The 143,349-nt window shown below is 39.7% G+C and overlaps 9 protein-coding genes across 21 annotated transcripts in view; 5 read left to right on the forward strand and 4 right to left on the reverse strand.

Annotated features, from left to right (window-relative positions):
- The first annotated feature begins 1,246 nt into the window (after positions 1-1,246).
- Positions 1,247-20,291, forward strand: ppl (periplakin). Its single transcript, XM_088316495.1, has 22 exons — positions 1,247-1,499; positions 5,566-5,668; positions 6,862-7,016; positions 7,124-7,244; positions 8,075-8,200; positions 8,450-8,491; positions 8,726-8,887; positions 9,110-9,217; positions 9,611-9,706; positions 9,856-9,978; positions 10,054-10,200; positions 10,392-10,543; positions 10,630-10,730; positions 14,383-14,540; positions 14,621-14,799; positions 14,955-15,093; positions 15,510-15,703; positions 15,790-15,940; positions 16,029-16,112; positions 16,203-16,319; positions 17,042-17,134; positions 17,219-20,291. The coding sequence occupies exons 1-22, from the start codon at positions 1,453-1,455 to the stop codon at positions 19,889-19,891; spliced, it is 5,271 nt and encodes a 1,756-aa protein (XP_088172621.1). The 5' UTR covers positions 1,247-1,452; the 3' UTR covers positions 19,892-20,291.
- Positions 20,292-23,921: 3,630 nt separating this feature from the next.
- glyr1 (glyoxylate reductase 1 homolog (Arabidopsis)) lies at positions 23,922-43,980 on the forward strand. Of its 4 annotated transcripts, XM_088316490.1 has the most exons (16): positions 23,922-24,067; positions 25,216-25,252; positions 25,365-25,444; positions 25,526-25,664; positions 28,238-28,348; positions 31,983-32,060; positions 35,497-35,550; positions 35,749-35,799; positions 35,901-35,974; positions 36,219-36,318; positions 38,398-38,508; positions 38,589-38,690; positions 38,809-38,971; positions 40,938-41,117; positions 41,346-41,470; positions 42,405-43,980. In XM_088316490.1, exons 1-16 carry the CDS (start codon positions 24,030-24,032, stop codon positions 42,477-42,479), a joined length of 1,518 nt encoding a protein of 505 aa, XP_088172616.1. In that variant the 5' UTR covers positions 23,922-24,029; the 3' UTR covers positions 42,480-43,980. The 4 variants fall into 4 exon arrangements, with proteins under 4 accessions (XP_088172616.1, XP_088172617.1, XP_088172618.1 ...); XM_088316491.1 differs by lacking the exon at positions 35,749-35,799; XM_088316492.1 differs by lacking the exon at positions 31,983-32,060.
- A 3,666-nt stretch (positions 43,981-47,646) lies between these two features.
- On the forward strand, positions 47,647-61,018 carry rogdi (rogdi atypical leucine zipper). 2 transcript variants are annotated; one of them, XM_088316783.1, is made up of 12 exons: positions 47,842-47,895; positions 49,570-49,641; positions 50,249-50,301; positions 53,095-53,177; positions 53,328-53,382; positions 53,485-53,565; positions 56,242-56,337; positions 56,418-56,516; positions 57,396-57,509; positions 57,612-57,661; positions 58,517-58,643; positions 59,152-61,018. In XM_088316783.1, the coding sequence occupies exons 4-12, from the start codon at positions 53,116-53,118 to the stop codon at positions 59,191-59,193; spliced, it is 726 nt and encodes a 241-aa protein (XP_088172909.1). In that variant the 5' UTR covers positions 47,842-47,895; positions 49,570-49,641; positions 50,249-50,301; positions 53,095-53,115; the 3' UTR covers positions 59,194-61,018. The 2 variants fall into 2 exon arrangements, with proteins under 2 accessions (XP_088172908.1, XP_088172909.1); XM_088316782.1 differs by lacking the exon at positions 50,249-50,301 and having other exon boundaries at positions 47,647-47,895.
- A 337-nt stretch (positions 61,019-61,355) lies between these two features.
- smim22 (small integral membrane protein 22) lies at positions 61,356-66,186 on the reverse strand. 5 transcript variants are annotated; one of them, XM_088316786.1, is made up of 4 exons: positions 65,886-66,186; positions 63,492-63,633; positions 61,846-61,913; positions 61,356-61,670 (listed from the first exon to the last, which is right to left on the reverse strand). In XM_088316786.1, the coding sequence occupies exons 2-4, from the start codon at positions 63,619-63,621 to the stop codon at positions 61,623-61,625; spliced, it is 246 nt and encodes an 81-aa protein (XP_088172912.1). In that variant the 5' UTR covers positions 63,622-63,633; positions 65,886-66,186; the 3' UTR covers positions 61,356-61,622. The 5 variants fall into 5 exon arrangements, with proteins under 5 accessions (XP_088172912.1, XP_088172913.1, XP_088172914.1 ...); XM_088316787.1 differs by lacking the exon at positions 65,886-66,186 and adding an exon at positions 64,683-64,963 and having other exon boundaries at positions 63,492-63,628; XM_088316788.1 differs by lacking the exon at positions 65,886-66,186 and adding an exon at positions 64,716-64,962.
- Positions 66,187-68,958: 2,772 nt separating this feature from the next.
- On the forward strand, positions 68,959-93,086 carry cog1 (component of oligomeric golgi complex 1). Of its 4 annotated transcripts, XM_088317023.1 has the most exons (16): positions 68,960-69,502; positions 70,475-70,716; positions 71,279-71,460; positions 72,718-72,894; positions 84,751-84,907; positions 85,265-85,475; positions 85,545-85,881; positions 86,163-86,617; positions 87,192-87,338; positions 87,414-87,572; positions 87,655-87,779; positions 89,195-89,303; positions 89,402-89,511; positions 90,950-91,031; positions 91,168-91,191; positions 91,870-93,086. In XM_088317023.1, the coding sequence occupies exons 1-15, from the start codon at positions 69,197-69,199 to the stop codon at positions 91,174-91,176; spliced, it is 2,808 nt and encodes a 935-aa protein (XP_088173149.1). In that variant the 5' UTR covers positions 68,960-69,196; the 3' UTR covers positions 91,177-91,191; positions 91,870-93,086. The 4 variants fall into 4 exon arrangements, with proteins under 4 accessions (XP_088173147.1, XP_088173149.1, XP_088173146.1 ...); XM_088317021.1 differs by lacking the exon at positions 91,168-91,191 and having other exon boundaries at positions 68,959-69,502; positions 70,478-70,716; XM_088317020.1 differs by lacking the exon at positions 91,168-91,191.
- Positions 93,087-94,368: 1,282 nt separating this feature from the next.
- rgs9a (regulator of G protein signaling 9a) lies at positions 94,369-105,506 on the reverse strand. Its single transcript, XM_088317777.1, has 17 exons — positions 105,269-105,506; positions 104,859-104,955; positions 104,108-104,158; positions 103,900-104,006; positions 101,652-101,703; positions 101,455-101,513; positions 101,187-101,263; positions 100,504-100,585; positions 100,326-100,388; positions 99,567-99,596; positions 99,173-99,234; positions 98,898-99,011; positions 98,677-98,792; positions 98,438-98,525; positions 96,578-96,716; positions 95,176-95,258; positions 94,369-95,067 (listed from the first exon to the last, which is right to left on the reverse strand). The coding sequence occupies exons 1-17, from the start codon at positions 105,332-105,334 to the stop codon at positions 94,911-94,913; spliced, it is 1,443 nt and encodes a 480-aa protein (XP_088173903.1). The 5' UTR covers positions 105,335-105,506; the 3' UTR covers positions 94,369-94,910.
- Positions 105,507-108,605: 3,099 nt separating this feature from the next.
- gna13b (guanine nucleotide binding protein (G protein), alpha 13b) lies at positions 108,606-131,334 on the forward strand. The gene is made up of 5 exons (XM_088317783.1): positions 108,606-108,970; positions 116,527-116,756; positions 122,280-122,330; positions 125,673-125,873; positions 129,591-131,334. Exons 1-5 carry the CDS (start codon positions 108,607-108,609, stop codon positions 129,960-129,962), a joined length of 1,218 nt encoding a protein of 405 aa, XP_088173909.1. The 5' UTR covers position 108,606; the 3' UTR covers positions 129,963-131,334.
- A 4,617-nt stretch (positions 131,335-135,951) lies between these two features.
- Positions 135,952-139,626, reverse strand: LOC148323021 (uncharacterized protein C7orf57-like). The gene is made up of 7 exons (XM_088317094.1): positions 139,340-139,626; positions 139,111-139,157; positions 138,749-138,913; positions 137,797-137,896; positions 137,565-137,685; positions 136,853-136,929; positions 135,952-136,187 (listed from the first exon to the last, which is right to left on the reverse strand). Exons 1-7 carry the CDS (start codon positions 139,348-139,350, stop codon positions 136,079-136,081), a joined length of 630 nt encoding a protein of 209 aa, XP_088173220.1. The 5' UTR covers positions 139,351-139,626; the 3' UTR covers positions 135,952-136,078.
- A 1,912-nt stretch (positions 139,627-141,538) lies between these two features.
- slc16a6b (solute carrier family 16 member 6b) overlaps positions 141,539-143,349 on the reverse strand; it is a 14,141-nt gene continuing 12,330 nt past the window's right edge. For both annotated transcript variants that reach the window (XM_088317093.1, XM_088317092.1), the window contains exons 5-6: positions 143,341-143,349; positions 141,539-143,259 (exon numbers count right to left, since the gene is read on the reverse strand). The exon at positions 143,341-143,349 is cut by the window's right edge and continues 891 nt beyond it. In XM_088317093.1, the coding sequence (XP_088173219.1) occupies positions 143,000-143,259; positions 143,341-143,349 (269 nt within the window). In that variant the 3' untranslated portion in view covers positions 141,539-142,999. The remainder of the gene's footprint in view (positions 143,260-143,340) is intronic.

Consider the following 143,349-nt stretch of genomic DNA (forward strand, 5'->3'; position numbering starts at 1 on the left):
ACAAGTCATTGACATGATATATTTGTATTTGTCATGTCATGTCATGTCATTATCCACACCGCTTATCCTGTACAGGGTTGCGGGAAGGTGCTGGAGCCTAATCCCAGCTGACTACGGGTGAAAGGCGCACTACACCCTGAACTGGTCGCCAGCCAGTCACAGGGCAGACATAGACACCGTCACTGAGTGGGAACTGAACCCACGCTGCCCGCACACAAGTCAGGCGAGTGTACCACTACACCATCAGTGACTATATTTGTGTTTGTTTATGTAAAAATGGCAACCAACTTCAGGTCTTCAACCTGCCCACATTCAACCCATTCTGCTGGGTCAAAATAATTAACCCAACCTTTGGGTGTAAGTACCCTCAAAATCCACAGATACCCAGCGAGTGGGCTAGGAAAACAACCCAGCATGTTTTATTGTGTAACACAGTTCTTTTTGAAGGCCAATTTGCTGCATTAACACCAATGGACAATTTGGAGTCTTCATCGAACCAGCCGACCCAAGCAAAGCACGGTGACTGTTTGCAACCTCCACACGGTAGATGTTGAGCAGCTCCTCGTCTCGTTTAAAAGAATTAGCTAGCTGAGATGGCACAATTTTCACTAGCAAGCTCAGTTTATATATTTTTTGATCAGGAAACTGAAATTAGTTTTTTTTCCCCTTTTTTTATCTATTAACTATGGAGAAATTAGGAAATAATTGACAACTTGAAAAACGGTGACTTTTAATGAAGAATATGGCCACGCCCCAATCTGCTTTCTGCAAGTTTCAGTCAGAGTCAAGGAAGGAACTGATTACAAACTCTCCATTGGAAATCATGGTATATAATTGTTTATAACATCTAAAAATGGTGATCATTTTAGTGCTGATGTAATTTTTTACATACAAACCCATTATATACGTGTCAATGTTGCGCTCCGGCATGTGTCCATTTAAGAGTCAATTGAATTCTGTAGTATACAGTGCATTACATTGTGTCAAGTAACAAATTACATTCTTTATGTATAACGTCCACGTGACTTGACCTTCAAACACGCATGCATTCTGAAGAATGTCAAGTTGGACCTGTTCAACCAGTGCAACGCAACGCACGCTGTGCGTGTGCGCGTGTGCCAATGCGCGTGTGCGCGCGCGCGCCTTTGGCTGTAAATACCTGAATGCCTGAATGTAGCCCCGCCCTGTTTTCTGCTGGCTGTCAACGAGACAGGTGTGGAGCGACAAAAGTCAACTGCAAAAAGTGGCTGCTCCAGGTAATGAGCGCAGTGTAGCTGGTCAAACGAGAGTGGGAGGAGACGTTTCGACTTAGTGAAGGGTGTGTGGACACAGCTGACACTCGGCACTCACACGCGGGCAGCGGTGGATCAACACTCCGGAAGACATCCGACGTTGAGCTGACTTTCTCGCATTGGTGTTTGATTGGAAGTTGCCGACAGGACACCTGTCACCATGAAGAAGAGTAAAAAAAGCTCGGTTGTTAGTCCGGTCAAGCAAACGTAAGTTGCCTTTAAATTTATAACGTGTCTCTTTATAATGTGCGTATTACATGACGGCAGACCTCCAGTAATTATCTTCCATTTAACGTAACAATGCCGTGCAGCAACATTATTTCAATTAAAAACTACCATTTTTTCACAAAGCTACACTTTGAGAATGACTTCACACTATTCGTGCCAACTTTTACACATGGACTGGCATAATGTCACCACATATTGATATTTCCAAATATAAGTGCTCTGCATGCAGGTATACGCAACAATATCAACTTCAGAGACGTGGGTGTGGGTTTTAAATGCCAGCTCATTAGTTTGCATGATTTGAGCTCTTTTCAAGTGAGGGTGTGGCACTGTTCTAAAGTTGTAGTAACTGGTTTGATAGGTATTCAGCTGTTCAAAGAACTGCTGAAAGACAATGTGGTCGGAAATGCTTGCAGCCTCTCCCACAATTCTGTGCTGTATTCTTGTACTGACTTTGTGGAGCTGACGTTATTATCATTTTTATTAATAATAATACAGTTATTATTATTATTATTATTATCTCCCCCAAAATGCTATTTTTATTTAAATTGGTTGTGACCTGCTTTCCGTCTCTCAGCTCCTTTGAGATGTGTTTAAAAGTCAAGCATCATGCTTCCTGTCATTCAGCAGTTTTTAGGGAGTGTTAGGGGGGAGGCGTTGAGTAACACAAGAGAGAGGGATTCTTTCAATAGTAGTAGTTGTCTTGCAAAGAAAACATCCATTATCTGAACCACTTCTCTTTGCGAGGGTCTCAGGCATGCTGGAGCCTATCCCTGCCCTCTTCTGGCAGTAGGCAGGGTACACCCTTGAATGGTTGCCAGCCAATCGTAGGGCACACATAGACAAACAACCATCCACGCTCACACTCACACCTATGGGCAATTTAGAGTGTCCAATCAACCTGCAATGCATGTTTTTTTGGAATGTGGAATGAAACCGGAGTACAGGGAGAAAACCCACACAGGCACAGGGAGAACATGCAAACTCCATACAGGAAGGCCGGAGCCCCTCTGCATTGTGAGGCCATAGTGCTTACAAGTCGTCCACCGCTCCGCTCGCAAAGACAAGAAAAATTGTCAAATGTATCCTACAATTGAGGTGGTTGCTTAATTTCATTTAAATATATATCCAGCTAATATCAGAGCCGCTTCTCCTCACGAGGGTCGCAAGCGTTTTGGAGCCTATCCCTGTTGTCTTCAGGTGCACTTTGAACTGGTTGCCAGCCAATCACAGGACATACAAGGACAAACAACCACTCCCACTCACAATCACACCTAGGGTCAATTTACTGCATCCAATCAACGTACCATGCATGTCTGGTATGTGGGAGTTAACGGGAGGACCCAGAGAAAAAATTCCATAAAGGAAGGCCAGAGTCGAACTAGAATCAAAATCGAAGAATGAACTCAAATGTAGTAGTCTTGGCCCTGCAGCAAACAGTAAACTCGTTGGTAGTTGAAGCTCTGTGGACAACATAACACTACACCAAGCATTATTAGAGTTAGTTAGTAACGAGTGATAGAAAACATACCTGCAAAACTGTTAAGGTGGGATGAGCCATCATTCACACGCCATTTTTGGTAATTGCAGCCAAGTTGATGTTCGCATGCCATTGAACACCAAACACCATAGTACTGTGTGCATAAAGTTTGTAATTTCTGCACCCCAAATTATCCTATCTCTTGGAGCAAAGAGGCGCTACTGCCCATGTACAACTTTTAACGAGAGTCTGGTAAATATTTTTGTTCAGGAAATACAGTACATCACAAAAAAAGACAATGAATGAAGCAACTTTTCTCATCATGAATAATATTTATTCACGTTTTATTTTGCTCATAAAATAGATATTCATCCATTTGTAAATGTCTATTTTATTTCATAATCTTTTTTTTTCTGCACTTTAGCGCCCTCTGTTGGCCAGCTGCCGTTGCCACCGACAGTGAAGAATTTCCGTAATGCAACTCCACTGATTCGGTTTTGTTAGTGTGTTTTTAATTTGGTTGCTGAACTGGGTAAGAGAGACAGAGAAGAAAAGCAATGACAAAAGCCTCAAACATTTTATATGCGTGTTTAGAGCTGTTACAAGCAGTTTTTCACATATCCTCTTGATAGATCTTTGGCGAATTTAACTACAGATACGGTATGACGTCTCTCTCAAAAAGTGCGCCCGGAGACCAGGGGCCAGTTGAAGGACAAATGACAACAGAAACAACCACACCCTACTATGACTTAAGTAAGGCCTATTTGAGCCTTCTGTTCCCAATTAGGTTGAACCCCCCCCCCCCCTCCTCTCCGTGGAAACATCTCAATTTTGTGTTTCTAACTCTTTTGTGCCAGGAACTTCCCCAAACCAAGACAACTTTGAATTAGTGCAAATTAGCAACCAAGGAAACATTTGACAACATGTTTATAAAAGAAAGACGCAGGAAAACCATGACATTTCCTTCAAATGTTCCAGCTAAACGGCACAACCCTGCTGTTTGTCTTTTGAAAGCATATTCATTACACTTGCAATTTTTTGTGTGTCCAATATGACCGCATGTAAAAAAGAAAGGTATGCAAAGGAGTAAGTCAACTTGGCTTACACAAGGACCTGTTGGTTAACAACGTCACTGCGAATATCATTTTGCAAATGTAGTTGGTGTTTGAAGGAGACAAAACACCTGATGGTGTGTTTTGTTTTCTTTGGCTTGGAAAGAACAGCAACTCTTAGATTGTCAGACATTAGCTAGACCAAACTTTTTTTTTTATCTGTTTCAAATAAAAAGACGAAAGAGGGCTGACATTAAAAATTACTGAGCAGCATGCATCCAGTGGGAGTCATGTACGGTTTGTTTAATGCTGCGGCTGAGTGGGTGTGGCTATGTTGTGTGCGTGAAGAGATGAATGTGAACCAGTGTTTTCAAATGACATAGACATGACCTGTCAAATGCACGCACACACAGTCTCGGAATGTTACCTTACATTCAGAGTCGTCCACTTGTTGTAATGCAAACCATAGGTAAGGCACTAACTTCAGAAACATTTTTGATTCTATTTTTTTTCTATGAATCAGTTTATGTAAACCTAACACCATCTCAGGATTGTAAAAACTAGCTATACCACTATTTGGTCTTTACCGTACACGTAAACTACTTTTAAAGGCAGGAGTATTAAATGAATATATTTGGTCGAATTAGCCATAGCTTCTAAACATCACTCTCTGCTCTGAGATATTAATACCAAGCAGATGACTCACAACTTTTTTGTAAACTCTCGAGTTTCATTAGTGCTATAAAGTGATCTGGTTGAAAATAATCACAATGAGGTGAAATCTTGCATAAAATGTTACAGTGCATAACTGATGTGTTTTCTAAGTTCTTGAATTCGTCTTATGAGATGAACATGAAGGCGACACAAAACTTGACAGCAAACTGGCCCTACTGGTTTTTGCTTCCTTCCTATCTCCAAGCAGACACGCCTCGTGCTATCACTTTGACTGTTATGATTGCAATGTGTGTGAAAGTCCATGCAGAACTCACAGTGGACTTGAATTGAGTATGGGTTGGAGGTTGATTGCAAGTTTATGCAATTTTAGCAAAAATAAAACTTGAATAGAAGAGGCTCCTCGGTTTTAAGACCATCTGACTCAGTTTATTATATTAATGTAGGAGACTCAACTCTAGATATTGTGAATCGAATCAATGTCAATAGTTGAAAGCAAACTTCTAAACCAAATTCAAATTTATATGAACATAAAGTGTAATTGTAACTTAAGGAGTGGTTACAATTTAGAGTACTCACGCACCTTTCAAGTCTACGCCAAATGTACAACTGTGACGATAATCAATTTTCTGTGCATCTAATATAACCACGATAAGAAACAATTTCCTGACAATGCCAAAATTGAGCATGATTCAGAATCATTCTTTGGGCCTTTAGGTGTATTGTATATTACAGTATTCCACAGTTTTGCTGGTACATGTTGCAAAGTCATTTTGTCAGATTATTGAGTTCTGTATGTTTGAAATTACGTAACAGTTCTCATTTTCGTTGTTTATTTTAGGAGTGTCACCTCGACAGAATTGACGGCTCTGATCGAGAAGCTGCAGAGGAATGCTGATAAAGTGGAGAAGAACATCTATGATGTGGAACAGAACCTCAATAAGGTAAAGAAGTCTTAACAAGTTGTCAGACATCTTTCAATAGAGATTCTTAATCATGATAATAAAAAAAGAACACAATCCAACCAAATTTTGGTTCAACTCCAAATTGGATATTTTTGGTTATTAATAAATTCTACTTGGTAAAACTTTCGGAAGAAAAAAAATCACAGGTAATGAAATTAGGGTAGGAGTTGGAATAACTCAATTTAAACGGCAGAAGTGGGAGAAAGTCAATAATGTGCGTGTCACAAATAAATCTGATGTTGTAACCTTCAGGTTTCAAGCAAGTGCAATTTACCGTTAAAAAATATTCAATCAAGTTGTAAATCAAGTATCGCTCATTCACAACATATATTGGAGTGATAATAACCGATCGTAACACAAAAAAATACATTTACATGGATGAAAATTAAATGAACAACAACTTAACAATATGAAATACATTTCCATGTTACAAAGAAGCATGCACATTGTTTTTTTTCCCATCGTTTGCATGAGTGTTTAGTAAAAATATTACTGTGTTGAATTGTTTAAATATACTCTATACTGGAGTATACAATATGATTTTTCATGTACTTAGGAGGTTTTGATGCTACATACACACTGTAAAATAGACATTGTCCATGTTTTGGCTCTTGTCTTTGAGTTGCAAACCTTGCAAGTCACTTTATGCCATTGACGCCCCCCGTAGACTCCCCCAATTTTATAAAAAAAACACTATCCTTGAATCCAAATGTAAAGTAATCATCTTTGGTGCTCCGTCCATGATACTTGCGCGTAGAGGCGGCCTTAGCCCCCTCATTGCATTATGGTGACATACACTGCACAAAGAATATGTTTTCTATCAAACACAAAAGGCATCCTACATTGAAAATTCAGCTTTCCAAATGTAACAGGATGCCTTGTCAAGTCATTTACTTGAAGTCAAAGTAAAGTTGATTCTTTCAGCACGTTTAGCTAAGCAGCAGTCCTGAAAGTCAGGCTCGAGTCAAGTCATATGACTCACGCCCCCCATATCTGATCAAGGAAATATGAAAATCCCAATAAGGCGAGATCATGCGTTGCTTGCACTGTGGAAAACAAATATAACAGTGCATTTGAGAGACAAAAATAAATGCCTTTAGAAAATTGTGTATTGCGTGGAGTTTATTGCTTCTACGTTTCTTTCAACCTGAGATTACTTGTCTTTGATGCAGGATGTAAGTAAGATCAATGAGGCCAAACCACCACTGTACCAGGATGACTGCCACAAGCGACTCCTCAATTCTATGACGCTGCTCACAGGCCTGGATGAAGATGCTGCCAATGCCAAGCGCCTTCAGCATCCTCAGGCAGAGATGATAGAAAAAGAGTGAGAAAATGTCCACGCCTTCCTCCTTAAATATTATCCGAAATGACTAAATGAGATTGTCCGTGTGTGCATACATTGTGTGTGTGTGCGTGTGTGTGTATACACAGCATGAAGCAGCTGCGTGAGAGAGTGAGAAAGCTGACAGAGGACCATGAACGGATCTACCAACTTGCACGCACTGAGGGGGTGCCCACCATCAACTGGGGAAACATGATGGATGTGAAACTAGTAAGAAGTCAGATTTACAGAATAATGCATTTCCAGTGGTCATTTCGTTTGTGAAAGCAATCAAGCAGTAGAGCAGTTTTGTATGACTGTTTTTCTCAGTCGCTTTGGCAAATTTCTCAAATCAAAATTGAATTTCTCAAAACTACTAGTTCAAATCTTCACATCATTCTTTCACATGCACCCATTAAGAAACTGGTTCTCGTTTTTTTGAACCAGTTGCAAATGATTATGTACAAGTTTCTGTTAAATGGTAAATGGGCTGTCACTTGTATAGCGCTTTTCTACCTACGGTACTCAAAGCGCTTCACACTATTACCTCATCTACTTACTGATGACATGTCATCAGGAGCAAATGGGGGTTCAATATCTTGCTCAAGGACACTTTAACATGGTCACAATGGTCAGGGATCAAATCCACAACCTCTAGGTTGGGAAACTGAGCCACCCCCAACAATTTACTGGTTTGCTCATTTTGATTCTGACATGAGTAATGTACCATCGTGATAGAAAAACTGCAAAGAAATCATATCAGGGCCAAACTAATGTGACGGAAGCAACTCAAAATGAATGGCCTCTGACATTTGTCTTAGAATTGCAGGAGATGCTTATGATGAATAATATTTATTCTTATGTTTGTTTTACCTTTGCAACTGTGTGAGAAGTATCAAATTTAGCTTCTAGAAGTCAAGTTTAGACAACATGATTATATTGTTAAATACAGGTCTCTTTATGGTTAAACTATTGAAACATAAAAATAAAGGAGTTATCATTACTTTGGATCAGCACAGCAATATGCATGAGTAAAGTTTTATGTTTGCTTGTTTTCCTAGGAAAATCTGAGCAACAAGGGCTTTGGGCAGGACTTACCATCTGTAGAGAATGACGTGGAGGAGCACAACATCTTCCATAGTGAGGTGGAGGCTTTGGCGCCTCACATTTCTGCCGGTGGTGACAAGGTACAATGACAAAAAAAAAAAAAAAATCTGGGTTTGATTACGTATTACAAAAATTAACATTAGTTGATTTAAAATTACTCTGCAAAGATTCTTGATAACATTGAATTTGTATTAAAAACTGATTTTGGGTAAATCATGTACAAGCAAAGCATTTCATGTTGAATGAATGAATACCTAAAACATGAGTATGTAAACCAAATAGAGGCATACAAAATGTCATCTTGTTATGTTTTGTTTGTATTTCTACAGGAATATGTCAGTGGCCTTCAGATGAAGTACAACAAACTGTTGGTAATTAAAGTCACACACTATCCTGCTCGTGTGTATGTATTTGTTATAATACAACATTCTCTTGCATAACCTGTGACCTGATGATCATCGTCGTCGTCACATAATGAATGTAATCATAATCATGCAGTAGAATTGCACATCTGTATCTAGCTTCATGCAATAATTTGTTTACAATTAACTTCCCAAGGTTACTGTGCAAGAAAGCTTATTTTTTTCCCATTTTCCCCTCCCCAGGCCCTTTCCAGCGATCGCCAGCGCCACCTGCTGAGCCTGCGTGACTACATGCAACGCTGCACCAATGAGCTTTACTGGATGGACCAGCAGGCTGATGAGAGAATCAGTTACGACTGGAGTGACAGCAACCTAGACTACCCTGCCCGCCAGAGGCAGTATGAGGTACACAGTGAAAACACGATAAACAAATGTGAGAATTTAGTGCAGCAGTGTGATGTCACAATCCTGGGTGTCTGGCGTAATCCTCATACCTCCCAAATCATATTTCTATCCATCTATCTATCAAGATAGCCTTCAATAACAAACTACAGTATAGTATGACTACAAAGTAGAATGCTTTCTTCCATTTTTTTTCTTTAGTGAGCATCCCTCTTGTCCCAACAGAACTTCATCAGCAAATGTCTGGAGTCCAAGGAGGCGACAATCACTAAGCTCAATGAAGATGGAGAAAAGTTGATTGCAGCAAAGCATCCAGGGGCTAATGTTATTGAGGTATCACTTACATGAATTTGCTTTTAATTTCTCCACAGACAATTATTTTGTGGTTCTTTAGTTAAAAAAAAAAAAAAACAGACACCACACGCTTCATTGGCTTTGAGACAATGGGCAATAAGCAATGATAATAAACAAGTGAATATAATGATTGACCATATAATATATTGATGTGAATATTGTATTTTTATAATTGTATTTAACAAGGATGTTCTGAGTTAAAAAAAAAAAAAAAAAAAAATATATATATATATATATATATATATATATATATATATATATATATATATATATATGTGTTACCCCAGTTTCTAAAGGACCTGGGACCTGTGTGCACATGTACCTGTGATTCAAAAAATAAATAACAAATAATTGCTTACACTCTCTTCCCAGGCTCATATGGAGGCTGTACATGCTGACTGGAAGGAGTACCTAAATCTACTGATCTGTGAGGAAAATCACCTGAAACACATGGACGAGTACCACAAGGTTAGACACTGATAGCATATAAGCACTTAAACAAGTTTATACTGGGTTCTACACGCACACACACACACGAAAGCATGCACTCAGGAACATGCAATACAATCAAACTGGTAATAGAATATGTGTGCTTGTGTGTGCATGTGCGTGATTAGTATCACAAGGAGGCACGTGACACCCAGGACCTGTTGAAGCGACTGGATACAGAGGTCAAACAGAAATATAACCCAGAGTTCAAGGATGTGTACCAGATGGAGGCACTGATCAGAGAGCTGGATGTAAGCTTTTTCTTGTAATTATGCTCAGCTGTTACTATTATCTTGACTGAAAATGTCATTTGTTTGGTTCAAAAGGACCAATCCAAGGCCATGGACCACTTTGATGAGCGGGTCAAGACTCTTCAGAAGCGTGGCTTGCAAGTTTTGCCTCTGAAGTACAGACGGGAGAGCTCTCAAAAGCTTGTCCCTGTTGAGTCTCTATGCGATTTCGACGCAGATGAGGTACTGAGGTCATTTTTTTCCTCAAAATGTAATTTAATATGTACTAAACAATTTGTTTCTTTAATAATTTTCTTCAATTATTTTGGTCTTTCTTTGTTCAATTATTGTGATATTTTTATCAGTCATTGGTTCTTGGCGATTTGAATATACTGTAACTTCGAATTGCATGACATACTTTTTGGATGGTGCAGGGGCAAATTGTGCGTGGGAACAGATACAATCTGCTCCGCAACAATGGACCCAAGTGGGATGTGAAGGACGCAGCTGGACAAAAATTGACTGCGCCAGCCATCTGCTTCATTATCCCACCCACAGACCCTGAGGCAGTGGCCCTCGCTGACAAGTGAGTTGGTATAGCTTTACAAATTCATAATACATCTTGAAATTCCAATATAAAGCACCAACCATTGCAATGTTGCGTGTTAACAGCCTTGCAGGACAGCAAAATGCTCTCAAGCACAAGATGGGAGACAGCAAAGGAGCACTGTTGAAGCGCTTTGATGAGCTGAAAAAAAACAGTGGTGGTGCAGGTAACACTGACACTTATTTTGCATCTTTCATCATAAATATCCGCAGCAATTCCTGCACTAATTTTAGAATAAGATTATGGTACACTGCGCAGCAAAACTATCACAAATAACAACCTAATATAATATTGAATAAGATCCAAACATGTTAATTGCACTACAACACACTGAGAGCATCTGCTGCACATCCAAGTGAGGTAAAGTCTCAGATCAGTTTCCATATTCTCCTTGTGCATGCTAAGACTCTTCTATCACATAATACATATATAAATAAAATAAAAGCGCCTATATCACTGAGCGGCAAAATATTGCAAGTGTTTTCGAAGGCAGCAATTGGTACGTTCACATCATAGTTTGTCAGGGTTCGTTCATTGCTGTAAATATTTGCAAGAGGTTCACCAACAGGTCACCACCAGTATTAGTGATTTTTCTTGTCGCAAACAGACGGAGATGTTTGCTTTGCGACAACAAAAGAACAGGAGAACGTCTGTTTGACGAATATGTGCAACCTTGAACAAAACCTGACATGAATGAACATTTTTCTACCTTCCCCAACAGTCGGACATGTTTGCTCATCAACAGGGGAGGGGCTTAAGGACCGCATTTTCACAGTTGCTCGTGTGCTTTGTGTAAAAAAGGGCGTAACTTTATTTTCGTGCGGGGCAAGTCTAGTCTACCAATTTTTTTAACTGCGATGCACCTCACTGGGCATTCTGGCGCTCGGAGTTGCCACACCTCTGATGCACCTGATAATTTGGTCTCAGAAAGTAGACTGCGCTTCCTGGGACAAGTCTAGTGCTTGTGAATTTGGTTGGGACAATCCCTCTTAATCATTGTAGAAATTAATTATTATAATCTTGAAAATATTTTAATAGCACCCGCTTGACAGCCTAGTACAACTATTGGATGGGGGGGGGGTGTCATAAACGGCCAAATGGTCGTGGGTGCAAGGCAGTCTCCAATTGCTGACTACTTCATCCGCAAGGGGATATCTTGCAGTTTACCTTTGCGTGCGCCAGTGTCATCCATGGACTGCAATGTTAAGCACTGTGTGGGCTTCAACCACCCTGATTTGAATAGAAATGAGGAAAGCTGCTTCGATTGGTCGGTGTTTACCAATTCTACCTGTGTGAAGTCGAGGAAAATACCAGAAAAAAAGAAAACACATGTGCACAGTAAGACTGTGATTTGCGCTACTCTTGCACTGAGCATGAAAATAAGACCCTCAGTGTTTATAATCCTCCACCCTCATCTATCGCTTTTCCGAGTTGCCTCACTCTTCTTCCTCCTCTACCCCTCTCATTCAAACATGTCTATTCTGTCTCCTGCTATTCTTTATTCCTCTCCTTCCCAGCGCATAGTTCAGCCTTTCTAAATGTTCATCCACCTGCTCAATGCTTTTACTGCAGATCACAATGTCAATTGCAATCCAAGTCCATGGAGGTTCCAGTCTAACTTCAACTGTCAGCTAATGCATCACTATTGCTTTGTACAAAGACTAAGAGGCTCAGAACTGATCCCTGATGCAGTCCCACCTCCGCCTAAAACTATACCTATGGTAGACCTCACAGCTATTCTTCTATCATTATATATGTCTTGTACTATGATAACATACTTCTCTGCCTATCCAGAGTTTTTAATACATCACCACAGATCCTCGTTGTGTACCCTGTAACTTTATTTAGATATACAAAGAAACAATACTGCTCCTTCTCACATTCTTAGGATTTCTCCATCAACAACTTTTATGCAATCAATGCATCTGTGGTACTCTTCCGAGGCATGAAACCACACTGTTGCTCACAAATAGTCACTGTCCTGAGTTGAGCCTTCTCTATACTTTCCCATAATTTCACTGTGGATCTCATCAACTTTATTCCTTAGTAGTTCTCCCAACTCACCACATTGCCTTTTTCCTTTAAAAACATCTTTCCTCCATTTCTCAGGTATCATCTCACTCCATATAATTCTAAAAATGAAAAACTCAAAAACTCAACAGCCACGTCTCCTGAATGCGTTCATACCTCCGTGGGTATGTCACCAGTACCCACTACCTTCCAATCGTTCATCCTTTTTAGTGTATTTCCAACTTTTCACTTCCTAGTCCTTGTTACTCTCTGGTCCACCACAATTGCCTCTTTGACTTCTATTCTTCTTTTTCTCTCATTTTCCTCATTCATCAACACTTCAAATTATTTCTTCCTCTTTCCATCAGACTACATCAGACCGTAGTCTGGTACGTATACCAGTCAGCACAAATCAATCTCTATCCTATAACCTGCTGGACATCCTTTCCATCTCCATCTCTATCTAGTTGCATAGCCAACAAGTAAGATCTTTCTATCCTTCTTTACTGTACAACCTAATGTCCTTTTTTTGGGCTTTAGCCACCTCTACGTTTTCCCTACAGGGTACAAAAGAATACATTCATGAATACATATAATAATATTAACTGTTTTTTTTATTGACCAACTGGTACACATTACTTTCAATGAAAAATAAAAGTACAAAAATCATTTGAATAAATATTCCAAATAGCTTGCTTTGCATGACTTGATCAATGTCACAAAGAACAGGAGAAAAGGAGTACCTCTCCCAAAATGTTTTCTGCAAATAGATTGCGCCAAGGTGCTGTAATGCCATGTGCAAAGGCCAAGATTTGTGTAAAGGTCTCTTGTAAACAATATAAATAATGCCATGTGCAAAGGAGCTAGTGTGGTCGGCAAATAAAATGCTAAATAAAATGGGAAAAAAGTCAATGCAAATAAACAAGTGTGCATCATCGGCTCAATCAGGGATCCATGTTGCGACTCGACCACAAGTCGGATGTGGATGCAAAATGCTTGACATGTCTACGCTCCCGTCCCGATGTTGTCCATATTGGGAAGTATGGTTTGCAACAAATATTTGCGTACCTCTTGTCGGCTACTTTCATGAGGCGTTTCAATCCTGTCCGCTCCACTGTAACTAGAGGAGATAAATCTTTAGCTATGTGCTAGGCTATCGCGTCCACCTCTTAGACGTTCTCTCGTATGGTGTCGCCTCCGTTATGGGCTGTTGTCCCTGGTCGAACCTTGCTTCTCCCTTTGAACTTTCAGCACAGCATGGTTGTGTTGTGGTGGGTAAAAAAGAAAAGGATGGACGCGCTGTTTTGGGTGCTTACGACGCACTTTGCAGTTCGTGTTCTTTTGCTCAAACATCGTCTTTATGGAACCCAAAACATTTACAAACGACAGATGTCAGACGACAGATTTCTTTTCGGGACAAGCGCAACAGGAACAACTTCAACTAGCGTTACTTCGTCTTCAGCCGTGTCAGCCGCTTCTTGATTTGAATCGCCAGCTACGACCGCGTCGTCTGTTTTTTTTGTTTTTTTTTTTTGTTCAGCTGGGTGGAGTCACGTGACTACAGCCGCTGTAGCCGTCTTAAAGGGGCATCAACATAGCCGCAGACAGAAAACACTTCATTTTTTTTTAAACACCGAATTTACCGACATGGGCAAAATGATGTCGGTCATTGTATTAAATTTCGGTAACGGTAAATTTTCGGTTTACCGCCCAGCCCTACAGCGGCATGATGCCATTCAGTTCTACAACATTGAGAATGACAACCAAAATAGTCGTTAACATAGTATGCTGTAATTTTGTATTATCAGACAAGGAGGAGCAACAGTGTCGCCAGATGATGGCTGGACTAGATAAGGTTGCCAGGGACCTGGATGTACAAGAGAGGGCCATTCAAGCACGAATGCGCCCACCGCTGGAGCTGAAGAAGCCGCTCCAGGATAGCGGTGACCGCCTACAGGATTTGAGGGTAATCACAGGACTGCAATTGTTGTTTTCCATTCTTCTTCTAAAGAATCATTGGCCCACAAACTCATATATTTTCAACAGGATATCGACATTGCAGTTCATAGACTCGAACCAGAAAAGACCTCCAAAGTGCATGATGCGAAAAACTTTTTGGTCTCAAATCCGACATGTCCCAGCGCTCCTTACCTTCACAGTAAAGTAGATGATGTCAACCAGAAGTACGACTACTTAGAGAAGCTTCTTCAGTGCTCCCAGGAAAAGTATGCCATAATTATTTACAAAATTGTTGACACTAATTATTTCGCACTATCACACCTAATGCAACAGAGTTGTTGATATCATTGTGTCCTTTTCAGTCCTCTTCAAGCCTTTTTAAATCTAGCCTAAGCGAACCATTAAATCCTGCTTTCTTTAGAATGAAGAATTCTAACCAGCTTGAGGCTTCACTTCAAAATGGAAAGGCTATACTGTCCAACTATGAGAACAGGTTGGCTAGAGAGGATGTTGCTCCTTCTGACATTTCCTCGTTGGAGAAAACTCAGCGCGAACTTGCAGTAAGATTAATCTTCCATTACACAAGACAGATACCTATACATTAACGAGCAGATGATTTTGTATTTGAAAGTAATGGGCGAAGTACATGAAATAATTATAATTTGCACATTAAAAGAAAAAAATAAATATATATATATATATATATATATATATATGTATAAACAGACATTAACTTGTATTTACTGGTACTTTTGATAATGGATGCTTTCAAGCATTACATGCTCGACTGTTATTTGGGATTATCCTGGTAAAGATGTTGCATGTTAACTTTAAAATGGGTGGCTCCCTCCACCTTTTTGCTATTAAGAATTTAAATTGTAGCCATTCACTTCCCAACAGAGGTTTGTGTCTGTATATTGTTCTTTTCTCAACATAACTGACTACCTAATTATTGTCTCCCCGTCTACATTGACAGGATATTGCCTCAGATCTAAGGTCCAGGAGGGCGGTGGTAAATGAGACTGAGCAGAACCTGCGATTGGCCAAAAGTAGCGCTGACCAAATGGCCATAAAATTCCAGGAGCATTGCCCTGACATTGAGAGGCAGGAAGCTGATGTCCAGAAGCTAAACAAGCGCTTCAACATTCTGAACAATCAGCTCGACACCAGGTCAGAGGGTCGTGATGAGAAAGACAATGCTGAAATTCAACCTACGAAACATACCTTTTATCGCTCCCCTTTACACTGTATCACAGGTCTCAAAGTTTGCAGAGAGCTAAGATGTCACACAATAATTATCGTAATGATTATAACAACATGAATAACTGGCTTGCTCGTATTCCTAACTATGAACCATCGGAAACTGATGACATAAAGCAACTGGAGATCAAACTTAAGAATCAGAGGGTGAGCATAATTTGCCACTGAACCTGACTATAATAAAACGTCTTCACAATAAGTACAAGTAGGACTTATTATGCTACTTCGTCTGCAGAATTTGCTCTCTGATATTGCAAGAAAGGAATCCGACATGAACAATCTTTCCAAAAATGGTCGACTTTACCAGCAAGCTATCAAAGTAAGAGAATTTTTCGCACCAATACAACATACATACAATACAATACAACAATATGATAATGGTGTGATTCTTAACGATGAATCTTTTTAGGACTATGAGAATGAAACTGAGAAGTTCAGATCCATACTTGACCTTGATGATGGACTTGTACCTCAGACGTACAAGCGGAGCCGAATGGAATCCCCTTCACTGATCGTCAAAGCAGAGGTGGGGCATGTTGCCAAAGTTTTTCTTAGTTCAATCAAATGGTCATTTTTGCATTGTTGTTAGAACAGTGATTCCCAACCAAGTGTGACGTGGACCCAGTAGTGAGAGATCATCTAGGGTGCTGAGGGAATTTATCCAATTTCAATTAACTTGTCCAAAAATATTATGTTGATTATGAATATATATTTATTTTTCTATCTAAGCCATCAACATTTTTTTTCATACAATGACAAAAGGTGCAATAAACGTCTGTATCCACGTTACCAATCATATGACATAAGCCATGGCTTCCTGCAAGTACATCGTCGTTAAAATAAACATCCCAGATTTCAAACTCCTGAAGTCAATTAGAGACCAAATTGAGACATGATTATTATTGCAGTTTTCATAATTTTGTGACATTATTGTTGGTGGTGTGTCGTGAGCTTTTTCTAATGTGTAATGCCCGCCGTGGCTCGATAAGGGTTGGGACACACTGGACTAGTATATTGAAATGGGTAGGTACGGTACTTTAAAGTAACCAGTAATTGCACAAAACACAATTTCACAGTCTGTCTGTATATAAGAGAAAGAACTTTCACAAAGTTTTTTGTCTGTATAGATTTAACAACATACATTATTAATCTACAATATATACACGCATGATATAAGCATCTGTCTGAGAAGGGGGGGAGACATCATACTGTATCTGATCCGATGACATTTTATTTTTCCCTTTGCAGGAAGGTGCTGTTGAGGCCAAATATACTGAAGTGAATGCGGTGAACAAGCAAAGACTACAAAATCTCGAGTTTGCCCATAGCCTTCTCAACCAGGTGAATTTCCGCATAACATTGAAGATAAGTACTCATAAACATTATGAGCATGGATAAAACATTGATGTACATTTTTTTCTTTAGCAACCTGACATGCATTTGATCCAGTCTAAAAATGTCCAGTCAGTTAATGCTTCTGCCCCAGGAGGGGAGCTTTGGAGAATTAAGAAACAGTTGCAAGATGAGATCCAGAGGAGAGAGCAGTTAGAGAAAGAAACTGAGATGATCCAAACTGAAATATATGTCCTCGAAGGACAGAAGCCTCAGGATACTATTGTCAAGAAGGAGCTCATCAAAAAAGTTCCCGATCCTCAGCTAGATGAGGAAGTGTATAAGGTGCAACAGAAGCTTTCAGAGGAACGCCGGATTACCCATGTTCTGGAGAATGACCTTGAGGTACTAAAATTGAAGCTCCGTGGTCTTGAGACAGAGGTCAAAGAAGGAGCACAGCAATATATGGTGAAGGAGGTTCTCAGAATTGAAAGAGACCGCGGTCAGGAAGAGGAGATGCGCAAGCTTCGGGAAGAGTTGGACGAGCTCAGAAGACAGAAGTTGATTAAAGACAATGAGCTTATTCAGATACAAAAACAGTTGACAATCCTGGCCGAAGAGAAGAACAAAGAGCAGGAAGTTATTAAAGAAGAGGAGGTAATAAAAGTACAAAATGACCCCCAACTCGAAACAGAATACAGAGTTCTCTTGAACAGGAGACAAAAAGAAACTGATGGAAGGAAACAATTGGAGGATGAATTGAAATTTCTTCAAGAGAAACTGCGTCGCTTGGAAAAGGAGAAATCAATGGCTGAGGAGAAGATTTCCATTAAGGAGGTTCTTAAAGTAGAGAAAGATGTTGCCCTGGAAAGAGAGGTGGAAAACCTTAGGAGGCAATATGAAGATGAGAAGACCAAACGGAGATCATCCCAGAGAGAAAAAACTGACCTCCAAAGAAAAATTGCTAGTCTAGAGGAGGAGAAGTCCAAGGTTGTGATCCAAGAAAAGATGCGCGAAATTGTCCGTCCTGACCCCAAGGCCGAGAATGAGGTAGCCAATCTCCGACTTGAACTTGTCGAGCAGCAGAGGCGCTACAAAGATGCAGAAATGCAGCTTAGATCTTTGCAGGATGAGCTGACCATGCTCAAGAATAGGGGACCTCTAGTGGAGGTCAAGGAGATGATCAAAGAGGTAATCAAGTACAAGACCGATCCACAGACTGAAAGAGAACTTGAGAGACTTCGCAATGAAATTGTTGACAAAACTCACCAGACTGAGAAATTTGAGATGGAGATTCGCCAACTTAATGATGAAATTCAAAGATGGAAAGAAATGAAACCTCAAGTGCAGACTAAAGAAGTTGTCAATGAAGTGCTGCAGTACAGAGAGGATCCCAAAACTAAGGAGGAGGTTGAGATCCTTAAAAGAAAGCTGGCTGATGAACAGTCGAAACGTCTCGAACTTGAGAGAGAAAGGTCATCCCAAGAGGAAAGGATTAGACTGAGGAAGATAGATCTGTCTCAGGTCCGTGAGAAGTTTGTTCAACAGGAAGTGGTCAAGATGGAAGAGGATGCTATGCTCCGATCAGAGTGTGAAACGTTCTTACAAAACATTAACAATGAGCAGAGACAGAAGGATACTCTCAAAGCAGAACTCTATCAACTGCAGAGACTGAAGGCTGACTTGGACATGCAGTTAGAGGAACTTGAGCGTGAACGTAGGGCAAGACGTGATGCTGAATTGGAGATCCAGAGGCTTCGGGTCAGACTTACTGAGCTAGAGATGCGAGACAAAGAAAATCGTGAGAAGGTCACTGTCAAACAAAAAGTAGTCCTGCAGCAGGATCCCCAACAGGAAAAGGAACATTCTATTCTCAAACTTCAACTGGATGAAGAGAAGCATAAACGCATCTTGCTTGAGAAAGAACTAAATGCACTGATCCAACAGCAGGTTACCTTGGAGAAGATGGATGTGAAAGAAAGAATTGTTCGCACTGAGAAGGTCCAGGTTGAGAAGGATCCAGAAGCTGAGCTTGAGATTGAGAACCTCAAGAGAACTCTGGAGGAGGAGAAAAGGAGAAAGAGAGAACTTGACCAAGAGATGGTAACTGTTACTTCTAGGCTTTCTGAGATAGAATTTTCCAACACCAAGTCAAGTAAGGAGCTGGACTACATCCGAGATGAAAGTAGTCGTTTGCAGCATGAAAACCAAAGACTGCAAAATGAAATTCGCAAGCTTCGTTCTGAGATTGAGATCACCAGCAAAGAGACTCAGCTCATCACTGAGTCTTCACCAAGAGAGGATGGAAAGAACCTCGAGTTGAGGCTTGACTCTCTACAGAGAGAGCTTTCAGAGCTCAGAAGCATCACCATAAAAAAAGATGAGGAGATAGAGAGGCTACAAAAGAATCTGTCAGCTGTTAGAATGAAGAGAGAACAGAGAGAAAGCCATCTGCGAAGGTCTATTGTTGTTATTGACCCAGACACAGGGAAAGAAATGCGACCAGAGGAAGCCTTTAAGCTGGGGCTGATTGACTGGAAGATGTTTGTCAACCTACAAAGTCAAGAATGTGACTGGGAAGAGATCACACTCAAGGGCCCCAAGGGAGAATCATCTGTTCTCCATGATCGGAAATCAGGAAAAAAATTCTCCATTGATGATGCTTTGAGTCTTGGGCACATCACAAATCATCAGCTTCAGCAGTACATGAACAAACAATTAACCATCCAGGAGTTTGGTGCATTGGTGTCGGGAAAAAACAAGTAAATTCATCTATAAAAGCATGTTTGGTTTCATGCAGCAAAATATGATTTTAAAAAGAAGTTTGTCTTTTACTAGCTCCTGACTTTGCTTTTGTGGTGCACCCCATCCTTTCTTACAAAATGCACATCACAATGTACTTATTTGCTGATTCATAGTCCACATTATGGTATTGAAATGAACATGCAGTTATAACCAAATTAAATTACCATTAAATATGGTCTCAAAAGAATGCCCATTGCTGAGCTTTATTTTACTACACTGGGTACAAGGGTACACTTTTTTCTTTGATTTTTCAAATACAATGCATTCGGACACAGGAATGTTTCCATTATTTGTGGGATTTTGCAAGAAATAAAATGTGTACTATGCCTATGCCTAAATAAAAGTCTGGTTAAACTGACAAGTGTTTTTGTTTAATTGGTATTTGTCAAATCCTGATTTTATTTGCGAGTATTATGTTATAGCCCGCAACTGGTCTGCAGCACTATCGATCTATTAATTTCTATTCTGTTGTCCCACAGTTTTGACGGACATACTTTGCGTACATAAAATGTACCTTTATATTTGTCTTGACTGCGTTAGTACTCAGCGCAAGCAAAAGTAGACATGCAAATCCCATTGTTTCGGAGAGCTGGGACTGTGTGTGAATTCTTCCTCTATTCCTCTTCAAAAGAGTCAGTCAAATCAAAGAGCATGACCGGGCACAATGATAGAGAACAACATGGCTTTAATAACACGCCAGTCCATTCCACAGAGCTCAATAACTCACTCAATCTCGGCACATCCATGAAGAGGGCACGCATCTGCTGCTAACCGCTAACGACTAACAGATCCCTTAGCTGCCCAACAATATGCCAAACATAGATCGAGGTAAAGAAAGGACCCATTAGCTGCCCAAAAACATGCCTGGTGCGGAACCCACAAATTATACAGCAAACCAATGCCTGTATAAACAAAGCAATAATGAGGAATTTACAACAGCCTCCCCCAGAACAGCTCAGCTACTATGTAAAGGATCTCCGAAGGAGCTGCAGCAGTCCCTGAAACAATATTGTCCACATTTGAAATCGCAGACAGGTCTTCTCTCCGATTCAAACATCAGCAGACCAAACATGTCCATCAGCACTCTTCACTAACTTGACGACTCCCCCGATTGGCCACTGTTCCGGTGCCCTTCAATCAGAAGGGTGAGAAGGACATCTTCATGAAGGGACTGTGCTCCGAAAACATCCTCAAGGGCCCTCTTGATGGATTGTACATGACGTTCCCAGACACCACCAAAATGGGGTGCTGCTGGCGGGTTAAAGCGGAATTGAATGTGGTTCTTAGACAGTCTCTCCCGCAGCTCGGGGACCATAGATGCGAACGCCTCTTTGTGCGTGCTCCTGGTATTAAAAAAAATCTGCCTGGCAACACAAGCTACCTGCATTCTGATTGGATAAAAACCCTCACCGAAAAATACAACACTTTCTTTCCCAAGAACACTTAGAAACAGTAGTCCATGCTTCTGTTACATCCAGGCTAGATTACTGCAATGCACTTTACTTTAGAGTCAGCCAGTCCTCGCTCAATCGCCAACTGGTCCAAAATGTTGCCGCTCGCCTTTTAACTGGCGCTCGGAAGACAGATCACATCACCCCAAACTTAGCCTCTCTTCACTGGCTCCCAGTGCACTTCAAGTTCGCTTCAAGATACTTCTGTTCGTCTTCAAATCTTTAAATGGCCTCTCCCCAGCGTACCTCTCTGAGCTCCTCCACCCCTACGCACCTGCCCGCTGCCTCAGGTCTGTGGACCAAATGCTGCTGGAGTTGCCGAGGACTAAGCGCAGCCTCAGGGGAGATCATGCCTTTTCTGTTGCCGGTCCTTCCCTAGAGAATGATCTCCCCATTAAATATTAGGCAAGCCCCCTCTCTGTCCATTTTTAAAACCAGTTTGAAGACACATTTTTATTCTTTAGCTTTCGACTCAACATGAGACTGTCACAGTTCTGCTGTTCTTCTGGTATATATTGCATGTATTGTAATGTGTTTATGTGTTTTAATTTGTGTTCTTATTACCAGCTAATTTATATTGCACCATATGGAAAGCGCTTTGTTACAGATGTAGGTCCTTGACGGCCCACCACTGCAAATATATACTTAACACTGTTGACTTCAATCACCACCAAACAATGTCCATTAATGTGACCTGTTTGGTCAATTACATTCCCAGAAAATCTGTCAAACAGGATCGTAACTCCAGCTAAGTGTGATGTGCCCTGACTGAAGAACATTGTGTCCCCCCCCCCATTCTTGTTTCCAGAAGTCAATGTCAGTGTCCGCAGAACGATGTTTCTTGTAAACAAATAAAGTTGCTCTTTTATACTCCGTACAAAAAAGAAAAATTGCCTTTCGTTCCAGACTTTGTCTTTTAATTCCCTGGCATTTAACGAAACAAAAGGTAAAGGTCACCGAATTCTAAGTATGCACAAAGAAAATTATGTTCTGGAATGAGTGCCACATATGACCTCAACATCTTTTTTTTTAATTTCTTTCCCAGCAACAACCCTCAATTTTATGAACTTGAAAAAAATTATAGTCATAATAACTAGAGTGGATGAAAACAATCCTTGAAAAGATGATCAGTCAGGATCCACCCGCTGATTGTCGATCAGAGCATATTCTTCTTTCAGAAAAGCTTGTTTCCCCTCGTTCCTGGCTTCTTGAACCCGAGGCCACAGCTTTGTACGAGCTTCCCAATCCACCTTGGATTAATCTTTTTTGAAAGGAATGTGCATCTCTTTGCACACTCTCGTCTCCTCCGATGTTCTCCATACTTCATCACGGATGGCACGCATCCTTAACTGAATGATGATTGCTCTTGGTGTGTGTTTCTCTTTCCAAGACGATGAAAAGTATCCACATTATCACGTAGTCGATCCACGGATATGGGTAGAATTCGGGTAAGTATCCCGGTGGCAACTTCGTGGATATTTTCTCTAACGTTTTTGGTAATCCAGTCAGCCTCAAATTCCATCTCCTCTTGTATCAAGCTTGCTCTTCGCATGTATTTTTCAGGTCACTGTTTTGTTTCAGAAGCTCCTCAACTTTGTTCTGCAAAACAGCAATTTTTTGCTTGTTTTCTCTTGCAGTCGTTGCCTTTGCTTCAATACGTTTATCCAAACTTTTCAATAATTCAGTCTGCCCGTCCACTTCTACCGTCAGAGCTTGAATAGCATTGAGAATGATAACACTCAAATTCTCCTCTTCTTCACAGTCATCCTTTTTCTTTGATGTAATGTCATCTTGTTTCTTCTTCACTTTTTTAGTGTTTGATCTTTTAATGGGTGTATGACACAGATTTGTTTTGCTCCTTTTGGAAATTTCCACAATGCCTTCCACGTCACCAACTCGGCAATCGTCGTTACCAGCAAAAGTGTAGTTGTGGTCAGACATATTTGCACGCAGGCTGTCTTCTTAAGCCGCCAAAATTCTTGACACCGCAGGTATTTATCCACTTGTTTGTCTTCAAGGCGTCAAATGCGTCCAAAACATAATATTGGGTTGTTGCAAAGGAAAATGAAAATTCAAGGACTGAATAATAAAAATTTTAGCAGAGCCTGCAAAAAGGCTGCCACTCACGCCGCCATCTTGGATCCTCAGGCTTCACATAAATTGGTCTCCTTTATACTGCAAGACAATTTTCCCTTTTTTTTTTAAACTTTATTTAATATGTTCACATCGTACAAAGAATCTTACAATCAGAAATAACCGTGCAATGAATTTATTAAACATTATTCTTGAATATGAATAAAATAAGAAACAAAACAAAGAAAATATGTATAAAACTAAAACACAACCATGCAGGGAGGGATAAAAGTTAACAAAAAAATATCAAGATGTTTACAGACATTTAAGGTTTTAATAGCATTTTGGTTATGAACAAACTCTATGGATTTAAATACCGCAAGACAAGTTTCATGTTTTATCAACTGTCTATTTTGTGCACGTGACCCCGTCCACCGGAAAACGAGAGCATTGCGCCTCAGCCAATGGCGGGTCCTATGTGGAGAGGAAAGGTGGGGCTTAGCTTCGTGATTAGTGGGTGCGTGAAGTGTAGTCTTTTCCTCTCATTCGTTGCGACGTTTTATTAGAGTTGCAAGATGGCGACGGTGCATCTGAGAATCGGAGATCTAGTTTGGTAAGGTACCCTTTAAATGTTAAAACATGACAGTTTTACACCTAATGTTCTCTGTATTCATTAGTTTTCTTTTATTTAGTGTATCAAAATTAAAGATGTTTAAGCTCTAACTAAATTTGAATCCTAGCGTTAGTGTGAGCCAGTTGGTTAGTTGATGGACAACCCAAACAAATTGTTAGCCAAGCTGACTCAACATTCGTTGCTAGCTCCTTGCTAACGTTAGCGTAAAAACGAAAAGATGTTCGGATAATGGAGTTCCCCCTCTCATTTAAATAGTTTTGAGGATAATAGTCTGAACACATAATTCACTGCCATGTTATGTATCCGTCGAAGTTTATATCGGAGTTGACGCGTTGAAAAATGTCCGCCTCTGAAGACTTGCTTTTGTAGCTCAGTTGCCTAAGCGGAAATGTAGGTTAGCACGGAGGTGTCAACGACGTAAAGTCTTTTATCCATCCATTTGCTCAATCCGGAACATTTCAAATGTTTTTCGTGTTTACTGTGGGTTTTTGTTACTTGTCTTATTTTTGTGGATGTATATATTAAGCTGGTTTTAACGCGGGCCTGGTTTTACTTGTTTGCGTTTCTCGTCGCGAATGATCCACCACTGTTACAGACTTGTACAGTAAAGCAGCAAATAAAAGGGCCGTAAAGCACCGAACAGTTTTATACAAAGAGTCGTTTTATTGTTAAATGTTAATTCATTATACAATATCCAACATGGAGTTTTGTTTTGGACTATTTTCTTGTGGGAAATGGTCCACGGACAGAGAATAACACGGAGTTGACACAAGGTTTCTTACAGGTGTTTTACACGACCTGCTCAATCCAAATTTCTTGACTGTTATTTGTCAAATATCTGAGGTTGTAATTGTAAACAAACACTTTCAATAATATGATTTAAATATCCCGGATAGTATATTAACACGTGGATAACATTGTTTTAAATGAATGAATTTCTGAACAGTCCATTGGTTTTGATAACATATCACGGTTTAAATATTGATCTATCTCAATCTAAAACAAATGTAAATTTTATTTCAGTACTAAATGTATGTACAGTGATTGTTCTACTTTTTATTCTGTATGCATAAGCTATGCACCAGTTAATACTTTACTTACTAGTGGCTAATTACTTTAAATTCCAGGGGGAAACTTGGCCGCTATCCACCATGGCCGGGAAAGGTAAGCAATAAAGATCGCAAAATTCTGTTTTTATAAATTCAATGAAAATAAATTGATAAATGTCACATGTGGGCTTCAATACATGTATGTTTTATTATTTTCTTCAATTTAGATTGTAAGCCCGCCCAAGGATCTGAAAAAGCCAAGGGGCAAAAAATGCCATTTTGTGAAATTCTTTGGAACTGAAGATCAGTAAGTCAATATAGGGAGATGTTCAGATTGAGCTCACTATTCAGTGTTCAACAAATGAAAATTATTACATTTCTGTTTCAGTGCTTGGATCAAAGTGGAGCAGCTGAAACCCTATCATCCTCACAAAGAGGAGATGATCAAGATAAATAAAGGCAAGCGTTTCCAGCAGGCTGTTGATGCGGTAGAAGACTTCCTTAAGAAATTAAAGGGGAAAGAACAGGTGAGGGACTTGTTTTATGAGATTTAAAAAAAAAAGTGCCAAGAATCACCATTTTATTTAAAAAAAATAGTTTACGAATTTCTAAGCCTTATAATCATAACTACTCAAATTTAAACAATAACATCATCAACCGCCATGTGTGTTGCCATTCAAACTTGGAGTTTGGAAGCCAAGGAGTGATGACATTATAAAATTTCTCTGAATATATGTAATGTGCTGTTCATCTAATCTTCACGAATATGTTAGATCCCACACACGTTAATCAAGGTGATCTAGTTCCGGATATTGTCACTTTCTTGTGTTTTGCCAACTACAGACATAACTGTTTAAGCCCTGATCAAAGTTATGAGTTTGCTACTTTACTGATGCTGCTTTTCCATTAGCCCCAAACAGCACCACACCACTCCGCTTGGCACGACACACACCGCCTCCTTTGCTATTTCTTTACAACAGGCGTTGGGCAAATGGGTGCGAGAACAACTGAACTGTGCAAGTCTGCGCTGAACAGTGCACCGTCGCAGCGTGTGGGGGTTCTGCCATAACATTTTACAAGTGGTTAGTCTGGGCCGATCTTTTTGCAGCAATTCAAATATGAATTGCCGTTGCATGATGTGGCAATGTCGCAAAGGGGAGCCCATCAAATGCCACATAAGCTTTCACATATATATAGATGAAAAATCTGTTCCTCGTTTTAAGACGGCGAGACAGCCGCCGTCGAGACAAAAATACAATGTATACAGTACACACATTTTGTTTTACATCGTTGGACCATATTTATAATTTTATATGTACTAGGGCTGGGCGATAAACCGAAAATTTACCGTTACCGAAATTTATTACAATGACCGAAATCATTTTGCCCATGTCGGTAAATTCGGTGTTTAAAAAAAAAAAGAAAAGCCTTTTCTGTCTGCGGCAATGTTCATGCTCCTTTAAGACCGCTACAGCGCCTCTAGTCACGTGACTCCACCCGATCGAAAAAGAAAACAGAAGTCGCTGTCGTAGCTGGCGATTCAAATCCAGAAGCTTTTTCACCACCCACAACACAACCATGCTGTGCTGAAAGTTCAAAGTGAGAAGCAAGGTTCGACAAGTGACAACAGCCCATTCACGGAGGCGACATCATACGAGAGAACGTCTCCGAGGTGGACGCGACAGCCTAGCACATAGCTAAAGATAAAGCTCCTCTAGTTACAGTGGCGCGCACAGGATTTAAACGCTTCATAAAAGCCGTATTTCCCCGATATGGACTACATCGGGCCGGGAGCTTAGACATGTCAAGCATTTTGCATCTACAGCCGACTTGTGGTCGGGTCGCAACATGCATCCCTGATTGAGCCTGACTGTGCATTACATAGACGTCAAGTGGCGACTGCGCACCAGAGTACTCGAGACGGCACATTTTCCCCGATGATGCACACTTGTTTATTTGGCTTACATTGACATTTTCTTTCATTTTATTTCGCATTTTTTTATTTGCCATTATTTACATCATGAGAGCATCTTGGCGCAATCTATTTGCGGAAAAAGATTTTGCAAGAGGTACCCTTTTTCTTTGTGACATTGTTCAAGTCATGCAAAGCAAGCTATTTGGAATGTTCATACAAATGATTTTTGTACTTGTATTTTTCACTGAAAGTAATGTGTACCAGTTGGTCAATAAAAAAACAGTCAAAATGCATTTCCTGCATTTATTTTGATTTTGGTCCACGGGGGGAATTTATCGTGCATTTATCGTTATCGAGGTAAAATTGCTCAATTTCTCGCGATATTGATTTGAGGTCATATCGCCCAGCCCTAATATGTACCTTAGATAAAATATAGCAATATTGATTCCGTGAGCAGAACACAAAGCTTGCCGCCAGCGCTCAGTCATTTTGAATGGAGAGCTCATTCATTTCGCCGCCTCTCCCGATCGGGTCAAGGGCTCGTCATCTTCACTCTCGGGCGTCTGACACACTCCGGCAGCTGACTCAAGCCGCCATCCTTAAGGTGGGGGCCACGACCATTGGGCTGGTGGACCAGCATGGCTCCTTCTCTGTGGCTGGAGTCCTTACATTCCATTGAATGGTACCCAGTCAGCGGGACAAAAAATGTTACCCCAAAGCGTCAATATTTCACCCATTAGTACATGTGAAATTGTATATGTGGTTTACTGTGGTTATGAAACACTAATGTTCATAGTATACATAGTATTTTACTTAGGTAATGGCCGCTGGGTGGCTTTGCCTTGCTTAACTAAAACCAGGAAACTGATGTGTGCAGCGGAGTTCCTTGCTGCATCGCTGTCGGCCAATCAGATGATGATTAGATCTTCCTCCTGGATGATCCTGAAAAGCAGTTAGAATTTAACTGTTTGGCCTCCGAAAAAGAAAAACCACTCGGGCCAAGCAAGGCAGTCTCAATGTGAAACCGGGTGAATGGAAAAGCGGCATGAAAATAGTCTTGGTTGTTTTTGTTGTTAGGTATCTCCCATGTGGTGCACACTACTATACCTAATAAATTAGTTTTTTGCTGTTTACAATTCCTAATGTGCTAAAGTACAAATGTCCTTTTTTTTTTTTTTTTTAAAGAACTCTGAGGGTAAAGCAGACTCCAAGGGAAAGAAGACTCCTAAAAAACCACTAAAAATACTCGATGAGGATGATGAGGATCTCAGTGCCTTGAGGGACCCCTCTGAGAAGGTCAGCAAGAAACTAACGGGATAGGACAAGAAAAATTTCAGTTGTCAATTATTCATCGAGGAGTAAAACTGAGCATTACAGCACAAATACACTCACAGGGTGCAGCCCTCTGCAACAGCCCATTCCTGTAAATATTAATAGAAACTGTTTGCTCGAACGTCAATATGGGAGCCTCCCTGAAAGAGAGTAAGAAACAGAAATTTGCTGCACTTTGGTAAGTAAAATGTGACCTTTGATTTGTTGGGAATCATTTTAGTAGGCCTTCTGTCTCTGGCCCATATTTACTAAGATCCCAAATGGCAGGAACCGAGTTACATTTTTGTGCCAACAGATTACGCGTGTTGCACATTATATAATAAAGAGTTGCTCTTGCAAAAATGACGTAAACTTGATTGCACACGCAAACAGATCTGGCACCTGCATAACGACTTGTAAAAAGTTCCTGTGCATTGTGCAACATGTTATGCAAATACATGAATTGAAGGCACACAATTATTTCAAGTCCCGCACAAATTACGCTGGCTGATTTTTGCATCTTGAAAATCGATGGCTCAAAGGGATTCTGGTCAGTTTGTTGCACACCTAAAAAATCACAAATTTGGTCAAATTACCTTTTTTAATGTTATTAATAATGTGAGGAAATTCATGGCTGGGGAAAGCAACTCAAAAGCAAACAAAAAGTATGAAAAAATACTTAAGAATATTTTGAAATAAAATCCATGAATCTGCGGGTACTGAACCACAAGTGTTCAGGGGTCCACTGTAATTGAGAAATTTTAGTGTAAGATGTGGGCTCCGGAACATCGTTTGGACCCTCTGCTGGGAGGTGACTGTACGCAAGGAGGGCGCTAGCCGTCTTGTCTACATAGTGATGGTTTTGCACTAGAAATATCTCCGCAACTTCTGTACCAATTGGTAATTGGACTCACATGTATGTGCCCATCTTGCATAAAGTTTAAAATTTAGGAACAGTACACATAGGGAGCGGAAAAATGAATTTGTATGGCATGCTTTTTTCATGGGACTAATTCAGAAACTCTAAAAGTACATGACTTAGTAGACTCATCTCACTATCATTATAGTCGTCATTTCAAAAATGTTCACATAAGAAAAAGAGTTCTCCCCGCCGACTCTGCTTTCAGACGTAGTATTTGAAGATGCAAACTTGAGCCAGCACTGATCCAGATTAGCTCAGATTTGATCAAATACATTGTGTGCTGCATTAATCTATTTTCATATATTCCTCCTTCAACATGCAAAATGAACCGCACAGCACTTTGCAGATGCAAATCAACATTAAGGCAGTAAGTTTATACAATGTTGATGTTTTGCCTTAATGTACATAGTAGATGCACCTTAAGGAAGTGGCTATAGTTGATATACATTGCGTTGTGATTATTTATAAAAAAACAAAAACATAATTTAAATTTTTTTTTCACTGTTTGTGATCTATAATATGTACAACTTCATTAGAAAAAATATATACATTTCATTGAGAATCAGTTTACACTTGCACCATTTAAAAGTGCCTCTGGTTAACCCCAAATAAAGTTCTGATGCTCTAACAGAGAGCTTGCAAAGAAGCTGGTAGCAACTGCAATTGAAGAAGGTGCATGAATATATACCATCTTCAGCTTGACAAGAACCAAGACACATTCAAATAAAATAAACGGCTTTACCAACAGATTATTAAGAATTACCCCAGAGTCTACACCTGAATCTCACTGAACATCTTTGTCGTTCGTGATCTGAAGAGGGCTGCACACAGATGTCCTCGCAATCTGACAGATTCAGTGCGTTTTTGCGGAATGTGCTAATATTGCCACATCGAGATGAGCCACACTGATAGATCCAAAATAATTTGTGCTGTTATAAAAAGCCAAAAGTGCTTAAAAGATTATTTTTTTCAAGTTATAGGTTACATTAAACGTTTGTTTGTATATTTGTTATTAGTTTTGTTTTGTTTTTTCTTTGCAAAAACCTGTCCTTTAAAAATAGGACTGTGGACTTTTTATCCCCACTAAGTACTTCCTACCATATTTCCTACTGTTAGTATGTTAAAGGCAACTCTCTTCTCAGTAAAGTGAGGATATTACAAGAAGTTTCACCAGGACACAGCTACTTTTTGGAACAAATACAAATGCCTTAAGTGAGGGCTGAATATTGTACATACCATTTTCTTAAATCAGTGAATTACCACATTTTCACGACCATAGGGCGCACCTAAAAGTCCCAAATTTTCTCAAAATGGACGAGGCGCCTTATAAGCACCCTATGTGTGCTCAGTTCCAAATCTGTACATGTGCGACTTTCATTAGCGCTCCGCTGGACTGACTAGGAGGATTACATGGTGTATTTAGCACTTTCTGTTGATGAAGGTTTGAGACTGTGGAATGCTGTGCTGTCTGGGAGCATTAAACAGTGTCACTGCCCTCTGTTGGTCACGGTTTGAAAAACAGTCGCTTCCCAAAGCACACAAGTCGCTACGTTTCTCTAACCAGCTATATGATTGGCTGAGGCATAAGCACTCCCAGAATGCTTTGCAGCAATTGGGATATGATTGGCATGACAAGTACAATTAATTGTATTTCTTTACTTGTTTTGGTTGTTTCATTCTTTGCTACTATGCTGTTGAGTTGATGTTGGGTGATAGTTTTGGTTTTGATGTGAAACCGTGACTTTACATAGTATTGGTGGCTTGTGACATGCCTGCGTCAGTATTGTGTGATCACGTATCGTGGACTGCTTGTACTGTTGGTTGAGTTGTTAGAAAAATTGGCATCATGTTTGAGGGGCCTTGCTCCAGCCAGACTGACTGACTTTGATGGACTTGTGCATGAGGACTGATTTTATAAAAAAAAACAAAGTATTAGGGAGTATGACTAATACTTCTATTGCTATCTTATGTTTTAGTGTGCATGCATGCTAAGCTAAGGTACCTTTTGACATGCCTTCACCCAGTAATACAGTGAGCCCTATGTATGTATTAAATACAGAAAGGTCACGCGCAACTGAGACTATGCCCCTTAATACGGTGCGTCCTATGGTCGTGAAAATACAGTATTTCTTAAAAAACAGTTACCTTTAATTCTGACTGGCTTTTTTAGGTGCAAGGCACAAAAATGAACTTCAGTGTCACCCTCACAGGTTATATTAAAGCATATTTTAGTGGACTACATTTCAGTAGAAGTCTCTGCTGCAATTCTTTAACGATACACGCTAACTCGGTGATGCCTCAGGACTTTGAGTTCACAACGCAAAAACTGGCAAACCCACACACTATGCTGTGTAGAACATTTATTATTTTTCTTTGATACGAATGTTATGATCAAGAGTAGGCAAAATTGAAATTACGATTACATTTTAATGACTTGCCCAGCTCTTACGGTGTTTGAATTCTTATGCCAGAATCACGGTCTGTTATTACATTCCTCCTTTGTATGTATTCATGTGAGCGTAGATTTAAGTTTATATTTTGGATTGGTATCGGGCACTCTGGAGATAATTGAACATTGGTGTCTTTAATCCTAAAGACTCTCCTGGTTTTGACATCTGAAATGGGTAATCCCCTAAAAATTTCAGCAAATTCACCCTCTGTTTTAAAGGTGAATGTGTGTCTTTTTCCTCCTTAAAGGACTTAACTGACTCTGACCCTGAGCCGTCCGCTATTGAGAGGCTGGGGGCTGCACCTGGATTCAAATGGGAAAGCAGTGTAGGTGAACCCATCCCACCCCTACTTCCCACCAAGCTTGCCTTGCCTTGCCCTTCTTCGACCTTAACTTAACCCTTGGCTTTAATGAACAACTATGCAGACTTTTCCCTTCTGACCTTTTGGTGCTTGCGCTTGACCACTGATTCTGTTTGGTCCCCTTTTGTTTTTGACACATTTTAGTGCGTCGAGTTTTTAAAATGGCTGATGGAGAAAATTTTATTTTACCTAACCACCAAGTATTTAATATCCTTAAAGCATGGGTTGTAGCTCTGTTCTAGAGCAGTGGTTCTCAACTGTTGTCACTGCGGGACCCACATTTTCCTATTGCCACTAAGGCCGAGTGCGACACAGAAAATGTAGTATTGAAAAATTGTTATTGGAATTTGGTACAGTATATAATATTTTAATACATGCTAAGCCAATAGAAGTCATGATTAAATAAATTCTATATTTGTATGAAAAGATGACTATAAAATAATAAACAAAAAACTTGTCTTTACGTTATAAACCAAGCAACCTCTATAATTTTTTTACTTGGTGTGATCCACCAATGATGAATCCACAACCAACTTTTAGGTCTCACCCACCAGTTGAGAATCACTGCTCTATAGTTTAGTTGAACCTAATATGTGGCTTCAGCAGTTTATAGCCATGGATACATATAGAGTTTAAAAGTTTCCTATTCTTGTTCAATGTTTGTGCCATAAAATTGACAGAAAACTGTACCACACCGTGAGTAGCCACATTTGAAAATGTCAGTCACTCCAGAACCTGTACATAAAAAAAAGAGAATAATTTTTAAATCATTTGGACTTTTCTGTGTCTTTTTTTTTTTTTTTTTTTTTAAATATTGAAGCCATTTTTTACTCCCATCTTATGTTACCATTCTGTAAGAAAGGTAGTATTTTTATGAACTGCTGAACCCGCAGATTAGCTGCAGCTAAAGTTAAAGGAGCTAATGTGCTAATTAAAAAATGAGTGTACTCTAGTGGAATAGCTTCTAAAATAAGTATATTTGTGACGTGTTAACAGGAGCGTTTCATTACAACTATTGCCGTACTATGCTTTTTTGGGGGGGTTACTGTACAGGGAGGTGAATTGTCCTTTTAATTAGGAATGTCTGGGAACATTTGGTCACCAAAAATGGCCATAAATACATTTTCAGTTTTTGTCTAAAAGACTTTTGTCACCAAAACGGCACAGCCAAAACAAGATGTTGTGATGAGAGCTAGCATGTGCCAATGGCTGAGTGAATTGAGCTGAAGTGGTGCTTGTACATGGGGAAATGTCAGCCAAAATTGCACCACTGCGGCAGGCAGGGTGATTCGGTTGCCGGGCCGCTGTGGACTGCCCCTCTTGCGGCTGCGGTCCGTTTCCATCAACTTGGAAGGAATCAGAGAGTTCACAATTGGGTCGTGTTCACACTGCAGGGTATTTTAACCAATTGGTATATTTTGTTACTATCTTCTTATGTAGTTGTTCACCTTACAAAAACAATTTTAACTTCTCATGCGAACATAATGCATCTGTGATATAGGGCTGCCATAAACGATTATTTTGCTAGTCGACTAATCACCAACAGCAGTCGTGATTAGTCGACTAATTGGATCATATGTGAATCGCCCCATAATCGCAAAATGAATATGCATCAATTGCATGCAAAATCACTGTGCTCTAGGAACAAAACTAACAAAAAATTAATTCAACACAAAAAAAGTTCAGAAAGGCGCCTGCTTCACCTTGACAAGTATAGTAATCATGACTATTTTGACTGATATTGAAATTACAGTTAACAAACATGATTATATATTGATTTCAAAATGTGAAATTATTTAACTACCAATCCTCTCAACCTTTCCCTATTTTCGCTTGAAAGAACAACCAGAAAATAAAGTAATAATAATAATAGCAATTACGAAATTTAAATATACATTCCTGCTGTGCTTGCTTTGGCCTCTTAGGGACTGTGTGTTGCATGCATGGAGGTACACTTACAAGAAAATGAAATGAGACGTAGAAGTGTCAAACTTTAATATAACAAAATTTGCACAGAATACCTGTCTGCATATGTTCATATGGCGTTTTCTTTGTTGCGCGCTTACTTCCACCGGAACCTTGCTTAAGACGGCCTCTTATCTTAAATCTTGTCGTCCTCCTTCCCTAGAGTGGGCATCTGTCCAGGATAAACGAACGGTTCATTATGTTACGTCTCCGGGATGGAATGCGCTCTCTGTTGAGATGTGACAACTTAAAAGGAAAGTCAATCCCCCCCCAAAAATTTATGTTTAATGCATCCCCACAGTGGACACAGCATTTTGATTAATATTGCTTTTGTCGACTTTTAGTTAAGCAATGCAATCCACCTTTTTTTTTTTTCTCGGGGGCAACCATTTTGCCGATTTCTGTCAACCGAAAATGACATCACAGCTGCTCAGGGCTCAGATTACAACAAATCACAGCTCGGCTTCTGAAAACAGATGCGCTGTGATTGGTCATGACCTGAACCCTGAGCAACCATGGTGTCATATTCAGTCGACAAAAAGTGAAGAACAGTTGGATTTTAGTGTTTAACTCATATTCCACAGATGCAATAGTAATCAGAATAATATTCACCCTGAACTGGTTGCCAGCCAATTGCAGGGCACACATGGACGAACAACCATCCGAGCTCACACTCATACCTAGGGGCAATTTAGAGCCTCCAGTCAACCTGCCATGCATGTTTTTGGAATATGGGAGGAAACTGTAGTACCTGGAGAAAACCCAAACAGGCACGAAGAGAACACGCAAACGCCACACAGGATGGCCGGAGCTGGAATCGATCTCACGACCTCTGCACTGTGAGGGCATCATGCTAATCAGTCAGCCACCGGGCCACCCCACATAGAACATATTATTGCAAATATTTTTGGGGTCTTGACTTCCCCTTTAAGCTTTCTAGTTTCTGCGCTCCCCTGTTCACAATGTGAAACCTAAATTTGTCTCTCCAAAATGTTACTGAATTTCTCTTTCCCTTAATCTTTTTGAATCCTCTGTATAACATGTGTTGTTTGTTTTTGTTTGTTGTGTCTTTTCTGCATTTTTCCCAGTAATATTTTGTGTGTTGTGGTATCGCAAGAACGTTAGATATTGGTTCAGGCCTTCCTGTGTGGGCTTTTCACATTCTCCTGGTGCTTTATGGGGCTTCTCCAGGTACTCCGGCTTCATCAAATGTTCCAAAAACAAGCTATAGACTATAAAGTTTACTTAGATGTCAGTAGATTTAGTTTTTATGATGTGCCGCAAAAATGGGCATAAACAAAGTGGCAATCCCTAATGAAATTTCACAGAAGAACAATTATTGCCTTGATTTTATGCTGCATTGTCCTGAGTATGTATTAAAGTTAGGCACATTTAAAAGAGCACACATTCCAACTTAACCCTTGTTCTGTTGCAGCCTGTGAAGGATGACCCACATTTTCATCACTTCTTGCTTAGCCAGTCAGAGAAGGTAAGAATATTCACATTGTTCACATTTTTGTCAGTTGACACGTAATGACTCTTAATAAAGCCAATATTGATTGTAGACGCATAGCTTTTCTTAATAAGAAACTGTTGCAACATGTATCTCCAAATGGGAAGCTCAGCTGCTGTGTGTCAAATTTGTAAGTCTTCATGTATACATATATATTGTCTTTTATTCTCTTAGCCTGCCTCGTCCATGGAACCGATAAGCAAACGCCTAAAAATAGTTGAAGAGGTATATATTACAGACATTAAAAATGATAATATAGATTTTGGAAAATAAAAATTCAGTCACTCTAAAAATGACAGTTTAATACATGGTTTTTGATTTTTCAGGACACGGCGTCAACATCCATTCAAGCGGCAGACAGCACAGCCATTAATGGCAGCATCACACCAACAGATAAAAGGTATTAACAAACCTCACTGTCGTGCTACGCAATGGCCACATTTCATCAACCAAATGATTTACAAATTTGATTTATAAACCTATCAGATTAAGCTCTGCTTAATAAGTGGTCCAGGAAATGTAGCCTCGGGTCCTTGAAATAAATTCTCCGCTGTAAATGTGTCTTTGGACTCAAAAGTTTACCTGTGGCTTCTTGCCGACATTTATTTCATGTTTTTTTTTTTCTTCTCTTTTTTTCTTTCCAGGATAGGATTCCTTGGTCTGGGGCTGATGGGTAGCGGCATAGTATCCAACCTGCTGAAAATGGGTCATGTTGTCACAGTCTGGAACCGCACAGCAGAAAAGGTGCAATATTACCAAACAAAGCCATGATCGTTCATGCTTGCAGGGCGTGCACAAAATCCTCCCTGGCGTCACAAAATATATATTTCAAACCCATGAGTTGGGACAACAGAGCTGTGGAGGATTCTGAAAGAACAATTCCGGGAGTATATGAAGGTGTGGCAGAGAAGGCTGCGTTAAACCCCAGGGTGTTATCTTCAAAGGGGAAAACTTGTGGTTTCAAATGGAAATGCCCCTTGTGACACCAGTTCTGGAACATATCTCTCTGGATTGTTCATGCACCTGTAGGTAATTACCTCATTTCACTAGAGCAAAGCCCTCAATCCCAGCCTGACAAATTTCGCAAGGCCCATGGGATATTGTGTTCTAATGCTAGAAAAACATGTAGCCTACCAAAAGAAAAATAGTCTTCTTTCATCAGGAAAAAGTGTGTTTCTATGTTTTTCTGGTCTGGTAATTGGAAAAATTCCCATTCCTGACAAAAAAAAAATGGAGTGCATTTTGTAAAAACAAACGTTTCAGGCAAATCCATGACTTTCTTTTGTGAGAGCTCAAACATCAAAATAATGCTTTCCTCCTATAAAATAACAAAAACAGCATAACGAAAAGTACTCTTGATAACAAACCATTTTATTTGCACATTAAATCAAACAATTATCGAACTGCTGAAATTAAACATATATATATGTTATATATACAAAGGTGCACGAGTGACAGTTGTGTGTATGTGTGTGTTGTTACAAATGCCAATTATTTTTTTTGCGTTTCGTATACACTAAAACAATTGCCTCTGTGCAAGGGAACACTACACGTCTCGCACCACATACGTGTTTTGCTGCACTTGCAGACATTCCATTTTTATTGTGGTGCAGCTTTATTTGTCAAATATTTTACTGTTATGTTTAGAGAGTGCTACAGACCGCTGGGTTTTGCCTCAGAATAATTGTCTCCAAAGTTGTCTGTAGGGCTGGGCGATATGACCTCAAATCAATATCACGATAAATTGAACAATTTTGCCTCGATAACGACAAATGCACGGTAAATTCCCCCCATGGACCAAAATCAAAATAAATGCAGGAAATGCATATTAACTGCTTTTTTTAATTGACCAACATTACTTTCAATGAAAAATACAAGTACAAAAATCATTTGCATAAAGATTCCAAATAGCTTGCTTTGCATGACTTGAACAATGTCACAAAGAACAGGAGAAAAGGGTTACCTCTGCAAATGGCTTGCGCCAAGGTTCTGTAATGCCATGTGCAAAGGCCCTGATTTGTAAAAAGGTCTCTTGTAAACAATATAAATAAATAAATAATGCCATGTGCAAATAAGCTAATATGGCCTGTAAACAAAATGCTAATAATTATATTATAATTATATTATAATTATAATATTGGGAAGAATGGGTTGCGAAAAATATTTGTGTACCTCCTGCCGGCTTCTTTCATGAGGCGTTTAAATCCTGTGCGCTCCACTGTAGCTAGAGGAGTTGCTTGGCTATCGCGTCCTCCTCTGGTTATAAACAGCTGCAGGAAGTCCACTGCTCAGTGGTCCAGTGTTTGCAGTGAAAGTGATGTCTTTTGGCTGGCATCCCAATCACTTTGAGATGCACGCCCTGTAAATGACAAAAATATAAAAAAAACAATTGCGAATACGATGTATTTTATTACTGTAGTATGAATACTTGCATTCACCTTTCTTTGCACCAACAATGCAAGGAGCTCTTCAGCTGCTGAATGCACAATCTGTAATTTAGAGAAGTATATTGAATTGCCTCACATTTTTTGTTATTGTTTCCAACAAGTGACTCTTGCAGTAACATGAGGAGGGCTGAGGGGGGGCGTGGCCATATTCATCAGTAAAAGTAGGCGTTTTTCAAGTCGTCACTTATTTCCTAATTTCAACTAAATGAATAGATTAAAAAGAAAATGACAACTAATTTCTGTTCCCTGATCAAAAAGTATATAAATGGAGCTTGTGAGTGAAAAATGGGCCATCTTGGCTCCTGTCCTCTTTTAATTGTAAAATATAGTTGGTGAAGCAATTAAGAACTGTTGTTTTTGTGGGCGTGTTTTCTAGTGTGACCTGTTCATCCAGGAAGGTGCCAGGTTGGGTCGCACTCCTGCAGAAGTGGCTTCAACGTGTGACATCACGTTCTCTTGTGTCTCTGACCCCAAAGCTGCTCGCGATGTGAGTTTGACAACAAATGTCTTGCTTGATTGGTGATGAGCTTGGTTTTGCTGATATTTCCTTTGTGTGCTTTGATCCAGTTGGTTTTGGGTCCCAGTGGAGTGCTGCAAGGAATCAGGCCGGGCAAGTGCTATGTAGAGATGAGTACAGTTGACCCCGAGACCATTACAGAACTGTCACAGGTGTTTCAGCTCTTGGTGTTAGAAAACGGAACCATGTACCTTAGTTTTAAAACACCGCTATCCGCAAATTACTTTAAAATTGTAGTATTAAAATTTTTGCATGCATTTTTTTTATCAGGTGATAACGTCACGGGGTGGACGTTTCCTGGAGGCTCCAGTGGCCGGAAGCCAGCAGCTGTCTAATGACGGGATGTTGGTCATCTTGGCAGCCGGTGACCGTACAGTTTATGAGGACTGCAGCAGCTGCTTTCAGGCCATGGGCAAGACTTCCTTCTTCTTGGGTACGTAGCGTGTAATAATGCCCGGCGTCTTCTGGTTCCTTAAAGGTCAGGTTTCTGTTAAAGTCATGTACCATAAAAAGCAGTCTCCTGCGTTGACCAATATGTAATTACGCTGCATCCACAACATAATAAAAATGTTAACATTTATTAGATTTATTAATTTGCACATAAACTGCACTGGTATATAAACGCACAAATTACTCATACAAATGTGTGCAAAAAACTTTATTGTAGGAAAAACATTGGCAACTGTTCAAAGTAGCAAATGAAAATACTGTCATGGTTTAAAGTGAGGTGAAAAGGAGCTTCTTCCTTGCAAACATGGAAAAGACTGCACTGTTTTATTTGGGCTATCTACGTCAGGTACTCAAAGTGCTGTCACATTGTATTCTCATGCCTTGAGAAACTAATTCGATTAGAGATAAAAAGTCAAAACAAAATGGAAACCTAAACTAAACTGAAATCCAAAACTAAAAAATCCAAAACTATAATAAACCCTGATTTCATTTAAAAGGTGAAGAATTGAGAACTTAAAAATGAACCTCATCAAAAAAAAAAAAATCTGAACACTGAAGGCGATATTGGTGAGATGAGAATTAGACATTAGACCAGTGGTTCTCAATTATTTCCTGTCACGCCCCCCCCCCCCCACCAAGAAGAAAACAATTTTTTACATTTCGTACTAATGTACATGTTCTTTGTATATTAAGATTGTCAATAAAATATCCCTTAACAAAGCTAACTTGATTAAAAAAATAATTTTGAGAACAACTATTGTGAGGATCTCGAAACTCAGTACTGTTGTGCAAATATTGATGAGATGATATATATTTATTTTACATTTTTTTTTAACATGACCAAACCAAACATTTATTAAAATGTACATAATATAAAAAAGACAAATAGAGCTAGGGGGATTTTAAACAAAAATTCTATATAAATAACATAAAGCAACAGTTTTAATGTTTACTATACGTTTTTTTAATGTTTCCAATACGCTTGACGTCAAACCTCTTCGTTGTGATGGCGTCAGCCATTTCCGAGTTCCAGCCTGAGAGCGTCAGCTAAATTGCTCACGTATGTTTCGATAGGTAATGGTTGCAATACAACATTTCTGTTCATAGCTGCTGGCTCTCCGCCCAAACGCGGTTCGAATCAGACTTCTGTTAAAAGTCGAGCATACATCGAGGCAATTCATTTTAGCGATTAGCGCGCTTAGCGCCTCCTTGCTCGCCTCCTTGTTGAGTACGCTACTTGTTTGCAGAGTCGTTTATTTGCCATCATGTAGCTTGTTGCTTCTGCTGTGCATGGACTTGTATATAGTTCAAATAAAGTCCGTTCTGCTGCGGCGCAAGATAGCCTGCCGCGGGGCATTTAAGGAGCAGCGAAAGAAATCACTTCCGGGTCAACGAGCGACAGGGCGACGCCTTTTTTTAATCAGTACTGCGTGAACTAGGGGCACAAACAGCTTTGATGAGCTCAAACTCGCGTTGTCTGAGATCACCTTGTTTGGTCCCAAAACTATGCAAAAAACATGTTCCCCAGGGTTCCACGCGCCCCCCTCAGCATTGTACCGCAACCACCACCCCCCCCGTCTAATCACTGCATTAGACTAACGTTACGCACTGTTAAACATTTTTTGCTTACAGTCTGAAATTTGTACAGTAGATATAAAAAGTACACACATACTGGGTCAAATGCCAGCTGGCCGGGTTTTTGTGATGATTTAAAAAAAAAAAAAATGGATGCCAAGAAAAAAAACTTTCAAAACCTTTTGTTACCTGAACTACTCAACTGGGCTTAGGGGATGGCATTTTTGAGAGAGTTGGTAAAAATAGCAACTGAAACAATGTGGTTCAAAGACAAACAACAGTAGCGACTTCATGTGAATCATGTTTGTTTGTTCGTGCGTGTGTGTGTGGGTGTATACTAAAATGTTTTGTTGTTTTTAATGTTTACTTCAAAGGTGAAGCAGGGAACGCAGCAAGAATGATGCTCATCCTCAACATGGTACAGGGCAGCTTCATGGCCACCATTGCAGAAGGGCTCACCCTTGCCCAAGCTACTGGCCAATCTCAACAGACCTTCCTGGACATCCTATGCCAGGGCCAGATGGCAAGCACCTTTGTGGACCAGAAATGCCAAAGTAAGTATCGTACATGAGGTTTTCAAGACAATGGCATTTTTATGCATGTTCCTGAAACATGGCATGGTTTGTCCCCCCTAGTGTTGAAACATTTCTGTATGAAAATACAATTGACATTTTATGTAATATACAAGGATACCAATATTGTACACTGAGTACAATGACAATAAGGGGCATTCTGATTCTGATTATTATTTGACTCATGATTTTTCATGTTGTCTTATCTAGATATCCTACAGGGCAACTTTAAACCAGACTACTATTTGAAGCACATTCAGAAAGATTTAAGGCTGGCCATCTCCATGGGTGATCTGGCCAACCATCCAACCCCGATGGCTGCAGCTGCCAATGAGGTAATTTTTTCTTCCTGTCTATTCCGTTGTTCTGCCTTAAAAAAAAGAGGAAGAAATAAGCTGCCGTTTTCTTTAATTGGACGGTAAACATTACTTAATTATCACCTGATCACCTTAATTATCATTCAGTCTCTGAAAGGTCTGTGTTTATCCTAACTACAATTTAATTCACGATAAATAATCTCGTCTTGCAATTTTGCAGCTATTGTGTTTGGGTTAGTGATGTCCAAACTACAACATGGGTTCATTAACAGCTCAGTGTCCATTTTTAGGGTGCCATAGTAGTACAACAACAAAATGGAAAATTTTGATCAAAATCTACGAATAGGTGAATCCGTAGGTGCTAAACTGCAAGTATGCGGGGGTCCCCGTTCGGCACCCGAGCCAGTTAGGCAAGTCATCATTAGTGCGTTTCTTGTGATGTGGCCACATGGGTTATGTGAACAATGAGGTGCCTGTTATAAAGAATGAAGAAGAATAAAGAAATGGAGCGAGTGCTGTCGCCACCCTACTGAGCCTTTACTATACATTCCAATGTTCAGTTCCTCACGTATTTAGTAGAATGGAATTTTTCCTGTGGATTGCCATGTTTTTATTGATCTTTAGTTCATTAGTATTTTATTAAATATGTTTTATAAACGCATGGCGAAAAGATGAAAGAACATCACCTTTCATTTATGTAATAGTAAGGGAAATGTGTTATCAAGGTAAAAAAAAAATGAACCCATTGGGATCGAAGATTTGCTCAACGCTTATTCTAAAAACAATCAACACAGCATGTGTCATCATTTTATTTACTTTCTTATATTGGGTTGCAAGGTAACAGAAAATATAAATGAGATGAGCCTTAATGTGTGGGACTGCTTTTCATGAAGCCACTGTTAAATTCTTCCTTTTGTGTGTTCTGACCAAGTGCTCATCTATTTCTCTCCAGGTGTATAAGAGGGCCAAGGCTCTGGACCAGTCAGACAATGATATTTCTGCAGTCTACAGAGCCTACATTCATTAGATTGAGGTGTGATTTTTCCGTCTGGACCACAGTCTTTAATCCCTCATTATTCCCGAACACCCCCTCACTCTTGGTGTAACAAGTTTTATATTTTTAATTCTAGTTTTATTTCATGCAGTTATTCCAGTATTGCGCCTGCTTGGTTATATGCCCACAATTGATGGGATTGCAATTTCATCATTATAGGAAACATTGAGCATTGCACTGACTTTACCGAGGGGAAGATGTGATTACTGCTCTAAACAAGGTTGTACTACTGCAAGTGGAGGCAGCTTATCAGACCTCTCACATCAGAATAGTGGTGAAAGTTATGTACGTTGTTTGTGAGGGCGAGATTGAGGTGTCAAAAACCACTGAAGAGCAGGTTGTCCAGTCCCAGCCATATGGATTGCTGTCAGCTTATGAATGCATAACCCCAACTATATTTTTATGTGCAAATGTAATAATTTAAGTTTATCGACTCTTTTCTTTAACTCAAGCATCTAAAATTCCAAGAGGGGAAAACAGAATATGCCACTGCATTGCCTTAAAATAGTACTCTTTCATTGGATTTATTTATTTGTGAGGTCCACTCTCTAGTTTGTAATGGCATATTTCTGTATTTGACAAAGACAATTGAAGCTTTTACATGGAGGGTTATTGTATTTCCTGACTACAATAAATATGACAGCCTTAATATGCAGTAAGAATTAGACATTCTCATCGGGACGTGAGATTTCCATGTTGGATTCACTTTTTAGTTTGGAATACTAAGTTAATTTTCTTTCCTTCATTCTATACATATAAATTATCCTGCAGTGACGGGAATCCGCTTTTGAGTTAGATTTTAAAGGAGTTAAATGAGATGGACCCCAATGTCAATCGGGATATTTTTTTTCTGATTGTTTGTAGAAAAATATATTATCTACGTTCTGCAAGTCAACATTAGATGATGCTCAATTTGAAAAAAATGAAAGTAAAACTTGAAGAAGTTTTATATGACTAAGAATAGTTTCACTGACTGAAAGATGTAGAATAAATACAATATTCTTAGCAGGAAATTTTTGTTTTAACATTATTGTTCAGTCACTGGCACCCTACCTAAAGCAAACACCTTGTCAAAGCTCATGGGTTAACATTTTCTTAGTTTGCTTAACTGGGCCGAAAACTAGCTGGCTAGGTCATGGATAAATATTGTCATGGTTACTGCTAATGATTGGATGGTGGAGGGGAACTGTTCTAATAATCTGGCATAAAACAGAGATGGCAGTAAAACTTTATCAGAATAGCTTAAATTGTTTTCTTGCAGAAAAACAATACCCACCGTGTTTAGTTGCAAAATGCTCAGTTTTTGTTTTTTTGTTTTTTTTTCATGTCAGCTTTAAGCTGCTGTCTCGTTGAGCGGTGATTACTCGCTAATGTAACAAAGTTGGGTTTTTGTCTGGGTTTGTAAAATGTTGCAAAGAAATGTCGCAAACAGTTTTTCTCGTCTGCAAGAAATTTTGAGCATTTTCACAAGCATTATCAATACAGAATTGAGGTGCACGCTTAAAGGGAAAGTCAACTAAACTTTGAGCAACTGAGCGACCTTTAGAGTCAGCGGCAAATGGCTAAAAATGGGTGGAATTATTTTTATTTTTTTTATTTATTTTTTTTAATTAATCTGAATACTATGTTCAGACTAATGGGGTTGCATAGAAAATACTACTGTAAAGAAAATTTCTGAGTTGACTTCCCCTTTAAATCCATCATAAATTGGCAGACCTTGTTCTCAAGTTCAGTAATTTTTCAACTTTGAGGGTTTTATGTTTATGTTCCAACAAACAGTTTGAGGATGTTGTAGAAGCTAGATGTAAATAGCACCACGAGTTTGAGTACAAAACGTTTTATATCTTCAATTACAGGCATAAACTATTTTGACTCTTCAAAGCTACTAACAATGTTTTGACTTAATACTGCACAAGTGTAAATTGATATTTAATCTGGTTTATCAAGTCACATGCCACTAATTTGGAAACAGTTTTAAGGATGACGGCAACCTATGGTGATTCTGGGGATATTTATGATTTGTACATGTGGAATTATCAAAGCTTTTGTGCTGTTTAATAAAGCCTCTCCTCATTACTGCCATAGTGTTTTTTTCTGTTACTTTTATTTCGTCAGTGTTCTTTTACACCATTTGGACACTCAGCAGTAGAAATCTTTACCACGCCACAGTCGCCGCATTCCTGGCATCTGTTAAGGTAAAATTTATGGGGGGAGAAGATAATGCACATCTGAAAGCAGAACGGAGCCTTCCTCAGCAAAAGCTGGGAAACATTTCAACATTGATACATTAAGTATTGAGATTTGGAGATACAAAAATTTGATGTCAGCTGACAGGACATCTCGCTGGAAGAGGCATAAAGAAATGTATGCAAGAGTTTGACAATTTTGCATCAATAATACAATTTAGCAATAATATGATGTGAAAAAGGTGGCAAAAATAAATAGGACAGTCTTTGTTACATTCAAAGAAAACTATGCACGAGCCATCCAACCGTAAATTGTAGACGAGCAATCATGTTATGTTCCCTTATCGCATCAGTACTGCAAGGGCTAAAAGAAAACTGTATTTTGAGATCACCTTCATACAAGTGATAAAAACCTTTGAATTTGATAGGAATTATTTAGAGCACAAAATGGGTGGGGCCCCTCTACCTACCTTTGAGGAACACCACAATCCATTTTCACAGACTCTTGATGTATGGCGGCCAACTTTCACAGTAAAGACCTACTTTGACAGATATGAGAGGGGACAAAGAAGTGTTCCTCTGGAAAAACAACAATCGTTCCTGGTGCAATTCATCAATCAGCCCTGTTTTGTATAGCATGACCAAATGGAAGCCGCTACCTGGTAAAAGGCACACTGCAGCCTTTCTGGCATTCACCCTAAGGCACTTGAAGGACTATCAGACCAAGTGACCAAATTAGTAAGACAAAGAACATGTGAATACCAGATGTCATGTTTAGAGGAACCCTACCACAGGTACCTAATCACCTGACCAATACAGACCCCACATGGTAAGGTGAGGTGTCAGCATGTTGTGAGCATGTTTTTCAGCGACAAGAACTGAGTGACTTCACTTACGTTCTAAATTATGATGCAAAGTATTTTTTCAAATTGTATTTTTAGTTTGAAGTGGCTTACTTTACCTCTACTATAACACTGCATTGCATTGTGGCCAAAGGTAGAATCCTGGTCGGTTATTGCGCCTTTTGCTGCTGTAAATCGTAAATGCTTGTGGTGGAAGCCACATGGTAACAAGTGAAACGTCACTCGTTAGTTGCCCAGACTACTACTACAACTACTGGTACTTCCTCTTCTTCCGGTTCTTTAGTAGTCCTCTTCTTGCATTTCTTGTAATTTTTCTACTTCGTAGTCTTCTTTCATTACTTATTCAATTTATTCTACTTTGTTTTGGTGGTTATCAACTACTGTTGCAGCGTTACTTGCCACCTTTATCATGCATTGTCCCCATGCTTCTTTTATCATGGGAAGGTGGCTCCAATGCACCGAAAGCATTTTCCAACCACCAAAAGAAGGTAGAAGTGGAGGAAATGGTGGTGGTGGAAGTAGTAGAAGTCATCAGGGCAACAATCTCGATAAGTGACAGTGTGTCAGTCCGAGCTCTATCTGTTCTAGGTCTCCGTTTTTGTCAAATTTCCCCAAAGATGTGACTTTAAAGCAAAACGACATGGTGTTATTTTTATTTTTCCGGGTGCATTTTTTGGTCTGTACATGTACTACATTACGACTTATAGTCTGCAAAATACAGTACTCAATCCTTTTTGGTGCTTCTGAGTTAATTCCTATCTTTAATGCATTGGGTTTGTCAGATGTCCAAATGGGAGCATGCTCATGGATTAAAACTGCACAAGTCCAAGGTGTTATACATTAAACAATCTTGTGAGCAAATGGTAAAATATAGCCCTAAATGAGGAAGCATATTATACAGGTAGTGCTGTGATCATTCTTTGCAAATCAGTTACCACTAAATGATTCAGCATGAATGTGTAACTCAAGGATGCTACAGAGTGTATATTGTACACAAACTTCATTGTCCTTTTATGGGATGGACTTAGAACTGAAAATAAAAACAGATGTCTAATAATCCACCGTGTAACAGTGGCGTGGCGTTGGGGTTTAAAAGTGGATCGCAGGATCATTAAAGGTTGGTCACAGGCATATAGTAAAAACATTGGCCGTACTCAGTTCATGACAGTACAGACATGGGATTTATTTCATTTATTTTGTTTATTCATGTTTTTTTTCCACACATACTCTCTTTACTTAATTACTTTACTTCTGTGTTATCATATTTGAAACATACTATACATATTTTCCAAGCTTATGTTTAAACAACACATTTGATCTTAACATTATCTTTATTGTTCTTAACCAATCTAAACGTGGGCCGTGATTTAGTGACAGTAGCAAAATGTGGATGCCAGGGTGACCGCAATTGAGAAACTGTAATAAAGATGTATGCTTCAAATCAAAAATTCATCTCGTATGTGTGTTCATTTTTATCATCTTGGCATTAGCTACACGTAACAGAAATACAAAAAAAAACGTCCATACGTTAACTCCTGAGGCACTAAATGCATGCATGGTTTGCTTATACCCGGGCTCCTTTCTGGTTTTGACGAGATCATTTCGCCATCAGGTACCTTCGAAATGCCGCGCAGGCATTGGTCACTGTTGCACAGCAGAAGTTTCCTAATAAGGATCAATGGGCGGGGTGATTTAATTCTGAACGTGTGACCGTGATATGTTGCATTCATGGTTCTCCGCAATTTTCTAAATTACCTTTCTATTCGTGTCGGATTTGTTTAATTATCTCGCAGTTGTTTTGTATTTTTGTTGTGAATCGTAAGATTTGAAACAACAGTCTGGTGTACAGAAATTGACCGAATAAAGTAAGTTGTCAAACCTTGTCAAGTTCAAATTAAAGTGTATATCATCCCTCCGTCCATTATCTTTTTCGCTTCTCCTCAAGAGAGTCGCGCGGGGTGCTGGAGCCTATCCCAGCTGTCATCGGGCAGTAGGCGGGGTACATCCTGAACCGGTTACCAGCCACGTAAACAAAAAAAAATATCTTGCCGTGTTTTTTTTTTCCATTCGTTCTGTTTGTTGTCATTTTGCGTCGAGGCGTCCGTTTTCCAGCGATAGTGTCCCCTTCCTTGATACCCGCGAATTCACACGACCCGTAAAGGCAGCACCTCGCCTGCTAAGCTAGGAAGAAAACGTATACACCGGGACACTCAAGATTGTGTTCTAAGGTGGCCATCGGAGCGTTGCTTGTTTTTCCTGTTCATCATGCTCAACCCTCAGAGATCAATGTCGGAACTGCCGAAGATGTCGGCTGCCAGTCAAGTGGAGAGAGCTGTGCTGGTAAGATGATGTTGTGTCCTGTCAGTCTGCAGGACAGCGAATGCGTGAAGCTATCCGCTTCACTCATTCACATTCACTTAATTTGTTAAATGCAAAATGCCCACGTCGTAGTCGTTTCATCAAATGAGTGGTGCACTGTTACGTTCGTTTGCAATTATGCAGGGTCATCTTTACAATGCAATCGGGTCTCAGAGCTACTGCGATAGAATGCAGGTGCAATTAAGGCAATTGTTTGCACTGTCACTTGTGTGTTGTGGTTGTGCTGGCGGCGGGCCCGATCGAACTAACATCCGTGGAATTAAGTGTGGAGCTACTGATAGGAGGTCAGTAACCCGAGTCGGGTTTTTTGCAGGCACACAATTCTTATCTTACTTCCTTCACTTTCACGAGCGCCTCCAGTAAATTTATCAGAAACACATGACACTGCCAAGGCAGCATTGATAATATGGAGTGGAATTATGATGCTCATTTATCACTTTCTACAGTAATTTATAGGATTCATACAAAATGAAATCTACTGGAATGGAAGATAATGTAATCATTTGTTAAGAATATGGAATGGAATGAAGAAATACTCCTCCAAATAATCACTTGAGTATGAGTAAGTGAAGTTAAAAACAAACATTTTCATTAATGATTGTGAGGAACTTCTAAGTCAATATATTGCTGGTAAGTATGACCATACAAACATTTTTTTTTTAGATTTAGCGCTTTCTCTCTGCTCCTTTTCAATAATGCGCACGACCCTTTCTGTTGCAAGAAACAGAGAACTGTAATCGGTATGGGTTCAGAGTTCAGACGAACGTCAATGTCCTCCCAAGTATTGGTCAACCGGTTCTGGGCATCGTCAGTCCATCGGTGTACTGCCGTCAGGATTTCAGGCGGCCCCAGTCCGTCCGAATCGTCGAGAACGAACAGAACAATGCTGTGTCACGCGCACGCAGGTGCCGCACACCTGACACACAGCCAAATACAGAATTAAATAAAATGGTGTTGTATACCTTCGCCACTGCACCCGGCACTTCCCAACATCTCTACAAATCGTCAGTGCCTCTAAAGCAGTGATTCTCAACCAGTCTGCCGCGCCACAGTCGTGTGCTATGAGATCTCATCAGGTGTGCCGAAGGAAATTGTCCAATCTCAAATATCTCTGATTAAAAAAATAGTTTACACAAAAAAACGTTAATTTATACATGATGTAGTAACAGGCACAACTATGAAATGCTCTTCAATGAGATGAATTAGTGGTGTGTGAAGAAATATTTTCCAATGAGAAATATGTGCCGTTTCTCATTAATACAATACAATACAACTTTATTTATATTGCGCATTTCTCAACAGCTGGGGCTGTAACAAATCGCTTTCCATATGGTGTAATATAAATTAAAGGTTGAGTAACACTGCTCTAAAGCAAGAAAATCATCCGAACGCAAACAAACAAAACATGTTTTCTTTATCCACATTTATTGCCTTCAAATCCCATAGAAGTTTTCAATGGAACGTTGCTTAAATGTTTCAAATCTGTTCAGGAGTGGGCGATGTGGTTAAAAGGCTAGTATATAATGGACAAATGTTGACGTTACCGTTTTTTTTTTTTTTTTTTTTAATCACCTTGTTGTGACTCCTTGAACGTCCAAATCAATCACGTTTGCTGTTTGTGTGAATTTATATCAGGAGGAGGAGTTCAACTGGCTTCTTAAAGAAGAAGTACATGCTGTACTTAAGCAGCTCCAGGATGTCCTCAAGGTATGCCTTGATAAGCTAACAATGTTAAGTTTGTTTCCATTTCAGTTTAAAGGGGAAGTCAACCCCAACAATTTATTGGCATTGAAATGTTCTACGCGCCTTCACTAGTCGAAAACATGGCGTTTTGATAAATATCGTGTTTGTTGATTATGAGTTAAGCAGTAATATCCACCCATTTTTAGCCATCTCCCGAGGGGCCGGCCATTTTATCACTTCTGTCCCCTGAAAATGACATCACAGTTGCTCAGAGTCATCAAGCAACAGCCACAATTTAAAGTGCCTCTGATTACCCCAAATTATTTTCAGATATTCTAGTAATATATTTGTTTTGTTAATAGCAGAAACCCGAAGGTTTTTGCGCTTACACTGACTGATATTTGGAACTAGTCCACCCAGACTAAGGTCCCAGTACAAGCTGAAACAAAGCATGCCCCAAAGAACAATGCTGCTCCTAGCATGTTTGATGGTTTTCTTTTGGTGATAAGCAGTGTTGTATTTGCACCTAATATAACTTTAGGAATTACTATCTGGCCAAAAAGTTCAACGTTGGTTTCAGTTGGCTAAATAATATTTTCACATTTTTTTTCCCTAAATTTTGACGCCAAAGTTGAACTTTTAAACAAGTTCTTAACCAAGCTTCCAACACAGGAACTGAGTCAAGTGAGTAATTATTTTCTTTGCTACTCTCACTTGGTTTTCAAACAATCAGCTTCCGGCATCCATTAGTCGTTTCACATGATGTAGTTTTCGAAAAGTACATCCAGCACAGGGAGTCTTCTTCGCAGTGCATGTGTACTTCATGCATAGATCTTGTTCTTGTTGTTTTGAGAACACACTTCTGAAAGACTTTTGTGTGTGATGTCCCGTTGACTCATTTACAGGCAAGTCTAATCACATGGCACACATTAGTCTAGACTATTTTCAAAGAGGGCAATTGTCCTTGTCAACTTTTGTTTACTTCAGTGTTGCCCCTAGAAGGGTGCATGCGGCAATTTTTTATTCAAGAATATCATAATGTGACCTTAGTACGTTTTTTTTGTGCTTCCAGCCATGTTGACTGCTTGAAGTAGGAAATAGAGGTGCAACAATTAATCGACTAGTCAATTATCAAATTGGTAATTGTTTTTCATAATTGATCAATTGTTAGGTGCTTTTTTTAATGTTCAAATGTCCAAATATTAGGAATTTCAGCTTCTCAACTGTAAATATTAGCAATTTCTGTTGTGAAAAGCATGAAAGCGGACTTATCTGTGTTGAATCAAAGTAAAACTAGCTTTACGTTGGAAAATAATGTGTGTGTGTGGGGGGGGGATACATTGTAGGTTGATTGAACACTCTATATCAGGGGTCTCAAACTCGCGGCGCGGGATGATAGTTTGCGGCCCCCGCCTTATTATGAAAGTTTAATGTTCGTGCGGCCCGCGAATTTGATATGACTGGCACTTTACACTGTAAAGTGCCAGTCTGTAGTTATAAAGCTTTAATTACAGTGTAATTAAAGCTTTATAACTACAGAAGTAGGCCTACTCATCCCAGAACTATGGTTTATGCTTAGGATCTCTGCTATTTGACAAGATTTTGATTTGATTGACAGGAGACCCATGCGCGAACAGGATGTGCAGTCTGACGGAGCTTTGCATCAGCACTAGCACAGACGGGACTAATTATAAAATGTAGGATTACCTGGTCACAGTGGATAAAATTGAACCGCGGATTATTGTTGGGCACATCTTCAGCTTTAAAACGAGGGTAGGATTGTAATTTTTTTTCAATGTTTTAGTAGGGGTTTGATTGATGAATGTTCCACTCATGTTCAGGACAATTCATGTTCAGAAGAAGATTAAAGAACTGTTAATACAGACATTTGACTCATTATTATTATTATTTATTACTGATTAATTTTCTTATTAATTCCTTATTTATTTTCTTATTAATTCCTTATTTATTTTTAAATCTTATTTTGTGTTAAAAAATAAAAATAAAGACATTTGAGAAGATTAGATTTTTTTTTTTTTTTCTTGCGGAAAACCTGATGCGGCCCAGCCTCACCCAGAGTCTGCCTCTAGTGGCCCCCAGGTAAATTTAGTTTGAGACCCCTGCTCTATATTGTCCCTAGGAGTGAATGTGAGAACGGATGGTTGTTCGTCTTTGTGTGAGGAGAAGCGGAACAGATAATGGATGGAAGGATGGATGTTTGACCATTTTCTGATGAACCAAAGTAGTAATTGAATCACAATTAATTAATTGTGCAATTTCTGCACTGACAGTTTGAAATAATGTTTCGTTTTTGATTAAATCGATGGAAATGTATTTTTTTTTTATCCGAATAATCGAGAATTATTAGACTCAACAGTTTTTAAAGTAATTGCTTGTTGCAGCTCTAAGAGAACTGTAGTAGCACCCTTATGTAATAATTTTTTGAAAATGTAATGATGCCTGAAAATGTACTACAATTTGCACTTGATCAAAAATGTAACAAAACCTAATTATATATATAAAAAAAACCAAAATTGACTGATAATAAAAATATTTTGTTACCGATAATGTAATAATACATTATTAGAGATTTATTATTAAATTTTCAGGTGGGTCTTTTTTTTCTCAAATATGATCATGTTAAACTTGTCAGATAATGTAGTAAAGAGGTGCAAGGGCCGCCAGTACTGATGCCAATTATTGGTGAAATGATTCTATTTTATTATTTTTGATAAAATTAAGTGTTAATTTTTTTTCTTTCACATTTTCAGGCCTAAATACATTTTTAGGAAATTATGACATTCTTGGGTGCTAAAGGACACCTAACCAAAAGTCAGAGTGGGTCTAACCTGTATTATACCAACTGAAGACTATTTTCTCTGCATAAGTCCATCTTTTGCCAAGTTAAGTCATCAAATTCAGGGAAACTCGTCACTCTAAAGTTGCACAATTTGACTTTGACCAGGCGTCATTTTTCTTTTCTACTGCGAGTTTGTAAGCTTTGCAAATAAGTTACATTTGCAATGATGGTTTGATTAATTTAGAAAAAAAAAACGATAAATACAAATTGACTATACATTGTCACTATATCCACATGCATCTGCTGTTATATGTTTGAGAAAAAAGTGTGGCTGACGCGCACACACACACACACACATCTGGCGCACGGGCCGTTAAAACCTTAAACATCCGCATGTCCAGTTCTGTTACACTGACAAGAGTTTTTCAAGTGAATATGTCGTAACTGTCTATTTTTGTTAGAGGCCGTCTTTAGTTATTAGTTCCCGATTGTTGAACAGGTGAGCTTTGCAAGGTAAAGGTCAACTTCCAATCACTTTATTGACACTTTAGGATCGACATGTGCATTGCATCGGTCAAAAGTCGTCATCATCGATTAATATTGATCCCCATTTGTGAGCATTCAGTGCAACACTTAGTTCTCTCCTGATGTCTGCATTTTGTTTTGCTCCTTTATAGGAGGCTTCAAGACGTTTCACCATGCCGACGCCTGGCCTGGAGAGTCAGCTCAAACAGGAAAACTTCATCCTGGGCAGCTCAACGTAATGGCAGCCACCATTCATTTTAATGACTCAGTGTTTGTGTGTTGGGCAGTATTCCTTTTGTGTATAGAGGTCATGACTTCCACATGAACACGTTTAGCACATGTTACTTTGGTGTTTAAGTGCAAACAAAAAAGTGTTGTTTTGCAGCATGGATCAGGTGAAAGGAGTGCTGACACTACAGGGAGAGGCTCTGACTCAGACGGTGAGTTTGAGCTGCTCTGCGTTTTGTGTTTTCCTTCTGTGAAAATGAAATAACAGTTTGTTTCACCTAAACGTTTCCCGTGTTTGTTTTTATTTCAAACAGGATATCAATCTGAAGGTCGCAAAGAGTAGTCAAGTGCTACACTTCCAGTTCAGGGAGGACAAGCAGTGGAAATTACAGCAGGTATAATTGGCTACATGGAACAACATAGTTCAAGTTTTTATTCCAACAAAGTTGGTCAATTTGGGTATTTGTTTAAAAAAAAAAAAAAAATATATATATATATATATATATCAGATTTCCTCAGATCGCAATTCATATTAAGTCGTATTTAAACCCAAAGACAAAGACAATTGTGTTTTCAAAGGAAAATGAATAAACCTGTAATAGGGCTGCTTGATTATGAAAAAATATTCATCATGATTATTTTAGTAATTATTGAAATCACGATTATTCAAACAATTATTCATTTTTGGGGTGCAAAAATATATTAATGGGTATTGAGATAAATAAAACATTTTATTTTAAAATAAAAAAAAGTGCAAATGTATCATTTCAAGTATGGTTTCCTTCAATAAAGAAATTTTTGGAGTTTACTTGCTAAACACTTTCAAAATTACCGCCGAACTGTTGGAACATTTAAATAAACAATTTCAATAGAACGCTCAAATACTGAACTCAACTATACTTACAAGACATTGTAAAATGAGTACTATGTTAACAACGTTCTATATAATTTAGTAATTGTTGAGTGTAATAATCGTAATCTTAATTGAATTTTGATTAGTTGCGTAGCCCTAACTTGTAATTGACTGATAAGAATAACGTGGCAGTGAAGAAAAATACTGCAGAATTTTGTGTCATGGGTTGCATTTTGTTGATTAATTATTAATAGTATTATTACTACTTTATTTTGTATTTTCTTTTGAAAAAAAAACAAAACAACAACTCACTTTTGTTGAGGCAGTAAATTTGGGGTTTTGTTTAGCTGCAATGATGAAAGTTATAAAATCATTAAAAATATTTTAACGTGTGTGAAAAGATTTATTGAGTTTCCCTTTTTGCATTGAACTACAGAAATTAAAATGAGTTTTACCACATATAACACCAACAGTCCATACTTAAATATATTGGGCATGTTTATGGAGAAAAAGACGAATAATAAGAAGGAGACGAATAAGAACATAATAAGCCCATAATTAGGTAAGCGGATTTGAATAGTAAATTAGCCAGATAATGTTGTTTAAATAAACCTCTGCCGTTAGCATCTCCCCTGCGGCGCTTCATGCACAGGTGTTTTTTTTTTTTTTTTTTTTTTTTGTCAGTAACTGACAATTTTTATGAATAAGGCCGAAGGGTCGAGTCCGGAGCTGTACTGAGGGCAGGGGACTGACCGGCAAGAAAGGGTCAAGTGCCCAGCTCTGCTAATCATTACTCATAAACAAAGTATCATTTGAAACAGGGCTGATATCATTGTCTTTCTTGCATAAACAGATTGAAAAACATGGGCAATCAATTACAGGCTCACCCGTGGCAAAATACTAAGTTTGTATGACAGATGTTTCAATTATCATGATGAAGCGATCATATAGCCCTGCTCATGGTTTCTTTACTTGCCGCAAGTTATCCTGTGTCATAATGTTGTTACGCTCCTGAAGTCAACGTTATCGTCAGAGTACACAGAAAGGGTAGTAGACTCGCGTCACCACATTTGCATTCATCCTGAACCAACTGTGACATAGTTTGAAGACTGTATAACACCTGCAGGCTTCAGAAGAATGCAACACCCATTTGACTTTCAAAATACTTTATAGCAATGCCGAGCCAAGTAATTCATTAAGTCATTAGGATTCCACACGTTAATTACTGCAGTGATTCTTTTCATTTATTTTTCCTCCAAAACAAAGCAACTTAATCAGAAAACGCTAAGAACAAAATTACAAATCTGTCGACCTCTGGTTGAGTTAAAGCAGTGTGGTGGAGTTTCCATGCATAAATAATATTGTTCGAGTCTCCCAAGTGTGAGTACTTTCAGAGTTCTTTAGTCCTCCATGAATGTAGAAAATGATCTGACTTTTAAAGGGGTAGTCAACCCCCCAAAAATGCTTGACAAGAATTTGTTCTATGCTGGCCCATGAGTCGAAACACGGCATTCTGATTAATATTGCGTTTGTGGAATATGAGTTGAGCAGTAAAATCCAGCTGTCATTTTGTCACTTTTGTCGACTGAACATGACATCACAGTTGACATCAGATAACGACCAATCATGGCACAGCTTCAGAGAACAGGTAAACCGTGATTGGTCGTTAGCTGAGCCCTGAATAAAAATGTCAAGTCGACCCCAAAATTTTCTTTACAAGAATGTGTTCTATGCGGGTCCACCAGTCGAAACATGGCATTGTGATTCAATAATTTGCGGAATATAAATTAAGCAGTAAAAAACGTCTGTTTTTATTCATCTCAGGGGGCTGCCATTTTGTCCTTTTCTGTTGACTTAAAATGACAGCTGAGCCATCAGTGAGGCCTGAGCAACTGTGATATCATTTTCAGTCGACAAAAGTGACAAAATGGCCTCCCCCCCAGAGATGCCGAAAAACGGATAGTACCTCTTTACTCATATTCCACAAACATTAATCAGAATGCCATGTTTTGTGAGACTAGTGACGGCACATAGAACAAATTCATGCAAAGAATATTTTGGGGTTGACTTCCCCTTTAAGCAAAACAAGATATTTGTGGACATCGGGTTGTACAATAAATGTTGGGACAGAAGGGAAAGATTTTCCCTTGTTCCCGCGACTAAATTCACAGCCTGCATATCCCTCTCCCCTCTTTGCATGTGTCTTTCCTTGTGTCAGATTCAGGATGCACGAAACCACGTCACGCAAGCTCTTCAGTTGTTAAGCAGCCATGATGAGAACTATGACTTCAAAACAGGGGCCGAAGTGAACAAGGTTTGCCTTTTATAAAAAGCATTGAATGGATTGATTTCTGATGCTTCGGTAATCTCACCTTTCTGTTGCTGTTGTTGTAGCTAATGGATGCAGTGATGCTCCAGCTGACTCGTGCCCGAAATCGCCTCACCACCCCAGCGTCCATGACACTGCCTGAATTGGCCACCAGCGGGCTGATGGTATAAAGTGTTTTTCACATAAGACTCATTGGGTTCGGACGGGGTCACCTTAAATTAATACAATACAATACAACTTTATCTATAAAGCGCATTTCACAATAGCTGGAGCTGCAAACAACTCATTCACTAACAGCCGAGTTAAAAAAAAAAGAATATTTGACATCTTTAGCCGTCAATGGCAGTAAATGAGTTAACACACACGCACAACAAATGTATAAACTAGTTTGAAGTCAGAAGCCAGGAAATATCTACATGTTCAAACCTTTTTTTAAATTTATTTCAAACAAATAATACTTGCAATATCTCGTCAATATTTTTAAACAATTTGCAAAGAACATGAAGTTGACACACAAGATTTGCCTAAAATGATATCGTGAGCCGGAGCAGGCCCGAGGCCGTAAGTTTCACACCTGTGCTTTAAATCCTTCAAGCTGCTTGGCCGCATCTTTGGAACACCAAGCTTCAGTTTGTTGCAATAATTTCTAATGGCTTGAGGTCATTCGGTGTCCCTTATATGCTTCTTCTTGAGCCACTTTGCTGCCCTGGCAGTAGACCGTCAAACCATTGAATATTTTTTATTCTATAATATACTCATTCAACAAATTCATTTTCACTCACAATCACATGAGGAAATGTATACATTGAGTTGATAAGGAATACTGCATTGAATACTATTTGTTGTTATGTCTTGAATTAATTTTGAGTCCATAAACTCTATATTATAATAATTGAAGTTTCATGTGTGCAAATGGAGGCAAATGCAAGTAAATAAGAACAGTATGAGTGATTATGAACGATTGTATGTTTGACTCCACAATGTAAAATTGTTTGCTGCCGCACAAGATAAACACTCCCTAACAAGACAAATCCTTCCATCAGAAAATGTTCACTCCTCCCATGCCTGGTGATGTGATGGTGAATTTTTACATCAATTTAAGCAAACTGTGTCTCACCGTCTACCAGCTTCACGTGCTGCCGCCCAACACCACCAAGGTTTGAATACATGATGCATCTCAATACTCTACTGCATGAAGTTGCATCAGCTGTCACATAATTGTTTTTTTTTTTTGTTTTTTTTTTCTTGCTTCTTGATAGAATTTCAAGCCATCTGGAAGCTCTGTGTTGCACAATCCGGGCGCCATGTTGTAAGATGAAAAATGAAATCAGTTTGTCTGTTGTCAGATATCAAGTTAATCTATCAACCTTGTAGTGGTGCACACTGCAGCCTCTTGTGCAGAAGATGAGTTTGAATCCAAGCCAATTCTTAAATAAAATCAGATAAAAAAAAAGATGTGGACATTGTCAGGAAGGGCATCCATTTTAAGACCGATGCCAAATAAATAATGTGAGGTACTCGCTATGGCAACCTCGGTGGGACAAAGTGAAATTACCGCATACGGCTTGTACAGTTGAACAATTTTTTATTTTGTGTGGACCAAGATGGTTAAATTTACTTACAAAAAAAAATAAAAATTGGGTTTGAGATGCTATCCTGCCTGTACCTACTCAGCTGCAGGTTTTTGGTTATCTGGACATTGTGGCAATTTGCTAAGAGGGCCGGGCTGTTTTTCACATTACCCGGGCTGCTATTTTTTTTTAAAGTAGATTTCCACAAAGGATGTTCGATTTGCTCCCCGTTTGGCTGTCACGTAGCTTGCTCCTGATCAAATCTGGCAACTACTGCTCTGTAGTTTTCCAAATATATTATTTTATCGGGGGCATCAGGCATTCTAAAAAAATCTGGTGAACATGTATTCCTAAATGTAGCAGAAAGTTAGAATCGGATCATCAACAGAATGTATGGACCTGACATCGCAATCGAAAAATATCTATATACTGTGACTAACGGGGAGTTGGGTGCAAAATAATAAAATGACAGTGAAATTTTGTCATGATAAACTAATTTAAGCATTGTTCAAAATTTATGATCACGGCTCTCTATTGTGTGATGTATTAATCAAAATGTATTTATTTTTGGTTCCTTCTTCTTGCTTCCTCAGTGAGCTCAACAACAACCGCTTCGAGGTGAGCCACGTGCACAAGGTGGAGTGTGTCGTCCCTTGGCTAAACGACACGCTGGTGTTTTTCACAATCTCGCTACAACTTTGTCAGCAGCTCAAAGACAAGGTGTGTGTTGTCTTTTTTTCTGAGAATACTCGCAATTTAGTTTCCACCATGTTATACCTCACATAGGTTCTATTGTCCACAGAGATGGCAAATTCTGGTCGAGAAAGTAAAAATTCTGCCACAGTTTGTCCCGTTTACCTGACTGTCAAGTAGAACTGTAGCATCGATTTTCCTTTCTAGACCTGGATTTCCCGTCTCTGTGGATGTTCTGCTGTAGCTTAAATACACTGTCTGCCTGATTGTCCACAGTAGATGGAAAAAGCTTGCACACCAAATGCCATTATTATTTATCATGGTCTCATTGTTTTCATCACAGAATCCTGGCATTTGAACATGGGTGAGTAGACTTTTTATATCCACTGTGGACGGAAAGACACACAGATAGTGTGGATATAAAAGGTCCACACACATGTTCAAAAGCCTATTCCGTGACATAAAAAAATGATTTTAAAATTGTAATCAAGTATAGGAAAGGTGTGACTAACAGATTGTCCTCGTCTACCTGCAGATCTCCGTCTTCTCCAGTTTCTGGAACTACAGACCTTTCTAATCACCTCACAGTCTGTATCTGACCCAAACAAACCACACAAGTGTGAAGGACATGCTTTTATTTATTGGTCAATATTTATAAGCCAGTCATACTACTTCAAGTGTTGCATGGTCGTTCAGGAGCCAGTTAGACGCGACAGACGTGTTTGCTTTTTGCCGTTTGTGCTTTCCAGTGGACCCACATTCCTCTGATGTGTTTTGCATTTCACAGGACTGACATAAACCTCTCCATGAATGTTTTTTTTGTTTGTTTTAGATTTCTTGTTTTTTATGTTCAAGCAATGTTGTGACTAATTGTCATCTGGTTCTTTCCAGTCTCATGTGGCGAATGCTAATCTCTGCACTCAGGTGAAAATAGTGGAAAGGGAAATGCTGTATGTAATGGAATGTCCATTTCTGTTCGCAGATATCAGTGGAAAGGTTCATGTATTCCCTCACTTGGAAAATTCTGAGAAAATTTTCAGAATGACAAACTTCCCATGAGAATTCTGGGAATTTTACAGTAATTCGTGGGTATAATTAACGAATAAATTAATTAAGAAACATTTGCAAAATGGCAGGTTAGTCTATTACACGGAACCAATACAAATTTTGCAGCCTAAAAAAGCCAAATTGAGTTAATTTGGTCGACTGCATCCCTCCATCCCTTTGACAAAGCACACTACTGTTTCACGGGAAGGCCACACTCCCTCCATACACTGCAGACAGCAAATGTACGGAGGCCCGAACTACTGTCATCGTATGTTGACAACTTTTTTTTTTAATATGATACTTATTTTCGTTTTCGACATATCATCCTTTGACAAATGAAAAACATTCTGGCATTTTACATCAATTACCCCCAAATTCCAATCAATTCTCCTGATTTCCCATGGGACAGTTTGTTTCGAAAATTTCTCAGCTACGCCGGGGAGCGTTGTAAATCTTTTATTTTCATTCCTATGAGTCTGTGTGTAAACTGGGATTCCTGTAACACTACTTTGCATGTTCTATGATGCAACTAGCTCTAGCTCAAGTCCTCAGTGTTTATCACTGCATTCATTTAACCACATGCAATTCTGCTGTGGATTTGTGTTCTTTGGCAGCAGTCACAGTCCAGCTTTACATTTACACCAAAGTGTTGTGCATTAAAACTGGAATGCTTCATGAGATGTTTGCGACTATTAAGCGTTAAAACATGCGCCACCAGTGCATGATGTCGTGTGAAACGCATACTTTGTAATCTAGTACAAAGAATCTTTAGCAACGGCACCACTGCATTGATTAACACTATAGGGCATATCTGTGCTGATTGACTAGTGTGTCCGTTTTAAACCGTGATTAGTTGTGCGAGTCTTTTGAAAGTCATGTATGTGAATACAAAAACTAAAACAGCATTAAGATCAATGTATGTCTTTTCTTTTTTTGGTGTTATTAATCGCCTGATTGGATGTAATTTATCACATTCCCGTTGTTCGAATAAGCTAATCAATCATGCATTTATTTATTTATTTAAATGTTTTGCACATATTTTGCTGATTCCTTGTGAACCAAATACTCATTCAATAGGCCTTTGTCCCAGCGGCCATTTGGACATATCACTTGAGGGAGTTCATAGGTGGCATTGATCAAATACTTAAAAATGGGTTCAAGAGTCCCAACCGTGCCATCAAAGAAATTGACACTAGATCTTTCCAGTTACACCTTTTTTTCAACCTGCAGTGTCAAAATGCCCTCTGAGATGATGGCCTTTTGTGAACAAAATCATTCCAGTAAGTGTTATTTACATAGAAAACAGTGATTAAATGAGGAATTATATCTGTGCAATAAAAAAATATCAAAGCAAATTGTTCATGTTTCATTACCTAACCAGATGTGTATGTTGTTTTGATCACAGCAGCTGTTAGCCAGCAGTGACTTTGTCAAACTTCTCTTGAACATTCAGATTGGCTTTAGCTGTGTCAGGCATCGATTGGTACATCCGGTGAGACAGATTAACTCCTAAAACAATCTGATTATCCCATGGCAAGAAATATGCTGGGAAAAGTGACCTACACAAAAATGGAATTTTAGCATATGAAAGCAAAGGTTAAGAAAGTTAAACATGCTCCAATACTCAGTTACTTACCAAAAAATACAATAAAATTTACTTTATGTGAAGCAGTACACCAAAGAAGAATTGAGTAAGGTTTATCACCTTTACATTTTATTAAACATAATTTTGTGAATCGTTTACATTATTCATGAGTAGAAACCATTCAAATAAAGTGCTGTCAAAGCTATCCGTACACTTAGTGGGACAAAACCACAGGAGGTACAATAATTGTTTAGAAAAAATCACAAGAACAAAAAACAAGTCAACACTTCATTGGGTGTTAAAGTAAAATCCTATTTTGAAATGTTCCACGCAGGTGTTGAATCAAACTCAAGGTTGTGGCGTTAGTTCAGCTGTCATGGTTCCAAACACATGTTCTCGATGCCAACTTTATGACGTTTAGGCTGTTAGAATAGAAAAAAAAGCATCACAATTCATCATCAATTTTATACCTCAAGTATCTTCAAAACTAGAAAGTGAACATTTTATTGCGTTTCGATTTGCGAGCGTAGTTCTAACTTGTATTTCTTCCACATGTGGGACCGACCCAAAACATGTGTGCTTTGGGTGTGTTTTCACCTTCTCATCGCAGCAACAGCAGCAAAAGCAGCGGATGAGGACCAGAAGGACCATCAGCACAATCAAACCTGCCACCACACACAGCAGTACATCATCTCGATTTTACTACAGTCAAACTTGGCAGTGTAACCAGGCAAGTAGAAATTTGAAAAATGGCTTACGCCACACGTCAATTTCGTAGTCCTATGAGATAGATTTATTATTTTGAAAAGCATTCCACTTTCACTCCTCCTGGTGTGCTTTGACATAACTCACATTGGGGCTTTATTCTCCAACAGGAATGGGCCAAAAACGAGCATGTTGTTTTTTGCAGCAGATTGAGATATGTATAATATTATAATACATAATATTCTACAATGCATAATATTGAAATTGTAATTTCAGAACTGTGTATCAATCTAGTAGCCTTTCACATCAGTTGCCAAGAAGTAGCGCTGACATTCAAAAAAAGTTGGTATAGTATTTCACAAAAGAGATTGTACCACTCACTTTATTGTAAATATGTGCTTATATTTTTTCATGAGACACAGAAGAAATGCCACTTTAATATAATGTAGTCAGTGTACAACTTGTATATCCAAATATCTTGTGTTAAGTTATTTTAAGGGAACGGTCATTTTGTCATTTTCCAGAGGTCGAGGGTTTATCCTTTTACCGCCTCTGGGGTGCCGTTGTGTGGGCGTTGTGTAGCAATTGGTCGCCTAAGCTTAACAGGGAGCACCACGAGAAGGTTTGCTACCAATTCGACCTGGGGTACTGACCCGGACACTCTCCGCTCGACAGCGATGGCACTATGCTACTCGACTGCAGAGTACTGCGCAGCAGTATGGGCCCGCTCTGTGCATGCCGCAAAGGTCGACGTAGAGCTCAACAAGGCCTGCTGAGTCGTCACGGGCAGCCTGAGAGCCACGCCCTTACCAGCACTCTATAGATTGACTGGCATTGCACCGCCCAACATCCGCCGCCTTGCAATCTCAAAGGCAGAGAGGGATAGGCAGCAAAAAGATCCACGCCATCCACTACATGGACACCAGGAGGAGCAGAGGCGCCTCGTGTCTAGGAAGAGCTTCGTCACTATCGACGGACTCGGCGCGACGACAGCCCCAAGCTTCCGACTCAGAACCTGGAGACGTACCGATAGCGACAACCCAAACGAGGCTCTACCCGACATCTGCGAGAGCCTGTCTGCGGGAAAAGACCTCCCAAGACGTCACTGGGCCACGCTCAACCGCGCACGAGCCAAGGTTGGCAAGACTGGGGATAACCTAGTCAAGTGGGGCCTCAAGAACAGCGCTGACTGCCCGTGCGGAAACCCCAACCAAACGATGGCCCACATTCTCCAGGATTGTCGCCTGAGCAGCCCGTGCACAGACAATGACCTTAAGCTAGCAAATAACACCGCTCGTCAATGGCTATCAGTATGGAGCGATAAGATATGATGATGAAGGGAACGGTAACGTACACTGACTACACTAATATTATCTAAACTACAAGTAAACAAAGTGAGTACACTCCTCAGTGAAAAGATCCAAATTGGACTCAATTCGCAATGCACTCAGAAGCTGTGTGGCGATTAATTACACGTGTATTTTGTTCAAAGGAAACATGACGGTTTCAGTTTTTATTGTAATTAAACCGACACTCACCAGTGAAGACGAAGAAGACGACGACAAAGCCAATGTCCCATTCTGACTGGAAAAACTGTTTGGACTCCAGTCTGGAAATCACATCATTGAATTGATTCAAAAAGTCCTCCTGTGTGTTTCTCTGTCCCATGGTACTGCTTTGCTTAAAAGACAAACAAACAAAGGCTATATGTGAAAATGATTGTTAGTTTGCATCGTATCACTTTATTGCCCTCCTGAGTGGAGCACACACTGCAGTCTGTCTCAATATCCGATGTAATTTATGCTTTGTTACTGAAAATGTCTCATTACATGTTACACCATGCAACACAATGCAATGCAATTATGGTATTGCAGTCATTATTACGATATGTATTGCATGCAGTGCACATGTATACAATCTGCTCCAAAGGTATTGCAACAGTATGGCCAATTCCAATAATTCCGCTGTGAAATGAAAACATTTGGGTGTGACATACGAAGATGAAAAGGTGGCTTTATTTTATTTTTATTGATTCACCCTAGTTGGTCCCAGTGAGATTAAAAACTTTTGCAGTGAGTTGGGCATTATTGTCATTATGACCCACGAACGCTTTCAGATCAAATGTTATTTGCATTTTAATACGTTATGTGTCCTAAAAATAAAAAGTGTCATCTGTGAGGCTGCTATTGGTTGCTGTTTTTTTCCCCCATTTGTGGGAAAACACTAGTGTCAAACAAAGCACTGACATTAAACCCAGTACAGTATTTGTAACCTACTGTACAGTAGTGGAGACCAGGGACTGTTGTAACGCTTAAATTCTCCAACAAGTTAGAAATCACCAAATTCACATGCTTAGTTGAGTCCTCAGGTCGCATGCGCTGATTCCAAATCTGCCTTGTTTTTCTCCCCTAGCACATCAGCATTTCATCAAAAAATAATAATAATAATATTCTAATAACAATAATATCATATGTAATATATTTAGTTATATTTTTGAGTTAAGGGTTAGATTCAGCATTGTGTGGGATTCTTTTCGAAAACATCAACATATGGTAAAACTCATATTGGGAAAAAAATGAAAGCACTATCTCAAAAACCTGATGGGGTAGTCAAAAGTAAAGTAGTTTTTTTTTTTTTTTTTTTAAATCAGTGTCAATATGTTTAAGGACACATAAGGCGACCTCTGATTACATTTCGTTGTTGACCAGTGTAATGCTCGGTTTAATCACGTGTTATCCGTTCCTGCTCGGCTTCCTCCTGACCGTGGTCGGGGGGGGACGCAACGGAGATTCGTCTCCACGGCCGGAGTTGCCCGGGGATCGTGATCGGCGCACGTCGTCGAAATGCGGAGTCCTCCAATCAATAATAACACGCCAGCAGAGCGACAGTGGTGTACCTGTAGCCTCGCTTTATTGTTTTCATGCTCTCCCCTCTTCCATTCTTACTTCCTCCTCTCTTTACATACAACACTAGAACACCTCCGCCCCCTCACTCCTCCACGCATGCGCACACCCACACGTCACGCAAGCTTGTCACCATAGTTGCAACACACGGAAAACTATAATCAACATTTTTTACGATTATCTGTCTTCTGACAAAAAATAGTATCTGTATCCTACATAATACCAAATAAACAGTGATGTTAAGTAGTAATTGAAAACAACGGTTTTGCTATAAACATTAGTGCAAAATACTTTTTTTTAAACCGGATTATTCAATTTATCGATGGAATAATCAATAAAATAATCAATTCTAAACCTTTCGTCATATTATGGCCTTTATCTCATAATGTTACATTTCACCCCAGGGTATCTTACAACTGACCCAGGCCATGAGGTTCATTTTAACATTTCACTCTTGTATTTGCGATCTCGTCAAGCATTTTCTGTTTGCGTTGCAGAAGTATTGTCCAAGTCCTTCATTAGTAGACATTTGGAGCTCATTTGAATTGAGCTCACTTTCTTCCCATTTTGTGACAAAGCTTGCTGGCAAGAATGACGTTTTATTGAATCTGTGTGTTTAGTAGTGTCTTTGGACAACTTATACAACACCGCTTGAAAATCTTGTCCTCGTACCCCCATGTACTTCAGAATGATGACGCCCCTGTCTCCACATGGCATTTGTTCTGTATCATTAAAACCAGAGTGGGCAGTATCTAGATCAGAAAACGCCAGCGGTTGCAATACTTTTGAAGCGGGGTTGATTACCTTACACATATTTAAAACAAACGCCGCTATAATTTCGAATACGAGCTAGACTGAAGCGCCGATCCATCTCGTACTGTACGATATAGGCGCGGTTCATTCGTGGAGACCGCTATTCATCGGAACAGAAAAACGCGACATTTAAATAATTTAACGCAAACTTGAAATTCCAAGATATACCATACATAAAAACAAATTTGTCATAATTAGTAGTTATTGTCTGCTTACCGGTAGCTGTCGTTTGTTTTGTTTTATTTCCTTCCGTGTTTAAAGCTCTACCTGATCCACCTGTTCGACGCAACAAACTCCGCCTCTGATGCCTTGAGGAAAATGAGAGCAGTAAATCTTTAACCAGCAGTCAGTTCGTCAAAATGCAGTTTGGAGGTTGCCATGGCACAGCAGGCGTGAAAAAACAGGCAGAAAATTATTTCAATAATCTTTACAAGGAGCGATCAAGTCAGCGCAAAACTAAGTTATAGTTAAGTCAATACATTTCCCCCCTTCATATAATGTGTTTAAACGGTACATTCACTGCTCTAAGCAATTAAAAGCACTTACTAGCAACAGTGCGAATTAAATTATATTATCTCAGAGATCGATTTACCGCAGACGACGCCTCAACAATCTGGTTGTCCCATAGATGTACACAAGACACCTCGTGACCTGCCGCATCACACGTCAACGGGTTCGCCATCTTGTTGCAGTCACTTGTCAAGACCTCCGCACTGATCCACATGAGTGGCGTCAAAAGAGGGCCCTAGTATGGCTTGGCATACCCTCGGGCGTCGCCCCACCACTGCCCAAAGTCACCTCGAATAAGACACAATGAATGAAAATGAAAAATAAAAATATTCTGAAATATATGTGTACTGTTCATTTGAGGAAGGTCACACACTTGAATGTATAAAATTAAACCATCAATTGACTTAACTTCGGAGACGAAGGAAAGATCGAGGCAGCAAGCTCTACATTACCTGCATTCAATACCGGTCACAATAATTGGGAGAGCGGAGGGATAGACAAGTGAGGTACCGCGGAAGTGGGCTTACAAGGGGACCGACAATTTTTATGAATAAGGCCGGAGGGTCTGAACCAAGATAGCGGCAGGAGGGCGCGGGACTGACCGGCAAAAAAGGGATTAGTGCCCAGCTCTGGGAAGCATTATGATGCATAATTTATTCAATTTATATGAATTAAGGATATCTTATCTTCAAAGCATTTCATTCATTTCACCAAGTAACGTTTTGCAGGGAGATAACATCCTCACAAGTCAGTGGCAGAGCCATTCACAATGTGTTATGTCAAGCTATTTTGAATAACTAAATGAATGTAATCATGAAGATAGACAAACACATGTTAAGAATCTTGTAAATTATGTTGTGCCATTCGTGGTCTGTGTCTCAGTGGAAGTCGTCTTTGTTGTGTGACGTCAGATTGAAGCCTGTCATGGAAATATTTTGTCCCCGACTTCGCAACACCGACCACCCAGTTCAAAGGCACGTTCAAGTGCATTTTTCCTGGTCGGAATATGGAAAAGTCAGAGTTCCTACCCATCCATTCAGCGACTCTTGTGTTGGTGTACCCTGTCACCGACATGCTCCCAATTCGGCCTTGTTGGTGCAAAATGCAGTACGGCACAGTCAAAGCATAAATGAGTCACAGGTTCAGGATCAGTTTGACAAAAAGAACACTTGTTATCAACAAAATGTGAAATATGTGATAGTAATAAATGTGATTAATAAGTAATAAATGTCATTTTCATGTCCATGCATTTATCTTCTCCCAACTCTGCTAACTCACTGTTGGGAGGAGTGAAGTCACCGGTGGCCATCTTGCATGGCAATCTTATAGCCTGCCTAACATGAATACATTGATTTTGATTTTCGTGTTATTTTCTGTCTCTACGGCAAAAATTCCACAATGTACGGCATCATGCATTTGTGCCAATAAATCTGGGAAAAGCGCTACATGTACATTTCATCATAAGAATGACATATTTAATTTTCACTTTAGGGTTTATCTCTGTGTGCTACTTAAATATTCACCTGCATCATGTTATCAGAACCTCAACAATATAATGAAAGCCAAGAGCATCGGGATAAACCTAATCTCTGGCAGGCACAATTTACAATACCGAGGTGATACAGTAATACCGCTTTGCACCTCACTTTCCGTGGCTTCAGTGTTTTACGTTTTTTTCCAACATCCATCCATTATCTAAGCCCCTTCTCCTCGCAAGGGTTGTGGGGGCGCTGGAGCCTATCCCAGCCATCTTCGGGCAGTAGGCAATGTACACCCTGGACAGGTTGCCAGCCAATCGCAGGGCACACAGAGACGAAACCGTCCGCACTCATACTAATACCTAGGGGGCAATTTCGAGAATTCAATCAACCCACCATGCATGTTTTTGGAATGTGGGAGGAAACCAGAGTAGCTGGAAGGCCGGAACCGGAATCGAACACTGCAACTCTAAACTGTGAAGCCATTCTGCCAACCAGTCGTCCACCAACATATATATATTAAAAAAAAGAAAATACAGTCATATTGCAGAAAGACGCATTGCTTGAAAGATATGAATTGATTAGAGGCTCTGTACATACCATGGGACTCATCCAAGGCGCGTCGGGGGCTGACAATTTTTATGAACAAGGCCGAGGGATTGAGGCTGGAACAGGACAGAGATTAAGGCCGGAGGGCGGGGACTGACCGACAAAAAAGGGTCATGTGCATTTTGCTCTGCAGAATAACATCAACAATGATCTTTGGTTGACATGCACCATGGGATTCTGGTTAAGATAAGACGATTTTAGGATTAAAAATTCAACTTTAATATACTTATTAGCCAATGTTCCAACGTACCATCGACCGGGGACTATTACAAAGGGTTGAAACGATGTAAAGGTGTAAACCCCGCCCCCCACCCCCCAAAAAATAGTAATAATTAAAAAATGTCAACCTCTACTTGGCGGTTTTTCACTTTTCACAGGGCATTCCGGTCTCAATTAACCGCAAAAAACAGGTGTGGTGTTACCGTATACTCTGAACAGTCGATACACACAGTGAAGTTTGTTTTTGAGAAGTTGTAATAAGTCCCAGGGATCCCAGCCTGAAATGCTCAATTTGAACAGTGTTTTCAGCGAAATAATAACAAAAGTTGTCAGTTATAGTGGCAACGTAAGATGGCTGCCCCCTGGCTTCAGCCGCGAGTTGCGTATCATATGTCGCGAGTAACCAATACATCCTTAGTGTATGCTAGCGCCAGTAAACAAGAGCAACATCCGGGCATGTCGTGCAGTCTTGCTGTATTCGTACTTTCAATTGGCGCAATACTCTAAAAAAATAAAGATAAAAGAAAATTGGAGCAATACTCAGGCCGTGACTGATGACGTTTCACGAGATGACAAGTACTTAAAATAGTGAAATGGAGAAAAGCATAGTGAAATGACTATAACTTTGCTGACGTACAAAGCGGAAGTAGACTTTATTTCATTTCCGGTTTAGATTTAATCGTAGCTGTGTGAAGTTGTTTCAGAGGAGTAATGCCTGATGAACCGGCGTCTTCTCTCCGGATATCGGAGATCAAGGACCCGGTGGTCCTGTTCGAGCGCTACAGCACCGAGGATATCCGTGGCATAGAGCGGAAAGTCCGCGGGGAGATCGAGCAGAAGAAGGAGGAACTGAGGCAGATGGTGGGGGAGCGCTACCGGGACTTGATTGACGCCGCAGACACCATCGGCGAGATGAGACAGAGCTCGGCGAGTGTTGTCCAGTCCATCCAGGACATGTATCAGTACTGCCACCAACTAAAACAAGGCAAAACCTGCGTCAACACACGCACTCCGGAGGTGAACCAAAACCTAGTGCCCCTCTGTTTTTTGTTTGCTGCACCTACTAAACATTGAGTAACATCATTTATCAATGAACACATTCTGATATTCGAATCTAAACATTGATTATGATCGATACTTCAACCGTTCTTGTGACTGAAGGGGAGTGCTTGATACATTCGGCGTCGGCGTGGAACCTGACCCAAAAATAGTATGGCGCAAAATAAGAATCAAGCTTAGTCGTCATTCAGATTCTTTAACCTTGTCATGGCAATATGAGCATCCTACTAGTGCGTTACATTGTTTAAGTACTTGTACCTTGCTTGTCGTAATGAGACGAATCAGTTTTTGTAGAACGACTCATTTATTTAACCTATTTAACCTTTATTTGTTTAGATAGGCGTTTGAGAAGTGATTCTAATTTGCAGTGCCAACCTGGTTGCACACAGCACAGTAAAACAAAGCAACATTAAAAGCAAATGCAAATAAATACATATACAACAAAATGTACCTAAAACTTACACAGTAAAAATATTTAAATGCCAAAAAAATACAATAAAAAACAACTAAACTAAATCTTTGCTGGCCAATAGCTCCCTTCACTTTTGCACTTCGCATACAGAAATTGCAGAGTTTTATTCTTTCTTGTTGCAATTGCTGACTAGTGGGACGACTACAAGTTTACATCCATGCTCAGAGTACCACAAGTGAAGCACTATTAACATTTTTAGTGTGCTAGCAGGCCATGGAAAAATGCTCTTTTTGACATTCTATGAATAATTGAAGTCAAATAATTGTTCTTGAATGGAAGTGCATCAGACGTCAGACGAAGCATTTAAAATTATATTGAACAAAATCTTATTTTTATTATTATTATTGTGCAGTTTGTTGGAAAAAATAAGAAAACTTGAGAAAAATGATAGGTTTAAACTACACTGACTAACAATGCTTGCAAATCTGTTTAGACATATTTGTGTTTTTGTCTAATAGAAGCAATGGCAGGACACATTCTACAGGATGGCCTCTCAGATTAAGCTCCTCTTGGAGATTCCCGAGCGGATCTGGAGTGCCATGGAAGCCTCTCAGTACCTTCAAGCAACTCGTCTCTACCTGTTGTGTTGCCGTTTGCACAGTCTCCTTCAGTTGGAAGCTGCCACAGGGGGTCATTACAGTCCTGCCCTGGCCCGCTTCCCTATCCTTGTCCGTCAAGTAGCCACAACTGGTCACTTCAGGTACTTGCTACTTTTTCCATTTACGTTTATTGTGAAACAAAGACTAATTTACAGTTGTTGCATCGAATAAAGTTAAAGTGACTGAGCCCTAACCCCAAAAAACCCAAAACCCCATAATTGTTGCCCATTAAAAGGGTTTATAATTATTAAATTAAATTAAGTATACACAAACTATAAGCCTAAAAGTACAGTCTGATTTCAAACTCATCTTACAACATTACCTTTAAAAATGGCATGCAGGAGTAATCCATTACTTAATTTGATGAAAAAAATGCACCTACAGTGCTCTTTAAATGAATTGAGGACACTTTCTTTTGTTTGATCTAAACCTAGCTCCTCCCTGATGTACAAAGCTTGTCTCTTAGTCCAGATGAGTCACTTTGACGTAGTTCCTTCGTATCAAAATGCCACAGCTTGTCTAATAGAAAAGTAGCAATACTTTTGAAAATATGGCTTCAAGGTCAGCCATGAGATTAAGATAAACAAGGTGAATACATGAGACTTCACGTTTATTGCTATAGAACTAATAATGAGTAAGCCAAGTTGTGACATTTTTTTCCAGATCCACCATTCTTTTAGACAGCAAGTCTCTGCTGCGAGGTCGGGCAGTGTCTGACCAAGCCATTGCCGAGGCCCTCCTGTCCACGATGCTGCTGGAGGACAGCTCCCCGCGCCAGGCACTTGCTGATTTCCTGTTAGCACGGAAAGCCTCCATCCATCAGTTGCTCAATCAGCCCCAACATGGTACTATAACAGCATGTCTTTACTACTACTATGGCTAAAACATTGGATGAATATCAAAATCCTATGGTATGATATCTTCACGGTGTTAGGGTTAGTTAGGATTAGGGCAAACAATAATCTGTAATAAAAGAAAAACAATTGATATTTCCCCTGGTGCGGTGTGTGTGTGGAAGTTCCTATGTTCTAGAATAGGTGTGGGCAAACTACAGCCCGGGGGCCGCATGTGGCTCGTTCAAAGTTTTAATCCGGCCCGCCAAACTTGAAAAAAATTAAATGAATAAACCTTGTTAATGTTTTATTTTCTAAATACTATGGTTTTTCAAAGACGTATATATTGTTGTAATGCTTTTGTTCACTTTCATTTAAAATTAAATGCATTTTTTTTCTCTGAGGTGAGGTTACCAAAACACTCCATCCATCTGCTCCTGGTCTGGCCCCTCTGTCAAATTTTACAACCCATTGTGGCCCACCAATCAAAAAGTTTCCCCACCCCTGCTCTCGAACTACCCTGAATGTACCTTTGCTGCTTGCAGGACGAGCTTGAGACGTATGTTGGTCTACATTCCGCAAGTGTACTTTAAGATGCTTTTTGACACTCTAGTTGAACACACAACGAAAATAATTACATACTTATATAACACAAACCTTGCTTTAGCTTTGTTTCCGAAAATCGCTTGCTTATTGCTAAGAGATGATGGGCTGTAAAATCCCATTGACAACCTGGCAAGTATTAGCATTTGAACTTAGGGATGTGCCTTCAAAAATCAATTGTTCACATCCAAATGCTGTAGTTACACATACAGACCGATAATGTAGCAAAACACACAGGCATGTATTATATTAATGAAGTTATGATATGACATCCCACAGCAATATGAGAAGTTTGAAACCAAGAAACCACAATGTTTACAATCCCATTACATACCTAATGGTGATAATTAAATGAAAACAATCAAGGGATAACCAAAATAAAAGATTACAACTATTTTTTAAGGTCACGTCACCCCCGCTTTTATACAGCATTGTTGAGAAGGTAAAAGACTTTCTCAAAGGTAACATCAGTGGTTCGTCATTCCAGCTCCTCCATGGTGGCTCATTTTAAAGAATTGGGATGCTCCCAAATATGGCAGCATTAAAACAACTTGCTGGTCATGGTTGAAGCATTGTGGAGCTTGAAATGTTGCAATTAACATATATGACCCAGCCTCTATGTATAAGCTTCAGAATATATTTATTTACTGAAATCTATTTTTTCAGGTGCTGGTATCAAGGCTCAAGTGTGCAGCCTTGTGGAACTGCTGGTGACCACTTTGTTTCAAGCGTATGCTGTTTTCTACATGCACCCAGAGGGGGGGCCCAGGCCTGCAGATACAACCCTTAGCTGTGGCCTGCTCTTTTCCATTCTGGAAAATGTTACCTCTGCTGCATCTGCAGGTATGAAATATCTGTGATAACCGTGAAATCAAAACAATAAGTATTATATATTGTCACTACAGTGCCTGTAGAAAACCATCATATATACGTTGACGAGACGAGACAGAACGAAATTGTTGGCGTGTGGTCCATCAGACATTCAAAATTGATGACATCCTTTCCTATTGTTCATGTAATCTGTCTAAAAATTGCAATGCTGGTGTAAGCTATACTCGTTAGGGCATGCCCACCACTGGGACAGCACACGTCGCACACATGGTTGCACACACTGGCACAACAAATCAAGAACACGTCTGCGGTCATTGGTCTTGGCTCGCCCACACTGACACGCTTTCCTTTGAAGGACCATAGCGACAGTGACAGCCGGTAGGCTACTTTGCTCTGATAACAGCAGGCTGTGATGTTTGATAGAGTTTGTACTTGTGCTACTGTATTAGAACAAGACTATGTTCTCCAAACGTTTTTATTTAGTTTATTACTTATTACTGTTACTTTAAGTGAAATAAAGCCACAAAAGTTGGCAAATAAAATGTTTTGGTTCTTGGCTTATTTTGGAGCAATGAGCATTGATTCCACTGTTCCCATTTTATCCGTTTGTAATGCATCTTTTAGTAGTCGATCAGAATGTCTTTGTTATTGTGTGGAAACCTAGTACACCTATTTTGAACTTAAACGGACTAAAACCTTTTTGAGTTTTCGCTGCCTGAATTCACAAAAACTAGACTAAAACTTTTTTGGGGGGCGTTTCCTTCAACTCAAACTAGACTAAAATCTTTTTGAGTTTTCATCGACTAAAACTAGACTAAAACTATCACGATTAGGAATGACTAAATGTGACGAAAACTATTAAGCATTTTCGTCCAAAAGACTAAGACTAAATCTAAAATGCCTGCCAAAAACAAAACTGGTTGCAAGAAGGAAACCTTTTTTGAAAAAGTGCCATACACAGTCTTGTCTCCGCTATGCAAAAACCCATCTGGAAGCTGCTGTTGCCATGTGGAAAAAGGTTTTATAGTCAGATGATACTAAGATTGAACTTTTTGCACTGAACTACGAGCGCTGTGTTTGACGAAAACTAAACACAGCACACCATCCAAAACACACCATGTCTACCGTGAAGCATGGTATAGGCAGCTTTATGTTGTGGGGATGTTTCTCCTTAGGCGGCACTGGATAATTGGTCAGGATTGAAGGGAAAATGGATGCTGCCAAGTACACTCAAATTCTTTAGGGAAACTCGCATCCGTCTGCTAAACAGCTGAATATGGGCTTGTCATTCTCCTTCCAACATGACAATGATTCTAAACATACTGCCAAAAGGACGAAGCAGTGGCTTAAGGATAGGAAGGTGAATGTCTTTGAATGTGCAAGTCAGAGCCCTGATTTAAACCTAATAGAAAATCTGTGGCTTGACTTGAAGATCGCAGTAAAAAAGAAGATAGTCCTACTTATGTCAAAAAGGTATTTATGACACATGATTTATGACCCCTATGATTTACGACCCCCCAATAAAAGTGTTAATGACCCAAAAACACGTGTTTATGACCCCAATAAAAGGTGTTAATGGCCCCATGATTTATGACCCCCATGATTTACGACTTCCGGGCAACGTCATAGCCTTTCCCACGGCCAGGTACGTCATAACACCGCCCATTTCCTGGTACGTCATAACCCCTCCCATTTCCTGGTATGTCATAACCCCTCCCATTTCCTGTCACTTCATGTACGGTTCATCTTGGTTTGTAGTTCTCAGCATCCGCCATGCTGTTTTGTAGTCATCTGTAGTTGCCATGTAGGATTGTAGTCCATGTTGATAAGAAATAGCATCCGGCTAGGTTAGATATAGCATGTAGCTATGCTAAGATATAGCATGCTGTTAGGCTAAGATATAGCACCTAGGCTAAGATATAGCATGTAGCTAGGCTAAGATATAGCACATAGGCTAAGATTTAGCATCCAGCTAGGCTAAGATATAGCACAGAGTTTAAGATTTAGCATACAGCTAGGCTAAGATATAGCACCGAGTTTAAGATATTGCATCCAGCTGGGTTAAGAATTAGCATGCAGCTAGGTTAGGATATAGCATCCAGCTAGGTTTAGACCTTTGTACCGACATTTGCAAATCATTAATGCATTGTTACTTTTCAATGGGGGTCTGAAATAATCATATATCATATAATCGTTGAACCAATAAATTCGGACGGGTTATTAAACAAACCATATTAAAACGGAAGGAAGGTAAACATACTTACCTTTGTGAAATGTGTCTATATTTGGACATCCGGGTAGCAAAGCATCCCCTTCCTTTGCTGAAACAAGTTACCAGCCACACGGGTTATTAAAACCTGGCAAAGAATTCCTTTGTAGAAACAGGCCTCGGCATGTTACCAACGATACAAGCCAGGACATGTACCCCTTGGGCCGCCTATAATTGGACAGCCGGACAATGTCATTTATCCCTCCCCCTGTCTCAAACCAGTATGTTACCAACGATACAAGTCAGGACTTGTACCCCTTGGGCCGCCTATATTTGGACAGCCGGACGACGTCATTTATCCCGCCCCCTGTCTCAATCCAGTATAAGTAAAGCCCAAACCACGCTCCAGACAGACAAGCCAATTTTTTCCAGCTGAAGAGCCATACCTACACCTCATGAAAATGAAGATGCTCAGAACAAGACGCCTCATGGCCCTCAACACCACCACCCCGAGAAAGGTGTCACCCATCAGGGGACCTGATCGGGTCGAAAACAACATTGCAGAACTCTCTTCAGGTAAACGATGCAACTATTTATGAGTTATATTTCTATAATCCATATCTATATAATATTTCATAAAAGTATCTTTCTTTCTGACCAACAGACCCCAGACTGTGTTGCTCGGCCCCTACACGTCCTCCACCCGCACGCTGAGCACCGGTTCCCCTCAAGGATGCGTGCTGAGCCCTCTCCTATACGCCCTCTACACCTACGACTGCAGCCCGGCCCACGGTAACAACACCATCGTCAAGTTTGCTGACGACATGACAGTGGTCGGTCTGATCTCGGAAGGTGACGAGACAGCCTACAGAGAGGAGGTAAAGAGGCTGACGGCTTGGTGCGAGGACAACAGACTGCAACTCAACATTGCAAAAACAAAGGAGATCGTCGTCGACTTCAGGAGGAACAAGACGGTACCGCCCCCCCTCTGCATCGAAGGCGTGTGTGTGGAGAGGGTCCACACGTTCAAGTTCCTGGGAGTACAGATCTCCGATGACCTTTCTTGGACTCACAACACCACAGCAGTGGTAAAGAAGGTCCACCAGCATCTGCACTTCCTGAGAGTCCTCAGGAAATTCAACCTGGACAGGAAGCTGCTGCTGGCCTTCTACCACTCGTCCATCGAGAGCCTGTTGACGTACTGTGTCTCCACCTGGTACAGCGGCTGCACTGAGGCGGACAGAGTGAGGCTCCAGAGGACAGTCAAAACAGCGCAAAGCATTATTGGCTGCCCTCTCCCCTCACTGTCGGACATCTACACCGCCCGGTGCCTCAGCAGGGCTCTCAATATCGTCAAAGACAATACCCACCCAAACTCCCACCTGTTCGACCTGATGCCCTCTGGCAGGCGCTACAGATGCATCAAATCGAGGACCAATAGATTGAGAAACAGTTTCTCTCCGAGAGCCATCTCTATTCTGAACTCTCACACACACACAAGACCACCCTTACCTTGCAGAACAGCATCGTGATGTGTTTTTATATTCTCTATTCAGTATTATTTTCCATTGCACTCTCTTATTTATCTAATTTATATATTTGTCTGTATTTGCTGTATTGCACTGGAGAGGGGAGCTCTTTTATCTCGTTGCACTCTTGAGTACAATGACAATAAAGGGATTTCTAATTCTAATTCTAAATGCGCCTCATGTAAAACAGCCTTGAAAGATGTTGATGTGACTAAGGATCGTCATCAATCCAACCACTCGCAAAACAAGACCTAAAATCGGGCTAAAATCGTCGTCTATGATTTTGAAATCTAGGAGGATCCTGAAAAGACGCACAAACCCTTTATGGTCTGTACAAAATTGCTCCAAGGGGAAGAGCATCAATGGGTGGGGCCTGATTGTGCCATAAAACTCATCAATCATTTCAGAAATCCGCGTTACAAAGGGACCACTCTTATAGCCCATAACGCCCGCTCGTTTGATTCCCAGCTCATTGCAACAGCGATGATCAGTATAGGTCTCACGCCCGAAGTCATTTTGACAGGCAGTAAAATCTTATGCCTCAGGCTAGAGTCAAATTGTCTCAGATTCATCGACTCTCTGTCATTTTTACCCATGCCGCTGAGCGCGATGCCTAAAACTTTAGGTTTTGACGATCAATGTAAAGGCTATTTTCCTCACCGCTTTAGCAAGCTGGAAAATCTCGACTACGTGGGCCCCTACCCTTGACCCACCGAATATGGGGTAGACCGCATGTCGGCGGCTAACCGCGCCAAATTCCTTGAATGGTATAAAAAAGAGTGTCGGGGAACCTTTAATTTCAGGAAGGAAGCGCTGATGTACTGCAAAAACGATGTTGACATTCTCGCCGAGGGTTGCACAAAATTTAGAAACGAGTTTCTAAACGAGACAGGCGTTGATCCATTCAATTTTGTCACTATAGCGCCAGCCTGCATGGGTGTTTTCCGTACCAATTACCTACAACCTCGCACATTGGCTATAGCATCACCCGATGATTACAGGCGTCAACATAAAGCCTTCTCACACGCTTCCATCCAGTATTTAATATTCCCTTTATTAGTCCCACAATGGGGAAATTCGAGATTCGAACCGAGGCCTCCTGGGGAGACTGGGTCCTGAACGCGGCGCCTTAGACCACTCGGCCATCCTGGCAGTGGATCATACACAGTCAAAAACTGCCGATACAACACGCTCTGAATGGCGGTGAAAAACAGCTCAGTCGTTACACCGTGGACGAAATAGACGGTATAAAACATGTTTTTGAATTTCTAGGCTGTTTTTACCACGGTTGCCCCAACTGTTTTACACCGACCGAGCGGTTCCCTTTGACAAAACAAACCTTTCAAGAATTGTTTGACATCAGCCAAAAGAAACTCGATACCTTGAAATCGGACCAGAGCGTACGTCTCACTGTGATGAAAGAGCATGATTGGGTCAACATGAAAATAACACATCCGGGTGTTATAGAGTTCCTGCTTGATTATCAACATCCTGACCCACTCGCCCCCCGTCAGGCTCTTTTCGGGGGTAGAACCAGCGTGTTTACGTTGCGATACACGGCAACTCCAAACGAACAAGTGTTCTATGTCGATGTCACCTCTCTGTATCCTTTTGTCAACAGCAACTGTGCCTACCCTCTCGGTCATCCGATCATTATCCGCCAAGATTTTGACGATCCCCACAAATATTTTGGACTGATCAAAGCCAAAGTCTACCCACCACGAGGTCTCTTGCTGCCTTTGTTACCTTACAAAACAGCTAAAGGTAAACTAACATTCCCTCTTTGTAGAACGTGCGCCAAAATCAACAACCAGACCTCATCGTGTCACCATGATGATGAGAGCAGAGCTCTGCTTGGTGTTTGGGTGACCATTGAGTTCAACAAGGCTCTTGACCTTGGATACAGATTGGTTGAAATTGTGGAGGTGTGGCATTTCGAAACAGTGAGCGACGACATCTTTAAAGCTTACATGAACACCTTCCTCAAGGGGAAGCAGGAAGCCTCTGGCTATCCATCCAATGTCACTGATCAGGAGGGGAGGGACAGATACATCAATGATTACATGACACATCAAGGTATCCGGCTGGATCCTGAACGCATCAAAGTGAATCCTGGTAAGAGACAGGTTTCTAAACTTTGTCTAAATTCTCTCTGGGGAAAATATGGGCAGAGAGATAATTTAAGGCAGACAAAATTGACCAACAAACCCGAAGATTTTTTCAAAATCATGTTTTCGGGTTTGTACGAGATCGAATACTTTGGTTTCATCAGCACCGACACCGCTATGATTCAATACAGCGGCAAAAAGAACATCCTTTCACGACCCTCCAAAACCTCAAACATCTTTGTGGCTTGCTTGACAACAGCACATGCGAGATTGTTCATGTACAGATTTTTGGAGCAATTACAAGAGGGGGTTCTATACACAGACACAGACAGCCTCATCTACGTTGTCAAAGATGGGTAAACGGCTCTAAAATTAGGACAGTATCTCGGTGATCTGACCGATGAATTGGACGGTGACAGCATTCAAGAATTTGTTTCGGCAGGTCCCAAAAGCTATGCCTATCAAACCAGAGAGACTAAAAAAACGGTGATGAAAGTCAAAGGCATCACACAGACGTACGGAAGCGTTCAAAACTTCAACTTTGACAGTATCAAAGACTTAGTGGAGGGCTACATAGGTCACACAACACAGGGTAACGAGACCAACGCACACACTTGAAACCCCACAACACAGCATCGTTCGCGACAAAAAGGGGTTTCGCGTCAGAAACACCTCATTCGTCAAAAGGTTTAGGGTGGTCTATGACAAACGAAGGCTTTTGCCAGACGGTCGCAGTGTCCCGTTTGGTTATTAGAGAAAATTGAATTATCACAGGTCGAATTCGATTCACGTCTACAAGTGCCTTTTTCGTGTTTGATCTCGGGGCCTAGTGGTTGTGGGAAAACACATTTTGTGAAACGTGTTTTGGAAGACTGTCATCATGTTATGAGAGCTGTACCTGATAACATTGTATGGATTTATACCTCGTATCAACCCATGTACAACCAATTACAAAAGCTGATTAAAAACATAAAATTCATAAAAGGTGTCCCGGAGTCTTTTGAGGACAAAAACCTGTTTCCGTTACATCAGACTCATCTGATCATCCTCGACGATCTGATTTTCCAAGCCCCTGACCACCCGGAAGTGGTGAGAATCTTTACCCAATATAGACATCATAGAAATATGAGTGTCATGTTGTTAACTCAGAATGTATTCCACCAGGGTAAATATAGTCGTACTATTAGTCTGAATAGTAACTACATGGTGTTGTTCAAAAATCCTCGGGATAAATTACAAACCAGTATTTTGGCTAATCAGATATTCCCAGCGAAGAAAAAATACTTTTTAGAAAGTTTTGAAGATGCTACCAAAGACGCTCATGGGTATTTATTGGTGGATTTAAATCCTTCTTGTCCAGAACAATATCGTTTGAGGACGGGTGTACTTCCGGATCAGTGGCCTACCGTCTACATCCCCAAAAGCTAACATGTCTAAGCTTTCAAAAACAAACGCTCCGCTCCTCAAGACCCTGTTTAAAGCCTCAACCAAGAAGCGTAAAGACATACTGACCAGGGGTCCAGCCTCTTTGATCAAGGTATTGTGCGAAATCGCTTTCAATCTGTTAAAGGCCATATACCCCTTTCACCTGCACAGTTTAAGAAATTAGAAAAACAAAAGAAAATTATTAGACTATTGGTCCATAAAAAACGAGCCTGAAGAAAAAACGCGCCGCTTTGACTCATAGGGGCGGATTTATTCTTCCTCTGCTGGGGACTGTTGTACCCCTCCTAGGTAATCTTTTAGAAGGATTAATCAACAAAAACTAACCATCATGAGTTTGAAAGCAACCCAGAAGATGTTTCTTCTATCGCCTCAACAACTGGAACGACTGAAAAAACCCGAACCTACCATCAGACAGACGGCTGAACAGGCTTTGGATGTGAAGATGAAAGCCATTTTAGAAGATCGATCGTTAACCCCGCATGAAAAAATAACAAAGTATCAGTCTTTACTGCACCGTTATTTAACTCTTCTCAAACTATGAGAAAAGGAAGAACGACCCCTGGCAATGGCCCTACCACTAACACCACAAGTCTTGAACCCTTCAAAGAGCTCTGTTGTCGAAGTGCAAGACAAAAAGGTGGGGGGTGAAACTGAGTCCTGGTTCGATATCCTGCAAAACGTTTCGACTCGTTATTGGAAAAACGGCAACTATGTTTTGAGAAAACTCAAGGACGCTCATAGAAGTTGGACCCCTCGTCACGAATTTATGTATCAAGATAAACCGATAAAAGGATCTCATATGACCGATTTACTCAGACAGATTACTGTGACGGGCAAAAACATCGCGACTCGAACACCCAGTGGCTGGAAGGAGTTTCTGCAACACGCTCATGATGGCTTATGATTTAGTTTCAATCATCACACCAGTATTTATCTAAACACACAGACACAAATGCTGCTTTTTTACAAACATCTATTTTTATTGGTTCACAGCAAGGTAATGACTTTGTGAGTCGTGCTAATAAGATGAAACATGCTGGTGACATAAGAAAAAAAAAAAACATGACAAGTTTAAATATGGTTATACACACACATCTATATAATGATATGAAATCTCTAAGTCGTAAAAAGTCTATAAGTTATGGTTAAAACAGAAGAATTAACTTTTGCTTCCAACATATATTCAAACATCTTCAGTTCATGCGCGACCTCCACAGGTTGTTGATGACGGAGACGGTATCTCATCACATCGTTAAACAGCGTAAGTATGGTGAGTACATGACCTACATTTATCTCATTTTCCCAATTTTCCAAAACATTTTGAAACGTCCCGGCAAAACCCGATCGACTCACAGATATGACGTGTTGCACAAAAGATTCCCAAGGCGTTTGAAAAAGCGTCATAGACATGACACGCACTTTTTGCAGAAACAATAAAATTTTTTCAGTGACAGGGTCTTTATCATCAACATCAGGATTATATGTAATTGTTCTATTTATTATATCTACCCATCCATGGCTTCTGTAGCCAAAAAACGTTAACTTTCTCAACACATTACCCATTTTTATTAAAAGTTAATATTCTGCATAATGCATTCTTCAAAACTATCACGCTGATCACGGTTTATCATAAGGAGTAAGTTACATAAGTTCTCATCTTCTGCAAGTCGGGCCGGTAAGTTCTGTACGAGTACTAACTCCACCAGTAAGATCTCAGCAACGCGTTCGACCGTTTATTTATCCGCTTTTACAGAACACAATTCCAGCAGGTAGTGAATACAAGGCAAAAACTGTTTGTTGCAAAGGATCGGTATTATACGTTCATAATGCATTCTTATATAAAAATGATCCCCAAGATGAACATAGTTATGCAAACAACCCTGTCTTTTCTGATACCTTCGCAAAAAGCGATTGAGAATATAAAGAATCGCCGCTTTAATGACTATTACAACATCCATATCAACCCATCCCTTAGGAGGATCATCCCATGACATATGTTGCACATCACCCTCGGGAATAGATGCAGGGCTGGGGTTTGGTTCGGTCATAGTGTGAACCTTAGAGGAGTCATACTCGTTGTTTGATAGCTCTTGATCGGACCAACTGGGTCGTTGTACCTCATCGTTTTGTGAAGATTCAGCAGATTATATGGGAGTCATCGGAGGGGTCGATGGCATAGTATCAGGACGGATCCATCCTCGATATGACGGCTCGCAGGTGTTGTACGAGGATGGGACGGTAGTAGGTACGTCAAACCATGTAGAGTACGATGGCACAGCCTGGTTTGCATGTGCTGGACCCGGCATCTCAACCTGGTCCTCGCCTACATTTGTAGGGGTGTCAGCACGGCTCCTGTCTGGAGTTGTAACGGTCTCTACCTCGACAACTTTTTCAACCGTAGTCAGATCATGGTCGAGTGTAGGTTCGTCTATACCGCTATCTGCAATACAATATATAAACACTTTTATTAAATATTATATAGATATGGATTATAGAAATATAACTCATAAATAGTTGCATTGTTTACCTGAAGAGAGTTCTGCAATGTTGTTTTCGACCCAATCAGGTGCCCTGATGGGTGACACCCTTCTCGGGGTGGTGGTGTTGAGGGCCATGAGGCGTCTTGTTCTGAGCATCTTCATTTTCATGAGGTGTAGGTATGGCTCTTCAGCTGGAAAAAATTGGCTTGTCTGTCTGGAGCGTGGTTTGGGCTTTACTTATTCTGGATTGAGACAGGGGGCGGGATAAATGACGTCGTCCGGCTGTCCAATTATAGGCGGCCCAAGGGGTACATGTCCTGGCTTGTATCGTTGGTAACATGCCGAGGCCTGTTTCTACAAAGGAATTCTTTGCCAGGTTTTAATAACCCGTGTGGTTGGTAACTTGTTTCAGCAAAGGAAGGGGATGCTTTGCTACCCGGATGTCCAAATATAGACACATTTCACAAAGGTAAGTATGTTTACTTTCCTTCCGTTTTAATATGGTTTGTTTAATAACCCGTCCAAATTTATTGGTTCAACGATTATATGATATATGATTATTTCAGACCCCCATTGAAAAGTAATAATGCATTAATGATTTGCAAATGTCGGTACAAAGGTCTTAACCTAGCTGGATGCTATATCCTAACCTAGCTGCATGCTAATTCTTAACCCAGCTGGATGCAATATCTTAAACTCGGTGCTATATCTTAGCCTAGCTGTATGCTAAATCTTAAACTCTATGCTATATCTTAGCCTAGCTGGATGATAAATCTTAGCCTATGTGCTATATCTTAGCCTAGCTACATGCTATATCTTAGCCTAGGTGCTATATAAATTAGCCTAACAGCATGCTATATCTTAGCATAGCTACATGCTATATCTAACCTAGCCGGATGCTATTTCTTATCAACATGGACTACAATCCTACATGGCAACCACAGATTACTACAAAACAGCATGGCGGATGCTGAGAACTACAAACCAAGATGGCAACCATACATGAAGTGACAGGAAATGGGAGGGGTTATGACATACCAGGAAATGGGAGGGGTTATGACGTACCAGGAAATGGGCGGTGTTATGACGTACCTGGCCGTGGGAAAGGCTATGACGTTGCCCAGAAGTCGTAAATCATGGGGGTCATATATCATGGGGTCATTAACACCTTTTATTGGGGTCATAAACACCTTTTATTTGGGTCATTAACACTTTTATTGGGGGTCGTAAATTATAGGGGTCATAAATCATGGGTCATAAATACCTTTTTGACATAAGTAGGACTATCTTCTTTTTTTGCAGTCCCCTACACAAGTCGACTGAGCAATTCTGCAAGGAAGAATGGGCAAATATTTCCCAAACTAGGTGTACAAAGTTAATAGAGACATATACGAAAAGATTTATGGCTGTAAAGATCTACAAATTATTAAAACGGGGTTGATTACACTTCCAACCCTGTTATTCTAGTTTGTCATTTTTTATTGATTTTCATAACTGTTGACTTTGTCTTCATTATTTTGATATAGTACAAGAACATTTGTAAATAAATTAATGGATGATGATGATTAAATCATAGTTAAATACAGTGAGATTCGCGAAACAGATCCATCTGCTTATCCATGATGAGGCAGTTTGCATTTAAACGCATGTAACTGGAGGAAACTTTTCTTCAAAAAAGTGCATGGAATTTGAAATGGTCATAAAAAAGGTCATTTGTGACTCGAGGTTCTACTGTAGTCAGAAAACTGTTGCGCACAGTTACACAGCAGGGACAGGCTTTTTCCATGCACCCTTTCTTTTTCATAGACAGTACGGTATTAAATGCTAAAATTAGTTAAAACCTGCTTTTTTGCATTTATAATGTCCATATTTAAATAATTTTAATAACTGAGTAATGTTGCCCAAATAGGTATTCTAAAATCCTGGTTGGCAGCGATGTAGTAAGGCATCCTGTGAAAAAAGAAACCCGCGTTTGAAGGAGGCATCGAATTGCGACAGCCATTGTGCTAATTTCTGATGTCACCCGCCTTCAAATGCAGCTGCTGAACAATGAAGTCCTGAACAATCCCAGCCCTCAATTCTGTCTTTCTCATTAGCTAAAGGAAAAAATATGCTTCAGGAAGACACAAGTACAGGAAGCTGGTTCAAGTACCTGCCCTCCTCTGTCACGGAGTTTCAACCGACACTTCGCACCCTGGCACAGCCAATCCAGAGAGAGCAGCTGCGGGACACCTTACAGCAATGGATTGATACGTAAGCATCAGTTGATCAATTTGCATAAATCACAACACGTCACTGGATTTATTAGAAATATTTACCTTGTCTATCTGTTTTTCCCCTTTCCTTCTTCTGATTTACATACTTGAAAATATTCTCACAAATGTGAGTGATTGATTGCTGTCCTTTGTGCAGACATTTTTTTTCTAGCAAATGATGTATTGTTGTTTAAAGGTTACATTTTAAGATAAATTCAAGATGCTATATTCATTTCTTTTGAGCATTGCAATTCACTTTTTGACATGTTTACTATATCTTGCTTATTAATTTTATGATAGAATGATAAGAATCTATGTTGTGTTTCCATGCCATCCGAATTCCACTTGCTTTCAGATGTAAGGAGGACATCTGCCATGGTGTTGGCAGCCTTCTGGTCTACGTGAAGAGCCTGAAGGGACTGGCTGCAATTAGAGATGCTGTCTGGGACCTCCTTTCCGCCGACTCCATCAATCAGCACTGGAACACAGTGTGCCAGCGGCTGCTGGAGCGCCACCTGGCCATCTGGGATGACTTCCTTCAACAGCTCTTCCTTCAACGCTTGCAGGTTAGCATTCATGCTAAAAATGTAGCCCCTGAATGTTTAATTTCATTGTATGTATTCATTATCCACAAGGCTATCACCAAAGAAGAAACTGAAGGCATCTCAATGAGCTCGGTGCAGCTCCTCACCTGCGCTGTGAAGGATCTTGAAGGACAGACCGCCAATAGCCGGGAGGCCCAGTACGAAGTAGACGTGTCCTCCTATTTGTGGTCGGAGTCTCCAAGGGACCTGCCGAGTAATGCGGGTTGGGTCAGTGTGGCACAGAGGGGGGAGCAACAGCAAAGGAGTGGTCTGGCCATGAAGACTCGGGCCCTGACACCGTGCGTTCAAAATTTTTGTTCCTCCATGGACGCCAAGCTGAAAACACGGCTTGATGACCTCCAGCACTATCTTCCGTCCAAGGATTCAGGTCGGTGGGGCTGAAAATCAGTCTTTCCTTTTTTATTTTTAGGCGGGGGGTGAATTTTCATTCATTAGGAGGAGGAAATTACATTACCACGTGTCGGCAAAATGCACTAATGACAGTAATCATTTCGAAATGACAACATGTTGCTATTTTAAACTTCGTGTTCTAAATTCGAAATTTCAGCATCCTAGTGTTATTTTTTCAATGCTTTGTCTTTGGTGTAACAACTGTTTTATTTAAAATTAGCAAAAAATGTAAGACTATTGCGACTTATTTTTGAACAGGCTCTGACTCCATATCCGTTACAATCCTATCATCAGGATCTACTGAGGGCTCGTCATCATCCTCCTTCAACCGCTTCACAGACACGCCAGCAGTGGAGGAGGCTTTACGAGAAGGCTGCCTGGCCTGCGTTCACCACATTCTCTCTGCTGTTCGTTCCGAATTAGCAACAGTTTCGCCAGATCCTAGCCCGGCCAGCCTGAATTCAGTCCTTTTCATGGCGAGGCTCTGTCAGTCCATGGGGGAACTGTGTCCCAATCTCAAACACTGCATTTTGGGACAACAGAGCTGCTGCGAGGCCACAGCCAAAGTGACCCCGAGGCCGAGCAAGAAATTGGGCAGAGGAAAGGCGGCCCCACAGGTCAGCGCTGCTCAGGCCAAGTGGGCAGAACTAAAGGAGGAGCTTCTCAGCTGCAGCATGGAAGCCTACCGAATCTGGAGCTCTACTCTCTCAAAAGTCAGCACATATCAAAAATTGTGTTTTTCGCATACCTCGTTCTACCTCATTTAAATATGCCTAACCATGACAGTGAGACAAGTTGTTTGTTCAACACTTACATTTAGCTAGGAGGTATGGTGAATGAACCGATGCTATATATTAGTATGCTGTTTGTCATTTGACTGATTTTGGTGAACAGGCTCCCCAAAATTAAATTAAATTAAATTGTGGGACTGAAGTTTAGAATTAAACAGTGGTGAAATGGAAAAAGTGCATATATTGGCAGCATTGAACAAGTTTAATGGCGTAAATGTGCAGTTTGAATTCTAATTTACTCAATTGCAGTAGACAGTAACTGACCAGCCGCAACTTGGGCTGTAGTGGTTTCAAACTGAACTGAATCATTAATACATATGTTCGCAGCATTTTGATTCTCATGTACGGTAGTTAAATGGCACAACTAAAACATTAAAAACACTTGTCGGTGTAATATGGCACAGTTAAATAACTGTTTTCATAGTTTGTCCATGTTGACTGTTTCAGATTGAAATTTGAATGATGTCCTGTGATTTATTTTATTTATTTTTTACAGAGGTTGCTGGAGACGTTTCGAACGGCTCTTCATGCAGATTCTGCTGGTGCCATCTTGGCAAATGCAACAAATTGGGAAGATCTTGAGATCCAAGAGGAGACTGAGTCGGGGAGCAGTGTTACATCCAAAATTCGTCTTCCCGTCCAGGTCGGCCATTCGACTTCACCTTCAATTAATTTGAGACTATTGAAAACCGTTAAAGTACGTTTCCACCTTCTGCAGGCATCTTTGTTTGTCCAGTCACTGCTCTTCGAGCTGTGTGTTGAGGTGAACAGGGTGGGTGGTCATGCACTACCACAACCCACTCTGCAGGAGCTTCTGCAAGCCTGCCTGGATCAAGCCTTGGAGCACTACCAAAGCCTCACACAGCAAGCACCCAGGGTAACTCACACAAGTTCTCAAAATGATGATGCTGGAATTCGAAACGCAAGTCATTCGTGATGACTTGGCTGTCTGTTTTCAGGAAGGTGCATTTCCAATGACTCAAAACAGAGCATTGCAGATGATGTTTGACCTTCGTTATCTTAACACCACTTTGTCTACCAATTTGGAAGAAGGCAAGACCTCTAAATCTCATCAAGACCACAGGTAACATGGTAGAGTAGATGTCAAAGTCAACATCCACATCAATATTAATCGTAGTATGCACACGAAGTACTGGAAGAAACTAAAACAGCCTCAAGGGGCATTTACAAAATTTAATGCATGGGTAGAAACAGTTCAAGTAGTCACGTTAAAGACTACCATATTTTCATGACCTTACTTTAAAGTGCGCCTTATGGTCGTGAAAATACGGTATATAGAAATAGGCAGCAACATTTAGCTGAGTGAATGAAGTCAAATATAACACTGTCAAAATCTGACTTGACGCTATCAGGATTTATGCGACCGATTAGCCAGTTTCACAAGATGAGCAATCTGTCTATTAAAATAACGTGTTTAGTGTTTGTTTTCAGAGTATCAACAAAAATCTCAAGCATTTCTGGCTATGTTTATCAATCTTTGCCATGCGCCAAGGTAGGAAAGGGGAAAACAAAAACCAAGGATTGTTACTTCAATAGGAAATGTTTATTCATAAAGAGAATAAGCAGAACTTGATTTATGATATTATTATAACCACTGTAAGTACTTTGTAATTTGGAACCTTTTCAAAATGATTTCAATGACGAACCTGTGGATTTATGAGCTTCTTGTAATAGTCTTTTGGTAGTGTAATGCTGATTATTCTGACGACTGTACGTATGCTTTGGCTGTTGTTCCCAACCGAAAATACACTGAAATACAAACAGCACTGTTCCTGCTCTGGAGAGACTGACATTATATCGGCTGAGATGGGGAAGGCATCGGTAACATTTGAGCTGTCGTTGCCTCTGATACCACAAAGTTTGAGTCTCTACTTGAAACATCAATACGTTAACTACTTAAGTCATTTGAGGTAGGGTTGGGCGATATTGCCCAGGATTCATATCACGGTATAAATTGCATCCCTTCATGTTATTGGTTAATATAAAATTAAAGGTAAAAAAATATTTTCATTCAACTTCATACTGCATCCACTTTGAATTTGCAAAAACAGCTAAACTTTTTGTGCTCTTTCTTTACTATGATACAAAAATATAATTTCCAGATTCTACTGTATATTACGTGAGCGAGTCAGGAAAGAACTATGATTCCTTGTTTTGCCTTGCAATATGCTTCCGTTCTAATTGATTTTCAGTCGGCACACAAATCTATACCAACTCGCTCTTGTTATTCTTTTAAATTTGTTAGGGGCCTTCCAATCAAGGTGTTTTTCTTTGTTTGCACAACATTCTGTTGAGGTCTCAAAATGTCACACCCCTCTAATTTACCCTTCATAATATTGCAATGTAAAAAAAAAAAATGTAAAATACAGTATAGCCCACCTTTATTGCTGCTGAATAATTAATACAATTGAAGCAAGAAGTAGTCGTAGAATTGCATCACTCCAAAAGGATCTAAAATCTAGGTATGTTGTCTTTCAGGATGCAACAAGTCTGCGATTGGCTCGAGAGCCACATTGACCCTTTTGACCTGGATGTGTTCACACCACCACTGAATGCAAATCTCAGTCGTCTGTCCCAAAGAACATCTGTACTGCACTTTAAACTTTCATTCATAAACCTGTAACAAAGGGTGGACTTAATGATATTTGTTTCCTAATGTTCTGTATATGTTATGTTTGTTTTCAGGTGCTGTTTGGGCTGGTGACTGGCTCAGAGAAGCAGTTTGCCCCGCGGAGCAGCACCGTTAACACTCAGGAACCTTACAACATCCTTCCACTGGCCAACACCCAAATCAGGTCTGAGTCACATGAAAATAGACTTTCAATGGTACACAAGAGTATGAATTAAAAAAATTAGTCCTTAAAGGGTTCTCCCTGTGCATGCGTGGGTTTCCTTCGAGTACTCCGGTTTCCTCCCACATTCCAAAAACATGCATGGCAGGTTGATTGGACACTCGAAATTGCCCCTAGGTATGAGTGTGAGAGCGGATGGTTGTTTGACTTTGTGTGCCCTGTGATTGGCTGGCAACCAGTTCAGGGTGACAGCTGGGATAGGCTCCAGCACCTTCCCCGCGACCCTTGTGAGGTGAATCAGAACATTTTTTACTAACAAGCTCAATTTATATATTATTTGATCAGGAAACTGAAATAAAGATCCACGCTTGCCTGCTGCCAGCCGCCGTCGGCCTCCTGAGAGTTGACATGACTATTTAATGTAGCTAAATGGTCCGAAATATAACCAGTTGGCGTTTTTGTGTGTTCATTCTTGCTCTTGTCCGCTTCAACCTGTGTAAGTGGAGAATCAATCCTGTTTTCAGAATCAATCCAATCAACTCTGTTTTTGATGTTGTGGAGGTGATCACATGAGATCACGTTTGATGTCAATAAATCCAAACTGTTGTGCAGAACGTTTTTATACTTTCGCAGGTTGAAGTGGACAATAGTAGAAATGTGCATTTGAATTTTGGTGGTGATCGGGCACCGTTTTACACAACCTAACTGACAAACCAAGCAATAATACCACGCTTGCCTCCCTGCTGTGACGTTGACGCTGAAACCGGAAAAAAATAACAAGCCAAAAAGGGGTGTGCCGATTTGTCGTAAATCTCATCACAAGAAAAAAATGAAATCACTGAAGTCTTTTAGGGGGGAGGAATTTCGTACTGATATCATTGTTTACATTTTATATAAATGCCTATGTTAAGCTCATCCAAGTGTCTCTTTAAAGAGTGCTGTCAAGAAACTTCTGCGGTCACTGTGAAATTTAAATGATAAGCCAATTTATTTTATCATTCATGATTTTTGGGGAGGAGGTATTGTTATTGTCAACAAAAATTAACATGTAACCCAATTTGATTTCCCAAGGCGCTTAAAACTGCAACAACCATTCCCAAGAAATTTAGATGTATAAAACCAAAAAGCCACAAAGATGCGCAACACTGTATGTCACTGGGCATCCGCCGATTGCTATTCTTATATAACACAATCTTTGAATATCCGAGCATGAACGAGATAGCTGGGGTCAATCGTTATGTCATTATTTTGTATTTCAATGTATGTGTATTGTGTAATTGAACGATAATATGAGTTTGACTTAATGAAAGGACTGACAACAAAACAAAACGTTTTCATAATATTCTACCTTTTTTTTTTTTCTTTTTTTTTTAAATTAAGACGCGCTTGTAGTGTAACTGAGACACTATACCCAATTTCCCATTGTTTTTACCCTCCACAGGTTTGGGTTGTTGCCTCTCAGCATGTCTGATACGCGTAAATCAAAGTCAACTTCCAAAGGCTCCAGTGAACCACACCAGTTGGTGAGTTACAACTCTACTCTTGTTAGTTCGACTCAACCCACTGTAGAACATTGTCAATTATGGTTTGGCCTCATTTTTGACATGTTTCATTGTTGTGCTTAATCCCGCTGAAATGTGGTCTGTTCAACTTTCCCAGAGATTTTGAGTGCGAGACACCCAGGCAAGTCCATCAGTATGGCTTAAATTCTGCGTGTTGGTGTTTGCTTGTTTGGCTGTCGTGTTAGTCAAGGGGCTGATTTCCCTTGGTGCATTTGCGAAGTTTCATCATGCAGTTAATTAATTCAAAATTGTGATTGCGATTGGATGAATGAAAAGGAATGCTGTTTTGCTTTGTAATTATTTATATGTTCGTGCTCTGAACTCATTTACTGCCATTGACGGCTAAAGACGTCAAAGATCCTTTCTTTTTTTTTTTACTCGGCTGGTAGTGAATGAGTTAAAGTAGCTCCATGTGTTGACAAAATCAAAGCTGAGGTTATCATGATCTGCAGTCACTCATAATCCGCTGCTACAATTAGACATTGTAGCAAATGATTACATCCAATCCAAAACACAAACTGTGCCCGATACAGTTAATTGGTGTCCCAATGTTTACAGTTGACTCTCATGTAATCAATGGTTTTTGGATAAGCTATTCAGTACATCTTAATTTCTTCATGTGCTGTGATGATGCATTTTGCACCAGCAAAGTTGCTCAGTGGGCTGCTGTTAGACAAAATTTCCCCCAAAAGGGAATTGTTTCTACCCTGCACTAAATCACAGCATTTGGTGTTAAATAGTTTTCTGTACTTTTCAACATTTAAGGTGACAAAAAAGATGTTTTTGCTCTTTCTTGCAGCCTACTCCATCCTTGTCAGCAGACAGTCAGGAAAGCTTCCGGCCAGGCAGCCTCTTCCGACAGATGGCAGAAGAAGAAGGCACAACCCCTCAATCTTTATTTAAACTCAGTTGGCTGTCTGGCATGACAAAATAACATCTTACTATACAAAACCTGTATTCTCAGAATCAAAATCGTCTTTTTTGACCAATTAGGCGTGCATTCAGAAATTCATTCTGACTCACTAACACCACTTAGAGATTTTTTTTTCAGCGAGGCAAGGCACAGTACCGACCCAATAATTTCTGAACGCATAAATCAGTCAGCATCTCATGTTTAAACAGTTACCATTTGGACTGTCAGTCTGTAATCGAACAGTTAGTGCGCGCTCACAGCATATTTCCGAATGCACTCTGTCAAAACAATCAATCAATTTGTCCTCCGTAGATCGATTTAATATCGCATCCCTAAAACATGAATGTAAAATGTGTATTATTATTGCTAATGAACTAAATGATCATTTTAGAGTTTTTTTTAAAGGTCTTCTACTTCCATAAGAGCCTGGCAGCAAACGTCACACCTACAACTAATACTACAAATATAAGAATGCACCCCGATAGCGACAGCCTTTTTATACAGATATGTATATTTTTAATGCAATGGAATCAAGTATATTAATTCTGGCCATCACAGCAACTGAGTTCTTGACAGAGTTTTTATGAACTTAAGCGTGTTATGTTTAAGACACAAATATTGTGCTGGCTATTTGCTTTCATATTTATGTATTAAAAATGATTTGTGTTTATCCAATCTATTGAAATGGGGGATATGATGATTTTGTTAGCTGCCAGCTATAATTATCAAAATTATATGAATAAGTACCGTAAATCAAATAATGAAATTGTGAACTTTGTGTATCGTGAATCTTTGTATGGGGTTCACTTTTTCAAAAAAACTGAAACAGTTGCTCACAACATTAAAAATTATGTACATACATACAATGGAAGTCTGTACACACGTGTTGAAATGCCAGGTTTTCGTAATTGAAAAAAAAAAAAAAAAGACCCAGATAAAATGTAATCTTCCCCCCCCCATTTATATGACCTAAAACCTGTTTCAGTAAAAATAAGCAACAAAGATAATGTGTACACAGTCTCTTGCAACCAGAGCTTTGTCTGTTTTCAGAAGTTTAAAATATGCCTCTGATTAACCCCAAATAAAGTTCAAATGTTCTAGCATGCTTTTCCTTTTTTTGTAACATCTTACAGCACACGACATGGTTCGCAGAGAGCTTCCACAGTTGGTTAGCATTGCCATTACGGCAGGCAAAGAAACCTACATTTCTGACATTTGTGCATTTAATAAAACTCTTCGGCAAAGTGACTGACGGTTAGCACGATAGCCTCACAGTTCAGAAGAGCCCAGGGTTCAAGTCTGCCTTTCTGTGTGGCGTTTCCATTTTCTCTCCGTGCCTGATTGGGTTTCCTCCGGGTAGTCCGGTTTCCTCCCCCGTTCCCAAAACATACATGGTGTGTCGATTAAACCCCCCCATGTGTATTTCTGAGTGCGGATGGTTGTTCGTCTTTGTGTGCCCTGCGATTGGCTGGCAATCAGTCCAGGGTGTTGAAAAGCTAATTGCTTCCCTGAGCAGTGTTGTTAATTTTTACACTGCCAAAGAACATGCTCTTGTTACCCGTGGGGGTAGGAGGTGTAAACATCCATACCTGGCTTCCTCCTCACACTTAAAAGATTAGCGTAGCTAAATGTCCGAAATATAACCAGTCAGCATTCGAATGCACGTTCTTACTCTTGTCCGCTTCAGCCTGTGTGAGTGGAGACGAGATCAGCGTGGTATTTTGGATTTTGTGGAGGCGATCACATGAGCTCACGTTTGATGTCAATAAATCTAACCTGTTGTGCAAACGCTTTTATACTTTCACAGGTTGAAGTAGACAGGAGTAGTAATGCCCATTTGTGGAACGGAGTCGAGGGCCGACAATATTTATGAATAAGGCCGGAACTGTACTGTGATACTGGCCGGAGGCTGGGGGTTTGACCAGCAAAAAAGGGTCAAGTGCCCAGCTCTGCAGAACTGACAAAACAAGCAATATTACCTCGCTTGCCTCCCTGCTATGACACCGGCAGCTGAGACTGAAAAGAATTAATGAGCCAAGCTCTAAAAGGGGCCATAAATCTAATCATAAAAAGAGCCCTTAAATCACTTACATGCAAACCTATTATATAAGTGCCAACGTTTCATAAAAGAGTCCCTTTAAGGTCAAGTTCCAGATCACACTGAGGACAAAAAGTAAAGTCTTTTAAATGCTGGTGAGCTCCAACAAGCCTCTTAAATCTTAAGACTTCAACTTAATAATGCTTATATACAGTAAGTTCTTTGCCTAGTTTAGTGTGAATTCACCAGTGGGTGGCTAAATATTCAACTGAGCAGATTATCACATGCTGTCTATCCACAGCAAAATGAGGTCTCATGATAGGATAGTAAATAAAATTTACACCAAATGTGATGCTGATGTATTCAATTTATTGTTGGTGTTTCTAACACATTAACATAAATATAAACAGGATGGTGGTCATTTTCCTCTTCATCACCATGTTTTGTACAATTTTTACATTTCTGCAGCTTCAATGCACCACAAAACCGAACATATATTTCTGTCAAGTGTAATTTGACTGAATTACACTGTCAATGATACATAATTTATCTTTAAAGCACCTAGCCACACACACACAAACATATAGTCTTTTGCCACTTTTTTTTTTTTACCCAACAAACAAATGTGTTTACCCAAAATGTAGCCAGGATATGAATAATAATTTAGGGACTACTTGTATATTTTGTAGTGTAAAACATGATAATATTCATTTCAACAAGACATTTTTTCAACATTTTGCATTTGTTGCTGCTGGCCCTGCAGGTTCAACTAAATGGGCAACTAGTGCAATTACAAAAAACGTTATGTCATTACGTTTGAATATAAATTATGTACCATATGTACTCAATGTACTAGTACACCATTTTCCAACACAAAGTATTTTTTTCTTTATTTCTTTCTGTCAATTTTACTCATCATGGCCTTGACATCAACCGGGGCAGAGGCAGCTGCAGCCTTGGCCTTTTCCTCCTCTTCTTGCTTCCAAAGGATGATGGGATGGATACCTGGGCTTCGGTTCTGAGCGTTTTGGTCCAACTGGGCTTGACTACATTGAAATAGAAACATTTATCGGTTATCAAATGTAACTGACTTTTTGAACTGAATTTTGTGACAAGAACTGGCCCTGCTTACACAACGGAGTTACTCCACTAACCTGAAGTTATGAGGGTCCGGGTTCAATGCCTTTTTCTGGATGTCCTTGTACACTGGCGACTTGAGGTAACGGAAAAAAGTGTCCTGAAGAAAGATATTGTATCAAACAAATGACCAGGAAAAAAAATACATTAAAAAAAATCTAATGATATCCAAAACATATACAAAATCTCTTTTGGAAGAAAAAAGTCCTGTTTGATTGTCACCGTCAGTTTATTTTTGTGTTGGTTGTGAAAGTAATACTACTGGATTGCATTCCATATAGCTGTATTTAATTTTTTTTTCTTTCATGTGGTTCAGATAATTGATGGATAGTTGTTGCAAAAATTGGCCGCACATTGGAAGAGTGGTAAATCAATATACAACAAAAAGTAAAATGATTTGTGATACCTTTCCATTTATTTGCAATACAAGATGATTCACTCACTGCCATTGACGGGTGTAGAATCCAAATAGTGCGTTCATTTTACAGTTTCAGGTTCATAAACATGGAATGGAGTCTACCCAGCAGATTTCCAGTATATTACTCGGTGGGGTCTACCTTGGACTGATCTCCTGTCAGTCACAGTGCTGACAAATAAAACAATTCTCAATTCACACAGATGGGCAATTTTGAATCCTCAATTAACCGAATATTTACATGTTTGGATATTTTAGAACAAAAGTCACCAACGGGGTGCCTGTGGACACCAGGTAGCCCCGGGGGCTGTTCCGAAAATAGCTCACCAGTGTAAGGACAATGTGATTTTCTAGGAATGTTTTAGAAGTGCTGCGATTGGCTGGCAACCAGTTCAGGGTGTACCCCGCCTACTACCTGAAGATAGCTGGGATAGGCACCAGCACCCCCCGTGACCCTCGTGAGGAGAAGCGGTACAGATAATGGATGGATATATTAGACATGATCATTTAACGATGTCAACAGCAGAGATTTATGAAAATAGTGTTGCACATAATATTTTTCTGATTCCTAATTATTGTGTGTAATTGGTTCATTGATGTATTTGACATTACAAGATGCAAACAAAAATTTGAAGGAAGAAAGAAAAGATCACCAATGGATGTCATAGTTCAATGCTAATTAATTTACTGAACTCATTAACATGATCAGTCTGTTTTCACAAAGATGAATATCAATACTAATTAACAATAACACTATAAAGTTACATTGAATTTATTCATATTACTTTTAATCACAAACGAGTCTTAAAAGGCTTTACAAGCCCAAAGTTAACATATTAACAACATCCCCTGATCTTATCCCCAAAGGTTAAAGCTAATTTCGCAAATTTCTCATTCCAGACCAATGCAGACGTCAAATATCTCGGTGCATGTTGAACATAATAAAAAATTTATTGTATTTGGAACGCGACATACAGCGAGAGGGACGGAAAAGATGTGACCACCTTTTTCATGAGCAAGAAGACGTGTGTCTGCGCAGCCTCTAGCACATAGCGGTGAGGATGGTCCAGGCCTTTCACAGTCAGACCCATAGTCCTGCCATCAATGTTGATCCAGCGGGGGGCGCCGGGAGCCAGAAAGGTCCTGAACACAAAGGAAATAATCCAGATGAAAATTACTCTTCAGTGATCAATCTGTGGGTCATTAGGTCTTTCCATTTCCAATTGACAATCAGCAGGGTGGACAATAGCCAATAGTCGGATGGCTTCCCCCTGCACGTCACTGGCTTATCAAGTGATGTGCAGGAGAGCATTGGGGATAGAAGGCATATAGCCCATCAGACGGCTCAAGTACGCATATTGACAGTGAAAGGCAAAATCTTTCGTCCGCTCCCCGACGCCTACCATCATGCATTTTCATGCCCAGTGCAAACCAGGTACAAGGCACGATATAAATATGCACAGGAGAGGGCTAGACTAAATTTTAGTTTTTTTTTCTCAGACCCAGGCAAGCCAGTACAGCGTAGCACATTTAAAAAAGGGTGTTTTATGCCTTTGTGGGCGTGAACACACCAGATTTTTTTTCACAGAATTAAAGCAGTATTGTCTTTCCCGTGAAATGTTGCATGTGAGAGATGCACATAAAGTCCTTGACATGATGGAAGAAGACCAGATTTGCTTGAGTTCCGCATCGGGTCGAGGCTCACAAAGTACGTTTATAGAGAACTGCTAGCAGATGTCAATATAAAAGTTGTTTTTAGGGAGATCACAGATCTGTGAAGTGGCTGCTTGGAGACTGCCTTCCAGCAGGATCGTACATTTTCGTGTCTGAAGCCCTACACCCACGTCCCCCCTCCATAGCCAGAGGGTTGATTTTAAATATATATAACAAAGATGACAATAATAAGAATTATGTGTATGAATTGATTTCTTTAACGAGTCAGATGGTATGATTTATACACCAGTACTATGGTGGAGTTCCAGTCGGGGTTACATTTCGGCCACGAAATAGTAATGTGTGCCAAACGCATCAAAAGAAATGTCCTCGTTATGCCGGAACGGCCGGCATGGTACAGAGAGATCAATCAGATTCCCAAACAGACGCATCAAGGATTGCATGACACTATGCAGCTACTTTATTTATTTATTTATTTATTTTTAAATCAGATTTGACAGTAATTACGTGGAGTGGTGTTTCGGGGCAAGTGTGGCAGCTGTAAAGCGCCCCTTGTCAGCCATAAGTGGGTACACGGCACAAAGAGAAGGCATAAAGAGTGAGAGGCAAAAAAATGCCCAACCTGACAGCCAGCGTTTGGGCAAGGGGGCTTCACGCTGGCATGGCCACTTTAGAGTGTCTCGTTGTAATGCCATGGAAAAGACCTGTGATGACATTGTCGGACAAAGTCCAACCACTGGAGGCTTTCAGATCTATTTTCGTGGCTCTAACATGTTGGCATATATAGACATAAGAAAGATGCTAGACGTGATGCTATTTTATTATCAGTTGCGAACTGCAGGTTCAACACATTCATGCCAGCAATATTTGAGAATGGAGAGAAAGGCTTGGTTTTTCTCAATTTTGAAGCCTCATTTTATATAGTCACTTAAATTTGGTGCTGTTGGTAACAGTGCTCTTGTCTGTGGTGTGATACGTTTAGAGGACGTTTATCTTCACTTTAAAACGATTTGTGTGTCACATTTGTTTTTAAACCATTCAATTGCTGGAATATTAATTTTTAAAAAGTGACTCCTCACACAATCTGCTATTACGAAGTTTTACAGTCATATAAAAAAATACAATAAAAAAAAAAACTTTTCATTTTTTTTTAACTTGTTTGCTATGTTCTCTAACTAATTTTGGCTTACTTGAAGATGGTCTCAGCTTTAGTTGACATGGAAGCTGCAGTTCCCCATTTAAGCTCCTCAGCTGCTTCCCAGAAGGCTAAATTCTCCCCTAGAGTGAGCAGAATTAGTGTAAGTAATACTCGAGTATCAATGTGTAAGCAAAAGTGCTCCCTCGAAAGCACTAGGAATTGTTAAACACTCATTAAGCAACTGGAAAGGGATCAGTCAGAAACCAATATTAAGGAAATGGAATAACATACCGCTGAACTCCTTCTTGAGGAAGATCTTGAAATCGTCCCGGCCTCGCAGATCAGTCAGTAACTCAAACAAGCTGAAGGACCAACGCTCGACTCGCATTTTTGTCGGGACGTCAACCCTGTTCAATAAAAACTTTTTAATACATCCATGGTATTGTGTGAAGCAAAAGGTTCTCTATGCTATTTTTATTTTCTTTTTTTACATAATGTCATATGTATCACACCTTCTCATATTGAGATTCCAGTATGAGTCGTTGTCAGTCTGCCAGGGGTTGCTGGGTAAGCAGGGTGCCAGAAAAGGATCATGATTTTTGTAGGTTGTGATGTACTTGACCAGTCTGTTGTGACACAATTATTAGGAGATGAGAAAACTGTACATTTACAAACATATATTTTCTAGATATCTTTCTAAACTGATCCACTTGAATATATTCCGGTACCCTTTCAACTGTACCGTCGCCTGGTGATGTTAATGGTGGCATGTCATTAAAGAACTTACGCTCCAAGCGACACACTGGATTTGACTTTGGACCTCATGATGGCTTGTTGGTAGAACATATTCTAGAATAAAATACAAAATTTAATTTAGCCTTTCTGAAATTATAATGCACACACAAAGCGTCAGTATATAAAGTAATTCAATATCTGTAGATATGTGCTACTCAAACGCTACGCAGTTGTTAACATGCACTGTACCATTTCAATACTGTAATATGATTGAGAAATATTGAATCTACTTTAATAACATTTGGTCTATTGTTATGTTTTTGTCCTAAGTCCTCTAGACATAAATGAAAATTATGGTTTGTCTTCATTGATTTCTTGAGAAAGACATTATTAAAAAAGAAAAATGATGATAATAATAAAATAAAAACCCACATCTTAATACTTACCATGCGTCTATATTGGTCAAATGAGATTTTCTGGAAGACAAATTAATTTGTTAAACAAAGAAAAAAAACAGTATGTTGAACAATAACTAATTTTATGATCATTCACCAAACAAACAAATTTCTACAAAATTCAAGAATCATGATTTGGATTTTTTTTTTCCTATGTGATCTGGTATTTTACATAATGAGAATTCACACAACTGTAGTTACCACCCAAAACTGTCACACTGTCATTTCCATTATGAAAGGAAACCTGAAAGAAAAGAGAGGGATAGAGCAAAGTGAATGAATTAGTGTGAGCAGAAAAGTTGCGGATGTGGAAATCTTTCATCGGGAAAATTATGGGAGTTGCAACACCCCATAGATGTGACTCTTCTTCATGGCGCTACTTGCCTCAGTATAGGGTGGCTTAGTTTTCCACACCAAAGAAATAGTAGGCCTATTTGTTGCCGTTAATTGCACATCGGTCACTTGAGTGAAAGTGCTTTAACAACAGCAATGGAGAAAAAAAAACAAGTCTCTCGCATTTTTCAATTAACTCAAAACACACTCTTGTAATTTAAAATTCACTGAAAAGACACAATGGTAATAAAATGTAACATCGTCTGACTTCTAAACATAAGCATGACAGCAAATCTGACGTGTTGCAAGGAAACAATTAAAACAACAAAAACTATCTCGTGAATGAGTGAGTGAGTGAGTGAGTGAGTGAGTGAGTGAGTGAGTGAGTGAGTGAGTGAGTGAAAACTGACCTGTTACCTCATCTGTGTTGGGATCAATAAGGCGATCCGGACCAATATCCAAAGCACTATGAGTACGACGCTGGGCACATACATCGAAAAACATTTGTACAAAAGAAAAAAAAAAAGCATTTTGTAAAGTAGCCTGTCACTCTTGCTATTTCTTTTTATACAAAAACACACATGTAGACACTGACCGGTGGCTTGTTCACAATCCAGTAAGCCCTCTCCTGGCAATCAAACACAACACGATCTGGCTTCTTTCTCTCTCTACCAGCTCTAAAACATAAAAGAAACAAGTGACAGTGTTATAACGCCATCTAGACCTTTAATAGTTGATAACAGTGGTCAACAATCAACAGCCATTTATGTATTTTTGACAGTCATATAAAAAATAGCATTACTTTTTCTTGTAGATCAGGTTTATGAGATATTTATTTTTTTTCCTTTTAAATTTAACAAATACAAGCTTACACTATGAATTTCACCATTAACTGTCATTTATACCTATAACATTTCAGAAAAAAATTCCACCTGTTTCTGAACTTAACACTTAATTTGTGAATATTACTAAATATATCAATATATTATATTGTATTTTATTGCATTATATTGAATTGATTGTATTATTATTATTACTATTATTTATTTTTTATTACATTATTTTTTTATTATTTTTATTATAAAACTGAGAGCTAGAGCTAAAAAAACAAGAGCAGATTCTGAATCACCGCAAAAAAAATATCCTCTCAAAAACTTGACTTGCCCATCTGATTTAAAAATCCGGTACACATTTGTTGACCAGGGTTATTTATTCATATTAGTCTTTGAACAAATTGAGCCAAACAGTGAAAATAAGTTGGAAGATTGGAACACATACTTGTATTGCTCAGTGGCCTGCATCACAATGAAGTCCCACTTGTGGAATAGCCATTTATGCAAGCGGTTGTAATGCGCCTGTTTTGAAAATGGATGCAGGAAGTTCAAAAAGTCTGTCCCGACTCGTTCCAGTAACAACAAAGTCAAAGGCAACATATTATGCAATAAAATCAAAGAACTCACAAAACTCACGAGTTGCCATAAATACTATGACACAAAATAGTTTCTAAAATACTATTCAGTTCCTAAAATATGGTTACTATGTGTACCTGTTCGTAGGGTTCCAACATGCCTTTCTTGCGGATGTTTCTCTTTGCCAGGTAAATGGCTAAAAAACAAAAAAGAATTAGAAAATATTTTCAAAAGCTGATTACAACTGATTAGAAAATGAAGGACGCATTTTTTCTGTTTACTTAAGTCAAGCCCCTTCTGTATTCTTTGAGCATAAAGTAGCCAGTTCACCCACCATAGTCTGTATCATCTGCAACCCATTTCTGTGTTGGCCAAAAGTAGGGAGTCTGAAATGATAAACATTGAGAATCAAACAGGAAGGCCGTCAATCAGAATGTTGACATGCTCAGTTGGACACATTAATCTGACTGCAACAGATTTTCTTCTTGCCGGATTTATTTTTATACTTTTTTGTGAAGCCGTTGTTTACCCGCACTGGGTGTAATAATTTGAACTGTGGTTCTTTGTTCCTTTCAGCTTGTTTTATAGCTGCATTCAAAAGAAGGTTTGTTGGTTCCAAGGTGCAAACTGGTTAACTGGTTGACCGTTTATAGCACATGTGTCAAACTCAAGGCCCGGGGGCCAGATCTGGCCCGCAACCTCATTTTAGGGCAAAGGGCAAATCATCTGCATCAACTTCCTGTTTCTAGCATATTTTCTTCACTTTTAACAACACTGAGATATGAGATATTCCCATTTATTTGTTACCAATCCTCCCCTTTTAAAATAAATTGAAAAATTGTTGAACAATTTCTTACTAGCTTCTGGTTTAAAAACTGGCTTTCCAATCAATTTATATGGGTTCACAGTCATACCGGCCCTCTGAGGGAAACCACAACTACGATGTGGCCCGTCCACAAAAATGAGTTTGACACCCCTGGTTTATAGGCATAGGTGGCAAAAATATTCTTGTGATGTACTTAAATAGCAGTACAGCTACTGGTGCCCAAAAAAATAACAGGGGTAAAATTAGATGGACTGGTTCAACTCATTTACTTAAGTAAGTGTAGTGAAGTACTAAATTAAAAATTAATTTTTGACCATTGTTGCAGAGCGGCACGGTGGATAACTGGTTAGCACAATGGCCGCACAGTGCAGAGGTCGTGGGTTTGATTCCGGCTTCCTGTGTGGTGTTTCCATGTTCTCCCTGTGCTTGCGTGGATTTCCTCCGGGTACTCCGGTTTGCTCCAACATTACAAAAACATGCATGGCAGGTTGATCAGACACTCTAAATTGCCCCTGGACGGTTATTCGTCTTTGTGTGCCCTGCGAATGGCTGGAAACCAGTTCTGGGTGTACCCCGCCTACAACCCAAAGATAGCTGGGATAGGCTCCAGAACCTCCCGCAACCCTTGTGAGGAGAAGCGGTACAGATAATGGATGGAAGTTGTTGCAGAATTGGGGTCATTCTAAAACAGGGGTAGGCAAACTTTTTCATTCGTGGGCCAAAATGAGTTCTAAAATTTGACAAAAGGGCCAGACCGGGAGCAAATAGATGGAGTGTTTTGCTAACCTCACCTCACCTCATCGGAGAAAAAAATACCTAAAGTATAGAGAGAAAACATGCCTTCGTTTGACATGAAAATGAAAAAAAGTATTCTGACCAAATATCTGTCTTTGACACGCCACAGGTTTGAGCTATTAATTGAAATGAGTCTTTCAATGCAGAAAATTGAATGAATAAAATACAACTATTAGTTTCTGAGATCTGCGAGCATTTTTTATTTTGAGAACGCTCACCTGCGCGTCACTTGTGTATGCTCCTTAACAGAATTAACATGGGACATGCGTATTGAACTCATTATTTTCAAATTCTACATAACACCACAAAGAACCTTATTTTGAATTTCAATGGGAACGGTGTTCCTGGTGGAGGAAGAGGCTCCACCCCAAAAAAGTCAATCAGTGTGCCTCCTTGTGGGAACACATCAGAATTACAGGCAAAATAAAACATTAACCAGGTTTATTCATTTAATTTGTTCTAATTCGACGGGCCAGATTAAAACGTTTAACAGGCCGCATTTGACCCGCGCGCCTTAGTTTGCGCATGACTGTTTTGAACAGCTTTATGGGTGTTCAATTAGCTAATGATAATTTCAAAGTACACCCTACCTGTAAGTATATTTAAAGACAAGATTCAAATACTCCACAAACACATATACAAATGGAAATGGAAATGGAGCAGCAAAAGTAAGGCAGGCACCGACTCGTTGGGCTGGCCTCGCTATCAATCAATTTTAACCCGCTAGGCAATAGTCTCAGTATTGACATAAATCCTGAACAAAGCTGGGTAATAAAACTACTGGTTCGATTTATTAAAATATCTCTTTAGGCCTATTTACGCATGCATGCTCATTCCCTAATGTTATAAAATAATTATAACCTTAGTGCACGTCAATCTCTTTTTATGGCCTTTTGACAACTGACAATAATTTTGAACATGAGCAACTTGATCAAGTATTTTGAGCCGCGCGTTGATCTACCTGGAACCGGTAAAGGCTGCTGTCATTGCACATGACAAGCTTCTTGTGGTTCTGCAGGGCATAGATGTAACCGTAGGCCACCAACATGGTGGCAAAGGCTTGGGCTTCTACAAGACAAACAGGGCAACAATGATTGATATCAAGTGAATGCGGCGACCTATTTAATGACAGACATGTTGGCAAATTGAAGTCTTTTTATGACACGTACCTTCGACAGTGGTCTTCATCTTGTTAGCAATCCAGGCAATAATGTCTTTACCTGTTTGGAGACAGGTAATAGATGAAATTTTAAACAAGAACGAAAAGACAGTGACCATAAAATGCAGCTGAATTGGAGAACAAGATAATACTGAAAATATTGTAAAACATGCAATGAAAATGAATAAAATGTTTTTTGTGTGATCATGCTTTTCTGAACAGGGTAACTTGAATCTTAATGGCAGGGTACCAAGAATCTTCCCTTCTGTGCGAATGCAAATACAATTTATTGAATCATTTATGTTTGGACAGCAATGTGCCGCCATACGACGTGTGGATATGTTGACCTTTTCCTCCCCGATCTTTGGCCAGATTAAAATCCCAGTTTGGCTTCCAAAGAGGTGTCCAGATCTCATCCAATTGAAGCCTTCTTTATATAGCTTGTGGTCGGAGCTTAGACAGCCGTGACAGCTTGTGTTCACTCTCAACTTGTTAGAACGCAATCATGAAAGGTAGATTAAAAATATTTTTTCCCCAAAATTGAAGTTATTAAGATTTCTCCATGTCTTCTCAGACAGACAAGAATGCAAATGATGATGTTTTTTATTTAACATATTTTTATTTTGTCCAAATAATTCCATGATATTAGAATTATAAATACTGACAAGGAAAGACTATAACAATCACAAGAGGATTTTTTTTGCCAGGTTTAGAGGTGTTTTAAATGGTTTTCGTCTAAGATTGGCCTTTTGGTATCTTACCAGCAATGACATGTGGAATGGTGGTGACGTTGAGTTTCTGTTCTGAGCCTTTCAGCCCACTTTTTGGGTCCTGCATCTCAACCACAATGGCATCCAACTGTAAATGACAACCACAGAGATTCATATAATGTAATAAATCAGAGCACAATCAGACACATATTTTACTAAACAAAAGAGAGCTTTTATTTTGCTTCTTAGATTGGAAAATATTTCACATCTGACTATTTTATATTTAATTGTTTCATTCACTATAATGGTAACTTGTTGTTTTGTTACCTAACCCTTAAAAAATAATGAAATAAAAACATTGACAGCTTTTTGCATTAAAAAAAAACCCCAAAACATTTTAAGCACTAAATAAGCACCAGAACACCATACAATTGATTACATGAATGATGCCAAACACTCACCTTTTTGAGACAGTGCAGACGTCGAAAATGTTGTCCTCGGTCTGGACGGGCTGTTCTGATTGTCATATTTTTCGATGAAGAAAAACACTTTCCTTGACAACAATGTAAATGGGAAAGTTGCCTTTAAGTGAATGAATGTAGTAGATGTAAACACACTAGTACTGCGTGGGGATTGTTAGACAGAAGGGAAGGAAGGGTTTAGCCACCAATTAGCGGCAGAAAGCCTCTTCATCCCTCCAGCCTGCCAGCCAGTTATTCTAAGAAATGTGGACTGGAACTTGATATTAGAGGGTTCTGTGTTTTTGGTTGCTTGTCCGGAGACCTATGCCACAAAACACTTCAATGTACATAATCATTAAGTTAGAACCAGTGTTAGCCAAAAATCAAAAATTGGTCATAGCTACGAAAGCAGAGATATAATGCTTCAGTAAAACTAGCTTAAGATAGAAACTTTTGAAATCTTACCAAAAAGGCCTCACGAAAGATGATTTTTTTTCCCTAAACAACACACACTTAACGCTATTCTGAGGAGACCAGTTAGTATACCAAAGAAAGTGTAGGAACTAGTGGTGTGCCGGTCGATTGGCCACAGATCATGATCAGACGATTTCTATGGAAAAATACATACAAAGTACAAAACATGATCAGCCGCAGCTCATACTTTGCAGCCTGCAGCCAACTAGAGACCAGCATGTGTGCAGTGTAATTTGCCCTCCCCGTTTTCCACCACAAATTACAAACCAAACCAATAAGTGAATCATAATATGTTTGTTATATACATTTCTTGCACTGTCAATTTGAAATAATGTCCTGCTTTTGTGTAATAAAGGAACGGAATTTTTTTGTTTGTTTGATTCAGCCATCGAAAAAAATAATTTACATATTAATCTATTATTAAAATAATCATTAACGAGCAGCTCTGAAATTGAAAAATTGAAATTAAAATTAAAAAATATATGTGATCGAGGGGCGGCACGGCGGACGACTGGTTTGCCCGATGGCCTCATAGTGCAGAGGACGAAGGTTCGATTCCGACTGCGGCCTTTCCTTTTGGAGTTTGCATGTTCTCCCCGTGCCTGCGTGGGTTTCCTCCAGGTACTTTGGTTCCTCCCAAATTCCAAAAACATGCATGGCAGGTTGATTGGACACTCTAAATTTCCCCTAGGTATGAGTGTGAGCGCGGCTGGTTGTTTGTCTCTGTGTGCCCTGCAATTGGCTGGCAACCAGTTCAGGGTGTCCCCCGCCTACTGCCCAAAGATAGCTTGGATAGGCTCTAGCACCCCCCGCAGCCCTAGTGAGGAGAAGCGGTTCAGATAATGGATGGATTGCTTTTTCCCTGTATTCCTTTGTGTGTCTTTCGTTAAGCTTATTGTGTCCACCTGTGCGTGTCACTTTCTAGTGTTGACCGATCACCTCTCTCTAACCCTTTGTGTCTTGTCCAGGTGTTCCTCGTTGTCTTGTTAATTTGCTCGTATTTAGTTCCCTGTTTTCGTTCACTTCTTGTCGAGTCATTGTTGTCCATGTCTGCCGTTGTGTTGATTCTCTCGTGCCATTTGTCCATGCCAAGTCCTGTTCCTCATGCTTGTGTGTTACATTGATCCTTGTTTTACGAGTTGATATTTTTGTTTATCCAAGTACCTAGTTTTTCTTTTTTTTTCTTTGTTTTCTTTACATTAAACCTCTTTAGGTTACTCCTGTCTCGCTTCCCTGCATTTGGGTCATCATCCACTTCTACCAGAACCTGACAAGTAATACTAGTTACAAATATTTTGGTTATCAGTTATAATTGTGGTAGCTTTGGACATGGGGCTAACATTCCATCTTAACATTTTGAAATACACTCACAATCACACCAAGGGACAATTTAGAGTGTTCAATCAACCAACCATCCATCCATTATCTGGATTGCTTCTCCTCACAAGGGTCACGGGGGTGCTGGAGCCTATCCCAGCTGTCTTCGGCCAGTAAGCGGGGTACACCCTGAACTGGTTTCCAGCCAATCACAGGGCACACAAAGACGAACAACCACCTGCTTTCATACTCATACCTCGGGACAATTTCGAGTCTTCGATCAACCTGACATGCATGTTTTTGGTATGTGGGAGGAAACCCACACAAGCACAGGGAGAACATGAAAACTCCACATGGGTAGTCCGGAATCAATCCCAAAACCGATGCGCTGTGAGGCCTTTGTGCCGCGCTCCATTTAAATCTTTTTGGATTTTATTTTCAGACTCTTTTGAAAATGAGCGGATTGGATAATGGATGGATGGATTGTGGAAGCAGCACTTCATCACCAAGCCGCTGAATTGTACTAATTGCACCACTGATTAACTACAGCAGTGGTTCTCAACTGTTGTCACCCTGGGACCCCCATCTTTCTAACTGTTGCAAAGTTGCCACCCATTTTCTCAGAGTTAAGAACAATAAATCATTTTTTTGTTTAAAACTACCCTCTGAAAATACATGTGCAATATGTTGAAATTTCTTAATGCAGTTTCAAATTATTTTGACATACCACCTTAAGCATATGGCTGAGCTGCTCTTTAATTCCTTTTACAGTAGCTAGTGCTAGAGCACACGTTTCCATGTTGGCACACCTTGATTCTGTTCTGAAAAAAAATCTAAATCTCATGTAAATGTTTTTGTTTTGGTCCGCGACCAACTTTTGGGTCCCGACCCATGAGTTGAGAATCACTGGATTAGAGTCAGGTAACTCAATTTTTGTCATGATTCGATTCCCGAGTATTTTATATGGAAGTAAAAACAGAGCAAAACACAAGTGGCAGTATGATGTATGAATTAGGGCTGTCAAAATTAAACCATTAACTACGGACATCAAAATGTTTTAACTCAGTTAAATGTTTTAACTCGGGTAACTCAGTTTGATTTACTTAAAAAATAATGTGCATACTTTGCAAATATTCTACCATATTGGCTATACATCGTTAGCACATGGTCTCAGAATAAAACCTGCCTCAATTTACCACTGGGCTTTGCAAAGTGTGGTGCATGTGGGCAGATTTGATGAATGTTTCTAAGAAAAATGCATGTAAAGATGACTCAGTTTAGATCGCTTTCAAGAATCAAAGAACAGTCTTCGAATTAAATACACTTCATATTTTGTGATTTTGCATGAATTCCAAGGTATTACTCAAGAAAATATCTGTTACAAACTTCACAAAACATTGTAGTTGAAAATGTGATTAATCGCAATTAATCATGTATTTTATTTGTGATTAATAAGTTAAAAATTTAATCACTTGACAGCACTACTATACATGTATAATAACAATCCTGGTTACACTGAAGCTTTGTGAGTGAGTATGCAAATTCCGATGGCCGTGAATGCGGCAGCTCCGGCAGCGCTCAGTCTTCCTCGTTGTGTGCAACTGTGCATCGATGAAGTTGTTTCAAAGATGGCGGACTTCCTCCCGTCCCGTTCTGTTTTATCCGTCTGTTTCCCAAACTGTCTCCTCACCAGCGGCGAGGCAGAGCAGCTGCGGAAATCTAAAGAGATCGATAAATGTCTTATTCGAGATAAAACATACGTTAAAAGGCTCGTTAAAATCCTATTGCTTGGAGCAGGCGAGAGCGGCAAGTCGACTTTCCTGAAGCAGATGCGCATTATCCATGGGCAGGACTTCGATCAGAGGGCCAAAGAAGAATTCAGAGCCACTATTTATAGCAACGTTATTAAAGGTAAGACTACGACACGTGCATTTCATCTCTTCCGAGTTATTGTTGGTCTATTTACTACATATTGCTGTCGATTTGGCTTGTAAACACTGACGGTGAAGTTGGTAGCTATGCTGCTAACTGCACGTTGAGATGACCCGAGCCACTTTCTGTTCTCCGCTTTGCTGGACGAGCGAGCGAGATACGCCCATGATGTTATTTGTGTATCTCTCCACGGTGGGCTCGGGGGGCGACCAGTCGTGACCTGAGACCTTTGCAAATGAAGAGCTCCACGCTGTCCTCTATTCTTCTTATGTTGTTCGTGTATTGCACGTTACGATGGATGTTGTCGTAATTACTGTGCGCAGATAACATGACAGCATCATTAACACAATGACGTAATTTTATTGAAACTATCGCCACACGTCAACATGGACATTGCTCTGCAACTGGACTACCGATTTGAGTGGTGTAGCTCATCATTAGAGTGCGATAAATGATTGATTTTTAAATATAGATAGAAACGTTGTAAATCAATTTGCACTCAAATGATCCGTTATTTAATAATGTATTGCACGAAAAACCAACCCAAAAAAAGGAAGGAGTGCATCACCGTTTTTGAAAATAATCTAAACGGCGATTATCCCCAACACACACACAAGGTCCTGTTTTTAAACAAACACACGCTCTTAATATTTATTATAATCAAAAACAAATATCGATTATACATTTTAGCTGAGCTAAAAAATCTGTCCCGGGTGCGGAATGATCCGGCCCAGGCGGAAGACCATTTTTGGGGTTTGAGGTGTGACACATTTTAAAAAAGGGTTCGATTAACAAAGGGCAGAGGTTGATTTTAGTCTGGCTTATGAACTGGCCCTGATGCGTGTGATGAACCTACCCGCAAAATGGGCAAACAACCAAAACTGCCTTAGAACGTATCAAAAGCGCCACTACCTGTTTTTGTATGAAGAGACATTAGACACCAATTTGCGTTCAAGCGTGCATGTATTTCCTTATTCTGACATCACATGGCCCACGCCTCCCACCTTCTACTGGGGCATACCATTAAAAGAGTGGGGGCAATACTATAACCCCTGTTATACCAACAGTATGTATTTACTTGCATTGGGCACATTCACGGACAATAAAAAAGAAGGAGACGCATATGACCATAATAAGACCATAAATAAGATAAGCAGATTTGGATAGTAAATTGCCTCCAGCATCTCTCCCATGGGAGCATCATGCACGGATGATTTTTCTTTTTCGAGGTGCGGGGTGGAACGGGGTCCGGGGCCACTAATTTTTATGAATAAGACCGGAGGTTCGAGGTCTAAATTGTACAGAGATCGCATCCTGAAGGCGACAGACCCACAAAAAAGGGTCAATTGCCCAGCTCTGCATTATAGTATTCTTATGCTAAAGTGTAGGTTTCATCTCCCTATTTCAAAAATGGAAAAGAGTGGAGCCACGTCATCGATTATATGCAGTGTAACAACATTAAGTCTGTCTTCAGTTTCTTTCATGAAATCGGACTATGTAACATCTGGCCAGATGCAGATTAATTTATTTTCTTAATATGTGACCGCTGACAACTTTGACCAGAGGATGTGTTTCCATCTGTCACTGCTCACTAGGGCTGAACAATTTCGGACCTAAATTGCGACAGGTCACGCAGTACTGATTTAGAAAAAAAAAAAAAGGATTGCGCTCTGTGGTAGTGCCGGAAGTTAATTTCTTTCGCCACTACTTGAATGGTGGACACCAAGCTATCTTGCGCCACAGCAGTACGGACTTTATTAAAACTATATGCAAGTGCATGAGCAGCAGCAGCAATGACCTGCGTGATGACAATCAAACGACCCCTTCAACGATTAACGTTTTAAACGAGGAGGCAAACGAGGGGTCGCTAAGCGTGCTAAACGCTAAAATGAATTACAGAGTCAGGAAGGACCCCAAACAAAGTGCTTAGGTGTACAGTCTACTTTTAACAGAAGTGTGGATAGAACCGCGTTAGGATGGAGAGCCAGCAGCTATGAACAGAAATTTTGTATTTCAATCAATACTCATCTAGACATAAAATAAGATGACGGCTACATCAGCAATTTAGCAGACGCTCTCAGAACGGAACATGTAAACGGCTGACGTCATCATGACGAAGAGGTTCAATGTCAAACGTATATCAAGTATTTCTCATCGGATCAATAATATTTGCACTATTTTGCACCTCAGAGTACTGAGTTTTGAGATCTACACAATAACAGGTCTCAAAATTGTATATTTTAATTCATTTAGCTTTGGTGAGAGACAAGGATTTTATTGACACAATTATAAACGCAATTACCCATTTCTACAAAATTATACTTGATGGCAAGTAGTTTTTAAAAAAAGTAAGAACTGCCCCCCTCCTAGACCCTCTTTAGTGTCTCGCATTCTAACAGTAATAGCTTTTTTTTAAATGGTAGATGTGGCATTTTCTCTCATGTTTGTAAATTTCACTGTACATTTAAAAGGAAATCGCAAAACAAATCGAAATCGCAATAAAAACAATTTTTTTCCCCTAAAATTGTTCAGCCCTACTGCTCACATTGTTCTTCTTGGTTATATATTTTTTTAAGGTTATTGACTCGCCTCAGGCTCTCGTGAGACGGAAAACTCACTGATAATCACACGCAACAAACGCGACAGGCTTTAATTGCCTTAAAATCCCGTGCATAATATGCATTTTCACCTTTTCCGACGTGTATTTGATGGTACCTAGACACTGCAGCAACAATTTTTCATGCTATGCATCACTTCGCCAATGCGGTAAGAAGGCCAACTTCAAAATTAATCTCACCTAACCAAATAATAGACAGACATCAATGCCTAACTAAGCTTTTATTTTGAAACATGACGCTGCATATCAGCAGACTTGATTCGCCTTTCAGACCCTGAGGCATTGCGTCACAAACTGTTGCTATTTGCTACCGACTTTAACGACACAACGGCGTCCTAATCTTTAAAATAACGTTTAATCACTGATTGAGGGCGCTAATAATAATAATAATAATTATAAAAAAAGACTTAATTGCAATGACGCTGTAGCAATGCACCTGTTGCCAGCGTTCCGCGGTGGCCGTGCTGGCGAGAGCTTTCACGGCCCTTTTCAAAAGCCTATTTTTGGACTCAAATGATTCTCCGCAGTTTGTTTCTGACATACTAACGAAGGTGCCGTTCCTACTGATCACTTTTTAAGCAAACCAGGCTTACTCAAATGTGCCGTTTTAACTGGCAAAATTGCGACTGTCACTTCCCGAACAAGTGGTGCGTTTATAAGCTCGTACATTACAGTATTGGCTTGGGATGCTCATCGCAACCCCTCAACAGCAACACAAAACAATACAATGCAATGTTTGTTACACCATCCCATCTTATCTGTTTCTACCAGTGGCAGTGGCTGGTCATTCAAGGACGGGAAGTTCATTTTTTTCCGACCTACATTTAAATGTGTTTATTTATTTAAATGTAAATTGTACCCTCCAAAAGAAAAGAAAATGATCCGATCGACTACATTCATATTATCTGCCGTAATGTGACACTTGGTGTAGTTAAGTTTGATCATGGTGCATTCCAGACAATGCATTTCCATCCAATATTCAGGACATGGTAATACGAGCCCACAAGGAGTAGGCTGAAGCAGAAGCTTAAAGATGCCTACTCCACCACACCACATGCAGTACAGCAAGGGTGTCCAACGTTTTTTCCACCGAGAACAAAATCTTAAAATGAAAAACAAAAATGTCACTTGCATTAGAAATGAATGTAAGATTTCATCATCACGGCAGCACAGCTGTCAGGTGCTCAATCTTACAAGCCATAACACAAATTGCTAAGATCGCTGGAGCTACATATTGTTTCTTTCTTCTCCATATTTATTGAAAATTATTAATTATATAAAGAGACTGCCACAGAAGCCAGTCGCCAAATACAATGCTTGTCATTTTTAACAAAGACAATTCTCCGAAGCGCGTCAGAACAACGGAATGAAAGAGTTGGAAAATGCTACAGTGAGTGGAGGTTTGTACGACAAGATAGCTGATTCTCATACGCCACTGTTACTAAAAAGCGGGATTCCGCCTCAGACAGATCATCCAATCATTAGGCCAGCCCAATGCCCCATAGACCCACCCAGAGATGGTGAGCGTCTGACGGGTGGGATAAAGCCCAGCATTTACCCAATGACCGTCCAGTTTCGTGCAGTGCAACAACCCACTCTCCCCTTCCTCATTGAAGCAACAGATGTTCAGCAGCCGACTGTGGAATAAAGTGCCGCGGTGCAAATGAGAAGGATGTTGTGTTAGTTACCAGTAATAAGTAGCTGATTCTGAACAAAAGATAAATGTGTAATTTAGTCAATGAAATGTACACCGAACTGTCTATATTTCACAACTTTTTAGGGGTGTGTGTGTCATTTTAGCGCAATCTGGGCTTCCCTTGCAGGCGTAAAAAAAAACGTTTCTACAGCCTGTTATATAAATAATCAAATAACAGTTAATATAAAGAATGTTTTGCCCCCTTTAGCACCTTCCAGATGTTCTCATCTTTAAAACACCTTGACTGGCGAAACAGTAAGAAAGAGGGAAACTTTCAACCATCATGTTTTATGGTGAATAGTGGTATGGAGCTATAAGAGTAGGTGTGCACGATCCAATAGTTGTATTGGATATCGGTCTGATATCAGCCCAAAAACCAGTATCAGATTTTATGGGTCTCCATCTAAAATCTCAGATTTTAGCACTGATAGACAAGCAGTCCATTCCCGAATCTGCTCCTGGTATGTATTCAGAAGTGTCTGGATCTAGCATGCAGAGCCCATGTGAGGAAAACATAAATGCATACAATTCCAGAAGAAAATTATTGCATTTCTTTGCGGTATGCATGTTGCATAGAGCGGTTGATCGGTCGGGATTGGCATCAGCACTGATTTCCTTAATTTTAAAATATCAAAGGCATATGCTGTTGGTTGATTGGCAGGTCAGACGTTTTAAAAATGGTGATTGGCCATAAAATTGTGTACCCCCATACATTATGGGGACCCACAATAATGTTCTTGACACAAGTTAAAAAATGAGGACATTCAGCCAAATTGTTCTGGAAGTAAATTTCTATAGGTTGGCAGCTCGGAACACATAACTCATTTTCTTGCCATTTGCATGCTCAGTTGTTTGGTAAAAGTAACTTATGTACTTGGAGCAAATAGAGAAGTGTTTTTGAGTGGGTGGAAATGCCCGCTCAGTGTGAAGGGGAAATGACACAGTTGATGATGTTTACACCAAATAGGAAACATAATGTCAGTCTTCCTCATGAATTTGGTCGGACCTCATTTTGCACCGAGTTGTCTAATTCACTGACACACAGATTCCACATAAAAGAGGCATTTGAATAATTATAAATGCATATATCAATCTAACACAGTTTTTACTTTGTGTTGCTGCTAACCAGTGAACAATAGAAAAATGATTCTCAAAACTGCTATGAAAGGGTGAACCTAATATAGTAAATGCTACTTTTATCACTATCCATATGCTCTTGTTAAAGGGGAAGTAAGCCCAAAAAATATCTTTACAAGAATATGTTCTATGGAGGCCCACGAGTCGAAACACGGCATTCTGATTAATATTGCGTTTGTGGAATATGAGTGAGGCAATAAATTCCACCTGTTTTTAGCCATGTCAGATGGTGGCCATTTTGTCACTTCTGTCCACTGAAAATATCATCACAGTTGCTCAGGACTCAGGTAACGACCAACCACGTCTCATCTTCAAGAGACCGTTAGCTGTGATTGGGCGTTACTTGAGCCTAAAGCAAATGTGAAGTCATTTTCACAAATTGGCCACCGCCTGACATGCCAAAAAAACGGGTGGATTTTGCTGTTTAACTCATGTTCCACAAACACAACAAGACGGTGCCGCCCCCCTCTGCATGACAATAAAGGGATTTCTAATTCTAATTCTAATTAATCAGAATGTCATGTTTAGATCCGTGAAGGCGCATAGAACATATACTTGTAAACAATGTTTTGGGGGTTGACTATCTAATTCAAAATCACTGTCCAGTTTAAAACCCAAGTTTGAGACTCTAGGCTTTAGATAAGATGACAGGGGACCGAAGTCAACAGCGTTGAAAGTAGAAGGGCCACTGGGACCAAACACCGTAACGTCTGTCTTCTTTTCGTTGAAATTCAAGAAATTATCACCCTGACAATAAATTAACATCCAGATTTAGCAGAACGGACTTTATTTGAACTATATATAAGTCCACGCACAGCAGACGCAACAAGCTTTTTAATAACTGTTTGGTTTGTTCATGTTAATAAAGTAAAAAAAATAAAAATAAAAACGTATAGTAAATATTTATCATCTCATCAATATTTGCACAACAGTACTGAGTTTCGAGATCCTCACAATAGTCGTTCTCAAAATGATATTTTTTTATCAATTTAGCTTTGTTAAGGGATATTTTATTGACAATCTAACAATATACAAAGAACATGTACATTAGTACGAAATGTAAAAAAAAATGGTGGTGGGGGGACGAGAATTGTTTTCTTCTTGGTAGAGGGGGCGTGACAGGAAATAATTGAGAACCACTGACTTAGGGAAGGTAATAGGTAATCTTTATTTGCTGTGAATAAGCATAGTTTGGTTGCATAGACCGTTGGTGTTGGCACACTTATGTCATATCTTTCCTGTTGGAATATTTGACCTTAAAAAAAAAAAAAGGAGATACACATGTGGCTACTTTAATTGTGTGGAGAATGACAAATATAACTTAAAAAAACTTGTAAAAGTATGAATGTATACTTAATATTGGTAATTGTTTATATATATATATATATATATATATATATATATATGTGTGTATATGTGTATATATATATATATATATATATATATATATATATATATATATATATATATATATGTATATATATATATACATATATATATATATATATATATATATATATATATATATATATATATATATATATATACATATATATATATATATATATATATATATATATATACATATATATATATATATATATATATATATATATATATATATATACATATATGTATATATATATATATATATATATGTATATATATATATATATATATATATATATATATGTGTGTGTGTATATGTAAAATGATTTTCAGATTCCTGGTAGGCTACATGTCAGTCGTTTGCGATTGGCTGACTGAGGATGCAGAGGTGAAACTTCCACCTAAATATGCAGCTGTCCTAACCGCAGAAGGATGCAACGAGTTTTCATTTTCCAGCAATGTGTTGCCAAGTCTGCTCATATACAGAACACTACACTAAATAAACGGGGGGGATTTTTCGACAAAAATTTTGAAGGTAACCCAAATTGTTCATAAAAAGCACCGTTATTCACTATATTTTTTTCAGTGCATTTTTAATGGGTGACAATTATACATTGATTTTCGCTGCAGTACTTGTCAAAGGATGAAATGTTAAATGGAACCTTGAGAATTAATTTGAGCCTTTTCTCATTCCAGGTATTCGAGTCTTAGTGGATGCTCGAGAGAAGCTTCACATCCCATGGGGCAACTTGTCCAATCAGCGTCATGGGGATATGTTGATGGCCTTTGACACCCGCTCTATGATGGCCCACGGTCATGGTATGGTGCAGCCTAAAGTTTTTCAGCATTATTTGCCATCAATCCGGGCCCTGTGGACTGACCAGGGAATCCAGAATGCCTATGACCGTCGCAGAGAATTCCAATTGGTAAGTAGCCAATATGTACCTTTTTATTCATAGTGCTGTAATTTGGTGTTAAAAAAATAAATAATTTGAAAAGGAAAGAAATTAGGCCCAGACGGCGTCACTTTAAAATGTCAGATCTTCACCCAGCCTATTTTTCCACGTCATTGGCACATATACTCAACGTTGGGTGTTATATAAGTACTGTATTTCCGGGACCATAGGGCTCACTTTAAAGTCCCAAATCTTCCCCAAAACAAACGAGGCGCCTTGTAATGCGACACGCCTATTATATGGACTGAGCATCTCTCTCGACCATTGGACTCTTTTTCCCATTGGGGTATTCAGAGTGTGTGTTAGCACACCATGCTGGCCAAAGTCTGAGACATCTATGCTTCGAATTGACTGTGACAAATACATTATGTGACTATGGTGTTTGGGTGATAGTATAGGAGAAAGCTGGACAAAAAGGCAGCTGTCCACAATGTCGTAGTCTTTCTTATCATTCATGTTATTGCAAGCAAGAAACGTCACAGGTTTAGACAATAGACTGCAAAAATATAAAAAAATAAATAAAAACACACTGCCCAAAGCACACCACTCACATCTCTCTAAACAGCCAAGTGATTGGCTGAGGCTGCATGGCGCCCAAGAATCAGAATCAGAAATCAGAAATCCCTTTATTGTCATTGTACTCAAGTGTGCAACGAGATTAGAGAGCAAGAAGCAAGAGGCCATTGCTATAATCTTTTTGTGTTATTTTTATTTCTTTTGGGGATATAAATGGCATTAGAGATGGTCTGTTTTGTGTTTATCTTATTTCTTTGTTTCATTGTTTGCTTGTATGCCGAATTTTTTTTGTTTTCATTTGAAACCGTGACTCTAAGGAGTGTGGTGACCATTGAAGTCCCTCCCCTTACGTTGTTATTAGACGTGTTGCCATGACATCTCTCATTGGTTCGAGCTGAAGCTACTGGCAGTGATCCATTATGTTCTCAGCTCTCATTGGTCTGAGGTGATGCCTCTGGCAGTGATCCCTTATTCGCGTGAGTACAACCTAGGGCTGGGCGATAAACCAAAAATTTATCGTTACCGAAATGTATTATAATGACCGAAATCATTTTGCCCATGTCGGTAAATTAGGTGTTTAAAAAAAAAAAGAAAAGCCTTTTCTGTCTGCGGCAATGTTCATGCCCCTTTAAGACCGCTACAGCACCTCTAGTCACGTGACTCCACCCGTCTGATCGAGAAAGAAAACGGACGTCGCTGTCGTAGCTGGCGATTCGAATCCAGAAGCTTTTTCACCACCCACAACACAACAATGCTGTGCTGAAAGTTCAAAGTGAGAAGCAAGGTTCGACAAGTGACAACAGCCCATGAACGGAGGCGACACCATACGAGAGAACGTCTCAGAGGTGGACGCGATAGCCTAGCCCATAGCTAAAGATAAAGCTCCTCTAGTTACAGTGGCGCGCACAGGATTTAAACGCTTCATAAAAGCCGTATTTCCCGATATGGACTTCATCGGGCCGGGAGCTTAGACATGTCAAGCATTTTGCATCTACATCCGACTTGTGGTCGGGTCGCAACATGGATCCCTGATTGAGCCTGACTGTGCATTACATAGATGACAAGTGGCGACTGCGCACCAGAGTACTCGAGACGGCACATTTTCCCCGATGATGCACACTTGTTTATTTGGCTTGCATTGACATTTTCTTTCATTTTATTTAGCAATTTATTTATTTGCCATTATCATTATCATGAGAGCATCTTGGCGCAATCTATTTGCAGAAAAAGATTTTTCAAGAGGTACCCTTTTTCTTTGTGACATTGTTCAAGTCATGCAAAGCAAGCTATTTGGAATGTTCATACAAATGATTTTTGTACTTGTATTTTTCACTGAAAGTAATGTGTACCAGTTGGTCAATAAAAAAACAGTCAAAATGCATTTCCTGCATTTATTTTGATTTTGGTCCACGGGGGGAATTTATCGTGCATTTATCGTTATTGAGGTAAAATTGCTCAATTTCTCGCGATATTGATTTGAGGTCATATCGCCCAGCCCTAGTACAACCGAGCTTGGGCGAGCTAGCTTGCGCCTCGTAGTGCGGCGCGCCCAGTATGAGCATTAAATATGAAAATAGCACCCTCAACTGGTGTTGCGCCCTTTGATAAGCGCGTCTTATGGCCGTAAAAATGCGGTACCTAATAATTCTGAATGGCTCACTTCTAGACACATTTTGTGGGGGGTCTTGGAGCGTACATACAAGCTTTGACAGTCACACATACAGCCTCATCTTTTGGATGGAGCAGAGCTGCAGCTGCAGCTGGTGTGCAAACAGAGATGCAAACACGAAAGCCAATGAAGGGCAGCCTTATGTTTCTGCTTTTTGTCACCCTTCCCATACTTCCTATACTATTGCTTTATCAAACAGTGCCACTGCCCCAGTTTCTCACCATCACTTGAGCAGATTAACCCTCTTTTTCTTTGACTCAACTCAGCCCATAAACATGTCTGCATGTAACAGGTGTTCCCCTTTTTGGTACATACTAGTACGTAGGGCTGGGCGATATGACCTCAAATCAATATCACGATAAATTTAGCAATTTTACCTCGATAACGATAAATGGACGATAAATGACAACAATCCTGTCCTAGTGTGGTCTGTAAACAAAATGCTAAATAAAATGTAAAAAAAAAATGCCAAATAAACAAGTTTGCATCATTGGGAAAATGTGCCGTCTCGAGTACTCTGGTGCGCAGTCGCCTATGTAATGCACAGTCAGACTCAAACAGGGATGTTGCGATTGGATCACAAGTCGGATGTGGATGAAAAATGCTTGACATGTCTAAGCTCCCGTCCCAATGTTGTCCATATTGGGAACTACGGTTTGTGAAAAATATTTTTGTACCTCTTGTCGGCTACTTTCATGAGGTGCTTAAATCCCGTGCGCTCCACTGTAGCTAAAGGAGTTATAACTTTAGCTATGTGCTAGGCTATCGCGTCCACCTCTTAGACGTTCTCTCGTATGGTGTCGTTATGGGCTGTCACTTGTCGAACCTTGCTTCTCACTTTGAGCGTTTAGCTCAAGTTCCAAGTCAACAGCAATGGTTGTGTTGTAGGTGGTGAAAAATAAAAGATTGGACGCGCTGTTTTGGGTGCTTATGACGCACTTTGTAGTCTGTTTTGCTCAAACATCGTCTTTATGGAACCCAAAACATTTCCAAAAGACAGATGTCGAATTTCTTTTCGAGGCAAGCGCAACAGGAACAACTTCAACTAACGTCACTTCGTCTTTAGCCGTGTCAGCCGCTTCTTCATTTGAATCGCCAGCTACGACCGCTTCATCAGTTTTCTTCTTGTGTGGATGTGTGGATGCTGTAGCCGTCTTAACATAGCCGCAGACAGAAAAGACTTTTTCTTTTCTTTTTTTAAACACCGAATTTACTGACATGGGCAGAATGACGTCGGTTATTTTAATAAATTTCAGTAACGGTAAATTTTCGGTTTATCGCCCAGCCCTACTAGTACGCTCCGGCCTACGTTTTTCCAAAATAAAATGTGAGCATTTTGCACCTCTCAATCTATTTAATCTAACATTTTCTAAATTTCATTTATTTATTTTTTTATTTTATTTTTCGTTGAATACTATTTAATTTTTCTTGTTTTTTTTTGTTGTTTTTTTTTAGTTTTTTAATTAATCTACCATACTATTTGTGAACTTTTCTTCTCTCACTCCTGATAAATACCCCATATGCATAGAAAAACTAAAACTCGTTATAAAAGTAATAAAAAAAAAAAATTAAAACAAAGCATTAAAAAATAATAAATGGATTTTAATAATAAACGCCAAAATGAAGTAAAAACCAACAATAATGAAAAATGTGAAACTTTTATAACCCTTATCTGGAGCAGCTTTGTTTCTCAGGGCGCATCTTCAATATTATATATATATACTTTTACAAGACTTAATTTTAATTGAAGTCTAATTTGTTTGCCCCCACCCCTTGAAGCAGTTCAGTTGTACAGGTGTGAACACTACAAAAAAAACTGGTGCAGACTAAATCAACCAGTCCAAGACCTCATGCAAGAGCTGCCTTGCATGTGCCATCAGACTTGGGTCCAAGATAACCTGCATTTGAGCATTTTCACCCTAAACGGCTCTGCAGCTGACTCCTTGTTGCATGCACGACAACATGAGTATCAGCATCAGCAGATAATAAGATAAAGCCAAGTGTTATTGATGCTTTTCCTCTGTGCTTGGAAGTTTTTTTTTCATTATGACACAACAGTTGAATGTAAACCGAGACCATTCGATCATTGATTTAATGGACGCACCTGTGGTTGAGCTAGTTTACACACAGCAACTGCATACATGCTCAGGTTTTGCTGCTTATCTAATACCGGTGTTTTCTCAAAAGGTGGAGTTGCACTCAAAAAGTGCACGCTGTAATTTGCCATTGCATCGTAGCCTTCTTGATTGTCCAAATAATTATTAAAATTATCACCAAACAGCTGTTTAATTATCATGGGAAAAATGTAAATTGACAGCAAATGTTTTGCTTAGTAACCCCCCAACGCCACATATACGACTAAACAATGTGAGTGTGTGCCGGTGGCCACCTCTGCTAACAAAGCAGCTCTGCTTACCTTTTGGCTCTGACGTAATAGGGCTTCCATGTAAGGTATTCAGACTTGATATTGGCAGAAGCCAAGCGTATAAATATAAACTTGGTGAAGGGACCAGTTATTATGGAAATTAGTCTAATTGTGACACCACAAATGGGCAAAATTGCAAAAGGCTCTGAGGCATACATGTTTTCTGAAATAGGAAGAAAACGAGCATTGTTATTGTTTTTTTATTATCATACTTTATGGGTGGGATTTTCCATAAAAGTCTTTGTCCCCTTTAAGTCAAATCTCTCAGTAGTTACTGCACACAACAAAATTACAGCCTTTAGCATTTATTGCAGTATTTATTTAAAAATATATACTGTAGATTTTCCGATGTATGCCAACGTATGTTTGATCCTGGAGTGCCCAAAATTATTTTACCACTGTTATCGCGAGCTTGCATAAAGAAATGTGAACTAAAAGGCGCAACATTTTGAACTGAAAACATATTAAATCAGCAACACTATGCACTTTTCGGTCTTTAGAAATTTTGAACAGCAGCAACCAAAACAAATTTGAATGCATGTAATGCTCCATATACTGTTGGTGCTTTTCACATCTGTAGTTTTACTTCTTCTGGAAATAGTTCCCTGTCCCCTCTGCTTCAGTCTCCTTCGCTGTTCCTGGTCGTGACTCATTATCACGGCAATTCCCAGTCTTGCAGCCCTCGTGCCGGAAATAAGAATGTTGCTAACATGAACACCACTACAGTTAATTTTCTTTGATGTGTTTGAATGAGTAATGTTCAAATTCACAGTATTTTAGATCTCAGTACTGGCTAAAATTGCCAACAGAAAATCAATGGAATATTGTGAAGTTTTTCAAGAAAAACAGTTACTTATTCCCGCCCCCTCTTTTCCTCTCTCAGGGGGAGTCGGTCAGGTATTTCCTGGACAATTTGGAAAAGCTTGGACAGTCGGTAAGTCGCAAAAGTCTCTCAAATGAATGCCACTTGCTAGTGCAGCCATTAGTAAACGCTTACACACACCCTTAAAAACTGCATGTTAATGTTCGAAGAAAAATGCACTCGTGATGTGTATCATTAACAACATTGTAATGACATTGCCGCAAATCATCACAAATGCTTTTATCTTTGCAGTCACGCACACTCAAAAACATGTGGTTGTGGTCATGTGACAAATTTCCTCAAGTAAAGATGAGGTTTTCTTGATTTCTCTTTGTAAGCTCTTTTCTGAGGTTGTTGTTGGTCCATTGTGTGTCAAAGGACATTTATTTTACCTTAATCATTTGACATAATGCATGACTATTCATTTTCTTAATCAACCCCCCCAAAATTGTTTCCGCGATGCGGTAGATTCTTCGAGTTTACCACACTATTCTTTGGCTACAAAAGCTCCAATCCTGCTTTCTTTTCCACCAATGTTGTGTGTAGGCACTGTTTATGTTAAACAGGCCATTACAGTTCAAAAGCGAGACTGAATATTATTCGAAATGAAATCAAATGACATATAAATTTTGATTTCTCTCATTCTGCGAGTAATATATATAGAAAATTGCTGTCTCGTGTGGTATAACGAAGGCCATTAGCATATGTTGCCCGACTGCGAGATTCTCTGACTAATCCTGTTACTGTCTAGTTGTACTTCACCTTCCTGGAAAATATTATGTGGCTGTGCAAAAAATAATATTGTAAAAGGCTCCATATGCATTGAAATACACGAAAGATGAATCGTGTCAAATCACAACCACGTGATGGAAATGTACAAATTAGTCAGAAAGAATGCCGAGTCAAGGTGCTCACTTGGAAATGTTGCTTCATCTTGATTAATCACTCCCTCCATCACTGCCTCATCAAATGATTTAGGTTGCTTGAGGGCAATGCTCTTTCTGACACATGACCAGTCAAACATGAACTCAGTGCTGAAATGATACCATGGCAAAAGAGAAGCAGTGGAATAATAGCACACATAAACACTTTTTTTTTTTAAATTTGTATTAATTCAAACAATTATAGATAAGAATACTAATTTGAATCATTTTCTTACAATAAAAACTGCATTTTTAAACACTTAAGAAAAAATTGAAGAACAAATAATTTACATTTTTAACCACTACTAATAAATTTGTATATCTCCAATCAGGGATGTCGGCTCGGATTCCCACATCAGACAAAAAAACAGTATGGGATTTTATCGGACTGCATCCAAAATCTCCAATATTAGTAGTCATAGACAAGCAATCCATTTGAGAATCTACTCCTGTTCTTGTATCCAGCCACGTCGAGAGCGAGCGTGCGTAGCCCACAACACTGGCGTTTTGTATTCAGGTTACAAAAAAACTGTAATTATATTCTATCACTAGGCAGAAAAAACGTAATCAGATTACAGGTTCATTTACTAAAAAAGTGGATTTTTTTTCAGAATCATTTTTTTAATGTGGGGGAGAGAGATCACACAGTCGAGTGCTTGCCACTTTCGAAACCTGCTGACAAGATTTCACCAAGTTAAGTGGATAACCTCGATGGTCATCTCTCGTGTAAGATTTTTGTTGGCCAACAATTAAATGACTGAGACAGGTCAGGGCTGGCTGGATACCTGTTGGTTTTAGCGTGGTCACTTTAAAAAATGTCACTCTTCTACCTTTTACAAATTTACAAACTGGTCATTTGGAAAGACTTTGAAAACCCAAATGAAGCTACCAATTCTACTTTCCCTCACCAGATGAAGTTAATAATATACAGCCATAAGACGGAAATAAAATGTGAAATATAAAATAATAAACATCACATTGATTAGTTTTTTTGTTGTATTAATTTCTTTCAACATATCTGGTATTGGAGCAATCCAAACATAATTAGATGTATTCATGTTACATTAATATTACGACACTTTAATTAGATTACTAACTGAATTTTTTTAAACAGTAACTGTATCAATGCATTCATTTAACATTCAGATGCACCCCATGTTTGTAATAAATGTGTAAAGGATACCACAACATGGGCTCAAGAAACTTCAGAAAACAAATGTCTGTAAATACAGTTTGGCACTACTTAAAACTCTACTATGCAAAACGGAAGCCATTCATCAACAATGCCAGTACATACAGGTTTTGGAGAAACATGCTGCCCTCCAAAACGTCCCTTCTTATGTCAGCGAAAAAATGTGAAACCACATTCTGCATGTGTTAGAACAACATGGCTTCCTAGTAAAAGAGTGCGGGTACTAGACTGGCCTGCAGTCCAGACCCGTCTCCCTTTGAAAATAGGTGATGCATTATGAACCGTAAAATACGACCCTAGACTGTTGAACACCTACAAAGCTTCAACAATTAGTGTCTTGAGTTCCCAAACATTTTTTGAATGTTGATAAAAGAAACGGTGATGTAGCTATTGGTAAACATGACACTGTCCCATCTTTTTGGGAATGAATTGAAGCCACAAAATTCCATGTTATTATTTGCTCAGTAAGTTTAAGTTATAAGTTAAGCTCTATAACTTTATCAGTTTGGACATTAAATATCTTGTCTTTGTAGTTCATTAAATTAAATATAGGTTGAACATGATTTAAAAATCATCGAATTTTGTTTTTATTTATGCTTAACACAACGTCCCAACTTCATTGGAATTGGTTTTGCACATGATAGCCCAAGACGTGTCCCATAGTGGCCCCGACACTTCCGAGCAAACATGCTACGCACCAGCCGCGGCTGACACAGATTTATGTATTTTTTATTATATTCGATTATTAGTGCTTGGAAATGATAGTATCGTGTTATTTTTGCCGGCTAAAATTCACCGTACGGTACTGGCAACATCCGGTACATGGTGCATCACAACCATGGGCTTCATCGAAAGTATCCCGTTGTCACAGGTTACTGCTAGAGGTGGGGAGAGGCCTCATCAAAAGCTCCAACTACTGCTTCCATATGGCAATAGCGACTTATTTTGGTCATGCGCTAAGAAAGTGGGTTTTGAAAGCATGATTTGATGTGTAATTGGATTGTGGATATCTGGCTCACACACATACCCGCACATCAGTCTGATCTTTGCCAGTGATGTGTCATGTCTGGAATGCAATCGACACGCACTCTCCTCAAGCTAAGCTAGCATTTGTTTATGCTTGTTGGTATTTCAGGAATGCTGAGTTTTAAATGGAGACATCAACAAAGCAATATAAAAAGCAAAGGCATCACATTTATCCAGACTGCACAACTCGAGAGTTAATTCTCTGAGAATATTCTTGCCATCACCAATTAAACCGACGCACCCGGATATGGGAATTTGATTTTCTCCTTTCAGGACTACCTCCCCAGCCAGCAGGACATCCTCTTGGCCCGAAAGCCCACCAAGGGCATCCACGAGTACGATTTTGAAATTAAGAATGTGCCTTTCAAAATGGTGGATGTAGGCGGTCAGCGTTCGGAGAGGCGGCGCTGGTTTGAATGCTTCGACTCTGTCACTTCCATCCTTTTCCTTGTCTCGTCCTCGGAATATGATCAGGTGAGTGATCTTCACAGCCTTTAAAGTCTCAAATTCGGGTAGTTACAGCTTTGTTTCAAGTACTTTAGTTGACAATAATATTATCAAGGATGCTGGTCAAACTCATAATTGTTTCTTTTGAATCTCATTCATAAAAAATTATCAATATGTTCCGGAATCAAGCTCAGCATGAGAGTTGGGCGGTATTCAAATTTGGACACTGTTTCAGGTCTCCTCAGCACACCAGTTATACCGTCCTCTAATTTTAGACTTGTGCTGGACTTTTAGCCCAAATCAGCAATCGATGTTTGTTTACCTTTTAACGTTTTTATTTTTTTTAAAAATGAAATGTTCAATTTAGTCACAATAGTAAATGGCAGAACTGGGCACTTGACTCTTTTTTGCGGGTCAGTCCCCCGCCCTCCGGCCGTTATCTGGATAGCCTTCCAGCCTTGGCCCTCTGACCTTATTCATAAAAATTGTCAGCCTCCGACCAAAGAAAACCTTTGAGCCGTCTAGCGAACACATAATATGCACGAGTACCGATTCGTGGGTTGGACTCAAATCCGCTTCCGTCCTTGTTTAATCCAGCCCCCTTAAAATTTGTCACCTCCCCAACCCTGCCCCAAAAATGGGCATCCGGGCGGCCCAGCTCTGGTAAATGGTTATTGAAGTGCACATTTATCGTGCTTTATATACACCATATGTTGTCCAAAGTGCTTCACCAAGAAGCAAATACACTCTTTTGGAAAAAATACGGACGCTGTAACGGCAAGGCTACAATTTACTTGAAACTCCAGGATCCATCGCTGAAAGGCCTTTCAGTTATGCAGTATGTGTCAGTAGTGATAGCATCATCAACTAACAGGATGAAGCAAATTTATCGCTTCCACTGCGCACCGAAATCAATATGGTGACCTAACTATTGGTGTGCCCACTGACTGTGTAGTGGTCGTGGCTCAATCGCCTGTCTTCCGTGCCGACTGTGTTAATGCGAGTGTGAATGTTTGCCTGTCTCTTGTTAGCTTGGATAGGCCCAAGCATCCCAAGCCCTGAACAGGAGCGTATCCAAATAATAAATGGTTGGGTGAACTGCAGTTGAACTCAGGTTCAACATCCCAATTTAGAGATTCCAATGCATCTTCACTCTAATGAACCAAAACTATACCACGCGACATTAAAATTCAAGGGTGCGTTCTCACAGCTTTGGCCAGTTTCAGAGAAGTCACATAAAGAGCTGAGTAGAGACTTGTAGTTCCAGGAGCTTGTCCTTAGTGTGTGAACAGAAAAGTCTAAACAAAAGGCTGTGGCAAAGGATGCATGCTAATTAACTGTTAAGTTAAAGCGAAGTAAAAAGAAAGTCCTTTTCCTGATGTCTAATTGGTTGGAATCAACCCACCACTTTCTAAAAATGACTAAATATAAGTACTAAATGAACATCAGATTGGGCTGAAAGTTGGCACTTATGTAATAGCTATGCATGCAAAAATGACACCAGTCAAAAAAAATCACCCTCAAAGGACTGTAGGGTTGTAAAGGCTTTTTTGGGATAAGATTTACAACGAATTGGCACGCCCCCTTTTGGAGCTTGGCTTGTTATTTTTTCAGTTTCAGCTGTCTGCGTCACAGCTGGGAGGCAAGCATTCCGATATTGCTGGTTTGTCATGCGTTGTCTGAAACGGCGACCGATGTTCCAAACTGGTGTTTCATGAGCATGTCCTCAGTCTATTTTGCCATCTGGCCCAGCTGTTTTGGAACGTCTTGCAGCTATACGATTCTATGTTCATGACTATTTCATAAAAAGAATGAAGTTTATAATTTGTTTTGGAAATCATTGTAATGTCTTTGTCCATTTACATTTTACACAACGTCCCAACTTCAATGGAATTAGGATTGTACATAGATTGAGTTTGTTGTTGAAAAAAGGATTATTGCCTTTAATGGTTTGACACCTGACAACAGTCTGGGTCACATGTTGCATCCATCCATCCATCCATTTCCTGTACTGCTTCTCCTCACTAGGGTCGCGGGGGGAGCTGGAGCCTATCCCAGCTATCTTTGGGCAGTAGGCGGGGGACACCCTGAACTGATTGCCAGCCAATTGCAGGGCACACAGAGACGAACAACCATCCGCGCTCACGCTCATACCTAGGGGCAATTTCGAGTGCCATACATGTTTTTGGAATGTGGGAGGAAACCGGAGTACCCGGAGGAAATCCACGCAGGCACGGGGAGAACATGCAAACTCCACACAGGATGGCCGGAGCTGGGATTGAACCCACGACGATGCTGTCTCTCACTGTGAGGCCATCGTGCTCACCAGTCGGGCCACCGTGCCGCCCACATGTTGCATCAAACTGAATATGTTGACTTTTGACAGTATATATTTGCATGCATAGTCTGAATCTTTTGATGCTGTGCATCTCGATCTGTCTTCATTTCTGCAGATTTTACTCCCACAATAACGTAAAACAAATCAATCTTAATTAGTCATTGGCCTACGTTTCGCACTTTGGTCACAGTTTGAATCAATAACAAATTACCAAATGAAGCTGAGCATGAAATGTGCTGTTGCTCGTGTAAAGTCAACGTCTCCCATTTCTTGCAAGCTGACATCAGCAAAACATAATCACTCTACTACTTTTTACCTTTATTGTTGACTATTTTTGCCTGAGGAATTTATGCAAATGTTTCGAGTAGACGTAAAACATAATGACAATTTAATCATCGTTATTACAAAAAGGGTTAAGGTTATCTCAGATAAAGACACTGAAAGCATTGCAACGTGATTATTCTAAAATCTAAGAATCTCTCTAATCATCATATTCATGTCTTATGTTCCATTATTAGGTTAGAGTTTTTATCCCATCAGAATTCAGCTATCTTGTGTTGCCCGGCAGATTTGATAATACAGCGGCACATTGTTTTCTGCCGAACCTTCAAATTCTTCCCTGCGGGCATCTGTGCCGTTTGTGTGAACAGGCTCTAAGAATTGATAGACACTTGCAATAGCCCATCAAATCACGAGTTGGTTGCAGTGAGCCTTCTTGCAGGCCTTGTCAGTTGTGACAGGGTAGCGTTATGCGGATGCGACACCAAACAGTATTTCCCGGCGACCGGTCGAAAATCTAAAATATATTCTTGTTTTGTTTTTTTTAACCCACAATGGCAGAAGGAGGGGAAGTGTGGATTTAATTGCATATGCTTATACTTGCAAGGCTATTTTCAAGACGGACCTTTCAAGAAAATCTCTTTCGTGCGTCGAAGTTGTCTAACACTCAGTAGTGCGTAACTGTCTCTCTACATTATTTGTGCAGCCGTGGTGTCAGAAATGATGGAATCATGAGGGGCATTTATTCAAGTCGGACTAAGTAGGACTTCACTGAAGTGTGAGATGCACAGCCCGCCACTGATAGGGTCACAAGATAGTTTTACCTTTGGTGATGGGGAGTTGGCAGGAGGTGAGCTGGGCACAAAAACAGCCAATACTGTAGATGAGTTCTTCAGCGACTTCTATGGGATGGTATCAAAATAAAACTCTGCGAATATGCGGGGTAACACTGTACACAATTTATTTTTGCAATTAAAGACACTATTGAGATGTTGCCCACGACAACTGTTTCGGTTTCTCACATGGCCTCTTAGAAAAATCAATTGCCCGCCATTGTGACTCACTCCCATCATCAGAATAACCACACATTAACTCCAATAACCATGTATGCATGCTTTCACCTCCAGGTTTTGATGGAAGACAGGCAAACCAACCGACTGAGTGAGTCCCTCAACATCTTCGAGACCATCGTCAACAACCGAGTGTTCAACAACGTCTCCATCATCCTGTTCTTGAACAAGACGGACCTGCTGGAGGAAAAGGTGAAGCAGGTATCCATCAAAGACTACTTTGGCGAGTTCTCGGGTGACCCCAAAAGCCTAGCGGACGTCCAGGCCTTCTTGGTGGAGTGTTTTCGCAAAAAGCGGCGAGAGCAGCAGCAGAAGCCTTTATACCACCATTTCACCACCGCTATCAACACTGAGAACATCCGCCTGGTCTTCCGCGACGTTAAGGACACCATCCTGCATGACAACCTCAAGCAGCTCATGCTTCAGTGAGCGGAGGAGGAGGAGGAGGAAGAGATACGGGTGTACCATACTTAACATGGACCAGAGGAAGACAGACAGATGCGGGGATTTAAGGTGCCGTCTTCCTTACCCTGCTCGTCAAGCTATAAGGGGAACGGATATTGTTCTCCCTTCACCCATCCACCCTCCTTTCTTGACAGTGTCCCACCTCCATTTCTTAGAGACTGACGCAAAGCCACCACTACTACCAACATTCCCTCTTTTGCTCCCTCTTTTCAGCATATTCACTGTGACTTCTAACAGCTGCCATTTGCCAACATGTACCCTTCAAACCACTGTAAATGACTTTGACCCGCCACCCAATCGCCACTCTCCGATGGATCGTGCAAATGATCACACTGTGCTTTTTTTTTTGTTTTGTTCCTATGCTGCTTTGAGCACTGTTGAAAGGGTAAGTAACAAGAGGGTTGTGTTTCCACTTGATGTAGGGCTGCTGAAGGGCGTCTGTCCCCCAGGTCTCGCATTTTCAAAACCACTTTTTTTTTTTCTTTTTAAATGCTGCGTTTTTGTTTTTTTAGCAGCTCTATGATGGCACTTGATTGCATCATAGGGGCTGGCTTGAGGATTTTCAGAGAACAGGAAACAAGAGGGCCTATTTACATACACACTGTCAATGTCATCGGTAGCGTACTTTCTAATCATTTTGTTCCTTTTTCTAACACCAAATATATGTACCTATGCATTTTTCGTTAACTTATATTTTAAAGAGTTTACACCTTTGAATTGTAACTGCTGTTGGACTGTGTTTAATCAATGGAGGGGGATGGAGTTGAAACAGCACAGACACAACCACTTGTCAAACTGTCCAGTGCAGATTTTTTTTCCTGATTTGCTGTTTCTCAGGGCACTTTGTGAACCACTTAATTCTCGTTTGAAGCCAACCGTCTCTTGTGCCTTTATTTCGCAAGAGTCATTTTTCCTTGTGTAAACATGTCAGATCTCTTATGCCTCTGCCTTTGCGTTCACCCGTTAAAATGCATCTGGATTGCCGGCCACTTAATATGCACATAAGACTTGAAAGCAACCATGTCTCATGTAAGATACTGGTTACATTTTTGTTTTTTCCGGGACCAATGACAAGATGTTTGAGGACCAAGACGTGAAGATAAACTTGGCTTGAGGAAAAACGTTAAAAATTAGAAATTTTGGCCTGGGCTTTTTCTTTTTTCTTTTTTTGTTCTACGGCCTTAAATTTGTGAAGAGGAAGCGATGCTCAATACAGGATTAAAGTGATCCCTATGTGTTCTGCAACTGGATAAATATGAAGTTTCCACATCAGATGTGAACACTCAAGCCTGCAGCTTGTGTCAGTTTGAAATAAATTGGAGCCTCCAAAGTCAAATGCAGTCTATTCTAAATTTCTCACATGTCAAAAATCCAGCCCAGGTAAAAGTATCACTGTCATAAAAGCGTTATCAAGATTTTGTGAAACTTTTAACCCATTTATTGCCAGCTCTGGTAAAATGAATGTACTTTTTTACTTCTATACCCGTCAATGGCAGTGTATAATTTGTTAGATTTTGGTTGAGTTTAAAAATTTGGAACCACTGTGACTAGTTATGGTTGTGATCAAGAGAATAGCACATGCATTGTTTTAAATCTCGGGTTAACCAGTCAATAATGTCAGGTTGTACTCCTCTATGAGTCTTGAGCGAATCATAAATCAAATTCCTGCGTGAATGTTAGCATGTTTGTGAAAATACAATGCACAAGATTCAGCTTGGAACATTGTTGGATTGGTACTGCGAATTATGCTCAAGTGATCTTGTGTGGAGAAATAATTATTTAAAATGGTGTCAAATTGCAAAGGAGTTGGCCTTATTTTAATTTTTTAATTTTAGCCCTAAAGTCTTTATTCCCTTCCATGCATCCGGAGTTGCAAACAAAAGGCTTAAAGCCAGGATGTGCTACAAAAGAGCATCTTATGTCTGATAAGGATTGTTTTTTGTCTTCTCTCATCGCACATACAACCATCCACTTTGTAAATATGTTTTTGTCATGTCTTAACAAATGTTGGCACCTGAAGTTTAGTTTGTACGTGCCATTTGATGATGATGATGATGTCATTAACAGTAATGTTAGGATTTTAAGTGACATGTCTTATATTTCATTGTGAAAAAACGTTCCGCTGTTTTACCGTTAAAAGTTGTATCATCCTGCGCCGGTGTCTGTGTTGTTCTCATTCTCTCATCCAAATAGTCGTATTTCATGATAAGGGCTAATTAGCATGTGCGACAGCACAACGTCACCATAAGATTAGTTACCCCTCTTTCAACACTTAAAATTTGCATCTACGTATCCCCAAATGTGGCTGCACATTGTCAAGTTATACCAAATTGCCGATGCGTTACTTGTGAAAGAATTTCTTACAAATTATTTGGAATTCAGGGATCTATTTTTGTCCATTCCATGTGTTCTCTTGTTGCTGTTAATCTTGATGCACGTTAGCCAAAGTACAGAGAGCTTTCATGTAGAAATGAAAAGATCGTGACTGTGCTTGCCGCTATTACTTGGCCAAGAAGACACAATTTCAAAATGCTTTGAAACTAGAAATAAAAAGGAATTGGTGAGAAACTGTTAACAGAAAAACAGCGACTAGGACTGTGACTTTTGATGTCACTTTTCATTGGAATGTCATCTTTGGTTCGGATTTTGCAGGATTTGAAAATGTAAACAAATTCATACATGTTTACATTACTTATATAGGACAATGAGGGAACTTTTTTCTTTCTCACTAGTCAAACAAAAAACTAGGAAAGGGCATTTCATTAGTTTTCCTGATTGATTATGTGGAAAATTAAGCATAAATTGATTGTACAGGGGGGAAAAAATTAAAAAGTACTTTACTGTTCATATGAATGTGCATGCCATTATAAATGCTTTGTACGAAGTATCTCAGTTGTGCTTCAACGTCTAAATCGATTGTTTTGCATAGCTGTGTTGACCTGGCATCTGAAAGAACGAAGATAATAGTAAGGCCATTAATAGGTTTGTTCGATAGCATCAGAAATGTGTACCGTAATTCTGCCCACGTTAATATACGTCCTACCACTCTGTGGGCAAATCCGGAAAAGCAAGGAAGAAACTTGGCGTTTTGCACTTGACACGAAGGATGACGTCATGCATACACTTGTGCTCATGAGTGGGACTATGTGCGATAACTTCTTAGTTGTAGCTGAGATGGAAAAAAAAAATTCTTCTCATATGGACCTGAACTAACCCAACGGCACATACGACCCCGTACGGCAATGTTAGAAAATACCATCCCATGTCCACCATTTGGTCAAAAGTAGTGCTGGATGCCAGAGAAGTGGCTTTACGTCCCAACATTCCGCATTTCTCATGGAGACTTTGTACATTTCTTGTGCCAAATCTGGTTAGGAATCTTAAATGTATTTCTGGATTAAATTGAAGATGCTGGTCTGCTTTGTTTTCAGCTTTTGTGAGAGCAAGTGTAAGATCTGATTAGTAGAAATGTAACCAGGCCAAATACTCATGTTTAGTGCCTCTTTTTCGCAAATTCTGATTTTCACAAAGCTTTTGTACTTTTTCTAAAATGTCTCACCGGCAATTTCAGGTCCTCATACGTCATATAATTGTAATACATTTCTCCTCCTGGCTGATTTTTATTTTTTTTTAATAGATAAGCTTTCATTGTACAGTCTAACTTATACTGTCTCACCATTTTGCTCCTTAATAAACCCGGTTGTTTTTTGTACGATAAACCGTGTCCTTATTTCTTAACTTGCCACTCATTTCTGCTATTACGCTGCAAGTATAATGTGGGACTGCACTGGCTACTGGTGAGTGAGTGTTACTCAAACAAGGTCATACAAATATTACATGAAGTCTGTTGTTGAATTACTTAACAGCAGGCGATTGATTCCCGCCAGCTACTGCCAGTTCCATCAACTGCATACTTAAAGGAAATTGAACGGGGAAACACCGAGACTGAATAATGAAACTACATTTGAAACTACATGATATGCTTCACTTAAAAGGACATAAAAATGCATGCAAATGAAAACAGTTTTCCGGTGTGAGATTGGATTTGTTACTGCAAGAGTCCAATTTGCATTTAAAACCTCAATCAGGATTTTTTTCCGATTTGATGGAATTCAGTGTGTGTGATGGGATGCCAAATTATTGAACATCACAAGCGACAACACGGAAATAAACAGTAATGAATTAATTATTCAAATATCAAACACTGAATACCGTTTTATCGTTTCAAAATTACTGCAGCCACTGACGGTTGTTTACATTTTTTTTTGTTAACATACCATACACACACATATATACAGACGCTTTTTTTGCCAGCCAGTCCCCCACCCTCTGGCTTGACCCTCCAGCCTTATTCATAAAAATTGTCAGACCCTCCACCGATATACCCCCATCCCCCAAAAAAGCGTCCATGATGCCGCCACTGGAGAGATGCTAATGGCAAGCTTTATTCGAACATCATTAGATGGCTAATTTACTATTTGAATCCGTCTACCTTATTATGGGCTTATTATGGTCTTAATTGTCTCCTTATTCGTTTCCTTCTTTCTTCTTCGCCATGAATGGGCGCAATGCAAGTAAGTATGCACTGTTGGTGTTATAAGTATTATGGTTATGCCCCCCCTCTCTTGTAAAGGTATGCCACAGTGGCAAGTGTGAGGCAAGGGTTGTGACGTCAGAATAAGGAAATGCGGGCACACTTGAAAACACACTGCTGTCTCACGTGTCTCTCGCACTTTTGTTCTGAGGCCATTTTTGTCATTCGTCCATTTCGTGAGTAGGTTCATCCACCCGTTCGTATATATATATATATATATATATATATATATATATATATATATAATTATTATTATTATTATTATTATCAAAAGAAATCACTGTACGGTATGTCATTGTTGGTGAGGTTTTTTTTTTTTTTTTTTTTTTTTTTTTTTAATGGTCTATGCTGCAGGTGTCAAACTCAGAGCCCGGGGTATAGATCTGGCCGACCATCACTTTATGTGGCCTGCAAAGGCAAATCAAGTATGTCAACTTCCATGATGCTTGTTAAAATCTGTATCAAAATTTCAACTTGCCATATGTAATAATAATGTTGAGGTGTTGCTAGCATTTCCATGTTATGTTATTACAATAAAATTCTAACGACAATGTGGCCCATGACAAAAACGTGTTTGAAACCTCTGGTCTTACTGAAGTTTAGATTTGCAGATTTACAGCATTCATTTTTGTTGTTTTCAATGTGTTCTAAAGGCAGGTCCTCTTGATCAGTACCAATTGGTTTATTTATTGCAATAAAGTTAAGCCAGCCTTAATGTGTTACACATCTGCATGGATTTTTATCCACATTTCGAAGAGGTTTCATTCCAAGCTAAATATCTGATTCAATGTTGTTTTTTTTCTCCTCTTTTGTTGTGAAAGACAATATAAATCAGGCCACCGAGTGCAAAAAAATCAACAGTCAAAATGGTCCCAAAAATCAAATACTTCATGCACATATAATCCGCTTTTAACTGCTGTTGCAATCAGGATTTTTATTTTGGTGCAGTGCTTTCTCATGCAAATCAACAACTGCTCACCCCAGCCCGCATTATTACACGGCGTGCACCACCATGGTGAACACAGGGAGTTATTTTATGCACCAAACCAACAAATAACCCAAAGCCAGAAATACAATTTGATGAGGGGGGCACCCCCACCCACCATGTTCATGTTTAAAAAAAAAAAAAAAAATAGTTGTGAGGTGACCTCCGGACCCAAGTTTGCTAATACCTCAGGACGTATTCAGCAGCAATATTGGCAAGTACAAATAACACCACTGTCAGGCAAAACCTTTCTTACAAATGCAGTTCACCACATTCTAACATTGCGATTCAGTTTCAATTTCTGAATTAGATAAATTTATTTTTAATATGTTGAAAAAAACCCTGTAATGTAGGTAAAATATATATTGATTCAGTTTGGTTTCAAGTCTTTTTATTGACTGTGAGTCACATGCATATGAAATTGCAAACAACTTGATAAAAAATAAATGCTTTTACATTATAATTGTTAAAATTACTTCAAATTGTGAGCGAGCAGGACGATTATGTTGTGCTTGACTCTGTCTCAGTTGTTGATGGTTTGTCCTCGTCTACGTAACCAAAACTCAACAGCTTTGACATGTTGACTGGAGAGGTTTTCTTGATAGATACACTGTGGGAACAAATAGATTATTCAGAGCCAGCATATTTTGGGACTTTTGAACACTGGAGCACACTTTATCAATTTCACTACATATAGACTGACTTTGCAGGCCAGAAGTGAGGAGTGTCAGTCGGTAGTTTTAACATAAGTGAATTTTTATGTCCACTTAAAATGTGAATTTATCATGATGGTGATATTTCTATTGCATTTCATACCGAATTATTTGTAAATTTGTTCTCAAATGTCACCAGCCTCAGATATCCCAGCATAAAACTATTGGCTCCATGAACTGTATGGTTTTAAAAGTCAAATCTGCTGATACAGAACTCCAAGAACTTTTTGGTGCAGTAATTTTTTTTAGCTTGCCTTCCGGACAGGTATCAATTGATCTGTCAAATCAGCAGTCTCCGTGATTGCGGAGACTATCAAACCAGGCTTAGAGACTATTAATGGCCCAGGAAGCCTTTGCGGATGTTTGAAGTAATACGTTGATTAGAATGTGACACTCATAAATTAAAATAATGATACTTTGCGCAATTAAAGACAGAAATTAATAGTGGAAAAGACTTTAAATTTGTCCCTATGTGCCTAATGGAGTGCTCTGTTCTGGTCACAAAAAACTCAGTTACGATGCAACAGCGCCCTCCTGTGAGCACAAATAAATAAATCCTTACGTCCTCCTGAATTTGCTTCCTGCATTGTTTTCACAGGACGTCTGCCATTGCACCAACTGCTTGTCAGGAACCCTTTTCTGCAAAACATGAAGTCACACGGTTTCAATATAGCTCATTGTAAAGACAATTATTGTACTTGGGGACAATTATTGTATTTGGACAATCTCCAATTTAGCTCTACATGGTTTCAGGGATTGTTAGTCTGTAAAATTCAAAACATTTAGAAGGTAAGTTCTATGATATTATAGAGGGAGAAAGACTAAGTTTACACAGCCCTGTTGAAGTACAACTACAAATTTTGTGGTGTAAACAATATCAATACATAGCATGAGAAAATATTCCTTGTTTTTTTATGAGGACAAATGTTTGATGTGATTACTTAAGCATGCAAAAGCTATTTGTGGGCCCCGCTTTGGATGTTATGCAAATAATTTGTCTTAAGCAGTTCAGATGATGGATGCATGGATTGACTTCAGGCGTCTTATTTTCAGCGTAATGCAACTACTTGATTCAAAAATGTTTTTGGAAAAAGTGCTTGAAATCTGATGTAGATTTGGCTCTGTCAGTATGGACCATTGCAAATGTATTAGTTTAATAAAGCTATCTTTTTTCATCCAACGGTCTCATGAAAGACATGTAAAGTCAAGATATCTCACAACCTCGCAATGCTAATGTAGCTTTGTTTCTTAATTGCATGTGCAATGATATTTACCTTCTCCTTGCTTGGGCTGTCCTCATCCCGCTCCCATGCAGACATATTGTCTGTCCAAAAAGGAGGTAGGGGCCTTTGTGAGGATGTTCCAGGGCTTTTCCTCTCTTTTGTGCAAATAACACTGATAGTAAAAACACAGAAAAATGTTGATATTAAAATCATCAGACCCAAAATAAACAAGGTCATGGTCAATCACTGGTGATTGAAAGTATCCTACGGTGTCAAAACTCACCTCTGGTTACCAAGAGCTTCTATTGGGCCGTCCAATAGTGAATCTGCAGAGTTGAACGAGTTGGACTTGGACGCATTTGCATCATCAAAGTACAGAAGCCCTGCGGAAAGAAGGCAGATTAGTCAGTCCTCACTACTCATGCAATTTTGGATACATTTGTAGAATGACTGAGGCACAGTAGTAGAACTCTATAAAGAAAAAAAAATTAAAAGCCACAATTATTGACACTTTTGGCCAACTACTGCACATTTACACCTTAAAATGTATTATTGGGCTGCAGTAGTATTTCTATTAGCTCAACAAGAATAGCCTCGTATAAATATATGGCTTTAGAAGGCATTTGTGCATATATTTGATATCCAGCTTGAGGTCCATGCACTTGTACGCACTTTGCCTTCACCAGTTGGAGAATTTTGGCATACTAATAAAACACGTTACTAGTGAGGCAAATCCGTGCACTAGTTCACAACTGCATACTAATAGACCCGTGACATTATAAAATTATACTAGTCAGCATCTGTGACTTTACTTCTGGAACTAATCATGCAGTTTTGCCTCACTAATAACACGTAGTTCACTTACTAGTAAGCCAAAGCTCTCCAATTAGTGAGGACAAAGCATGTACTAGTTCATGCACTTTAAATCCAGGATATTGAATTAATGCTTAAATTGCTTTATGGAAAGCACTCAGTCAATATCATTGATAAGGAGGCAAACAATAGAGCAGATACATGCCCACTAGATTTGCCTTGTAGTGTAGTGCAGCACTGTAGTTTACTAGTTGGATTTGTGTACTAATAGGTCAAAAGTGTCACAACAGCAGCGGTGTAGAAAACTTTACTAGTCCCACTACACAGGTATACTACGAGTGTACTGGATTGTCTATAATGTGGACAAAGCACACTAATGAGTATATGAACCAAAAGTGTGTAATGCAGCAAGATGGTAGTACCCTTGTGCCCCCCTTGTTTTGCAAGCTTGACATAGTCTGAATCAGTGTCAAGAACTCCAACCCTTTTCCCAATCTTGGTCACGTCACTGACTGAGTTGATAACTGGGGACAGTCCAGGGATTTGGGATATCTGGCCTTTCATTCCGTGGAATGCTTTTTTCCCATCTGCAATGTAAGAAAAAACACATACACATGTGCAAACTTACGACAAACGGTTGATTGAAAACACTGCAACCTGCCAAGTCATGTCATGTGGGAAAAACTGAATTTTCCCATTTGATGAAGGGTGTCCCTGAAGGCAACACACGCAGGGGATGTTCGGACCTGACGTATACTAAACTCGTATAAACTGTTGTACTTGCCAGATTTCGCCGGTTGAACTTCGGTACTCTTAAGATCTTTGGGATTTCTAGTAGAGATGGAAACAAAACCCAGCACATCAAGTTTTCCGACGTTAGCTATGGTGCGCTCATTTAGCGAATAATGATGGCTCTTTTTAATCCCCACAGAAGGGCAAAAAAACATGCAAGTGCCCCTCAAATCACCAGAAGAGAGTCCACGCCAACTTGTTGTTCTAGTTAGTTTTCTTACTTAGAATTCATTTTGGACGCAGAGGAAAAGGCTCTCGCACTGATGTGCTGAATCGTTTAGCGTCCGGTTGCTGTGGAAACGTGGTCTTCTTTCGCCTGCTCACTTGCCTCAGCATAAACTCAAACATATGTTTGTCACGAAGAACGGAGCGTTTACATTGATGGTTATTAAGGGCATCCTTCTGACGGGGTCGCTGCTGCATGTGACTGCTGCGCGATCGTTTACTTTAATTGTTCTCGCTCAAGGACGCATGCAGCACACAAATGACAGCGAAGAGACAACATAAAAGACGCGTCCTCAGGTTTAGTGCCTTGATTTCCGCTTCGTGTCCTGACGTCGGCACACGTGCACGCGCACACACGACTGAGGTAGTCAGTTACGTGGGTTCACGGCCTAAATCGCTGACATAGCCTTTTTTTAATAGTTGGCGTTACAACTAAAATGGGCAGACACACACTACTAAAACCGTAAAATGCAGTGCTGAAACTCACATCAATGTTATTACAATGTCACACTTGCGCCTGAATAACTCATACACACTACTAAAACATAGATATTAATGCATCATAGAAGCATATTTCAGCATATTTCTGATCGATGTGAGAGGATTTCAGTAATATGTGCGTGTGGTTCGCTACACAAAGAAAAAGAAAAACAAAATGTAAACCCATGAAAAAAAAAAGGCCAACCCAAGCTTATACACTGTAAAAAATGGGGAGTGATATTCACTTGAAAAATACTGGCAACGTTTTTTTTCACTCAGAAAGTCTAAGTAAATTTTAGAAGAAGAGTTTTTGAGTGCATTTTACAAGTTCATTAAATTTAAAAAAAAGTCACTCCAAAGTTGATGGGTCGAGGATCAAACCCATGACCTCTAGAGTGAGAGACAGCCACTCTACACATGAGCATGCCACTGATACTGGCCATTGATATATTTTTGGTTTCAGGTGCAAACCTCAAAATCCTATCCTTTTGGAGATACCTTCAATATACTACCCCCAAGACACAGAGTCATAACTCAGGTGTAGAGCAGCCGTCTCCAAATCTGGATGTTGTCGGTTCAATTCTCAATCACATTGAGTAACCTTGTGTATGAAATGAGCCATGTGAAAAAGTAAAAGCTTCCCTTGTGTGGCTTTTTTAAATATTAAATAACCTTGTGAATTTTACTCAAAAACTCTTCTTGTAAAATTGACTTATGATGATAGCTTTACTAGATTGTTTTCAAGTAAATATAACTCCCCATTTTTTACAGTTTCGGGCTCTGTCCATAATTCAATATTTGGACCCTTCTATGGGGCTATCTATTATTGCAGCAAAACCATTTAGAAATGCGTATTTCTATCCACAAATATGTCAAAAGAATCAATTTCTGAAACTACAGTCACAAACATGTAACATGAATCTTCAAATGCGTGACTGAAGTCACAAACGTGTCACAAGAATCTACAAATGCGTGATTGAAGTCACTATGTGTATATCACTTTTCATCTTTTGTGTGTGTACACTAACATTCTTTGTGATTATCATTACTGTAATAGGTTGTGTTTCATGTGGTGAATGTGGGGATGCAATACCCCCACCCCCATTTTTTTAATTTTAATCACAATTCTATTTCGCTTAATAATTGTTAAAAAAATGTTATTGTGCGCTACCGTGCCGTGACTTTACGACGTAAAGTTTACGTCCTCCCTCCTCGCTTGCTGTTTGTTACAAGTCGACATCCTGAACTCAGTTTTGTCTTGAATCAGTGGAGGGAGGTCAAATTGATTAAGATCAAATTACTTTGATATTGAATACAGTTGTGCCTTAAAATCCCTACTCCAAATTATTGTATCTCAAATCATCTTTTACCATTGAAATGAATGCAAATGTCAGTGATCTGTTCCAGCTTTCCCCCAAAGACAACAACTGTTATATGTACTTTTATTTGGCAAAATATTAATATTGTACATTATAAAAATGCACAATAGGTCATAATTAAATACTGTAGAATTTAAAAGTGTTTTTGTTAAACTACATTAACTGAATTGTCATTGTGTGCCACCTGCACACAGATGGTGCAGAGAAGATCCAGAGTTGAGGAATCTTGAGTGGCTTTATGGGGGCAAGGTGTTTTTTTGCTCCTGCATGTACCCAGCCCTGGATTGTGGTAAACTGTTACACAAGTTAAAAAAAAAAAATACACCTTTTACAAAATTCTCATCTTGTGCCTGTTTTTATTAAAAACAACAAACAAGAAAATCAATACATAACGGGCAGCTGGTGGCCATTTGTTTGTTTAAAAAAAGACTGGCACTAAAAATGATCATTCGAAACAGTATAAATAAAAGGTAAACAGCGACTATAGAGGGGTTTGTGAAAAACAAAAAACTTCAAGTGAAGGCGTTTTAACATCAGCTCCGCGATAAAGGAGGGGCATCATCTTTGTCCTGGGAGACACTTCCTTCACACATTTGCAGAATAGAACATGCATGCCCGTCTCATTCAACGCGTACCAGTGCATTTAGGTCCAGTTTAATGTGGACCCCCACTACTTGTGGGGGGAGAGACCCGGTCAGCCCACAAACAGCAAAAATCCATGTATAACTGACGGCCATTGAAAAGCATTAAAATGTTGCTCACCCAATATAATCGCAAGTGGTGATGAACCGACGATGAGCATTTTCTACAAAAATGGCGGTTATACTTTTTTTTTTAAATATTTAAAAAAGAAGAGGGATCGCTGGTATCCAACTGCAAGTATTTGCAACGGGTCCACTGTTTTTTAAAGAGTGAGCATTCAGATCGTCATCACTTTTCCAACACGTATGCTTTTGTGTAACAAGGTCATTCTAATGGGAATAAATAGAACCAGAATAAAAGATAAAATACCTTTGTGCAAAAACAAGAAGTAAGGTGAAGTTTGTAAGGCTTGTGCGAAATCTTGAAATGAACTCTTGCTGCCTTGAGTCACCTAACACAAGTTCAAAGATGAGCAGGAACTCCCTGATTCAGTCAACGAGAACAAGTGATGCACTATTGCTGCGACTTGAAGTGTAATACATTTAACACAGAGAAGTCAGACAGGCTGTGTGTACCGATGACATTTCAGTTGACATTTTTGCATTCTCATTGCATCATAAGCACTCAGGTCGCTAAAATAGTACAAGACCCCAAGCGCCGTTTTATTCTTCAGTCTTCTCTACACCGACATCAGAATCTTGATGATCACGGACAGGTTGCATGCCTTAACATGAGCAGGGACGGTGTGAACACGGCACAATTTAAGTCTTGCTTAGTGCTTGCTCATGCAGGGCTGAGGTGGCCTCTTAATGAGGGAGGCTTAAAACTTGCTCCATGTGGAAAGTGCCCTGGGACAACTTTTCTGTTGCGATTCAACGCGATATAAATAATCGTTCTGGTGGAAGTTACAGAAGTTTGTGAAAATTGTTTTTGAGCTGACATGGAAATGTGTCAAGAGTCCACTCAGATTTTAAACCATGCGCTCAGCATGGCTATCTTTGGTCTCCTTTTTGATTGAGCTTCAAGTTTGTCAGCTTGAGCAACACCTGAGATTGAAAACAAGCAGCAGCTGTGGTTATCTGATGGAAATTTGGCGGCCTCCTGCTGTGTCAGATTTGTTGTCGTTTTGTGTCATCCGCTTAGGCTCTTCTGGCCTCATATTATACAAGCGTTGTCTCCAGACATAGACTTTTTGATAGGGCTATCCTCCAGTGCTAAGTCCACCTCTAAAAAGTCCTGCAGGTCGATGTCCTGGTGAGTTTTCTCCTCCTCCTCCACAAATTCACCTTTCCGTTTCTGGCACAAACCAGACTTGACTGGAGCAACGAGAGCGAGACAGATGGCACTGAGCCCCATCCCAACAGCACAGGAGTAGAAGGCAGCACCGTAATTATCTGTGATATCCACCAACACACCTGGAAGGAATGACAGCATTTTAGGATGGAAATACAACCAAGCAATGAAGGTAAACATAATTGCCATCTGACAAAACCAACCTCCCAGAG

Source organism: Idiotropiscis lumnitzeri, chromosome 15 (genome assembly GCF_059441095.1).
Source record: "Idiotropiscis lumnitzeri isolate Australia: NSW breed Sydney's pygmy pipehorse chromosome 15, RoL_Ilum_1.0, whole genome shotgun sequence".
NCBI lineage: Eukaryota > Metazoa > Chordata > Actinopteri > Syngnathiformes > Syngnathidae > Idiotropiscis > Idiotropiscis lumnitzeri.

Excerpts from the sequence above, each read along its gene's own strand:
- glyr1 (XM_088316490.1), top strand. The coding sequence starts at position 24,030 with ATGGCGACGGTGCATCTGAGAATCGGAGATCTAGTTTG. Across the intron at positions 25,445-25,525 it reads TTCTTTGGAACTGAAGATCA|TGCTTGGATCAAAGTGGAGC; the intron begins GTAAGTCAATAT and ends TTTCTGTTTCAG. Across the intron at positions 32,061-35,496 it reads GATTCAAATGGGAAAGCAGT|CCTGTGAAGGATGACCCACA; the intron begins GTAGGTGAACCC and ends GTTCTGTTGCAG.
- cog1 (XM_088317020.1), top strand. The coding sequence starts at position 69,197 with ATGCCTGATGAACCGGCGTCTTCTCTCCGGATATCGGAGATCAAGGAC. Across the intron at positions 72,895-84,750 it reads TACCTCTGCTGCATCTGCAG|CTAAAGGAAAAAATATGCTT; the intron begins GTATGAAATATC and ends CTTTCTCATTAG. Across the intron at positions 89,304-89,401 it reads GTCTGTCCCAAAGAACATCT|GTGCTGTTTGGGCTGGTGAC; the intron begins GTACTGCACTTT and ends GTTTGTTTTCAG.
- rogdi (XM_088316782.1), top strand. The coding sequence starts at position 47,821 with ATGCTCAACCCTCAGAGATCAATGTCGGAACTGCCGAAGATGTCGGCT. Across the intron at positions 57,662-58,516 it reads CACAATCCGGGCGCCATGTT|TGAGCTCAACAACAACCGCT; the intron begins GTAAGATGAAAA and ends TTGCTTCCTCAG. Across the intron at positions 58,644-59,151 it reads GTCAGCAGCTCAAAGACAAG|ATCTCCGTCTTCTCCAGTTT; the intron begins GTGTGTGTTGTC and ends GTCTACCTGCAG.
- rgs9a (XM_088317777.1), bottom strand. The coding sequence starts at position 105,334 with ATGACAATCAGAACAGCCCGTCCAGACCGAGGACAACATTTTCGACGT. Across the intron at positions 104,159-104,858 it reads CATTCCACATGTCATTGCTG|GTAAAGACATTATTGCCTGG; the intron begins GTAAGATACCAA and ends GTCTCCAAACAG. Across the intron at positions 99,235-99,566 it reads TTGACCAATATAGACGCATG|AATATGTTCTACCAACAAGC; the intron begins GTAAGTATTAAG and ends ATTTTATTCTAG.
- LOC148323021 (XM_088317094.1), bottom strand. Across the intron at positions 136,930-137,564 it reads ACAGCCCAAGCAAGGAGAAG|AAAAGGGTTCCTGACAAGCA; the intron begins GTAAATATCATT and ends CATGTTTTGCAG. Across the intron at positions 136,188-136,852 it reads GGAAGCAAATTCAGGAGGAC|TGTATCTATCAAGAAAACCT; the intron begins GTAAGGATTTAT and ends TTGTTCCCACAG.
- ppl (XM_088316495.1), top strand. The coding sequence starts at position 1,453 with ATGAAGAAGAGTAAAAAAAGCTCGGTTGTTAGTCCGGTCAAGCAAAC. Across the intron at positions 8,201-8,449 it reads TTTCTGCCGGTGGTGACAAG|GAATATGTCAGTGGCCTTCA; the intron begins GTACAATGACAA and ends GTATTTCTACAG. Across the intron at positions 10,731-14,382 it reads AAAAAACAGTGGTGGTGCAG|ACAAGGAGGAGCAACAGTGT; the intron begins GTAACACTGACA and ends TTGTATTATCAG.
- gna13b (XM_088317783.1), top strand. The coding sequence starts at position 108,607 with ATGGCCGTGAATGCGGCAGCTCCGGCAGCGCTCAGTCTTCCTCGTTGT. Across the intron at positions 108,971-116,526 it reads TTATAGCAACGTTATTAAAG|GTATTCGAGTCTTAGTGGAT; the intron begins GTAAGACTACGA and ends TTCTCATTCCAG. Across the intron at positions 125,874-129,590 it reads CGTCCTCGGAATATGATCAG|GTTTTGATGGAAGACAGGCA; the intron begins GTGAGTGATCTT and ends TTTCACCTCCAG.
- smim22 (XM_088316786.1), bottom strand. The coding sequence starts at position 63,621 with ATGGGACAGAGAAACACACAGGAGGACTTTTTGAATCAATTCAATGAT. Across the intron at positions 61,914-63,491 it reads CGTCTTCTTCGTCTTCACTG|GTTTGATTGTGCTGATGGTC; the intron begins GTGAGTGTCGGT and ends GTGTGGTGGCAG. Across the intron at positions 61,671-61,845 it reads GCTGTTGCTGCGATGAGAAG|CCTAAACGTCATAAAGTTGG; the intron begins GTGAAAACACAC and ends CTATTCTAACAG.